Raw genomic sequence first — 144,179 nt, forward strand, 5'->3', positions numbered from 1 at the left:
TCACACCACACATTGTCCTCAAACATCTCATTTCCAGCACATCCATCCTCCTGCGCACAACTCTATCCATAGCCCACGCCTCGCAACCATACAACATTGTTGGAACCACTGTTCCTTCAAACATACCCATTTTTGCTTTCCGAGATAATGTTCTCGACTTCCACACATTCTTCAAGGCTCCCAGGATTTTCGCCCCCTCCCCCACCCTATGATCCACTTCCGCTTCCATGGTTCCATCCGCTGCCAGATCCACTCCCAGATATCTAAAACACTTTACTTCCTCCAGTTTTTCTCGATTCAAACTTACCTCCCAGTTGGCTTGACCCTCAACCCTACTGTACCTAATAACCTTGCTCTTATTCACATTTACTCTTAACTTTCTTCTTTCACACACTTTACCAAACTCAGTCACCAGCTTCTACAGTTTCTCACATGAATCAGCCACCAGCGCTGTATCATCAGCGAACAACAACTGACTCACTTCCCAAGCTCTCTCATCCCCAACAGACTTCATACTTGCCCCTCTTTCCAAAACTCTTGCATTCACCTCCCTAACAACCCCATCCATAAACAAATTAAACAACCATGGAGACATCACACACCCCTGCCGCAAACCTACATTCACTGAGAACCAATCACTTTCCTCTCTTCCTACACGTACACATGCCTTACATCCTCGATAAAAACTTTTCACTGCCTCTAACAACTTGCCTCCCACACCATAAATTCTTAATACCTTCCACAAAGCATCTCTATCAACTCTATCATATGCCTTCTCCAGATCCATAAATGCTAAATACAAATCCATTTGCTTTTCTAAGTATTTCTCACATACATTCTTCAAAGCAAACACCTGATCCACACATCCTCTACCATTTCTATATATATATATATATATATATATATATATATATATATATATATATATATATATATATATATATATATATATATATATATATATATATATATATATATATAAGGATGAGTTGGATTCACGAACCTTACTGACTTCAATATGTCTTGGTGTTTCTTTAATAAGTGGTTGAGTCTAGAGTTGAAGGTCTTTATTCCTAAAGGGATTGGATGTTAAAATCTTTCCTATGTTTCAATACCATTTAAAAGATCCTGAAGTTTACATGTATAGTCCCTTGTATTGACGAACTGACTAGTTTTCTCTGATTTTGTGTTGTACTGCTGGATCACCGATGACCATCAAGTATCTTCCCAAAGCTGATACTGCTCAGCCCACACACTGCTGGCCAAGTAGAGTGGGGCAGCCACTTACACTGTAGTCCTGAGGATGACCCAGATTGATGTATGAGCAACTCCGTAAAACCTAGAAATCAGCCCATGTAATATTAACAAGTGAGTCAATATAGACAGTTTCACCACTGCACATTTAAGAACCGAACCCAGGCCACCAAGAACAGCAGGTAGAAAGCGAACCCCTGAACCATCGATGAGTTAAATCGCATGTCTTCTAAGCTGTTACTGCAGGTGTTGGTCACTATTGTCGTGGATGGTGTGTGTTATATATAGGACAGTCTGGTGAAGATCTTTGCTTTAGACTTAAGCAACGCGTAGTTGTCATGTGAGGAGAGGACAAGTGTCCAGTGCCTTGCTTATACATGTGAGATATAATGACCATTGTATTGATTAGACAAACACTTCTTCAGTTAAGTCTTGTGATTCTTTGATCATAACAAATATCACCGAATATTTCTTATAAAACCTGAAGACGTTTGTAACACGAATGTCTAATCTAAAACATGAGGACATTTGTAACACGAACATCAGTGAAGGATGACATGAAGTGGATAGCTCAGTCGTAGGGAGGATCTGTAAACAGCTTAAATTTGTGTTGACCAAGTAACATATCTTACAACAGGCATGGAGGCTGGTCTTCTGCCACATGTTGAAGAGCACATGTGCTGGGGCACAACACATTACCTCTGCCCATATACACTGACTGTGGAATGAAGTTCTCTCATATTTCTCTGCTCTTTCCTGAAGATGTGACATTACACGAAAGCGCTTGGGATACTTTGTGTTTCATTCTCCCTAATGTCTCTCTCCCTCTCTCTCTCTCTCTCTCTCTCTCTCTCTCTCTCTCTCTCTCTCTCTCTCTCTCTCTCTCTCTCTCTCTCTCTCTCTCTCTCTCCCTACCTACCTACCTACCTACCACTATAATAACTAACATGAATAGCATCACATTGATGGATGAAAGATTAAGGAGGAAGAGCAACGAGTGTATCATTTTATTTTGTCGTATGGTTCAGTACGACATTCTGTACTCAAGTCTAATTCATAAAACATTCACTTATCATCTCTGGTGTACTAATATCTGAGAACGTTCAGTAATCATCGATATTATCACAAAGATAAAATAATGCTGGATGATCTTAAACAAATAACGAAGAGTGAAGGTTGGTTTATTAAAAGAAACAAATATTGCTTGTTGGTTGATAGCTAGGAACAAAGATTGCTACTTGGTTGATAGCTAAGAACGAAAATTGCTGGTTGGTTGATAGCTAGGAACAAAGATTACCAGCTGGCTGATTGCTAGGAGCAAAGATTACTGGTTGGCTTGCACTGCAGCTTTGACATGTGCTCAGCTGGTGGTGGTCCTTCTCACGTCACAGCTTACCATCTGCAACACTACCAGAAGAAAGAAAACAATGTAACACATTTATGTTTCATTATTGTCAACGGAAATTGTTGCTATGGATGTTGTGTCTCAAAATGTATGATATATATATATATATATATATATATATATATATATATATATATATATATATATATATATATATATATATATATATATATATATATAGACTGTACATCTTGAACAAAATCTGGTGTAATACAAAACTTGTGTAAGCAGTCTGGACTTACCACATTCTCAGTCAGTTTATTCCTTTTATTCACTACTGTTTTACAACTTTGAATTTTGTTATTAATATTTGTGATTACTGTTTAGTGTTAATACGAGATATGTTCATGTACCTCCCTCTTCTTAACCTTGTATATATGTTGCACTATATCTTTATACTTATATGTGTTTGTGTGTGTGTGTGTGTGTGTGTGTGTGTGTGTGTGTGTGTGTGTGTGTGTGTGTGTTAATTCATACATGACCATATCAAGAAAGATATATACCTTTGCATTACTTGCCGTAGGAGCCTGTAGGGCAGGGTCCTTGGCCAACCTCATAAATTCCTCCCCCTTGTTCACAACTTGCGATATTAAGGTGACATGAGTTGCTGTATGTCACGCCGTCCGAGCCACACACAGGGTCATAAACAGCGGGACAAAATCGAGGACAGTCTCCTGCACAGACAAACCAGAAGTTAGAATCTGTGAAGCACATTTGGTCCTTTTCTTCATTTACTGGAGCTGGCAATTATGATGGCATCAGTCATTATGCTGATATGTGTTGTAGATCTATATCTACCTTTATCTATGATGAAATATCCTGTGGTACTGTACAGCTCTCCTGTCCCTGAATTAGATAGTTAAAATGATTATCAAATCTCGTAGTTTCAGGAGAGCAAACAATTATTTGAGGAACATTTTTACGTATTTTGTTTGGGGATTCGAATATGTGGATAATGGTACGAAAGTTTACCATACGGTGAAAACAACAGATGAAATTAAGTGAGAAGAGAAGGAATTATAGAGAATGTTATACATTGGTGTGAGTTAATGAGGGAAATATGAAGAGCTGTATTGTGGTGTCTGACGACCGAGAGCTGGGAGGACATGAGGAAATATAATGAGATGTAAACCTTCATGGAAACTTGGTTGTCTCTTCTAGAACGGAAACTGGAATGTAAATAAAGCCAAAGGAAAGTTCTCTCGCGAGATCTTACTGTAAGCTGTAGTGGAGGCAGTCAGCGCCACCAGAAGCAGGACGGCCGTCAGGAGAACTACTCGACCCATTGTCAGCGGGATTCAAGGACCTGTGAATGATGGCAATTGAGACACCTTTATTGTCTACTACTGTCTGCTTCCGTCTGTTGTCTATTGTGTCTGTTGCTTCACATTAATGGAATCATGAGTCTATTGTCTCAATTTCTTCTATTTTCCAACTCGTTTACAGACGTATTTGGCTGCATGTTCATCCCACATATGTCTACCAAGTACACATACTCCAGTCTTGACTGTCTGAACCTCTCAATCATATATATATATATATATATATATATATATATATATTAAGAGTAAATGTGAATAAGAGCAAGGTTATTAGGTACAGTAGGGTTGAGGGTCAAGTCAATTGGGAGGTGAGTTTGAATGGAGAAAAACTGGAGGAAGTGAAGTGTTTTAGATATCTGGGAGTGGATCTGGCAGCGGATGGAACCATGGAAGCGGAAGTGGATCATATGGTGGGGAGGGGGCGAAAATTCTGGGGGCCTTGAAGAATGTGTGGAAGTCGAGAACATTATCTCGGAAAGCAAAAATGGGTATGTTTGAAGGAATAGTGGTTCCAACAATGTTGTATGGTTGCGAGGCGTGGGCTATGGATAGAGTTGTGCGCAGGAGGATGATGTGCTGGAAATGAGATGTTTGAGGACAATGTGTGGTGTGAGGTGGTTTGATCGATTGAGTAACGTAAGGGTAAGAGAGATGTGTGGAAATAAAAAGAGCGTGGTTGAGAGAGCAGAAGAGGGTGTTTTGAAGTGGTTTGGGCACATGGAGAGAATGAGTGAGGAAAGATTGACCAAGAGGATATATGTGTCGGAGGTGGAGGGAACGAGGAGAAGAGGGAGACCAAATTGGAGGTGGAAAGATGGAGTGAAAAAGATTTTGTGTGATCGGGGCCTGAACATGCAGGAGGGTGAAAGGAGGGCAAGGAATAGAGTGAATTGGAGCGATGTGGTATACCGGGGTTGACGTGCTGTCAGTGGATTGAATCGGGGCATGTGAAGCGTCTGGGGTAAACCATGGAAAGCTGTGTAGGTATGTATATTTGCGTGTGTGGACGTATGTATATACATGTGTATGGGGGGGGGGGTTGGGCCATTTCTTTCGTCTGTTTCCTTGCGCTACCTCGCAAACGCGGGAGACAGCGACAAAGTATAAAATATATATATATATATATATATATATATATATATATATATATATATATATATTTATTTATTTATTTATTTATTTTGCTTTGTCGCTGTCTCCCGCGTTTGCGAGGTAGAGCAAGGAAACAGACGAAAGAAATGGCCCAACCCACACCTCTACACATGCATATACATACACGTCCCCACACGCAAATATACATACCTATACATCTCAATGTACACATATATATACACACACAGACATATACATATATACACATTCACACAATTCACACTGTCTGCCTTTATTCATTCCCATCGCCTCCTCGCCACACATGGAATAACATCCCCCTCCCCCTCATGTGTGCGAGGTAGAGCTAGGAAAAGACAACAAAGGTCCCATTCGTTCACACTCAGTCTCTAGCTGTCATGCAATAATGCCCGAAACCACCGCTCCCTTTCCTCATCCAGGCTCCAGAGAACTTTCCATGGTTTACCCCAGACGCTTCACATGCCCTAATTCAATCCATTGACAGCACGTCGACCCCGATATACCACATCGATCCAATTCACCCAATTCCTTGCCCGCCTTTCACCCTCCTGCATGTTCAGGCCTCGATCACTCAAAATCTTTTTCACTCCATCTTTCCACCTCCAATTTGGTCTCCCTCTTCTCCTCGTTCCCTCCACCTCCGACACATATATCCTCTTGGTCAATCTTTCCTCACTCATTCTCTCCATGTGCCTAAACCATTTCAGAACACCCTCTTTTGCTCTATCAACCACGCTCTTCTTATTTCCATATATATATATATATATATACATACATATATATATATATATATATATATATATATATATATATATATATATATATATATATGTATATATATATATATATATATATATATATATATATATATATATATATATATATATATATATATATATATATATATATATATATATATATATATTATCCCTGGGGATGGGGGATTAAGAATACTTCCCACGTATTCCCTGCGTGTCGTAGAAGGCGACTAAAAGGGGAGGGAGCGGGGGGCTGGAAATCCTCCCCTCTCGTTTTTTTTTTTTTTTTTTTTTTTTTTCCAAAAGAAGGAACAGAGGGGGCCAGGTGAGGATATTCCAAAAAAGGCCCAGTCCTCTGTTCTTAACGCTACCTCGCTAACGCGGGAAATGGCAAATAGTTTAAAAAAAAAAAAAAAAATATATATATATGTTCGTGTGCATGTGTATGTGTGTTTGTGTGTGTGTGTGTGTGTGTGTGTGTGTGTACCATAGTTTATACTAAAGATTAGCCTTTATAAATATTTGTCCTCAACTTAGCGAGACGGCATCAGAAACAGACGACAAGTCAGTGCCCTCATAAGCAATGTTCCAGCCGCTATGTATAAGGCAAACCTGGAGCCCATCATCCACCAATCAGCTCCACAGACCTGAACTCCATAGTTATGGTTACCGCTACATGTATCTTGGTTCAGCATGTGGATATCACGTCGCTTCCCATATATCACATTCACCCGTTTCATTGTGACTAACACACTCCACTCCCTTTCCTCAATGATCGAGCCCTGGAACCCTATGTAATCCTCCATTCCACTCCCTCCATTTCCTCGGTGTCCTCCTTCCTATTGTTTCCCCACATCTCACAGATGGATCCTCCGAATCAACCTCTCTTCACTCATCCTCTCCATATGTCTAAACCATTGGAGGAAATTGCTGTCACATCCACACCTCAGTCTGACACAGTCTCTTACTCCCTCCCCCCTCCCCCTGATCAACGAACCTGACCTCCAAGTGAAATTTTGTAACTTGCAAAACTTAAAGATAAAACCAGCACTGAGACAGGTATCACCAAGAACCCTCAGGTAACTCCAGGTAAGTCAAGACCAGACGCAGACGTGGACTCACCTGGTGAATGAAGCAGGTAAGGCGGCTCTTGGGTTAATGCATGGAGTTACCGCCTTATATACCCCCTCCCATCCTCCACGTTGGCTACTTCAGGTTATGTCTTAAGGTGAATTTTATCAAGATAACGAATAATGTAAATCACGATATGGCAACTTTCTTAGAGGATATTAAAGGACCATTTTAGGCAATTTTCTTTGTGTATGAGACAGATCAATTCGGTATCATTTACAGCCGATGAAAAAAAAAAGAACAGATGAATCTGAAAAAATGGAAATACCAACTTGAAACTAAAAGAACACGAACGAAACTTCTTGAAATTGATCACTTATGGTAAGAAACTTTCTCTCTCTCTCTCTCTCTCTCTCTCTCTCTCTCTCTCTCTCTCTCTCTCTCTCTCTCTCTCTCTCTCTCTCTCTCTCTCTCTCTCTCCGCAAAGATGGGAAAAAACAAATCTGGAAATTTCCACTGAGCGAGGTTGAATTTGCCAATGCTTACACAACCATGCCACAAAGTCCTGCATCTCACATATTATGTTCTGTTTCCTTGTTCGTCTCTCATTCTTTTTTCAACCCAGGCTAATGGTGAAGAACACTTCAGTATTTACTCCATTATATCATCACACGTCATAATCATATTCTATACTCAACTCACGTACCATCTGTCTGTCATCTTTGAAGCTGTTCGTTCTCGCATTTGTCTGTTCCTTTTTTTGACCCGTTTATATACATACTAAGCATACACGCACACGCACATACACACACTCACACACACACACACACACACACACACACACACACACACACACACACACACACACACATACACACACACACACACACACACACACACACACACACACACAAACATAAACACACACACACATACACACACACACACAAACAGACACACACACATACACACACACACACGCATACACACACACACACACACACACACACACACACACACACACACGCACATATCCAGGAAGACAAGAGTCACTTTATCTCCGTTTCTTCATTGTCAACATGGAACACACCCTGCGGGTGCCCCTCATGTCCTGAAGGGGAGACCCCATTCCCTTGCTCCTGTACAGAGCGCACATCCAACCATCTCCCTCACCTTGTGCTGGACTATGTGTCTCACACAAATATATCTCCACAATGACACAAGTTAACTGATCACTGAGTCCTGATGTTCTGGTCTTCTTTCCCCATCTCACAATACAAGCTGGTCAGTGTAATTGAGACCTTGGAACATCAGACTACAACTGGCCAGAGTGGCACATTCCCATCCCTTTACCCAAAAGCTCTAGGTCATCCGATGCTCCAGCTGTCTCTGAGCGGTAGAACTGCACCTCACTCCCCTGCACAAAGGAGCACTCAAAATAATAGACATACAACAGTGAAATAAACACGAGCGTTCGGTGCCTCCTCCCACATCAACACAAACCTCCTTTCCAAAACACACCATAAACAAGAGTATAAACTCCGTACATTACCCTAGCTTTCATCAGTTAACCAATCTACCCTTCAAAACCCCCTACCCTCCCCCCAAACGCATGCACTGATCACTGAGGACTTAAGACCAGCAGAGAGAAGTGCCCAACCTTCTTCACGTGCACACCCTAGACACACACGCCATCTAAGAAACCAGACTTACATCCCAATCCTTCCTCACTTTTCCTTCAGTTATCTTATCAACGTACTGGTTTTACTTCATTCTGTCTGGCTTTGCCCATTTCAATTCCATTTCAGTTTGTTTGTCTGTCTCCATTCCAGAGTTCAGGTCAGTACACACTTGTATCATGTCATGGTCGGTAATGATTATGATATCAATGTCTGAAAGTAGAGTTACGTCATCTGTAGACATCAGATTAATTGCATCCTCACGTATTGTTGGTTTGTTTATAATCAAAATTAGGTTGAAATCCATACATGAGGTCGTAAGTTGATCAAATTGTTCTTCTTCATCAGTCATGGCAGTGTTCTCTTGCTCGAATTTATAACATCCAAAGTCCAAAGTTTCCATTGTGTATATGATTAAAATGAAGGTCACCCAATCAAGATACTGTTGTTTATGGTATGTCAATATGCGTTGGAGATATTCTCATCGGAACATTGTTAAGATGTTTAGCTGAGCATTAGGATAATCTATGAGCAAAAGAATATACAGAGGAAAGAACTGGTCTGGTTTCGGTGCATTATACATGACTGTTAGAGAAAGAGTATGAACGAATGTGGCCTTTGTTGTCCTTTCCTAACGCTGCCTCGCGCGCGTGTGGGTGGAGGGGGGTGTCATTTCAGGTGTGGCGGGGTGGCGACGTGAATGAATAAAGGCAGCAAGTATGAAGTATGTACATGTGTATATATGTATATATCTGTGTATGTATATATATGTATACGTTGAGATGTATAGGCATGTATAAGTGCGTGTGTGGACGTGTATGTATATACATTTGTATTTGGGTGGGTTGGGCCATTCTTTCTTCTATTTCCTTGCGCTACCTCGCTAACGCGGGAGACAGCGACAGAGTATAATAAATGATATATATATACATATATATATATATATATATATATATATATATATATATATATATATATATATATATATATATATATATATATATATATTTTTTTTTTTTATTTTTTTTATACTTTGTCGCTGTCTCCCGCGTTTGCGAGGTAGCGCAAGGAAACAGACAAAAGAAATGGCCCAACCCCCCCCCCCATACACATGTATATACATACGTCCACACACGCAAATATACATACCTACACAGCTTTCCATGGTTTACCCCAGACGCTTCACATGCCTTGATTCAATCCACTGACAGCACGTCAACCCCGGTATACCACATCGCTCCAATTCACTCTATTCCTTGCCCTCCTTTCACCCTCCTGCATGTTCAGGCCCCGATCACACAAAATCTTTTTCACTCCATCTTTCCTTCTCCAATTTGGTCTCCCTCTTCTCCTTGCTCCCTCCACCTCCGACACATATATCCTCTTTGTCAATCTTTCCTCACTCATCCTCTCCATGTGCCCAAACCACTTCAAAACACCCTCTTCTGCTCTCTCAACCACGCTCTTTTTATTTCCACACATCTCTCTTACCCTTACGTTACTCACTCGATCAAACCACCTCACACCACACATTGTCCTCAAACATCTCATTTCCAGCACATCCATCCTCCTGCGCACAACTCTATCCATAGCCCACGCCTCGCAACCATACAACATTGTTGGAACCACTATTCCTTCAAACATACCCATTTTTGCCTTCCGAGATAATGTTCTCGACTTCCACACATTCTTCAAGGCCCCCAGAATTTTCGCCCCCTCCCCTACCCTATGATCCACTTCCGCTTCCATGGTTCCATCCGCTGCCAGATCCACTCCCAGATATCTAAAACACTTCACTTCCTCCAGTTTTTCTCCATTCAAACTCACCTCCCAATTGACTTGACCCTCAACCCTACTGTACCTAATAACCTTGTTCTTATTCACATTTACTCTTAACTTTCTCCTTTCACACACTTTACCAAACTCAGTCACCAGCTTCTGCAGTTTCTCACATGAATCAGCCACCAGCGCTGTATCATCAGCGAACAACAACTGACTCACTTCCCAAGCTCTCTCATCCCCAACAGACTTCATACTTGCCCCTTGATTCACTTGATTCACGAACCTTACTGACTTCAATATGTCTTGGTGTTTTCTTTGATAAGTGGTTGAGTCTAGAATTGAAGGTCTTTATTCCTAAAGGGATTGGATGTTAAAATCTTTCCTATGTTTCAATACCATTTAAAAGATCCTGAAGCTTACATATATAGATTCCCTTGTATTGACGAACTGACTAGTTTTATCTGATTTTGTGATATGATTATTTATGTTCTCTTGAGATTTTCATTTATTCCAGGAAACCTATGTGGCTTGTCGTTATACTTGGAAATGTAATCACTGGTTAAGGCATTCAAAACTAAACGAGATAAGAATTGAAATCCCTGGTTGGCGTTATTAGTGGATTTTGCCATAGATACGAGATGTTTGACACTAAAGCTTCAGTGTATTTAATTGATAAAGAGAATCCAATACCTTGAGCAAGTTTTTCGTACTGGGTATGAAAATTAGATGAATCATCAACAATATTCTTTTCTGGGTTTGATCCTTTCGCCCATAAGCAATTATATAGAATTTTCTTCCTGATTATCTGGTTCTTGCTTTACTCATACGGCTGGCAGCACTGACAGGGTCGGCACAAGCAGAGGAGAGTTCTGTTTTTGTTTGTCTGACGTTGTACAACGCCTTGTAGGAGTCAGGTTTTGCATTGCCTATGTGCTACAGAAGAATTTCATGATCTATTCTCCCAAATGGAGTTTGTTTCTGCTTATGGGAGGCCCTTGGGATCAGGATGCGTCGCCTTGTCTCGTTCTTAATGCATTCTTGTGGGAATTTATGTTGTAACTCTTTGACGTTAGCAGAGAGGCAAGCATTACAGTACTTGCCAACAAGTCTGGTGAGTTTTGGGTTTTCCTAGATGTTGTCAGGTGGGATTCCAGGCCACTGAGATCGGTGGGCGGACACAGTACCGCTGGATCACCGATGACCATCAAGTATCTTCCCAAAACTGATACTGCTCAGCCCACACACTGCTGGCCAAGTAGAGTGGGGCAGCCACTTACACTGTAGTCCTGAGGATGACCCAGATCGACTGATGAGCATCTCGGTAATATCTAGATATCAGAACATGTAATATTCACAAGTAAATCAATATAGACAATTTCACCACTGCCCGTCCAAAATTCGAACACAGGCCACCAAGAACAGTAGGTAGAAAGCGAACCCCTGAACCATCGATGAGTTAAATCGCATGTCTTCTAAGCTGTTACTGCAGGTGTTGGTCACTATTGTCGTGGATGGTGTGTGTTATATATAGGACAGTCTGGTGAATATCTTTGCTTTAGACTTAAGCAACACGTAGTTGTCATGTGAGGAGAGGACAAGTGTCCAGTGCCTTACTTATACATGTGAGATATAATGACCATTGTATTGATTAGACAAACACTTCTTCAGTTAAGTCTTGTGATTCTTTGATCATAACAAATATCACCGAATATTTCTTATAAAACCTGAAGACGTTTGTAACACGAATGTCTAATCTAAAACATGAGGACATTTGTAACACGAACATCAGTGAAGGATGACATGAAGTGGATAGCTCAGTCGTAGGGAGGATCTGTAAACAGCTTAAATTTGTGTTGACCAAGTAACATATCTTACAACAGGCATGGAGGCTGGTCTTCTGCCACATGTTGAAGAGCACATGTGCTGGGGCACAACACATTACCTCTTCCCGCCCATATACACTGGCTGTGGAATGAAGTTCTCTCATATTTCTCTGCTCTTTCCTGAAGATGTGACATTACACGAAAGCGCTTGGGATACTTTGCGTTTCATTCTCCCTAATCTCTCTGTCGGTCTGTCTGTCTGTCTGTCTGTCTGTCTGTCTGTCTGTCTGTCTGTCTCTCTCTCTCTCTCTCTCTCTCTCTCTCTCTCTCTCTCTCTCTCTCTCTCTCTCTCTCTCTCTCTCTCTGTCTACCTACGTACCTACCTACCTACCACTATAATAACTAACATGAATAGCATCACATTGATGGATGAAAGATTAAGGAGGAAGAGCAACGAGTGTATCATTTTATTTTGTCGTATGGTTCAGTACGACGACATTCTGTACTCAAGTCTAATTCATAAAACATTCACTTATCATCTCTGGTGTACTAATATCTGAGAACGTTCAGTAATCATCGATATTATCACAAAGACAAAATAATGCTGGAAGATCTTAAACAAACAACGAAGAGTGAAGGTTGGTTTATTAAAAGAAACAAAGATTGCTGTTTGGTTGATAGCTAGGAACAAAGGTTGGTGGTTGGTTGATAGCTAGAACGAAGATTGCTGGTTGGTTGATTGCTAGGAACAAAGATTACCAGCTGGCTGATTGCTAGGAGCAAAGATTGCTGGTTGGTTTGCACTGCAGCTTTGACATGTGCTCAGTTCGTGGTGGTCCTCCTGACGTCACAGCTTACCATCTGCAACGCTACCAGAAGAAAGAAAACAATGTAACACATTTATGTTTCATTATTGTCAACGTAGATTGTTGCTATGGATCTTGTGTCTCAAAATGTATGATATATATATATATATATATATATATTATATATATATATATATATATATATATATAATATATATATATATATCTATATATATATATATTCCTGTGCATGTGCGTGTTTGTGTGTTTGTCTGTTTGTTTGTGTGTGTACGATAATTCTTTCTAAAGATTAGCCTTTATAAATATTTGTCCTCAACTTAGCGAGACGGCATCAGAAACAGACGACAAGTCAGTGCCCTCATAAGCAATGTTCCAGCCGCTATGTATAAGGCAAACCTGGAGCCCATCATCCACCAGTCAGCTCCACAGACCTGAACTCTATAGTTATGGTTACCGCTACATGTATCTTGGTTCAGCATGTGGATATCACGTCGCTTCCCATATATCACATTCACTCGTTTCATTGTGACTAACACACTCCACTCCCCCTCCTCAATGATCGAGCCCTGGTATCCTATGTAATCCTCCATTCCACCTCCTCCATTTCCTCGGTGTCCTCCTTCCTATTGTTTCCCCACGTCTCACAGACGGATCCTCCGAATCAACCTCTCTTCACTCATCCTCTCCATATGTCTAAACCATTGGAGGAAATTGCTGTCACATCCACACCTCAGTCTGACACAGTCTCTTACTCCCTCCTCTCTCCCCCCGATCAACGAACCTGACCTCCAAGTGAAATTTTGTAACTTGCAAAACTTAAAGATAAAACCAGCACTGAGACAGGTATCACCAAGAACCCTCAGGTAACTCCAGGTAAGTCAAGACCAGACGCAGACGTGGACTCACCTGGTGAATGAAGCAGGTAAGGCGGCTCTTGGGTTAATGCATGGAGTTACCGCCTTATATACCCCCTCCCATCCTCCACGTTGGCTACCTCAGGTTATGTCTTAAGGTGAATTTTTTCAAGGTGACGAATAATGTAAATTACGATATGGCAACTTTCTTAGAGGATATCAAATTACCATTTTATGCAGTTTTCTTTGTGTATGAGACAGATCAATTTGGTGTCATTTACAGCTGATGAAAAAAAATGAACAGATGAATCTGAAAAAATGGAAATACCAACTTGAAACTAAAAGAACACGAACGAAACTTCTTGAAATTGATCACTTATGGTAAGCAACTCTCTCTCTCTCTCTCTCTGTCTACCTACGTACCTACCTACCTACCACTATAATAACTAACATGAATAGCATCACATTGATGGATGAAAGATTAAGGAGGAAGAGCAACGAGTGTATCATTTTATTTTGTCGTATGGTTCAGTACGACGACATTCTGTACTCAAGTCTAATTCATAAAACATTCACTTATCATCTCTGGTGTACTAATATCTGAGAACGTTCAGTAATCATCGATATTATCACAAAGATAAAATAATGCTGGAAGATCTTAAACAAACAACAAAGAGTGAAGGTTGGTTTATTAAAAGAAACAAAGATTGCTGTTTGGTTGATAGCTAGGATCAAAGGTTGGTGGTTGGTTGATAGCTAGAACGAAGATTGCTGGTTGGTTGATTGCTAGGAACAAAGATTACCAGCTGGCTGATTGCTAGGAGCAAAGATTACCGGTTGGTTTGCACTGCAGCTTTGACATGTGCTCAGTTCGTGGTGGTCCTCCTGACGTCACAGCTTACCATCTGCAACGCTACCAGAAGAAAGAAAACAATGTAACACATTTATGTTTCATTATTGTCAACGTAGATTGTTGCTATGGATCTTGTGTCTCAAAATGTATGATATATATATATATATATATATATATATATATATATATATATATATATATATATATATATATATATATATATATATATATATATATATATATATATATATAGACTGTACATCTTGAACAACATCTGGTGTCACACAGAACTTGTGTAAGCAGTCTGGACTTACCACATTCTTAGTCAGTTTATTCCTTTTATTCACTATTGTTTTACAACTTGGAATTTTGTTATTAATATTTGTGATTACTGTTTAGTGTTAATATGAGATATGTTCATGTACCTCCCTCTTCTTAACTTTGTATATATGTTGCACTATATCTTTATACTTATATGTGTGTGTGTGTGTGTGTGTGTGTGTGTGTGTGGTGTGTGTGTGCGTTAATTCATACATGACCATATCAAGAAAGATATATACCTTTGCATTACTTGCCGTAGGAGCCTGTAGGGCAGGGTCCTCGGCCAACCTCATAAATTCCTCCTCCTTGTTCACAACTTGCAACTTCAAGTTCACATGAGTTGTTGTATGTCACGCCATCCGAGCCACACACAGGGGCAAGAAGAGCGGGACAAATTTGAGGACAGTCTCCTGCACAGACAAACCAGAAGTTAGAACCTGTGAAGCACATTTGGTCCTTTCTTCATGTACTGGAGCTGGCAATTATGATGGCATCAGTCATTATGCTGATATGTGTTGTAGATTTATATCTACCTTTATCTATGATGAAATATCCTGTGGTACTGTACAGCTCTCCTGTCCTTGAATTAGATAGTTAAAATGATTATCAAATCTCGTAGTTTCAGGAGAGCAAACAATTATTTGAGGAACATTTTTACGTATTTTGTTTGGGGATTCGAATATGTGGATAATGGTACGAAAGTTTACCATACGGTGAAAACAACATATAAAAGTGAGTGACAAGAAGACTCATACAGAATATTATACATTGGTGTGAGTTAATGAGGGGAATATGAAGAGCTGTATTGTGGTGTCTGACGACCGAGAGCTGGGAGGACATGAGGAAATATAATGAGATGTAAACCTTCATGGAAACTTGGTTGTCTCTTCTAGAACGGAAACTGGAATGTAAATAAAGCCAAAGGAAAGTTCTCTCGCGAGATCTTACTGTAAGCTGTAGTGGAGGCAGTCAGCGCCACAAGGAGCAGGACGGCCGTCAGGAGAACTACTCGACCCATTGTCAGCGGGATTCAAGGACCTGTGAATGATGGCAAGTGAGACACCTTTATTGTCTACTACTGTCTGCTTCCGTCTGTTGTCTTTTGTGTCTTTTGCTTCACATTAATGGGATCATGTGTCTATTGTCTCAATTTCTTCTGTTTTCCAGTTTGTCTACAGACGTATTTAGCTGCATGTTCATCCCACATATATTTACCAAGTCCACATACTCCAGTCTTGCCTGTCTTAACCTCTCAATCATTATATATATATATATATATATATATATATATATATATATATATATATATATATATATATATATATATATATATATATATTCCTGTGCATGTGCGTGTTTGTGTGTTTGTCTGTTTGTTTGTGTGTGTACGATAATTCTTTCTAAAGATTAGCCTTTATAAATATTTGTCCTCAACTTAGCGAGACGGCATCAGAAACAGACGACAAGTCAGTGCCCTCATAAGCAATGTTCCAGCCGCTATGTATAAGGCAAACCTGGAGCCCATCATCCACCAGTCAGCTCCACAGACCTGAACTCTATAGTTATGGTTACCGCTACATGTATCTTGGTTCAGCATGTGGATATCACGTCGCTTCCCATATATCACATTCACCCGTTTCATTGTGACTAACACACTCCACTCCCTCTCCTCAATGGTCGAGCCCTGGTACCCTATGGAATCCTCCATTCCACCTCCTCCATTTCCTCGGTGTCCTCCTTCCTATTGTTTCCCCACGTCTCACAGACGGATCCTCCGAATCAACCTCTCTTCACTCATCCTCTCCATATGTCTAAACCATTGGAGGAAATTGCTGTCACATCCACACCTCAGTCTGACACAGTCTCTTACTCCCTCCTCTCTCCCCCCGATCAACGAACCTGACCTCCAAGTGAAATTTTGTAACTTGCAAAACTTAAAGATAAAACCAGCACTGAGACAGGTATCACCAAGAACCCTCAGGTAACTCCAGGTAAGTCAAGACCAGACGCAGACGTGGACTCACCTGGTGAATGAAGCAGGTAAGGCGGCTCTTGGGTTAATGCATGGAGTTACCGCCTTATATACCCCCTCCCATCCTCCACGTTGGCTACCTCAGGTTATGTCTTAAGGTGAATTTTCTCAAGGTGACGAATAATGTAAATTACGATATGGCAACTTTCTTAGAGGATATCAAATTACCATTTTATGCAGTTTTCTTTGTGTATGAGACAGATCAATTTGGTGTCATTTACAGCTGATGAAAAAAAATGAACAGATGAATCTGAAAAAATGGAAATACCAACTTGAAACTAAAAGAACACGAACGAAACTTCTTGAAATTGATCACTTATGGTAAGCAACTCTCTCTCTCTCTCTCTCTCTCTCTCTCTCTCTCTCTCTCTCTCTCTCTCTCTCTCTCTCTCTCTCTCTCTCTCTCTCTCTCTCTCTCTCTCTCTCCGCAAAGATGGGAAAAAACAAATCTGGAAATTTCCACTGAGCGAGGTTGAATTTGCCAATGCTTACACAACCATGCCACAAAGTCCTGCATCTCACATATTATGTTCTGTTTCCTTGTTCGTCTCTCATTCTTTTTTTCAACCCAGGCTAATGGTGAAGAACACTTCAGTATTTACTCCATTATATCATCACACGTCATAATCATATTCTATTCTCAACTCACGTACCATCTGTCTGTCATCTTTGAAGCTGTTCGTTCTCGCATTTGTCTGTTGCTTTTTTTGACCCGTTTATATACACACTAAGGATACACGCACACACACATACACACACTCACACACACACACACACACACACACACACACACACACACACACACACACACACACACACACACACACACACACAAACACACAAACACACACAGACACTTACAGAAACAGACAGACAGACAGACAGACAGACACACAAACACACACAGACACATACACAAACAGACAGACAGACAGACAGACAGACAGACACACACACACACACACACACACACACGCACATATCCAGGAAGACAAGAGTAACTTTATCTCCGTTTCTTCATTGTCAACATGGAACACACCCTGCGGGTGCCCCTCATGTCCTGAAGGGGAGACCGCATTCCCTTGCTTCTGTACAGAGTGCATATCCAACCATCTCCCTCACCTTGTACTGGACTATGTGTCTCACACAAATATATCTCCACAATGACACAAGTTAACTGATCACTGAGTCCTGATGTTCTGGTCTTCTTTCCCCATCTCACAATACAAGCTGGTCAGTGTAATTCAAACCTTGGACCATCAGACTACAGCTGGCCAGAGTGGCACACTCCCATCCCTTTACCCAAAAGCTCTAGGTCATCCGATGCTCCAGCTGTCTCTGAGCGGTAGAACTGCACCTCACTCCCCTGCACAAAGGAGCACTCAAAATAATAGACATACAACAGTGACATAAACACGAGCGTTTGGTGCCTCCTCCCACATCAACACAAACCTCCTTTCCAAAACACACCATAAACAAGAGTATAAACTCCGTACATTACCCTAGCTTTCATCAGTTAACCAATCTACCCTTCAAAACCCCCTACCCTCCCCCCAAACGCATGCACTGATCACTGAGGACTTAAGACCAGCAGAGAGAAGTGCCCAACCTTCTTCACGTGCACACCCTAGACACACACGCCATCTAAGAAACCAGACTTACATCCCAATCCTTCCTCACTTTTTCTTCAGTTATCTTATCAACGTACTGGTAGAGGACGGCTATGTTTGTTTCCTTCCTTTTTTTGCCGAAAATTAGATTATCTACTTTTCCCAATTAGAAGTTCAATTTCTTTGAAATATTTACACTTTTCACTTCATGATGTCTGGCTTTGCCCATTTCATTTCCATTTCAGTTTGTTTGTGTCCATTCCAGAGTTCAGGTCAGTACACACTTGTATCATGTCATGGTCGGTAATAATTATGATCTCAATATCTGAAAGTAGAGTTACGTCATCTGTAGACATCAGATTAATTGCATCCTCACGTATTGTTGGTTTGTTTATAATCAACATTAGGTTGAAATCCATACATGAGGTCGTAAGTTGATCAATTCGTTCTTCATCATGAGTTACGACATTGTTCTCTTGCTCGAATTTATAATTTCATCCAAAGTCTAAAGTTTCCGTTGTGTATATGATTAAAATCAAGGTCACCCAATCAAGATATTATTATTTCTGGTATGTCAACATTCCGCTATATTTCCTAAATGCGAGTTTAATCATTTGACTACCTTTATATAGCTTCTCTATAAGGCATGAATTGTCGAAGTCCAGCATGGAGGGATTGATGCCGTATCTACACCTGAGACGACACGCTAGACCTTTATACCCCCACCTGCCACGTTTGTATCTGATCTCATACCTGACCTGAGCGATTCCGGTGGTACCTGGTCTAGTACCGATCTTACCTTTAGATATGCAAAGTCTTGATATTTGTGTCTAGATTTTGGTTGTTTTGATGTGTCGCGTCTGGAAAGAAACTAATGAGTCTAGAAATATCCTTTATGTAATACGTCGACCTTAGTCAAATTCCCCTGAGAGTAAAGGAAAACTAGTGTGACAGAAAAGACCTGTTTCTATGTCTTACCGACATTACAATATCTTCCCTGTTGTCATAAAGATGTTTTTGTTATGGTAGAGGAAACAGGAGCATAAAAACTTGCCCTAACATTCCATTGGTTAAACAGGATACGAGCAAAGAGTTCCAGGGTCAAACGTCAGCTGGGTAGGTCTATGGATGGTATTCTACGTCTAGAGAGGTTCAGAAAGGGAAGTTGGTAGACATGGACCAGCGGGTTAGGTTGTTGGTTTGCAGATGACACGGTTCTGGTAGCTGACTCGAGAGGGAATTTGCAGAAGATGGTGACGGAGTGTGTGGGAGTGTGGAAGGAGAGAATAAAAAGAAAATTGAGACTAAATATGAACGTTACGAAGATAAAGATAAGCAATGAAGAGTTGAAAGAGGATCGTGTGAGGGTACGTTTGATTGTGTTGGACTAGGAAGAATTGGATTGGTTTGGTGACCTGGGAATGGACGTGGCAACAGATGGGACCATGGGGAGTGATGTGAGTCACAGGATGGAAAGGGGGACGGGGGATAAAGTCATGAGTGACTTAAGGAGCGAGGGGGGGGGGGGTCAGTTAAGCGTAACGGTGAACGAATTTACTGACACAATAGTTTAGCTGGAGGTGAGTTTTGAGTCTTCAACACAAAGGGGATGGCGAGTGGACATGTGTTGCAATAGAAGTGTCTTTGGACGTTATGTGGTGTAGAGCAGGTAGGTGATCGTGACTGTTATAGTAATGAGAGAAAGAGGTGTGGCAGTGAACCCAGGTAATGTGAGAGGGTTTGCTGAAATTGTTCGGACATACAGAGAGTATGAGTGAAAAGAGACTGAGTTACGGGATGTGTTAAAGATTGGATGGAGTGGAGGAATCCTCTTGGGGTGTTGGGACCTGAACATGCAGGAGGGTGAGAGGCGTGCACTGGATACAAATGACTGAATCGTTGTGTATTAGCTTTACGTGCTGTCCATAGGTTGAACCAGGGCATATACAGTGGTCAGGTTGTACTATGGAGTTAGTCCAAGGGGCATGACAGCAGATGGCCTTCACCTTGCTGGTGGCCTTGGTATTATTCACTGCGGAGTGCGTACAGTAGGAGCTTTGAGAAACCTATTGCTCTGTCTTACTTACATTCCCGACTCCTTTCTGTAAAAGACAAAGTATTGGCAACTTTAACTTTGCCATCAAATTACATATATCCTCTCACGTCCTCTACCAGCTCGCTTCTCACAGGAACGTCCACAATTCCTTCATGAACTCACATCACTGTATATCATTCCCTTGTCATCCTTCTCATGTCACTCAGTATCATGTGCCTCACCGTAGGCTCAATATCGTATGTTTACACCCTCAGATCATGCCCAGAGCCTAGTCGCATCACATGTGGGGTTTAATGATTATATTTGTCTCATCCACTTATATTCTTCACTCCAAGTGACTATCCTGCCCCAAGCCTCACCACCACACTACAGTGTAACATGACACACACACCAGCCAACAGTCCCTCACCACACTACCACAGACCAGTATATGGTTGATGGTACCAGCCAACAGTCCCTCACCACACTACCATAGACCAGTGTATGGTCGATGGTACCTGCCAGCAGTCCCTCACCACACAACTATCATTCTATCATTCTATAACTAATATAACTGTTGCTTCTGATCTCCAGTATGAACACTAGCATCTGATAATGATAAACAAACAATCGAGAGTTAGTATCGAATGCATCAGCTGCCACGTCTAACACAATTTTTAATTTCTTATGTGGCTTAACACTAACATCTTACCATAGCATGCATTTCATCGCCCTTCATCAAGTACACAAATACGCTTCTTAATTCAACGTTTAATCTCCACAAACTGCGAAATCTGACATTCATCGACATTTTCATGTTTAGTGATAGGGAGTCATACTAGGGTACGATATTCCCTTATCGCTAAGCTTGTATCTGAATGATACACATTAATACACAACGTACAGCAGTGTAGTGACTGGTCATATCGCGTTTTCTTACTTGAGGGAAAAAAAAAAAAAAAAACCAGGAGAGTTAAAAGTCTCGGGGACTGAAATGTTATACAAACATGGCTCAAGGCCCAGGTAAGTCTGACATTTCCTTATTTTTTTTCTGGTAAAGTTTTGACCAAAATATTAGGATACTTTAATCTTGATTCAGTACTATATGTGTTCTAAAAATACATTCATATGAATTCTGGACTGCATATACATAATGCTAAGAGGATCATTGATTAGCGTGTGGATGATTAATCATGTTTTGCTGAGTAAATGACAAATCTAAGAACAATGGATCAACATTGGGATATTCAGCCTTGCTCAGTTGGAAATTTCTAATCTTTGTGGAGAGAGAGAGAGAGAGAGAGAGAGAGAGAGAGAGAGAGAGAGAGAGAGAGAGAGAGAGAGAGAGAGAGAGAGAGAGAGAGAGAGAGTTGGTTACCATAACTGATTTTTTTCAAGGAGTTTCGTTCGTGTTCTTTTAGTTTCAAGTTGGTATTTCCATTTTTCAGCATAAAATGGTCCTTTAATATCCTCTAAGAAAGTTGCCATATCGTGATTTATATTATTCGTTATCTTGATAAAATTCACCTTAAGACATAACCTGAAGTAGCCAACGTGGAGGATGGGAGGGGGTATATAAGGCGGTAACTCCATGCATTAACCCAAGAGCCGCCTTACCTGCTTCATTCACCAGGTGAGTCCACGTCTGCGTCTGGTCTTGACTTACCTGGAGTTACCTGAGGGTTCTTGGTGATACCTGTCTCAGTGCTGGTTTTATCTTTAAGTTTTGCAAGTTACAAAATTTCACACATATATATTTTTTTTTTTTTTTTTTTTATACTTTGTCGCTGTCTCCCGCGTTTGCGAGGTAGCGCAAGGAAACAGACGAAAGAAATGGCCCAACCCCCCCCCCCATACACATGCACATACACACGTCCACACACGCAAATATACATACCTACACAGCTTTCCATGGTTTACCCCAGACGCTTCACATGCCTTGATTCAATCCACTGACAGCACGTCAACCCCTGTATACCACATCGCTCCAATTCACTCTATTCCTTGCCCTCCTTTCACCCTCCTGCATGTTCAGGCCCCGATCACACAAAATCTTTTTCACTCCATCTTTCCACCTCCAATTTGGTCTCCCTCTTCTCCTCGTTCCCTCCACCTCCGACACATATATCCTCTTGGTCAATCTTTCCTCACTCATTCTCTCCATGTGCCCAAACCATTTCAAAACACCCTCTTCTGCTCTCTCAACCACGCTCTTTTTATTTCCACACATCTCTCTTACCCTTACGTTACTTACTCGATCAAACCACCTCACACCACACATTGTCCTCAAACATCTCATTTCCAGCACATCCATCCTCCTGCGCACAACTCTATCCATAGCCCACGCCTCGCAACCATACAACATTGTTGGAACCACTATTCCTTCAAACATACCCATTTTTGCTTTCCGAGATAATGTTCTCGACTTCCACACATTTTTCAAGGCTCCCAAAATTTTCGCCCCCTCCCCCACCCTATGATCCACTTCCGCTTCCATGGTTCCATCCGCTGACAGATCCACTCCCAGATATCTAAAACACTTCACTTCCTCCAGTTTTTCTCCATTCAAACTCACCTCCCAATTGACTTGACCCTCAACCCTACTGTACCTAATAACCTTGCTCTTATTCACATTTACTCTTAACTTTCTTCTTCCACACACTTTACCAAACTCAGTCACCAGCTTCTGCAGTTTCTCACATGAATCAGCCACCAGCGCTGTATCATCAGCGAACAACAACTGACTCACTTCCCAAGCTCTCTCATCCCCAACAGACTTCATACTTGCCCCTCTTTCCAGGACTCTTGCATTTACCTCCCTAACAACCCCATCCATAAACAAATTAAACAACCATGGAGACATCACACACCCCTGCCGCAAACCTACATTCACTGAGAACCAATCACTTTCCTCTCTTCCTACACGTACACATGCCTTACATCCTCGATAAAAACTTTTCACTGCTTCTAACAACTTGCCTCCCACACCATATATTCTTAATACCTTCCACAGAGCATCTCTATCAACTCTATCATATGCCTTCTCCAGATCCATAAATGCTACATACAAATCCATTTGCTTTTCTAAGTATTTCTCACATACATTCTTCAAAGCAAACACCTGATCCACACATCCTCTATATATATATATATATATATATATATATATATATATATATATATATATATGATTGAGAGGTTAAGACAGGCAAGACTGGAGTATGTGTACTTGGTAGACATATGTGGGATGAACATGCAGCCAAATACGTCTGTAAACAAGTTGGAAAATAGAAGAAATTGAGACAATAGACACATGATCCCATTAATGTGAAGCAACAGACACAAAAGACAACAGACGGAAGCAGACAGTAGTAGACAATAAAGGTGTCTCACTTGCCATCATTCACAGGTCCTTGAATCCCGCTGACAATGGGTCGAGTAGTTCTCCTGACGGCCGTCCTGCTCCTGGTGGCGCTGACTGCCTCCACTACAGCTTACAGTAAGATCTCGCGAGAGAACTTTCCTTTGGCTTTATTTACATTCCAGTTTCCGTTCTAGAAGAGACAACCAAGTTTCCATGAAGGTTTACATCTCATTATATTTCCTCATGTCCTCCCAGCTCTCGGTCGTCAGACACCACAATACAGCTCTTCATATTTCCCTCATTAACTCACACCAATGTATAACATTCTCTATAATTCCTTCTCTTCTCACTTAGTTTCATCTGTTGTTTTCACCGTATGGTAAACTTTCGTACCATTATCCACATATTCGAGTCCCCAAACAAAATACGTAAAAATGTTCCTCAAATAATTGTTTGCTCTCCTGAAACTACGAGATTTGATAATCATTTTAACTATCTAATTCAGGGACAGGAGAGCTGTCCAGTACCACAGGATATTTCATCATAGATAAAGGTAGATATAAATCTACAACACATATCAGCATAATGTCTGATGCCATCATAATTGCCAGCTCCAGTAAATGAAGAAAAAGGACCAAATGTGCTTCACAGGTTCTAACTTCTGGTTTGTCTGTGCAGGAAGGTGTTCTGACGTTTGCACCCTGGAATATGACCCATTGTGTGGCTCGGACGGCGTGACATACAGCAATCCATGTCACCTGCGTAATACAAATTGTCGACAAGGAGGAGGAATTTATGTGGTTCACCCAGGACCCTGCTCTAAAGGCTCCTACGGCAAGTAATGAAAAGGTATATATCTTTCTTGATATGGTCATGTATGAATTAACACACACACACACACACACACACACACACACACACACACACACACACACACACACACACACACACACACACGCACACACACACACAAATAGGTGTAAAGATATAGTGCAACATATATACAAGGTTAAGAAGAGGGAGGTACATGAACATATCTCACATTAACACTAAACAGTAATCACAAATGTTAATAACAAAATTCCAAGTTGTAAAACAATAGTGAATAAAAGGAATAAACTAAGAATGTGGTAAGTCCAGACTGCTTACACAAGTTTTGTATGACACCAGATGTTGTTCAAGATGTACAGCCTATATATATATATATATATATATATATATATATATATATATATATATATATATATATATGTATGTGTATGTGGGTGGGTTGGGCCATTCTTTCGTCTGTTTCCCTGCGCTACCTCGCTAGCACGGGAGACAGCGACAAAGCAAAATATAAATAAATAAACAAATATATATATATATATATATATATATATATATATATATATATATATATATATATATATATATATATATATATATATATCCCTGGGGATAGGGGATTAAGAATACTTCCCACGTATTCCCTGCGTGTCGTAGAAGGCGACTAAAAGGGGAGGGAGCGGGGGGCTGGAAATCCTCCCCTCTCGTGTTTTTTTTTTTTTTTTTTTCCCAAAAGAAGGAACAGAGAATTGGGCCAGGTGAGGGTATTCCCTCAAAGGCCCAGTCCTCTGTTCTTAACGCTACCTCGCTAATGCGGGAAATGGCGAATAGTTTGAAAGAAAAAAAAGAAAATATATATATCATACATTTTGAGACACAAGATCCATAGCAACAATTTCCGTTGACAGTAATGAAACATAAATGTGTTACATCGTTTTCTTTCTCTTGGTAGTGTTGCAGATGGTGAGCTGTGACGTCAGAAGGACCACCACCAGCTGAGCACAAGTCAAAGCTGCAGTGCAAACCAACCAGCAATCTTTGTTCCTCGCAATCAACCAACCAGCAATCTTTGTTCCTAGCTATCAACCAACCAGCAATCTTTGTTCCTAGCAATCAACCAACCAGCAATCTTCGTTCTAGCTATCAACCAACCACCAACCTTTGATCCTAGCTATCAACCAACCAGCAATCTTTGTTTCTTTTAATAAACCAACCTTCACTCTTCGTTGTTTGTTTAAGATCTTCCAGCATTATTTTATCTTTGTGATAATATCGATGATTACTGAACGTTCTCAGATATTAGTACACCAGAGATGATAAGTGAATGTTTTATGAATTAGACTTGAGTACAGAATGTCGTCGTACTGAACCATACGACAAAATAAAATGATACACTCGTTGCTCTTCCTCCTTAATCTTTCATCCATCAATGTGATGCTATTCATGTTAGTTATTATAGTGGTAGGTAGGTAGGTAGGTAGGTAGAGAGAGAGAGAGAGAGAGAGAGAGAGAGAGAGAGAGAGAGAGAGAGAGAGAGAGAGAGAGAGAGAGAGAGAGAGAGACATTAGGGAGAATGAAACACAAAGTATCCCAAGCGCTTTCGTGTAATGTCACATCTTCAGGAAAGAGCAGAGAAATATGAGAGAACTTCATTCCACAGCCAGTGTATATGGGCGGGCAGAGGTAATGTGTTGTGCCCCAGCACATGTGCTCTTCAACATGTGGCAGAAGACCAGCCTCCATGCCTGTTGTAAGATATGTTACTTGGTCAACACAAATTTAAGCTGTTTACAGATCCTCCCTACGACTGAGCTATCCACTTCATGTCATCCTTCACTGATGTTCGTGTTACAAATGTCCTCATGTTTTAGATTAGACATTCGTGTTACAAACGTCTTCAGGTTTTATAAGAAATATTCGGTGATATTTGTTATGATCAAAGAATCACAAGACTTAACTGAAGAAGTGTTTGTCTAATCAATACAATGGTCATTATATCTCACATGTATAAGTAAGGCACTGGAAACTTGTCCTCTCCTCACATGACAACTACGTGTTGCTTAAGTCTAAAGCAAAGATCTTCACCAGACTGTCCTATATATAACACACACCATCCACGACAATAGTGACCAACACCTGCAGTAACAGCTTAGAAGACATGCGATTTAACTCATCGATGGTTCAGGCGTTCGCTTTCTACCTACTGTTCTTGGTGGCCTGGGTTCGATTCTTGGACGAGCAGTGGTGAAATTGTCTATATTGATTTACTTGTGAATATTACATGTGCTGATATCTATACATTGCCGAGATGCTCATATGTTCGATCCTCTATACCAATAACTCCTCTGGGAAGACTGTAAGTGAGAGATGTTATTGGCACCGTCATGCAGTACGCAGGGATGACCACAAAAATGCGATCGCTAAACATTGTCATGAAAATGATCACCCTGGCCATAGATCTTGAAAATCCCGTTATTCTATACCCCTCTGCTGATTATGTCACACGTAACGTCATTGAATCTCTCTTATTTGCTAATACTAAGAACTTTTATTTGTCCCCAGACAATTTCGAAGCTCATCCTAGCATTAACCAAATCATTATGAGAGAATTGATAAAACATGTAAACATAAAAAAAGAAGTCATTCATACACCCAGCTACTCAGTGTCAACGTTCCTCACCTGACCCTTCTTAATCATTCACCTTTACATAGCAGACAGTGCTTGGCCTAGAGTGATTGGTGTTGTACGGCGGGAACCAAGTATGCTGTTGGGATTTGAGTAACTTTGTTAAGTACTGATACCTGATGATGAGGTGGATTGTCTCCACTAAACATGTCGTGCCACATATATAGAAAAATTACATGTTCGATAGAATTGTATGAAGTGCTACTGAAGTGCGATTTCACACACACACACACACACACACACACACATATATATATATATATATATATATATATATATATATATATATATATATATTGAAATAAGAAATATACAGTGAGTTAATGTCAACTATTGACACAACGAATATGCATCGAGCGTGGAAATCTGAAGGTGTACATCAAAGTTCTTAACTGAGGAAAGTGTACCAACACTACTGTTCATCTAACACATTTCTAACCCACAGACGAGGACTGGCCAGTTTCCCAGGGGCGTCTGTTCACAGACAGGAACTCTCACCAGCTGGTTCAAATCAGACTACTGCTTAACCTGGCGAGAGGAAAAGGCATCCATTCCTAACAATCTTGAGTCTCAGCTAAGGAGGGAGTCTTACCGATGGGGCGACCGGGTATGTGAGCGGCATTAAGGATGTATTTAGGGCGTGCTTAACCCAGCGTGCGCGGCACGGCGCGCCATGCAAGCAGGGCGCGTACGGACCGACATGACCTAACGGACGGGGATACGCATAGAGACCCGTCCGTGGTCCGTAAGTCACAGCTTAGATCATATCTTGACGACGAGTGTTATCAGTTGATGGTTCCTTAAGTGAGTGAGCTTTTGACACCAGAGATCCAAGGCGAAGCAGCCAGGCATTAATACAGACAACTTGCTTTCAAATGTCAATAGATTAAGTGCATGTCCCATAATTCTTCCTTTGCCCATTAGTTCCATATTGTAAGAGTTATGTCACATGTTTTTATTAGATGTTAGGACAGCTATACCTCTGTACTATGACTCCATAGATTATTGACAGGTAGATAAGTAAAGTAATATTTTGGTTTTTGCTCCCGAGAGCTGGGTATCTTTTGTGACCCTGCCACAAGCAAGACCACGCAATACTCGGCAAGCTGCCGCGTCACATGATTACTGTGTAGCCATCGGCAACTCAAGGGTGGGCCGTTTTGACACCTGCTTCTCTCCCTACGTGTTGAAGCTTTGGAACTCTACATCTTCTCATGTCTTTCTCAGTAACTATGACCTGCCGCACATTTCAAAAGACAAGTTTTTTCACTTTCTCAAAAATTCTTAAATACTTTCCCTTGTCTTTTCTTTTTCCCTTTCATAATTCTCTATATCTCAATCAAGGCCTGGCCTTGATGTGGAATTCTCTACATTTCAATTAAGGCCCGGTCTTGGTTTGGACTTTTGTCCTTGACTGATGACTGGCACCTTCAACATGCATTAAGAATTCTCAATTTTCTTATTACGAATACCACTAACACCGGTATGTTGTTAGTAAGCTAATAACCCCACCTTATTGATACGTTGCTTTGAGCCCCTTCACCCATGCATGATGACTGACTATATCAGTAATGTTGTTACCATTTCTATACATCAAGATGGTCCATTGGGTTTATGTATGTGTATCTTGCACTGTCATATTACATGGCCTCATTATATTCAGGTTTGTATGTCAAATGGTGATAGGCCTCTAATTTAGCTTCCAGGAAAGTAAGTGGCCATAGTATACATGACAATCCATTAACCTAATTGGGTCATCAACATTCTAATTTAGGGGGTTCACCTACACCATGGCTTATGGGCCCCCATGGTCAACCGTAATATTGATCAACATCATCACTAAGTACTAACTCGAACCGCCTGTTCCTAATCAACACTAACAGGTAACGACTGTTTTTTTCCTTATTTTATATATATATATATATATATATATATATATATATATATATATATATATATATATATATATATATATATATATATATATATATAAATATCTTCTTATGAGTCGTAGTGGAGACAGCCAGGGGCACCAACAACATGATAGCTGCCTTGGGAAATACTGGAAGCCTCGTCAACATGACTTGGTAAAACCTTGGATCCTGTAGATAAGTTGGGGATGAGATGTCTTCTCTCTGATCTGTTGTTGTTCTCTGTTGACATCTGTGGCGTTTTTATTGCACACACCGGATGGCTTCACGGTTCGATTGCCTTGTTCCGTCTTCATTACCATCTAATTCAGACACTATAAGCCTCATGTTTATCCCCTGTTCATCACGTACAGATGCAGTGATAACCCGTTCTATTACCGTCTTTTCATTCGCCTTCTGCATATGTATCTAATCTCACCATTCACCCACCTAACACCCCCCCCCCCCCAGGTTATCTAAAGACGCTAAGCGAAGATATAAAGATAATCTTTCAAGTTACACATACTGTGTTCCCCTTCTGAGCACCTGAAGCGGCTTCCACATAATCAGTTGGCCTCTAACCTTGGGAATTCCAAGTCTTACCCTGGTTTCCCAAGGCGGTGTTGTGGAGGGGAATTCTAAATACCCTTGGCTTCTGACAAGTCATGTGAGCATACTGAGAATAATCTCTTTCTGGAGTAATTATAGGAGTTCGTGAGGCACGACCATAACTCATGCCTTCCACTGTGTGTTATCTGTTTACATTAAATCTCGGAATCTGCTGAGGTAGACACAATGCATCTTTGATGAGTCAGTGATATATAAATAGTTTGGTATAAATCAAAAATTCATGATTCGACAGTTTATCTCCTTAAGGCAATCCAAACCTCTGCGAACCTAAAGATACGATCAAATGATGCCGGATTAGGAAAACCAAGATACGTCAAGTCACGCCAGGTAATTGAAGGAAAAAGACAGATATTGTTATACGAAATGGACTCACGTTACACCCAGATACATTGGTGGGTATAACTAGAATGCATGTAACACCAAGAGACGTCACCGGATTTATATATATATATATATATATATATATATATATATATATATATATATATATATATATATATATATATATATATATATATATATATGATGATGATTACACTTGTCCGTGATGATAGTATGAAGGTGAAATCGCACTTCAGTAGTTCATACAATCTTATTCAACATGTACTTTTTCTATACATGTGGCACGACATGTTTCGTGGAGACAGTCCACCTCATCATCAGGTGTCAGTACTTAAAGTTATTCAAATCCCAACATCACACTTGGTTCCCGCCGTCCAACACCAATCTTTATAGACCAAGCGCTAAGGACTTTGCTTGGTCTATATATGTATGAGGATGAAGAATTAGAAATAGATTTAGAATAACCACATAAATCTAGCAATATGTATTAGAATGTAAGTGCAAAACAACCCAGTCTTGACTCATTAGATCAGAGGGGAAAAGTATGATCCCCCAATAATGATGATGACTTTAATTAAAGTGATACATTGTTATTCATGGCAGCTGTACACACGTACCTGTTATTCATACATGAGCCAAGCACTTGGCCCAAGCTTGCACTCTTCTTCAGTAGCAGATAATTCATAACAGGAACTGGGCGAGACCTCAAGGCCACCCCGCCGTCTCGTCTCCAGGGAGGTGGGTTGGAAAGTGGATCCGGGAACAACACACTCCCTCTCCAGCCACGAAGTGAACATAACGTCCTCCAAGGCTTCTCGGCATACGTGTTATATACTACCGTCTTATTGTTATCATATCTATACTGACAACGATATATATATATATATATATATATATATATATATATATATATATATATATATATGATAACACTAGTCCGTGATTAAAGTTTTCATGGTAACAGCCTCCTACCTCGCCATCAAATTCAATATCTAATGGTTAAAAGGAGGCAAACTGCCCTCTCTTGATGTGTTGATAAATAGAGAATCTAAACACTTGTCCTTTATGATCTACAGGAAGTCTACCAACTCTGAGGGTTATATTCATTATTTCTCAATAAAAATGTCTGTAGTTATGTCTATGTTTTTAAGAGCACTACGGATATGTGATCTCATAGGCCTGGTAGACGAATGTAGTCATATAAGACGTATCTTTAGGCAGTTATATTATCCTAATTGGTTTATGAACAAAGCTTACTGGAAAGCTAGGACGACATTTTATGCTTCTTGTAACAAAAATGTGACAAATAAGGATGAGTCTAAATGTTTAGTGTTGCCCTATTCTTCCAACTTGGCTAAGTAATCTGAGACATGTTCTAAAAAAATAAATGTGCTTGCAATGTTGCTTTCCAGTACAATAACACCATCAGCAAGACCTTAATGAATAATAGGCCAAATCATGCAACAATTGGGAGTGTTTACGCCGTCAAATGCAAGGCATGTAAATATATTTATGTAGGCCAGACTGGTAAGACTGTAACGGAGAGGTGTTATTGGCACCGTCATTCAGTACGCAGGGATGACCACAAAAATGCGATCGCTAAACATTGTCATGAAAATGATCACCCTGGCCAGAGATCTTGAAAATCCCGTTATTCTATACCACTCTGTTGATTATGCCACACGTAACGTTATGAATCTGTCTTAATTGCTAATACTACGAACTTTAGTTTGTCCCCAGGCAATTTCAAAGCCCATCCTTGGATTAACCAAATCATTATGAGAGAATTGACAAAATACGAAAACAAAAAAGTTGTTCAAGACACACCCAGCTACCCAGGTCAACCCCCGCCACGTGACCCCCTTAATCACTCTCCCTTACAACGGTTACGACCAGACAAAGCAGACAGTGCTTGGTCTATAAAGATTGGTGTTGGACGGCGGGAATCAAGTGTGATGTTGGGATTTAAATAACTTTGTTAAGTACTGACACCTGATGATGAAGTGGATTGTCTCCACGGAACATGTCGTGCCACATATATAGAAAGATTACATGTTAAATAAAATTGTATGAACTACTGAAGTGCGATTTCACCTTCATACTATCGTCACAGACAAGTGTGATCATATATATATATATATATATATATATATATATATATATATATATATATATATATATATATATATATTATCCCTGGGGATAGGGGATTAAGAATACTTCCCACGTATTCCCTGCGTGTCGTAGAAGGCGACTAAAAGGGGAGGGAGCGGGGGGCTGGAAATCCTCCCCTCTCGTTTTTTTTTTTTTAATTTTCCAAAAGAAGGAACAGAGGGGGCCAGGTGAGGATATTCCAAAAAAGGCCCAGTCCTCTGTTCTTAGTGCTACCTCGCTAACGCGGGAAATGGCGAATAGTTTAAAAGAAAGAAGAAAAATATATATTTATATAAATTTATTGTATTGCAGTGGAATTTATTAAAAAAGGGGGTGACTGTATTGTTGACTGGTTGGTAAGGTTATTTAATGTATGTATGACTCATGGTGAGGTGCCTGAGGATTGGCGGAATGCGTGCATAGTGCCATTGTACAAAGGCAAAGGGGATAAGAGTGAGTGCTCAAATTACAGAGGTATAAGTTTGTTGAGTATTCCTGGTAAATTATATGGGAGGGTATTGATTGAGAGGGTGAAGGCATGTACAGAGCATCAGATTGGGGAAGAGCAGTGCGGTTTCAGAAGTGGTAGAGGATGTGTGGATCAGGTGTTTGCTTTGAAGAATGTATGTGAGAAATACTTAGAAAAGCAAATGGATTTGTATGTAGCATTTATGGATCTGGAGAAGGCATATGATAGAGTTGATAGAGATGCTCTGTGGAAGGTATTAAGAATATATGGTGTGGGAGGCAAGTTGTTAGAAGCAGTGAAAAGTTTTTATCGAGGATGTAAGGCATGTGTACGTGTAGGAAGAGAGGAAAGTGATTGGTTCTCAGTGAATGTAGGTTTGCGGCAGGGGTGTGTGATGTCTCCATGGTTGTTTAATTTGTTTATGGATGGGGTTGTTAGGGAGGTGAATGCAAGAGTCCTGGAAAGAGGGGCAAGTATGAAGTCTGTTGGGGATGAGAGAGCCTGGGAAGTGAGTCAGTTGTTGTTCGCTGATGATACAGCGCTGGTGGCTGATTCATGTGAGAAACTGCAGAAGCTGGTGACTGAGTTTGGTAAAGTGTGTGGAAGAAGAAAGTTAAGAGTAAATGTGAATAAGAGCAAGGTTATTAGGTACAGTAGGGTTGAGGGTCAAGTCAATTGGGAGGTAAGTTTGAATGGAGAAAAACTGGAGGAAGTGAAGTGTTTTAGATATCTGGGAGTGGATCTGTCAGCGGATGGAACCATGGAAGCGGAAGTGGATCATAGGGTGGGGGAGGGGGCGAAAATTTTGGGAGCCTTGAAAAATGTGTGGAAGTCGAGAACATTATCTCGGAAAGCAAAAATGGGTATGTTTGAAGGAATAGTGGTTCCAACAATGTTGTATGGTTGCGAGGCGTGGGCTATGGATAGAGTTGTGCGCAGGAGGATGGATGTGCTGGAAATGAGATGTTTGAGGACAATGTGTGGTGTGAGGTGGTTTGATCGAGTAAGTAACGTAAGGGTAAGAGAGATGTGTGGAAATAAAAAGAGCGTGGTTGAGAGAGCAGAAGAGGGTGTTTTGAAATGGTTTGGGCACATGGAGAGAATGAGTGAGGAAAGATTGACCAAGAGGATATATGTGTCGGAGGTGGAGGGAACGAGGAGAAGAGGGAGACCAAATTGGAGGTGGAAAGATGGAGTGAAAAAGATTTTGTGTGATCGGGGCCTGAACATGCAGGAGGGTGTAAGGAGGGCAAGGAATAGAGTGAATTGGAGCGATGTGGTATACAGGGGTTGACGTGCTGTCAGTGGAGTGAATCAAGGCATGTGAGGCGTCTGGGGTGGACCATGGAAAGCTGTGTAGGTATGTATACACGTGTGTGGACATGTGTATGTACATGTGTATGGGGGGGGGGGGTGGGCCATTTCTTTCGTCTGTTTCCTTGCGCTACCTCGCAGACGCGGGAGACAGCGACAAAGTATAAAAAAAAAAAAAAAAAAAAAAAAAAAAAAAAAAAAAATAAATTTATTTTGGTTTGTCGCTGTCTCCCGCGTTTACGAGGTAGCGCAAGGAAACAGACGAAAGAAATGGCCCAACCCACCCCCATACACATGTATATACATACACGTCCACACACGCAAATATACATACCTATACATCTCAATGTACACATATATATATATACACACACAGACATATACATATATACACATGTACATAATTCATACTGTCTGCCTTTATTATTCCCATCGCCACCTCGCCACACATGGAATAACATCCCCCTCCCCCCTCATGTGTGCGAGGTAGCGCTAGGAAAAGACAACAAAGGCCCCATTCGTTCACACTCAGTCTCTAGCTGTCATGCAATAATGCCCGAAACCACAGCTCCCTTTCCACATCCAGGCCCCACACAACTTTCCATGGTTTACCCCAGACTCTTCACATGCCCTGATTCAATCCACTGACAGCACGTCAACCCCGGTATACCACATCGATCCAATTCACTCTATTCCTTGCCCGCCTTTCACCCTCCTGCATGTTTCTTCGTCTGTTTCATGGCGCTACCTCGCTAAATCGGGAAACAGCAATCAAGGCTACATTTGTTCATTATCTCTGTATTTCTGAAGATGTTAAACATCATGCAAGCGCTGGGCGGGATCCCTGTTCATCGTTGTAAGACGAGTAATGACGTCTATAGCTGTCCTAGCTGTCCTAGCTGTTCTAGCTCTCCTGTTCTAGCTGTCCTCGCCCTCCTGGCTGTTCTAGCTGTCCTAGCTGTCCTAGCTGTCCTGGCTGTGCTAGGAAATTCACTCGGGGTCTTGCTTATTAAGGGAGAAGGTAAGCTCATCCCTTGCTTGTTGTGCGCCTTGAGAGACAAACTACATGTAGAAAGTAGGAAGATCAGCGAGGCGTTAGAGAAACTAGATGGCAGGATGGCAGGATGGTAGGATGGCAGGATGGTATAGGATGGTATAGGATGGTAGGATGGTAGGATGGCAGGATGGTATAGGATGGTAGAGGATGGTAGGATGGTAGGATGGTATAGGATGGTATAGGATGGTAGGATGGTATAGGATGGTATAGGATGGTAGGATGGTAGGATGGTATAGGATGGTAGGATGGCAGGACGGCAGGATGGTATAGGATGGCAGGATGGCAGGATGGTATAGGATGGTAGAGGATGGTAGGATGGTAGGATGGTATAGGATGGTATAGGATGGTAGGATGGTATAGGATGGTAGAGGATGGTAGGATGGTAGGATGGTATAGGATGGTAGGATGGCAGGACGGCAGGATGGTATAGGATGGCAGGATGGCAGGATGGTATAGGATGGCAGGATGGCAGGATGGTATAGGATGGCAGGATGGCAGGATGGTATAGGATGGTAGGAAGGCAGGATGGTAGGATGGTATAGGATGGTAGGATGGTAGGATGGCATAGGATGGTAGGATGGCAGGACAGGAGGATGGTATAGGATGGCAGGATGGCAGGATGGTAGGATGGTATAGGATGGTAGGATGGCAGGATGGTAGGACGGTATAGGATGGTAGGATGGTAGGATGGCATAGGATGGTAGGATGGCAGGACAGGAGGATGGTATAGGATGGCAGGATGGCAGGATGGTAGGATGGTATAGGATGGTAGGATGGTAGGATGGTATAGGATGGCAGGATGGCAGGATGGTATAGGATGGTAGGATGGCAGGATTGTATAGGATGGTAGGATGGTATAGGATGGTAGGATGGTAAGATGGTATAGGATGGCAGGATAGCAGGATGGTATAGGATGGTAGGATGGCAGGATGGTATAGGATGGTAGGATGGCAGGATTGTATAGGATGGTAGGATGGTATAGGATGGTAGGATGGTAAGATGGTATAGGATGGTATAGGATGGTAGAGGATGGTAGGATGGCAGGATGGTAGGATGGCATGATGGTAGGATGGCAGGATGGCAGGATGGTAGGATGAGAATTATACCAATTGAGGCAGCGAACTAAGGAGGTATGATGGTTGCAGCGGAGAAGATGTTGGTGAAAAATTTACCATCCAGCTAGGAAGATCTGTGGCACTTAACAGAGGCTCAGGAAAGGGAGATTCTGTCTCAGAATAGGTTTGGTTTACTGCAGGTGGAGTCTAGGGTGATCAAAACATCCAAGATGGCTGCCAGACTTAGATGGAAGTCCTGTGAGAGCCAACTGAACGACTTGAATCAATTGAGTTTAGAAAAGGGAAACTTAAGAGGTGATCTGACACAGGCAGATAATCAAAGGCTTCGGTAATTTCAATCTAACGACTTCTACAGAGATATACTCAATGGCTTTCGTTCATTGTGATGGTTACAAGCTCGTGGGCAACCGTTTTCTGTTGAACGAGGCGAAATACATTTTCTTAAACAGGATTGTTAACATGTAATAATTTACCAATTAGAGTTGATGAGTGATTTGCATCTAATCCACGATTGACGTTCCTTATGCCTCCTTAGCCCCATGAGGAGTTTGTAATATATCTTCCTATTTCTTCTATGTACGTATTTCTATTCATGCCACAGTGATTTTAAGATTTTCGAATGTCTTCCACTATTACATAGAGCCTCGAAGGGACCCACCCCGTGACCTGTTGCTTTATGGATTCCTTGGTATTCCATTGCTTTCCTTCTTCTGTAAACACGTCTACATTTCTGTTTCCGTGTGCTTCCGAGAACCGGGCCCTTTATATGCCTCCTTCCTCTAGCTACAGCCTCCTTGCCCCAGGGAAACCAATTTTTTCACATGATTACTGAGTGGCTGTCGGCAGCTCACAAGGGGACTGTTGCGTCCATTTCTATTTCCATAGCCCTCAAGTTTAAAGCTCTTTACCTCTTCATATCTCTTCCCCCAGAGTGATTAAATGAACCTAGTAATATTGATCGTTTACCTGTGTCTATCTGTCTCTGTATATACAACCTTTTCTCTCTTGATCTATACTTCATCTCATCACAATTCAGTAAACTCGCTTTTGTACATAATCTCCCTGTGTTTCAGTGGTCACGTCATGGTGTTCAGTGCTTGTGAAATAAAAATTTTCACCAGTGACTATTTTCTATTACACGTCGCAGCTTTCCAACATCAGAGGAGTCTACCATTCAACACAATAAACATACATGGCATCTCCATAGCACCTAATCTCTTCTGAAATCCCCACTTTTGAAAAATAGGCCTCTGAGACTCTAGGAGTCCATGTTCAGATGCCGAAGATTTCTCTTTGTTCAATAGTTGGTCTAATTATACAAAGGATTTGATCGTCCCTGTGTGGAGTACTACCTCTCACGTCTGAAACGCTTCGCGCGCTCTGCAAACATACGGTAGTCAAATCTACAGCACAACCCGTCCTACCAGGGATTCCAAAACTACACTGAACTCTTAGCTCACTTTCTCTGTGACACACACACACACACACACACACACACACATACACACACACACACACACACACGCACACACACACTCACATTTAAGTATATGGAGTAGCGAGGACTGACATACTCTTGAATACAAGACTGGATAGACAGGGACAGATAGGGTAAGAGACAGAACCTCACCTGGGGAACCTCAAGAGATGACAACAACTGCTTCAGCATCCTGGGGAAATCAGCCTCGTCCAGGGATCTCCCAGTCCCAAGGGGATTTTTCTCACTTGGAAAACATGGATCTTGAACCTGAAAATACGTTTGAGTAACTACGAGAAGATCGTAGGCAAGCGTATGGGGCAACCTACCTACTAGGTCACTGTGTAGCTCTTGATCAAGATCACTTAGTCTCTGCTGCCATGCGCGTTGTACGAAGGGGCTCGCGTGGCACTGGTTTTTTTTTTGCACATTTATCAAGGGGCTTTCTTTGAATGTCTCTATTTATCCCACGAAGATTTCGGACGTTACTTGACACTGATGACAAATTATGTTTCTACCTTCCTGGCTGGGATCCTGTGAGTGCAGACTACACGTCGCTCTCTTAACATTTGCTGCAACGCTTGTCTTCCTCAACTCAAAAACCAATGTTGTGATCTGGGTCATATCAATTGGTTCTCTTGCCCAGATTATCATCATATCTCTTTTCTCTCTAATGCCGCAGAGTTCGAGTTCTTCATCATATGAGAGAGAGAGAGAGAGAGAGAGAGAGAGAGAGAGAGAGAGAGAGAGAGAGAGAGAGAGAGAGAGAGAGAGAGACTGTGAACTTTGTTTTCCAAAGAGTTTTGTCCATTCTCTTTTCGCTTCGTTGGTCGAAAAGTTTCGTTCAGTTTCCTTTCGTGTCGTGTTGGTATTTCCACATCTCAGGTTGTTATTCTCCACCAGAGATAGCCAGGAGTAGCCAACACGGTGGGCAGGGCGGGGTACACATATATACGGCCATCAGGCCAAGCGCCGCCATTGTGCTCCCGGAGAGCTGTCTTTAACCGCCTCTTCCAACAAGTGAGTCCATGTTTGTGTCTAGGTCGTCTGGGACGGGTGAGGTAATGGTAGTTTTGGAGATCCTTGTTTGGAAGGAGGGAAGCCTGTGTGTGTCTGTGTGTGTGAGTGTGTGTGTGTGTGTGTGTCTGTGTGTGTGAGTGTGTGTGTGTGTGTGTGTGTGTCTGTGTGTGTGAGTGTGTGTGTGTGTGTGTGTGTGTGTGTGTGTAGTCTTCCTTTACCTGGAATTACTTGACATGTCTTGGTGTTCTACGATGCAATGTTGTTCTCGGGGCTGTTTGCGACAGCGGAAGAAATCTGGAACATGGAATTTAGTGCAAATCGAGCAGGAGGACAGAGTAGGTGACTTTAGCGCAAATGACTGGAACAGCTTTTCTTTGACTGCGGAGATGGTAGACAACTTCATGAGCAAAGATGAAGCTGGTAAAGCTGTGCCTCATCTAAAGTGAAATGATTTCCGACGGATTTGGATCGTTTTTTTACCATCACATCTGATCTTATAGCGTCTTAGGTCACGAGTATCGAAACGTTTGATAATAATATTGAATACCACACAACCCTGTAATCTTTGTCTCGATGGTTTGTATAAGATCTGTTCCACAGCCCGAGATCATCGTATTAGCTCTGTGTCTCTTTTTTCAGTTTGTCTTTTTTCCAGTTTGAAAAACGTGGAATTAAAGCTATATTCAAGGCGTTTGCCCTCCAGCCAACTGTTAGAAGGAAGCTGACTTCCTTCTAACCCTCTACATGTGGAGTCTAAAGTTTTTTGCTTGTATTGTTACAAGTTCTACGCGTGGCTTTCCTGCCTTCAGATTATTACAACAGTGTCTTTTTATCCCCCTCATTTACGTTCAATCAACAGAAGTTCAAGAGCACACGGAGAGGCAGGTATGACCTGGTAGGTGAAGGCGGAACAATTTCTTCATGTGTAGTTTAGGGGGTAAAAAAAAAGAGACATGGAATTTACGGATGAGATGGTTATAGCGATATGGGGCGAGGGAAGACACGACACAACAGAAGGAAGGCGACAGACACAGGAGGCGAGAGGCGGTACATTTATCTTCCCCTTTTTTTTCCTTCCTCCTGCAGGATCTTGGCTCATACTCGCGCTGAGGAAAGATGGTTCGCGTCGCTGCCCACAAGGTCATCATTCTGTTACTGCTTGTCTTGGCCGTCACCGCTTCAGCTTCCAGTAAGGATCTTCTTTTGATTAACAGTACGATGCCATCGGCTAGGCATATCAGGTCCTGTATAACCGTGTCTTCTTAGCAAGGGAAATAACGTAACATTCTCTTAGACTTTTAAACGATGTTGGACATTCCTGCATACACTTGCACTCATATCTTGGAAGATGTCAAGTTTTCCCCCCCAATGTTTAATGTCATGCAGTGTTCCATTGCAGTACTGCTGTGTCCATGATTGTCACCCATGTCCAGGTATGATTGGCTTCAATCTGTCAGATTGGTGGATCTAACAGATATTACGCCTACCGAAGAACGAGGCATTCTACCTCACACCCACACTGCCATACGATAGTGTGACGTACGAGGCATTCTACCTCACACCCACACTGCCATACGCTAGTGTGACGTACGAGGCATTCTACCTCAAACTCACACTGCCATACGATAGTGTGACGTACGAGGCATTCTACCTCACACCCACACTGCCATACGATAGTGTGACGTACGAGGCATTCTACCTCAAACCCACACTGCCATACGATAGTGTGACGTATGAGGCATTCTACCTCAAACCCACACTGCCATACGATAGTGTGACGTATGAGGCATTCTACCTCACACCCACACTGCCATACGATAGTGTGACGTACGAGGCATTCTACCTCAAACCCACACTGCCATACGATAGTGTGACGTATGAGGCATTCTACCTCAAACCCACACTGCCATACGATAGTGTGACGTATGAGGCATTCTACCTCAAACCCACACTGCCATACGATAGTGTGACGTATGAGGCATTCTACCTCACACCCACACTGCCATACGATAGTGTGACGTATGAGGCATTCTACCTCACACCCACACTGCCATACGATAGTGTGACGTATGAGGCATTCTACCTCAAACCCACACTGCCATACGATAGTGTGACGTATGAGGCATTCTACCTCACACCCACACTGCCATACGATAGTGTGACGTACGAGGCATTCTACCTCAAACCCACACTGCCATACGATAGTGTGACGTTCCACCAGATGCTCCTGCATCACACCCTCTTTCACTGAGTGATGACTCTCTCTCCATAACACAGATAACTTTCTCCCAACAGGGAGCTGGCAATGCGACCTGCGCAAAGATCCAGGACCTTGTAAGAAGTTCGAAACTCGATACTACTACGACCGTTGGTGGAATTCCTGTAGAAGCTTCCGTTATGGAGGTTGTGGGGGAAATGCAAACAACTTTAAGACGCGCTATGGCTGCCAATCTAAGTGTGAATAAGGACAATGAACGACCAATCAACAAAGCACAGACGTCTTCCTCATGTCAAGTAACATCATAAGTTGGGCATGGGATCTGATGTTGGGTATGTGATCATAAGTTGGGCATGGGATCTGATGTTGGGTATGTGATCATAAGTTGGGCATGGGATCTGATGTTGGGTATGTGATCATAAGTTGGGCATCTCTGTATGAGAAAACTCATGTGTCAGTCTAATGGAGCTCAATTGGTAGTTTAATTTGGTGTTATTGTATGTCTGGTGGATGGTTATCATAATCAGACCCAAAAACGTAAACATTACTGTTTCATATTTCCTGTAACTAACCATTACCAATAAATGGAGTATACATTTGCGGGTTCTGACTTACCTACTTAGTGGCGAGGTCACGTGGCCATGTTGCTGGTGTGGACTGGAAACTGGCAAAAAGATGACTGTGTTGCCAAGGGATCAGGGTTGACTGCTTACCTTGTGTGGTGTCCACAATCAGGGTTGACTGCTTACCTTGTGTGGTCTTCACTATCAGGGTTAGAGATACAGGTGTTGAGATCCTTCTAAACACAGAGGTGCAAGTGCAAGTAGGCGCTAATTATGTGACCTGACCTCTGACCTTCCTCTCCTTGCATTGTGTGTGGATAGGGTTATTCTGGTGGATACATCTTCATAATCATTTAAGTTAACAGTTTGTCACTTTCAAAATGGCCAGAGGACATATTTGCATTATGATCAAATGTGCCAGAGATCAAATGTGATTCAATTATATTTCTTTCACTGAAACATTTTGATTTAACTATGGTCTCATCTCCTTCCCAATCGATATGGTGATCAAAGGCAGCTTTATGCTGAAATAAACCGTTACTTTGTTGGGCTGTCTTAACACTATACTTATGTTATGAGATCCTAGTCTCCAATCTTTTCAGGATTGCCCAATATAAAATTGGTTACAGCCTTTACATGGGACTTTATAAACAATACCTTTAGTATAATGTGGGCTATCTTTGATAAGGGCTTTCTTGATGGTGTTATGTTTGTATGCTACTTGTACTTAAGTTTTTTGAGAATGTGAACACATTCGGGTAAATTCTCATGGAAGGGAAGAACAAAGGTTCTTTGGTAACTTTTACGTTCTGGCTTGTTATTTTGGCCACTATGGAAACGTTTCCTTGCTTCATCCTGACACTGGTTAAGTATATTCACTGGGTATCTTAGCTTCTGTCCAATGTACTGAATCATTTTCATTTCATCATCTAAAGGTATAGGAACTGAAATCCTACATGCTTTTAGGTACATAGATATGAAAACCGATCTTTATACCTAAATATGATGACTTGAATGATGGTGAAGATAAGACATTATATCTATGCAGTTTCTGTGTAACCTTAATGTCCAAGATGTCTTGATCCCTGATGACCATTCACATCCAAAAGGGGTAACTTATTCATTTCGACTTCATGAGTCAACTTCATGGAGGGAGCTAACGAGTTAAACTTATGCAGAAAGTCCTCACTAGGGAAGCTTGTTAGGCCAAAAGCAAAGTACGTGGTCTGCATACCAGAGCCAATCTATGTATATATTCTATCGGACTCCCAACTCACAGAGCGGGAGGGACTATAAGACACCTGTGAGAAAATGAGTTAAATGAAAACGACTCAACAAAGGCCAAACTTCACTAGAAAGCAATACTGAGTATAAGATGTGAAACTCAGTATCCTTACTGGCAAATGTTCCACAAGGAAGACAAGATATTCACCTATAACTAACAACATATCTTCAAAATTACTTCGGCATCTCTGCCTTAAGATCATCAACGGATTGATCAATAGGACCAAGATTATCATTACTCAGTAAGCTGATGCAATGCAGGGAGCTTTCCTATGTGATCATGAAATGCAATATGCATCACTGTATCCCCCACTGAAATACCTTTTCAGCTTCAACATGGTTATGGTAGGTTTAATGAGAGACATCTCGTTAGTCTGGCGGTAAACGAAGCAACGACTTGATCACTCCTTCAATCCTCAACAGGTCCAGTCACCACTTGAAGTTTCAGAATCTCGGTAAAATGTACGGAGTTGGTTTGTACTCTTTCCACACACTGCCACAGCAGGCCCGCCCGTTTTCTTTGCATGCTTCGGGCGAACAGTGAACACAAGGGAAACACGTTCAATCCCTCATCGCAACAGCTAGATGTCGCCAGTAGGTGACCAAGATCGAGGTCATGGGACCGAGGCATTACGTCGGACCTGCCCCTTTGGGTATGATGTTAGGACACACGTTAATAATGATCACAGGCGTAGAGCATCTCTGTGTTCCTCTGCTCTGTCAACACTGACCCCTTTGTGATCTATGGCCACAAAGCAGTCTCGTAATGACTCAGTGGTACTGCAGGTATGATACCAGGGAGTCCTGCACCTGTTCCTAGCGATGACTCGAAAACTTGCAGATTTTACCTTTTAACCAAAAAGGAGCCAAGAAATGTTGGCGCCATAAGGGATGCAGAAGCGTCCCCCTCAGTGAGGCCTGACATACTACTGCTCTTTACACACAGAGATGTGATCCACAACGTCCTCCACAGCAACTCAAGCTGAAGCCTTTTTCTCCCCTCAATACTCGTTGTCTTAACTGTAAATGCATAGATTCTAGTTCCATCCACAATGTATAGATTCTAGTTCCATCCACAATGTATAGATTCTAGTTCCATCCACAATGCGGTTTAGAGGCGGGTCGTTAACTGCATCTTGAACCACGACGAACGACCGTACTTATGAATAATGTCTACTCGATAGACGATAAATATAAAGAAAAAAAGAAAGAATTTGGATTAATTTTTGGTTGTTTTCTTTTGTTCTCCGTTTATGCGTTCAAAGGTATTTCATCAACTTGAATAAACAAGTAGTTGGTTGAGGGAAATGAGACACGATAAGCACCCAAGTGCACTTCCATGTAGTGATCACATCATCAGGGGAGATACAAGAAAAAAATATAGCAGTCAACTGATAAACGACGAAGAGACGTAGCTAGGACGCCATTTGGTAAACAAGTGATTACCCGAATAGAGATCGGGTGCGTTCAAGTTTGGCATCATGCATACCACTGAATCATACCATTGAATTTATCTTCTGGACAAAGAAGGAAACTGTTTCCAAATTTTATCATCAATAAAGCTATCCAGTTTGTATAGACCATCACTAATGATAATGTTACAATTCTTTATGTATTCAATAATAGAAGATTCAATGATATCTCTCGTGGTACAAGAGTTTGAGTTAATAGCTGAGATGGCATTACTCCCATCAATATAATGATCATAATTTTTAACATGGTTAAACAAGACATTTGTTTCTTGTCCTGTTCTTCTACTATATCTATGATGCTTAAGTCCAACAGGAAGATCCTTACCAGTCTGCCAATCATAAAACTTATCACAATATTTATATGGTACTCTATAAACGCACCCTGAGGAACCTTTTGGTGAGTTCCTGATTAAGATATTCTTTATAGTATTGTTGCTGCTGAAGGCAACATTTGCATTAAAGGATTTTAGCAAAATGGGAAGTAAAGTAAAATCATTACTAAAAGGGAGAACTAAAAGATTCTTGGTGTCAAGGGGAAGTTTGGGTTTAACTCTGTAAAATGATTTCTTTTCCAACCAAAGAGATTTACCAATGAAAGATAAATAGAATATATCTTCTCAAACTCAACATCAATAAACTCTGGACTGCAAATATGTAATGCAGTTATGATAATGATTTTATTCTGTCATGTTGAGCTGAGTAATAATGGATACATGAGCATACATTAGTAGGTTTTCTGTATGTGTTAAACTTAAACATGTTTCCATCCCTATGTATCATGCAATCTAAAAATGGTAACATGCTAATCATTTCCACTTTCTACAGTAAAGTTGATGGCCGTCTGGGGCCTCGACGAAGGGGAAAGAAAATGGCAGTCGTAAGATCTAAGCAGACCACAAGTGATGACACGGTGAGGGTAGGTAACTCCAAGCCGAGATAACGGAACCTCTGGCCACTACACAGCCATCCAGATCTTATAACATAAACATTACCTACAGCATAAACACACATGTTCCTAACAATATACATACATACATACATACATATATATATATATATATATATATATATATATATATATATATATATATATATATATATATATATATATATATATATATATATATATATATATGATACTTTGTCGCTGTCTTCCGCTTTAGCGTGGTAACGCAAGGAAACAGACGAAAGAATGGCCCAACCCACCCACATACACATACATAAACGTCCACACACGCACATATATATATCTACACATTTCAACGTATACATACATATTCATACTTACAGCCTTCATCCATTCGCGTTGACACCCCGCCACACACGAAATGGCAACCTCCTCCAATCCCCGCGCGCGCGCGCGAGGTAGCGCTAGGAAAGAAACTTGTTAGAGATGTCGAGAATAGAGATAGTGGATCAGTGGAAACAATTGAGTGAGGCGGGCGTGAATGTAGACTTAAACAGGAGTTCAAAACGTCTTATGATGGTAGCGAGAGGTCAAGTGATAGGATCCACTACCAGAGAAGAAACTCCGTCCTCCGTACTGCGCAAGTAGGGGATCACAAATCAGTAGTTATGATCTTAACGGGCAAATGCGCATATAAACCTGTTCACACGCATCAATGGCTTGTACGACGGAACCTCCCGTTTGAGAAAATGAGGTCATTAAGCTCTTCCTTGAGATTATGGGTCAAGTGGATTCAGGTCAAGACACACACTGTTTCCTGAAGTGTGCCAGAGTTGCAAATCGAACACCTTCTTTTCAAGAGATGAACCGACCATTTCCGGCAGTGTATATATCATGGTCTTATATTTACCAATGCTGTCGTCCGTACACTCAGACACTGTGGGTAGAAACAGTGTCTATTTCCCAGCTGGATATTCGAAGTGGAAAAAAAAAAATGCATACCAACAAACCGAAAGATGGAGGCGGTTATATAAGATGGTGCTCCCTGGCACCTCCCTCACTCACCTGGTGGCTACAGCGGGCGTCGCTCACCTCCCTGCACGGTCAAGGTAAGGTGCTGGTATCCCCGGCAAACACTGCCAGACTTGTCATCATCGAAGCTGTGTACTGAAGGTGTTCTTTGTGCCATGGGAGTCGTCACGTCGACTTTATCATCATCATCATCACCGTCTGATAGAATTAGTTCAGTAATATTGTCCAAACCTATTCTCCTTAGTTTTCTTCTTCTTTTCTTCTTTTTCTGCTTCTTCTTTTCCTGCTTCTTCTTCTTGATATTATTACTATTATTATCATTATCATCATCATGATTATCATAATTATCATCATCATGATTATTATAATTATCATCGTTATCATTACCATTATCATTATCATCATTATCATTAGTGGTATGAGTTATCACAATCACTATGGCAGACCACTAAAATCCTCCTTCCTTGCTTCCCTTCCGAACTCGTATGAAACGTACAATATGATCGTCAGTTCTGGTCAGGAGTAAGCTTACCTGGATGTAGGAGTTAGTTCCCCCTCAGCACAGGTCTTCAATGGCAATTTCTCTGAGAATCCTACCCAGAACTTCCTCCTTAAGGCTCCTGCATCCCAGGGCTGCGCTACTTCCAGCAGCAGGAAAATGCGCCTTACTTTTTGGGGTGAGATGTTCTTTGAGGAGGCTCTCCTCCAGGTGGCATGGCTTCGCCTAAAGATGGAACTTTTCACTCGCGGTGTAACCTTTTGCAGGCGGAGCCCGGTAACACTTGCAGAACAAATTGCAGGAGTATTTATTGAACACGACTCAAGTAATGGTCCAAGAAGTGGCAAATTACGTTCGTTGTAGAGAAAGGTGAAAAGAAAGAAAACGCAAAGTACCTGTCTTCCTTTCCATAAAAAATATATATGACAGGCATAATGCCAGACCCGAACACCGTCAACCCGAACACTCCAAACCAGCATCACTTGTTTACCATTGGCATCTTAGCCATGCCTCTTCCTTGTATATCACCTGGCTGTTCTACGTCTTCTATCTCATTCTCGTATCTCCCCTGACGATGTGATCATTACACGAAAGTGCACTTGGGAACTTGTGTTTCATTTTTCTAGTGGATATATATATATATATATATATATATATATATATATATATATATATATACATATATATATATATATATATATGTATATATATATATTTTTTTTTTTTTTTTTTTTGCTTTGTCGCTGTCTCCCGCGTTTGCGAGGTAGCGCAAGGAAACAGACGAAAGAAATGGCCCAACCCACCCCCATACACATGTATATACATACATCCACACACGCAAATATACATACCTTACGCAGCTTTCCATGCTTTACCCCAGACGCTTCACATGCCCTGATTCAATCCACTGACAGCACGTCAACCCCGGTATACCACATCGCTCCAATTCACTCTATTCCTTGCCCTCCTTTCACCCTCCTGCATGTTCAGGCCCCGATCACACAAAATCTTTTTCACTCCATCTTTCCACCTCCAATTTGGTCTCCCACTTCTCCTCGTTCCCTCCACCTCCGACACATATATCCTCTTGGTCAATCTTTCCTCACTCATTCTCTCCATGTGCCCAAACCATTTCAAAACACCCTCTTCTGCTCTCTCAGCCACGCTCTTTTTATTTCCACACATCTCTCTTACCCTTACGTTACTTGCTCGATCAAACCACCTCACACCACACATTGTCCTCAAACATCTCATTTCCAGCACATCCATCCTCCTGCGCACAACTCTATCCATAGCCCACGCCTCGCAACCATACAACATTGTTGGAACCACTATTCCTTCAAACATACCCATTTTTGCTTTCCGAGATAACGTTCTCGACTTCCACACATTCTTCAAGGCTTCCAGAATTTTCGCCCCCTCCCCCACCCTATGATCCACTTCCGGTTCCATGGTTCCATCCGCTGCCAGATCCACTCCCAGATATCTAAAACACTTTACTTCCTCCAGTTTTTCTCCATTCAAACTTACCTCCCAATTGACTTGACCCTCAACCCTACTGTACCTAATAACCTTGCTCTTATTCACATTTACTCTTAACTTTCTTCTTTCACACACATTACCAAACTCAGTCACCAGCTTCTGCAGTTTCTCACATGAATCAGCCACCAGCGCTGTATCATCAGCGAACAACAACTGACTCACTTCCCAAGCTCTCTCATCCCCAACAGACTTCATACTTGCCCCTCTTTCCAAAACTCTTGCATTTACCTCCCTAACAACCCCATCCATAAACAAATTAAACAACCATGGAGACATCACACACCCCTGCCGCAAACCTACATTCACTGAGAACCAATCACTTTCCTCTCTTCCTACACGTACACATGCCTTACATCCTCGATAAAAACTTTTCACTGCTTCTAACAACTTGCCTCCCACACCATATATTCTTAATACCTTCCACAGAGCATCTCTATCAACTCTATCATATATATATATATATATATATATATATATATATATATATATATATATATATATATATATATATATATATATATACATATATATATATATCATATATATATATATACATATATATATATATATATATATATATATATATATATATATATATATATATATATATATATATATATATGTGTGTGTGTGTGTGTGTGTGTGTGTGTGTGTGTGTGTAGCGAAGACTGGAATGCTGTTGCAAAAAAGAAGATGAGAGACTAGCGGTGCCTCACACACACACACACACACACACACACACACATGGACAGGTTTACCGCTATGGCTAAGCTGGTGCGGGTCCTTCCTGCTCACCTTGTTCCACTCCGTCTTGAGTCTTGCAGCTTGTGACCAGCAATGTAGGTAGTAGGTCAGGACTAGTACTCGCGAACCCGGAGTCTCTGTTCTTGTACGTAGATATGGTTGTCTTGTCCTACTCTTGATGTACGTACTAAGTCCTGACATTCAGGTAGTGTCATTGATAACCAGTGACGCTGTGCGTGCATATATATCCAGTGATGGGGCGGGTCTCTGGGGTTGTGGTGAGGAACGTCTTGGTGGGGCGCGCCTCTGGGGTTGTTGCTGGCTGGTGAAGTTGCCAGTTGGTCACCAGACTGTGGTGGGTATTGTTGTTTAGCCAATTTGATCGCATAGTCATGGTTATTTTTCGTAGAGTTGCGACAGGATTGCAAGGTGCTACCAGCACACACCTGGCCTACTGTGCGAGGCCTCCTTGCCAGGCATAGTGTCAGTGATAGCTGCTGAGGGCCTTCAGAACCTGGAAAATAAACCAAAATAGACTCAGTTCGTAAACAAATTCCTTATATTCGGTAACGGTTTCCAGTCTGGGAGTCGTTGCCTCGCGGGAGGGTCGTCCTCGGCAATTTCAGGTTGGCCTTAGAGAAGGCCATGATACCTGCCATTGAGAACGATGCCAAGATCAAGTTCGAGGCTTTCGCTGTTGTAGCTCCCCAGACTCGTGTGGCCTGGTCGTCCCTCACTCCCTCCTACCACCTGTATGAACCACCCTACCGTCGTTGCTAGGCTCCGAACTTTCCTCCACTTCGAGACACTATTCACGCAACAGGCTGCCTCTGACATCATCACACTAGGCCCTAATATCCTACGGCTAGTCAGGGACGACAAACATCTTGGTCTCTCCTCCGACTGAGGTTACCAGGCGCCCCGCCACCACACCTCAGGAACGTCTGAACCATCTCCACTCTACCCTACGCTCACCTACGCCTCTCCCAGCCTTGGTCCTCCACACTAACAGCTAGACAGAGGGACTAGCTGGAAAGAGTGCGTGGTGAATCATCGTGGACCCATCTGACACCACGGACCAAGAAGCCGTCCGTCATCTCGCTGAACCCTCGCCCACCAACACCGGCAGCTCACACACAGCAGCTTGGCGATCAACCGCTGACACATCCCCGTTGCAAAGACCTCCTCCTCCTCCCTCCTCCAACGCCCCACCTCCAGTTACCGCCGTTCGTCACCATAGTCGACTTGTACAGACGGATATAAGAACAGTCCTACACCTACCACTGTTTACGTCGTAAACGATCCATGAACAAGCGCATGGTTAAGCAAGTAAACAGCTCATTTGTTTCTTAGGCCGTTTGGTCTGTCAACAACTATATTACAGTCAAGCACAGTCAAGATTCATGATGTTCACGTAGTTATCATCATTTGCATGCGACATAATCCATAGCATTTACTCTGTAGTCCTTCCTGAATACCTGTCATCCTGGCTACGTAAGTGTACCTTACTCATGGGCTTATCCAGAGCGTGGAAGTACCTCAACCCAGCTTGAACTTGATCTTTGGTATGACCAGATCACTTGTGGCACTCACGACATCCCAGCTCTGTAATGTCTTTAACACCTCAACTGTATTCTTTCAGTATAATGGTTAGGGAAATTCAACTAGCCATTATTCATTCATTCATTTATCAGTTTTATTCATCGGTTCATAATTCTTGTATACATGTATGTATGTTTCATCTTTCGCAATGCATGAAGTATATTACTACGCTGGTGGATTGTCGGCACCTGTTATAACTCATGAAATATACTGTGTTGTCATGGGTTCAGTAGGTGGGATGAGTGGGGCAACCCACCTTACGCCAGAAAACGTTGTCGGGGCTTCAGTGGGTGACCCACCTGCACAGTCACTGTCGCTAGTGGCTCAGTGGGTGACCTACCTACATAGTCACTGTCGCCAGTGGTTAAGTGGGTGACCAAATCGTTAACAGGAGGAAGTGATTGTCACCCTAAGTGACCAATGACGGTTTGAACAAGTTGTCTTAGCAATAATGGGAGGTCGTTTTCATTCACAAGATACTGTATTATTCACTACATCGACAACGAATGTTGTATAAGTTGTATCGTCATGAATGTTGTGGTGGACGTTTCACAGACCACTGTATTGGCTACGTGCATTCATCATATCACCCACAAGAACTGTATCAGTTCATGATATTGTACATGGGTACCGTATCACTCGCTGTATCGGCTGTAATCACTGTATCGATCATCAGCAAGCGAAGTTTCGACTGTATTTTGGTGAGTGATGCTGATTTGCATGGTGTAAACATTTCGATGATGAAGCAAAAGCAATAACATAATCAAACACTGCTAATCCTTCATTGCTATATTCCAGTACGTGTTTAATGATCCTAAAATAACCGATCAAAGCCAAATATTCTCTTGCTTGTTAGGATTTGCCGTTCACTCCTTCCCTATACCTGTTCATCTTTTTTTTTTTCAGAATATTCTGCTTTACCTCATTTTGATGGAGTTAATAAATATATGAGAGAGAGAGAATATGTTGGGAATATTGTCACAAGTTATCGTTTTTTCCCCTTCAGTTTGCGTTCAACGAGATATTGTTTTGATTTCCTGAGTACAATGGGTCGAGTAGTTCTCCTGACGGCCACTCTGATGGTGATGGCGCTGGCTGCATCTGCCGGAGTTCCTAGATTCTTCTTGCCTTGGAGCTACGGATATGAGGATTTAAGACTTTGGAGCTACGGTTCTGAAGACGTGCAACATCCAGGTAAGGCTGTTGTGCTCCATACTTTTCTCACTGAACGTAGAATGTAAGGGAGGTGTTTCTGGCGCTTTCTCTCGGTAAACACCTTCGGAAGGACGGAGCTGTTTGAATTCCTTCGCATCATTGTGGGTGTAATTTTTCTATGATTATATTTTTTTCCCACATTATATATCCACTGATATCTTATCTCTCCTCCAAACTGCCTTTGTATCATGCGAGTCATCCATCTCGCAGCAACATACTCTAAAGTATATGTGTAATACGCACATACGTACCTGTACTACCTACTTATACTGAACCCCATGTCTGTATATACTATTGCTTCCAATCCTCTCAGAGGTATCTTATCCACCTCCATTTGTAGACTTATAAACCCTGATCCCATATCTCACTCATACGCCTCTGCTCTCCTGACTTATCTCCCTCGCAAACAGACCACAATTCATTTATAAACTCTCATATATTTTTGTTTCTGCCCAAGAATCTTATTCACCTTCCATCCCTTTCTAAACATATGATATATACATTTTCGTTTAATCAGGTCACTTGTAACTAACTGTAAGGTGTCAGATATAATGGATAATCACTTTTGAATGATCATTAACACATAAATCACTTGCGACGATAAATGTATATATAACCGGAAAAAAGAGAAAGAAAAATAAGTTGGATTGTGAACCTTGATTTACTTTTGACTGTGATTACATTTTGTGATTACTAATTGTGTGTAACTGAATAAAGGAAGTTTTATACCTATGTCTCCCCATACAAGATAATTTTCCGAGATTAGCTGTCGAGGTTAAACATCCAATCCAGTCTGAGCATAGCTGCTGTTCAACAGACTTGATTGGATATTTTCTAATCAAGTCTGTTCAACAGGAGCTTCTGAACGATATAAACCAACAACTCTCTGGTGATATTGATCATTTCCCCTTCAAAGAACCCTTCAAATTCTCTTCTAAATGAGGAATGATGGAGAGTAATATGCGGCTCATGTACTCAGGTCTGCCTGGCTGACTGTGTATGTCTCCCCGTGCAGGATACTGTGACTTTCTCTGCACTTTGCACGTACAACAGCTAGTGTGTGGCACAGACGGTGTTACCTACGTAAACCTGTGTTTCCTTCACCTCGCTGCCTGCCGTGTGAACTCCTCCATTGCATTTGATCACTGGGGCGAATGCTTAGGGGCCAGCGGTGACCAGCCTGGCCACAAAGCCCTCTAGGTAAGTCTTGGATGGACACTAATGCCACGCTGTTATTGAGGGACATACACGCCTCCATGCATACACACGCGACCATGCACACACACACGCAACCATGCACACACACGCGACCATGCATACACACGCGACCATACACACACACGCAACCATGCACACACACGCGACCATGCACACACACACACGCACACCTCCTGTACCCTATCCATGGCTTCATTAACCACTATCATAATAAGAGATTCGTAAAATCATCTAAAATCTTTTAACTGCGAGTTTATTTAGGGGAAGTAATTACGATCAAATCCAAATTGCTCCTTCGCACCTTGACGATCAAACACGCACTGGCGTACTGGTTCAGTTGTTTTTAAGTCTGGTGCGACAGAAGACAGACCATCTGTTCCAGGCATGTCGTGAGAGGCGACCTACAGACGAGAGAGAGAGAGAGAGAGAGAGAGAGAGAGAGAGAGAGAGAGAGAGAGAGAGAGAGAGAGAGAGAGAGGAGGAGGTATTTTTTTTCCCCCTCGAAGGCTTAGAACCAAGAGTGTGAATGTTACTGGCTGTCACCAGATGGACAGAGATGGGAGAGACAGTAGCCCTGGCTAATGAGAGAGAGAGAGAGAGAGAGAGAGAGAGAGAGAGAGAGAGAGAGAGAGAGAGAGAGAGAGAGAGAGAGAGAGAGAATGTCACCGCTCTGGCGCTGGGCAAAACAGAGATCCAGGCCTCGGGACTGTTCTGGGAGGTCAGGTCGAGGAAGGAAGGTCAGCAAGAGGACAAGGACGAAAGAAAGGGTTGGGGGTGGGGGGAGAGAGAGAGAGAGAGAGAGAGAGAGAGAGAGAGAGAGAGAGAGAGAGAGAGAGAGAGAGAGAGAGAAGGTAGTCGTATTGAAGACGAGTACACTGTGTAGTTAGGTTAAGGGTTGTGAAGGGAGAAAGTTATGATGATCTGTGTGTTAGAATGGAACGCTTTCCCTTACCTACAAGCCTGGATGATTGTCAGTGCCCACGGCCCTGGTGATCTGAGGCCAGAGGTGGGGGAGGGAACTGGTCGTTATGGGTATAGTTAAGAGAGGTGATGGTCTCTTCTGTGGCTGAAGATAGTGGAAAACCTCTCGTGTCATTTAGGGTCATACCCTGTATGTTGATGATCTATGAAGGTCCTTGCCGTCATGACCTAACTTAACCCCCAAGATACACACTCCCCCTCAGTCTCTACCTCTCCCCCCCCCAGTGCAGAGGCCCCAGGCAGTCCCTCGACACTTGACCCACCCAGTTTGACCCAACTTGACCCCGCGACCTAAGCCTGAGCTTCAAGGAAACGATGAACTATATTAAGATATTGTGTAGGTTATCGCTCTTATCCTTCTTATCTATAACACTCCATGGCCCAGTCCTCTGTTCTTAACGCTACCTCGCTAACGCGGGAAATGGCGAATAGTTTGAATATATATATATATATATATATATATATATATATATATATATATATATATATATATATGTATGTACATACTGTGTTGTATCATCTTCAAGCACTCTGACTGAAGATGGCTAGTTTTTATGTGCCCAAAACATGAAACTGAAGATAAAACATTTAACTTCCACTTTATCAAAGAACAAAAACAAGAAGAACAAGAACAAGAACAACAACAACAACAACATCAACAACAACAACAACCATTCAGTGTTAAATATACATTGCCCCAAAACAAATAGTGTATAAACATGTGTATCTATAATGCCTTCGTCTTTTCTCTTATATAGATTTAGAAGTTAGAAGACTGTGGTGCGAGACAGACGTCTATAGCCACAATATGTCATCATTCCACCTCTGTCTGGTTCACTGGCTTATCCACCGTCCACTCCACACATTGTGCATCCACATTGGGCCGACTACCACTTCCTGGCTGGCCCAGTTAGTTACCAAGACTCATGATGGATATATATATATATATATATATATATATATATATATATATATATATATATATATATATATATATATATATATAAGCGTTAACGGCTTCCGCTTACATGCAGTTTTGACCAAGCGACAAAATCTACCTTCGACCTCCCTCTTCAATGAGGTCCATCCTTTCCCAGCTCCTGATTGTAGCGCAGTCTTCTAGCTCAAGGAACCCCGTGTTCGGTCGTGTAGATGTAAATCGTGTGTGTATCATCTATGTTAATGTTTCTGTCAACCTTAATGTAAGAAATATATTTATCATCGCCGTTTATTGGTAAATGTATTTATTTATTTATGCCGCCGGAATAAACTATATTTTTATGAGTATATTTCTTACCCGATCTAGATCTGCGAGTATGAGCACAAAGGTTTTTTTCTGAGAGGTCTCATGTATGGAGGATAGATTATGAAGTGAGTAAGTACGGTTAGACACCTGTAACGTATGGTTACGCTCAAACACTTGTAACACAAGACTACATCTAGATATTTGTAACACTGGAGAGTAATCAAACACTTGTAGTGCTTGGCAACGCTGAAACACTTGTAGTGCTTGGTAACGCTGAAACACTTGTAGCGCTTGGCAACGCTGAAACACTTGCAGTGCTTGTTAACTCTATTTCTTTAATCTGTTTTAATTATATGAAGTTTCTTGCTTAAAGTTATGCTATAACTTCTACCAGTTCTATCTTTGTATATATCGAAGAACTGTTCAATACCGTCATCAATGAACTGTTTTTGAAAACTAAAGGGTTTTGTTCGCGTTGCGTCTTACTCTTCTCTCTTCCACAGTGGACAAATGTATAGCTCTTAACCTCTCACTATAACTCATCTGTCTTGATTCTGGCATCATCTTTGTTGTCCATCTTAGGGGAGTGTTTGGTGACCAAACCTGAGAGCATATTCTACTTATGTCCAAAGGCTGATATACGAACAGCTTGTTAAGCACATCTTTAACTATGTAATTAAAGTCGATTTTCCAAATTCGTTGGCATACAGACTTTCTAGTATATTTCGAATGACACGTTCATCTCTATATAAAGTCTACTGAGGACTTGCGCATGCGCAGGCCCTCTCAACACCCCACTTGGCTAACGGAGTGCGGTCATAAGGACTCTAATCTGCGGTAGTAGCTTAGGAGAAACGACCTTAAGCTAATCGGTGGTTTTGAGGAAACGCTGCCCTCACCGAACCGTCTCGGTAGCCTGGGTTCGATTCTCGGACATAGAGAGAAAAATCACTCGCTGTGTTGGCCAATAGTATACTCCTTTTTTACTCCAAAGGTTTTCATAGTTTCCCTGCTTCTGATTGTAGCGCAGTCTTCGAACTGCAACTGCTCATGGATAAGGGGTTTTAGGTTTTTAGTATATTCCCTCTAAGGCTCAGTTCTCTGTTCTTAACGCTACCTCGCTAACGCGGGTGATGGAGGATACATACACACACACACACACACACACATATATATATATATATATATATATATATATATATATATATATATATATATATATATATATATATATTTTTTTTTTTTTTTCATACTATTCGCCATTTCCCGCAATAGCGAGGTAGCGCCAAGAACAGAGGACTGGGCATTTGAGGGAACACCCTCATCCGGCCCCCCCCTCCGTTCCCTCCCTTGGAAAATTAAAATAAAAAAATGAGAGGGGAGGATTTCCAGCCCCCCGCTCCCTTCCCTTTTAGTCGCCTTCTACGACATGCAGGGAATATATATATATATATATATATATATATATATATATATATATATATATATATATATATATATATATATATATATATATATATATATGTGTGTGTGTGTGTGTGTGTGCGTGTGTGTGTGTGTGTGTGTGTGTGTGTGTGTGTGTGTGTGCGTGTGTGTGTGGTTCACAGTTTGGAGAGCCGTCTCGCTTTATAAGGTAGTGATCATAAATTCAGTTACCGAGTGAAAGGTTCAGTTCTCTGACGTCTCTGAAGTAGGAAAACGTGAAGAGGAATTTTCCTAGAGTCAACGACACCTGCCCTAAACGGGTTTCTCCCGCCCGTCTCCTGAACTCTTGCGTGACCCGAGGTTAATTTGCATTATTAGTGAAAGAGAAGAGAGAGGCATTTGGACGATTTTTGCAGGGAAAAAATGCAAATGAGTGGGAGAGTATAAAAGAAAGAGACAGGAGGTCAAGAGAAAGGTGCAAGAGGTGAAAAAGAGGGCAAAGGAGAGTTGGGGTGAGAGAGTATCATTAAATTTTAGGGAGAATAAAAAGATGTTCTGGAAGGAGGTAGATAAAGTGCGTAAGACAAGGGAGCAAATGGGAACTTCAGTGAAGAGGGCTATTGGGGAGGTGATAACAAGTAGTGGTGATGTGAGAAGGAGATGGAGTGAGTATTTTGAAGGTTTGTTGAATGTGTTTGATGATAGAGTGGCAGATATAGGGTGTTTTGGTCGAGGTGGTGTGCAAAGTGAGAGGGTTAGGGAAAATGATTTGGTAAACAGATAAGAGGTAGTAAAAGCTTTGCGGATGATGAAAGCCGGCAAGGCAGCAGGTTTACATGGTATTGCAGCGGAATTTATTAAAAAAGGGGGTGACTGTATTGTTGACTGGTTGGTAAGATTATTTAATGTATGTATGAATCATGGTGAGGTGCCTGAGGATTGGCGGAATGCGTGCATAGTGCCATTGCATAAAGGCAAAGGGGATAAGAGTGAGTGCCCAAATTACAGAGGTATAAGTTTGTTGAGTATTCCTGGTAAATTATATGGGAGGGTATTGATTGAAAGGGTGAAGGCATGTACAGAGCATCAGATTGGGGAAGAGCAGTGTGGTTTCAGAAGTGGTAGAGGATGTGTGGATCAGGTGTTTGCTTTGAAGAATGTATGTGAGAAATACTTAGAAAAGCAAATGGATTTGTATGTAGCATTTATGGATCTGGAGAAGGCATATGATAGAGTTGATATAGATGCTCTGTGGAAGGTACTAAGAATATATGGTGTGGGAGGCAAGTTGTTAGAAGCAGTGAAAAGTTTTTATCGAGGATGTAAGGCATGTGTACACGTAGGAAGAGAGGAAAGTGATTGGTTCCCAGTGAATGTAGGTTTGCGGCAGGGGTGTGTGATGTCTCCATGGTTGTTTAATTTGTTTATGGACGGGGTTGTTAGGGAGGTGAATGCAAGAGTTTTGGAAAGAGGGGCAAGTATGCAGTCTGTTGGGGGTGAGAGAGCTTGGGAAGTGAGTCAGTTGTTGTTCGCTGATGATACAGCGCTGGTGACTGATTCATGTGAGAAACTGCAGAAGCCGGTGACTGAGTTTGGTAAAGTGTGTGAAAGAAGAAAGTTAAGAGTAAATGTGAATAAGAGCAAGGTTATTAGATACAGTAGGGTTGAGGGTCAAGTCAATTGGGAGGTGAGTTTGAATGGAGAAAAACTGGAGGAAGTGAAGTGTTTTAGATATCTGGGAGTGGATCTGGTAGCGGATGGAACCATGGAAGCGGAAGTGAATCATAGAGTGGGGGAGGGGGCGAAAATCCTGGAAGCCTTGAAGAATGTGTGGAAGTCGAGAGCATTATCTCGGAAAGCAAAAATGGGTATGTTTGAAGGAATAGTGGTTCCAACAATGTTGTATGGTTGCGAGGCGTGGGCTATGGATAGAGTAGTGCGCAGGAGGGTGGATGTGCTGGAAATGAGATGTTTGAGGACAATGTGTGGTGTGAGGTGGTTTGATCGAGTAAGTAACGTAAGGGTAAGAGAGATGTGTGGAAATAAGAAGAGCGTGGTTGAGAGAGCAGAAGAAGGTGTTTTGAAATGGTTTGGGCACATGGAGAAAATGAGTGAGGAAAGATTGACCAAGAGGATATATGTGTCAGAGGTGGAGGGAACGAGGAGAAGTGGGACACCAAATTGGAGGTGGAAAGATGGAGTGAAAAAGATTTTGAGTGATCGGGGCCTGAACATGCAGGAGAGTGAAAGGCGGGCAAGGAATAGAGTGAATTGGATCGATGTGGTGTACCGGGGTCGACGTGCTGTCAATGGACTGAATCAGGGCAAGTGAAGCGTCTGGGGTAAACCATGGAAAGTTGTGTGGGGCCTGGATGTGGAAAGGGAGCTGTGGTTTCGGGCATTATTGCATGACAGCTAGAGACTGAGTGTGAACGAATGGGGCCTTTGTTGTCTTTTCCTAGCGCTACCTCGCACACATGAGGGGGGAGGGGGATGTTATTCCATGTGTGACGAGGTGGCGATGGGAATGAATAAAGGCAGACAGTGTGAATTGTGTGCATGTGTACATATGTATATGTCTGTGTGTCTATATATATGTGTACATTGAGATGTATGGGTATGTACATTTGCGTGTGGGGACGTGTATGTATATACATGTGTATGGGGGTGGGTTGGGCCATTTCTTTCGTCTGTTTCCTTGCGCTACCTCGCAAACGCGGGAGACAGCGACAAAGCAAAATAGATAAATAAATAAATAATATATATATATATATATATATATATATATATATATATATATATATATATATATATATATATATATATATATGAAAGGGAAGTCGCACTTCAGTAGGCGTTCATACAATCTTATTCAACATATGATTTTTCTATACATATGGCACGACATGTTTCGCAGAGACAGACCACCTCATCATCAGGTGTCAGTACTTAGCAAAGTTATCTAAATCCCAACATCATACTTGAACTCCGCCGTCCAACACCACTCTGTACAGACCAACCACTGTCCTGGCCCCTGTCCATAAAAACTTTCATTGACTTAGTTAAGTTTTGTGTTTCTAATAATATTTTCCAAGGTGATGAAATGAATTTTTATTGACAGAAATCTGGTCATGCCATGGGGAACCCTCTTGGTCCAATCCTTAGTAATTTATCTATGGAATATTTTGAGACTGAAATTTTAACTTCAGTCAATGATTGTCCGAAAGTCTGGTTTAGATACATGGATGATGTGTGGTCCTTGTGGCCATCCTCCCAAGATTGTGATGTTTTCTTTAATGAATTGAATAACATCCACCCCAACATCAAATCCAAGATGGAATAAGAAAAAGAAGGCAAACTTGATGTGTTGATAAATAGAGAATCTGATCATTTGTCTTATTAAATCTACAGGAAGCCTATCAATTCTGAGAGCTATATTCATTTCTGAGTACATAATTATTATGTAAAAATGTCTGTAGTTATGTCTATGTTTTTAAGAGCACTACGGGTACGTGATCCCATAGGCCTGGTAGACGAATGTAGTCATATAAGACGTATCTTTAGGCAGCTATATTATCCTAATTGGTTTATGAACAAATTTACTGGAAAGCTAGGAAGACATTTTATGTTTCTTGTAAAAAAATGTGACAAATAAGGATAAGTCTAAATGTTTAGTGTTGCCCTGTTCGCCCAACGTAGCTAATTTAAGATACGTTCTAAAAAACAATGCTTCTAATGGTGCTTCCCAGTATAATAACACCGTCAGCAAGACCTTAATGAATAATAGGTCAAATCATGCAACAATTGGGAGTGTTTACGCCGTCAAATGCAAGGCATGTAAATATATTTATGTAGGCCAGACTGGTAAGACTGTAACGGAGAGGTGTTATTGGCACCGTCATGCAGTACGCAGGGATGACCACAAAAATGCGATCGTTAAACATTGTCATGAAAATGATCACCCTGGCCATAGGTCTTGAAAATCCCGTTATTCTATACCCCTCTGATGATTATGTCACACGTAACGTTATGAATCTGTCTTAATTGTGAATACCAAGAACTTTAGTGTATCCCCAGCCCATTTTAAAGCCCATCCTAGCATTAACCAGATCATCATAAGAGAATTTACAAACCATGAAAACAAAAAAAAAAAGTTGTTCAAGACACACCCAGCTACCCAGGTAAACCCCCGCCACGTGACCCCCTTAATCACTCTCCCTTATAACGGTTACTGCTAGACAGTGATTCGTGTTGGACGGCGGGATTTAAGTGTGATTTTGGGATTGAAGTAACTTTGTTAAGTACTGTGGCACCTGATGAGGTGGATTGTCTCCACGAAGCATGTCGTGCCACATGCATAGAAAAATTACATGTTAAATAAGATTGTATGAACTACTGAAATGCGATTTCACCTCCATATATATATATATATATATATATATATATATATATATATATATATATATTATTTTTTCTTTTTATTATACTTTGTCGCTGTCTCCCGCGTTTGCGAGGTAGCGCAAGGAAACAGACGAAAGAAATGGCCCAACCCCCCCCCATACACATGTATATACATACGTCCACACACGCAAATATACATACCTACACAGCTTTCCATGGTTTACCCCAGACGCTTCACATGCCTTGATTCAATCCACTGACAGCACGTCAACCCCGGTATACCACATCGCTCCAATTCACTCTATTCCTTGCCCTCTTTTCACCCTCCTGCATGTTCAGGCCCCGATCACACAAAATCTTTTTCACTCCATCTTTCCACCTCCAATTTGGTCTCCCTCTTCTCCTCGTTCCCTCCACCTCCGACACATATATCCTCTTGGTCAATCTTTCCTCACTCATTCTCTCCATGTGCCCAAACCACTTCAAAACACCCGTCTTCTGCTCTCTCAACCACGCTCTTTTTATTTCCACACATCTCTCTTACCCTTACGTTACTCACTCGATCAAACCACCTCACACCACACATTGTCCTCAAACATCTCATTTCCAGCACATCCATCCTCCTGCGCACAACTCTATCCATAGCCCACGCCTCGCAACCATACAACATTGTTGGAACCACTATTCCTTCAAACATACCCATTTTTGCTTTCCGAGATAATGTTCTCGACTTCCACACATTCTTCAAGGCCCCAGAATTTTCGCCCCCTCCCCCTCCCTATGATCCACTTCCGCTTCCATGGTTCCATCCGCTGCCAGATCCACTCCCTGATATCTAAAACACTTCACTTCCTCCAGTTTTTCTCCATTCAAACTCACCTCCCAATTGACTTGACCCTCAACCCTACTGTACCTAATAACCTTGCTCTTATTCACATTTACTCTTAACTTTCTTCTTCCACACACTTTACCAAACTCAGTCACCAGCTTCTGCAGTTTCTCACATGAATCAGCCACCAGCGCTGTATCATCAGCGAACAACAACTGACTCACTTCCCAAGCTCTCTCATCCCCAACAGACTTCATACTTGCCCCTCTTTCCAAAACTCTTGCATTTACCTCCCTAACAACCCCATCCATAAACAAATTAAACAACCATGGAGACATCACACACCCCTGCCGCAAACCCACATTCACTGAGAACCAATCACTTTCCTCTCTTCCTACACGTACACACATGCCTTACATCCTCGATAAAAACTTTTCACTGCTTCTAACAACTTTCCTCCCACACCATATATTCTTAATACCTTCCACAGAGCATCTCTATCAACTCTATCATATGCCTTCTCCAGATCCATAAATGCTACATACAAATCCATTTGCTTTTCTAAGTATTTCTCACATACATTCTTCAAAGCAAACACCTGATCCACACATCCTCTACCACTTCTGAAACCACACTGCTCTTCCCCAATCTGATGCTCTGTACATGCCTTCACCCTCTCAATCAATACCCTCACATATAATTTACCAGGAATACTCAACAAACTTATACCTCTGTAATATACATGATGTTTAATGTTATGTAGCCCTGAGTACACTGCTTGTGCTGTGGGTGCCATGCATAAGGAATAGCTTCTTCTACTGTTGGTTCTTAACTGTGTGATGATCGGTGGCTAAGAGTTGACTACATGGGCTTTGGTGCTATACATCATGTATGACTGCTTGATACGTACGTGTTATTCATCGTAGATGATTGCTTGGAATGTATGCATCAGGGTTGCTTGCAGTGTCTGTCTGGAGTATACATACGTGGGACGAGTTGACGGGTCTCTTTTCCTATACACTGTTCCTCATCAGGCTCGATTGCTTGCAATGTACGTGTTATGTATCAGGCTCGATTGCTTGCAATGTACGTGTCACGCACCAGGGTATATTGCTTGCAATGTACGTGTTATGTATCAGGCTCGATTGCTTACAATGTACGTGTCACGCACCAGGGTATATTGCTTGCAATGTACGTGTCATGCATGAAGATAGACTATTTGCATTGTTTGTTTCTGTCTATCACGTCAATACCTGACACTCTATGTAACTGCATTATTGTTCGTACTGTATGTATTGTGTATTTGATCACCTATACTGTATTTTCCAGTAACGCACCACCCTCCATCCCCCCCTCCTAAGTCCTTTAACTATCAAACAAGGTAACGAGGCTGTCATCATCTTACTTACTCCTCACCGTAAATTCCCCCCCCCCCACCCTCGTCATGGGATATTAAAGGGCGTGTATGTGTGTGTGTGTGTGTGTGTGTGTGTGTGTGTGTGTCACGAATAAACAATGATTGCATCTCCATCGCACTTTTTGTTATTTCCCCTGAGCTCCCACACCTGGTGTGTGTGTGTGTGAGAGAGAGAAAACGTATTTCCTAACGGAATATACCTTTTTCTTTTTCCTTAGTGCTCCTCCTGCCGCCCGTTTTCTTCTCTTCCTCTTGCTGGCGTCTGTGCTCAGCAGGATCGCGCCCTCTGTGAGGCATCTCTGAAGAGGTTGTTCTGTAGTGACTCCCCTGCCAGACCCCAGCCCTAGACTCCCGTATGGTGGACACTACTTCTGCTTGACCAATTTCCATACGTGTGTGAAGATGTCCAGGCCACTGGGTTCCATGTATGGTACACGTACTATACCAGTGTGGCCCCATGTATGATACACGTAAGAAACCAGTGTGGCTCTGTGTATGATACACGTAAGAGACTAGTGTGGCCCATGTATGGTACACGTTACAGGCCATTGTGGCACTATGTATGATACATCTTACAGGCCATTGTGGCCCTATGTATGATACACCTTACAGGCCATTGTGGCCCTATGTATGATACACGCTACAGACCAGTGTGAGTTTGCGTGTTGTGAGGTGTTGTGTGTGAGATGAAGATGATGTAGGTTTGTGGACTGAACGTTGAACAGTGAGCGAGAGTGTACGTTCGTACGGTGTTCAACTCCATCTACAGGACCTTATCCTGATTTCCTGGTGCGTGTGTGTGTGTGTGGATGTTACAGGGGTTGGGTACAGTGTGTAGTGTTGGCCACAGACTTGATCTAAGGGTGACATGCTCTGACAGACTGAACCTGACCTGAAATGAACTTTGCAACCGGCCGTCTGACCTCTGACCTGAGCTGGTGTGTCATTTCTGAAGTTGAAGTGTCATTTGACCTCTGACCTGCGCTGGTGTCAATTCTGCAGTGCCATTTGACCTCTGACCAGAGATGGGGTGTCACTTCTGGGCATTTCATCGTATGTATGTATGTATCTTCATCCATCTTCTCCCCTTCCCCCCTCTGACCTTTCCCATCCTACTCTCTCTTCTCCATAAACACAGCAACATCCAGGCAATTACACTACGTAAATGCGCTGTGAAGTTGCAGCAGTGAACAGCATAATTGCCTCGTAACTGGGAAACATTTAGCACCGAACACCAACCATGGGTAATAAAAATGGAAGCCCGTCGGTGTGGAAGGAGAGAGAGAGAGAGAGAAGTGCCCAGGTTATCCGTCCAAAGCTTTTGCCTGTTCTCATTGGGTGAGGTGAGGATAGAAGATGGACCTCCCTCCTCCGGGGCACCTTCCTCTCCCTCCTCCGTGGCACCTTCCTCTCCCTCCTCCGTGGCACCTTCCTCTCCCTCCTCCGTGGTACCTTCCTCTCCCTCCTCCGTGGCACCTTCCTCTCCCTCCTCCGTGGCACCTTCCTCTCCCTCCTCCGTGGCACCTTCCTCTCCCTCCTCCGTGGCACCTTCCTCTCCCTCCTCCGTGGCACCTTCCTCTCCCTCCTCCGTGGCACCTTCCTCTCCCTCCTCCGTGGCACCTTCCTCTCCCTCCTCCGTGGCACCTTCCTCTCCCTCCTCCGTGGCACCTTCCTCTCCCTCCGTCGGCATTTCAGCACCTGAAGCAGGTGCTTCAGTGGTGTCGTTTGAGCTCTTGTTGACACTCGACTGAGGCCTCGTTAGTCGCCTGATTCCATACTAACAGACGTTTGCCTTGATTTCCTCCACGATCAGGTTTCATCTTAGATCTCGATAGCTACTTGGCCTCTCCACTGTCCTCGTGTGTAAGGTCCTTATCTCTCATGCTGCGAGGCCATCCCTGTCTGTTCTCTTTCGTCTCATTGCAGTTCAAAAGGTTTGGTTCGAGTGTGTGAGGAAGCCTCTCGACTCACTAACACAGTGAGTTCGAGTTAAGGATGAACTTACACGAAAAAAAAACGCCTTTGTTTTACCTTCTTTTTTTTTAAACGCACTACATTAAATGTCTCTAGCTTATTCACAGCCATCTCCACCTTCGCACAGGAACACGACGCTATTGTACGTGATCAACACTGTGTTCTTGAGCATATCCATCGCTCTGACCACCTCATCTTTCTATATACCTACCTCCTCTGTGACCTGCTTCTCCTCCTCTTGTCTTCAAGTAACACTCAATCATCTTGACCAACTTCTAACACGTCATACCCGCCACACCAGCCTTAAAGATTCGCCGCCATGCGTCTTTCCGATCCTTTCTTCACATCACATATCCACCCCAGCGCCTTCACTCTTCAGGTCTGTTCTCCAGTGATGCCATAGAACATAAGATAACCCTCTTCTTGAACATAAGATGACTCTTATCAAATTGACCAAACGTGACCTGGGAAAAGACCTAAGGTTTCCCAGCAGCACAACAGTGTTTGAGGACAAGTACTTCATTATGCAAACATCTTCTCCACTCAGCACTTTAGTTTTTCCAACTATGTATCACTCTCAGTGGATGTCTAGTTCTTTCCTCCTCCCTTTGCTGTAGAGTTTAGTTTCCCGATTGTCACTCTCACTGATCGTCACTACCACCCAGTACCTTACAACTCCCATCTTCTTACTTCACAATTACGGTTTTCACAGCGTCATCTGTGGAATGGGAGTATTAACCCATCAGAGATGGTGGGTCAAAACACACTTAACCAGCTAACTTATCTCGTTCTATCTTTCGACCAATTATAAAAAAAAAAACGATAATAAATGAACTAGTTTTCAGTTATTTTTCACGTGGCTTCCATCACGAAAATAAGATAAAATGATCTTTTATCAGGTAACCTCATTACGGACCAGTGGGTCTTCTGTTATCTGTTTGTCCCATATCCCTGTTTATCTACGGTCGCCGGAAAAAGGGAAACAGGCCGTGTGGACAAGGCAGTAATCAAGAGATAATCACCAGGCTTCAATATGCTCTTCACGAAACTGTATCCCATTAATAACATAGAAGACGACTTCCCTCTGTAATTAGGTCTCGCCTGGACTTAATAGCCCGTCATCGGTGACTGTAATTAATGCCATGTTAGCAGCTGGCTCTGTCATTACGGGCAAACTTCCCCAAGAGGGTGAGGGGGCCGCTAGACGACACTCCTCTGGGTTAGGTTAAACTTGTTGGTGGCAACAAGTGCGCTTCTGGGGAGGAGGAGCCAGTCCTCCACCACCCACCAGGAATGGGGAAATGGAAGTCTCTTTGAGGGGTCTGGCTCAGCTGTGTGTTGGTTCGTCCCTTAGTGAAGGTCTTCTCTTTGGGGTTCTGGGTCTTGGCTGGCTGTGTTGTGGGTCTGGATGAAGGGTTGGCCGCTAGTGTTGTGGGGTCTGGATGAAGGGTTGGTCGCTAGTGTTGTGGGGTCTGGATGAAGGGTTGGTCGCTAGTGTTGTGGGGTCTGGATGAAGGGTTGGTCGCTAGTGTTGTGGGGTCTGGATGAAGGGTTGGTCGCTAGTGTTGTGGGGTCTGGATGAAGGTTTGGTTACTAGTGTTGTGAATCTTGCTCAAAGGAGTTGTAAGCCAGTCTTATAAGCTGATTCACAAATATTATTATAGGCTTTTATAACCACTCACTGATCTTCGGGTTTCAGAGGAAGGTTTGAATTAATGGTGTTGTTTACCGTTGCCGCCCACGTCAGCAACATGTCAGCAAATTGAAGTCAGTTCAGCATTTTCTTTGAACGAAGGTGTTCTTGCCTTTCCGAAGAACGGGTCTGAAGTGACAGCACTGAAATCCCCGTACATAAACACCAACAGAGGGTTGCTGGCCTAATGACCTTCCTCATAGGTCGATGGCCGTTAAACCCAGCAAACAACAAGGCCACAGCGATGGGATGAGAGGAGAACGGTGGTCAGCCAGGCTATGCAGTGTACACAGTTGGAGAGGTTTGAGAGCGGGTTTGGGTGGGAGGGACGGGGTTTCATATACGAGATACAGAGTCAAGGTAATAGAGGGTTTATGAATCTTTGGACCAGATGGCTTCGAGGAGGACTCAAGCTCCACGAGATGAAGCTTCACGAGACGAAGCTCCACGAGATGAAGCTCCACGAGATGAAGCTCCACGAGATGAAACTCCACGAGACGAAGCTCCACGAGACGAATCTCCACGAGATAAAGCTCCACGAGATGAAGCTCCACGAGATGAAGCTCCACGAGATGAAGCTTCACGAGACTAAGCTTCACGAGACGAATCTCCACGAGATGAAGCTCCACGAGATGAAGCTCCACGAGATGAAGCTTCACGAGACGAATCTCCACGAGATAAAGCTTCACGAGACGAATCTCCACGAGATGAAGCTTCACGAGACTAAGCTTCACGAGACGAATCTCCACGAGATGAAGCTCCACGAGATGAAGCTCCACGAGATGAAGCTTCACGAGACGAATCTCCACGAGATGAAGCTCCACGAGACGAAGCTTCACGAGACGAAGCTTCACGAGACTAAGCTCCACGAGATGAAGCTTCACGAGACGAAGCTCCACGAGACGAAGCTCCACGAGATGAAGCTCCACGAGATGAAGCTCCACGAGATGAAGCAATAGATGGTCTCAAACTCGACTCTTGCAGCGAACACGATGGTTGTGATCATAGCAACCAATTTGATCGTGTACAGACGTAGCCTTGAACAGCTGGGTTTCAGAGAAATGATCAAGGGGAAGAAGAGAGATGGATGTTCTACTATGGGAAGGTTAGGAGAAATATTTGCGAATGTTTCAGAAATGAAAGGAGAAAGAGGTAGGTGTGGGAGCTGTGGATAAGGAAGTGTGTGGAGGAACACACACACACACACACACACACATATGCTAATGTTCCAGGGAATAAAACGTGATACATTTAACAATCCAACAACTTTATTCAGGTGACATGAAACTCTTGACAACTGTAACGAAACACCGAATCTTCCACAATTCTATGTCTGATTTTTCTCCAGAGGAGAAACACATACACTACAGATGACCATCAGTAATGAACCCGGCTTCACCCACTGCTTCATTGGTTCTTTGAATCACCTGGCAGAAGGAGGTGGAGGGGTGGATGATGGTGACCTCATATCTATAGACTGATGATAGGTGACTCATACGTGGGCGGGAATGGGTGAGCCGAGGGCCAGTGTTCCGTAGTGAGGCGAGAGGCAGACCGACCTAATCATACCCTGAAAAGGAGAAGTTTGAGTCAGACATGGTGAACCATTGACAATGTGACGGGAAGTTTGTGACGGGAAGTTTGTGACGGGAAGTGTGTGACGGGAAGTTAATATCGACAACGACTGCATCAGAAATTTGACGACACTGAAGGTTATGACAGATCTACTGGGGGTTTATACTGTGTAATCAATGCCTACCATCATACACATAGTATATATACAATACCTATGTCCATCTATCCATCTATCTATCTGTCTATCTAATTATCTGGCAGCTGATGAGGTGGATTGCCTCCACGAAACATGTCGTGCCACATGTATAGAAAAATGTTAAATAAAATTGTATGAACTACGAATGAAGTCCTCTACAATATGGCCCAGGGCAACAAGGCCCATCTTACGTTACCTGTACAATATGGCCCAGGGCAACAAGGCCCATCTTACGTTACCTGTACAATATGGCCCAGGGCAACAAGGCCCATCTTACGTTACCTGTACAATATGGCCCAGGGCAACAAGGCCCATCTTACGTTACCTGTACAGTATGGCCCAGGGCAACAAGGCCCATCTTACGTTACCTGTACAATATGGCCCAGGGCAACAAGGCCCATCTTACGTTACCTGTACAATATGGCCCAGGGCAACAAGGCCCATCGTATGCCTTGCTGATGGAGGAGTCCTCACACTGGGCGCCCAGGAGGTAACAATCGTTGTTGTAAGTTACGCCATCAGTACCACACACGTAGTCAATGTGCTGAGGACAGAAGAAGTTGCAGTCGCCAGCTGTGAGGACGAGAGATAGGGATGAATACATTAGTCAAGAAATGGTTACACACACACACACACACACACACACACACACACACACACACACACACACACACACACACACACACACATAAAGATATCATCAGCCAAATCGTTATGAAAGAATGATCAAGACGACATAACACATGACGAAGACCAGAACACACGTTCCAGCTACCCAGACACCCCCCACACCCCCTATCCCCCCCTCACCATGAAACCCCCTCCCCCTCCTTTAGCCGGAAGACACCCCTTACATAAACTTCGTGGACAGTGTCTGTTCTCAACACGGCTTTTACAGAGTGTGTGAATTTTCGACAAGCTATCTTAAGTCCTACTGAAGTGTGGTCACTCCTTCAGATATACATAGGGTGACGAGGGTCTTCCTGGGATCTGTCATGCCCATACTTGTGCATGGAATTGTGGGAGGGTCTGCTGAAGGGGCTGTTCTAATATACTCCGAGGCATGTGAGAGTGTAGCTAGGATTGCCTGGTATCAGCTCCCAACACTGGTGTGTGGGAAAACGGTGGGGGTTTGTTTGGTGGCGCGTCACCCTCCAAAGCACCACTGAGACTTTAGAATGAGAGCAGAACTGAAGTGGAGTATCATGAACGGGGAGAGGGAACACATAAACGAATCCTCTGGACTTGTACACTGCGAATAGTAGGAGACATGGGAAGACCACAGCCTTAATGGCACACATTCGTATTATCATCTACCACGTACAGAAGAGGAATAAGACCTGCAGGTCCTTCCTAGACATGACACCGTGATCAAACTTACGATAGTCGGTGGCTGTAACAGTAGTAGCAGCCAGCGCCACCACTAGGAGGACGGCCATCATGGGAACTGCTCGAGCCATGGCACAGGTGTTGGGTGGTTGCTGGACCAAAATCCTGGAAACAAAATTATTGGATATTGTTTAGCACTATGTGTCTTCCGCTGTTGTTTCTCTCTCTCTCTCTCTCTCTCTCTCTCTCTCTCTCTCTCTCTCTCTCTCTCTCTCTCTCTCTCTCTCTCTCTCTCTCTCTCTCTCTGTATATCTTACTAGCTATCAGACACTATACATCACTCACCACCTCCTGTGTACCACCAGGTCCTCCGTACATCACTCACCACCTCCTGTGTACCACCAGGTCCTCCGTACATCACTCACCACAGCAAGTGTACCACCAGACCCTCTGTTCATCATTCACCATAGCAAGTGTACCACAAGGGTGGTGGTAATAGTAGTTTGCTGTTGACTGTCTAAAGTGACATTCAAGATTCCCCAGGCCTAAAGTACTTCCATGCTGGTTTAGACTTGCAAGAAGAAACCCCTCACCTTTGTCTAATCTCTGACAGTCACTGAAATCTGGCACGGGCGTTGAAAAAATGTGGTGAATTAGCGTAAGATACGCCACATAGGTAAGATTAAAGACGCATGGCACTGATGAAGTTGTACTTTAGGAAATTAGTTGACATCTCTCATACCAAAGAGTTGTGATAAATGGTCAAGCCGCAGGATAGGTAGACGTAAGAAGTGGAGTGCCACAAGGACCAGTTTTGGGTCCGTTTTTCTTATAAATATCAATGATATTAATAATGAGCTGCATTGCAAGATATCAACATTCGCTCATGATACAAAGCTGGAAAATAAACCTATGACTGAACCTAAAAGTCCACAGCTTCAAACCGACATAGACAAAATGATAAACTGGGCTTATAGATGGCAAATATATTTCAATATTCATAAGTACAAAGTTCCAGTAGGAATTCTGCTACTGGAAAAAAACAACAATGAAGGAAAAAGACTTTGGTTTAATAATCTCTGGTGACCAAAATCAAATATGCAGTGCACAGAAGCAGCGAAAAAGAGCGAACAATATTCTTGGATTCATAGGTAGAAACCTTCGAATCTAATTACAAGGAAATCATCCTTAATTTGTACATTTCACTGGTTCGTCTACATCTTGAATGTTGTGTTCAGTTTTGGTCACCTTTCTTATAACTGACTTTAAGAGAATGAAGAGCTAAACAGATGATTCCCGGACAGAGAAACAAATCCCACGAGAGCTGATGAAACGACGTGAATCTCTTTGTCTCAGAAAAGAGAGGTTCAAGAGATGATCTAATACGACTATTCGTCATGATCAAAGGCGATGATAACCCTTGTTCTACCAAGAGTTGATTCATCCGATTGTATTCTTGGTAACGGATGCAATCTTGTGGTTAAACGTTTTACCTCGAATGAGGCGAGGTAGTTTTTCTTCAACAAGACCGTTAATACCTGCGAGTGGTTGAGATCAGTACAATAGACACGTTTAGATAATAGATTTGATAAATCGCTTCAAGTCCAGGACTTGGTATCATTCACGCCTCCTTAGTCACATTGACAATATACAGGTCGATCGTTCGTGATTACCTGTATGTCTTCTGGCTTTTACGACACTAATCTGTGAGTCTCTGATCTATTCCAGTACCGTAGCTAACTTCGGGTTAGGCAGAACCACACACAGACGTGGCCCTGCACCAGTGTTTCAACCTTACGTCAGGTAACCGTAAGTAACGCCAGGTAACTCCTCGTATAGAGGGACCAGGCACAGATATGGTCTTACCCCCTGTGTTACACGTTCTATGGACGGTAACACCAGGTAACTCCTGGCATGGAATAAACAGACATAGACATGGTCTTACCCCTGTGTTACACATTGTAGCAGCAACGTCAAGGAACGCCTGAGGAGGCAGGCAGGACCAGACGCAGACGTAAGACTTACCTGTTTGATGAGACTGATAACGCGGCTGCGAAGCGACTGATGGCCAAACGTGGCTTCACCTCCTTATATACCCCGTCGCATGTACCATCCACTCCAGCTTGGGTTGTCATGAAGAATATATCAGTCGGTTAAACGTAAATAAGCTGATATCAGGTCCTCACACTCTCTAGAGAAGCTTATTTGGGTTGCTCTTTCAACAATCAGTAACAATAAACCATTACAAGACATAATTTGTAAAGGAATCATAAGGAAATAGATGATTATCTCTGGATTCAGAGGAATTCAAATTCTCTTTACTTCTGGTTAACATTGCGTTCTAAATCATCCTGGATTATCTATCAATTTTTTTTTTTCAGTGTAAGGAGGGTGGTCTGCATTCGTGGAGCCCCCATCTCTTAATCTTTCTCTGTTTTTATGATTATTTCATTACTTAGTTTAAGCTCTTCGTCCAACGACTTTTTTGAAAAAAAGTATTTCCTCATTTTTCTTCGAATGAATTTTCTTGTTTGATCTTATGTTATGGTCTCTGGTTGTTCTCTTTCAGGAACTGTTCAGTGTTCTTGTCATCAAACTGGTTTGACTATTCAAAGGTTGTAATTAGGTCAAGAGTTACTGCTCTCTTTTCCACATTGGATAAACCTGTGGCTTTCTGAATAAATAAAAGAATAAATGAAACTATATATATATATATATATATATATATATATATATATATATATATATATATATATATATATATATATATATATATATATATATATATATATATATATATATATATATATATATATTCTTTCTTTCTTTCATACTATTCGCCATTTCCCGCATTAGCGAGGTAGCGTTGAGAACAGAGGACTGGGCCCTTGAGGGAATATCCTCACCTGGGCCCCTTCTCTGTTCCCTCTTTTGGAAAATTAAGAAAAAAAAAAAAAAAGTGAGAGGGGAGGATTTCCAGCCCCCCGCTCCCTCCCCTTTTAGTCGCCTACGACACGCAGGGAATACGTGGGAAGTATTCTTTCTCCCCTATCCCCAGGGATATATATATACATATATATATATATATATATATATATATATATATATATATATATATATATATATATATATATATATATATATATATATATATATATATATATATATATATATATATATATATATATATATATATATATTCCTAAGAGTCCACGGGGAAAATGAAACACGATAAGTTCTCAAGTGCACTTTCGTGTAATAATCACATCATCAGGGGAGACACAAGAGAGAAATATAACAGTCAGATGATATACAACGAAGAGACGTAGCTAGGACGCCATTTGGTAAACATACGATTGTCCAAGAGAGGCAACGAGCGTATCATAAACTTATCATTTTACAAATTTTATCAACGATAAAGTTATTTAATTTGTATAGACCATCACTAATAATAAGATTATGATTCTTTGTGTATCTAATAACAGAAGATTCAATGATATTTCTCGTGGTAAAAGAGTTAGATAACTGAGATGGTATTACTCTTATCAATACAATGATCATAGTTTTTAACGTGATCAAAAAAGGCATTTGATTCTTGTCCCGTTCTTATACTATATTTACGTTGCACCTAGGAGAATGTTCTGGTGAAATCCTGATTAGGATATTCTTTATAGTATTATTGTTGCTGAAGGCAACATTTACATTAAAGGATTTAAGCAACATGGGAAGTAAAGTAAATTATTAAAAGGGAGAGCTAAAAGATTCTTGGTGTCAATGAGAGGTTTGTACTCAGTTTCCAAGTGAGAGGCTATATTCTCTGACGTCTCTGAAGTGGGAAAACTTGAGCGGGATTTTCCTAGAGTCAACGACCACCTTCCTGGGATCGACTCTCCAACCGTCTGCTCAGCCCAGGCCTGTTTACACCCGTTTTCTGTACGTCCTACATCTTTACAGTTACACCTTCATTGTTTACATTCTAAATAGGATATTTGCTATTCAGTTTCTTACACAATTGGCAGTTTATATCTTTAAAGAGCTGAGAAATTATACAGTTATATAATCAGACCTCGTGATCTAAAGGAAAGTTCAAAGCTTCGTTGTACTTCTACCAAGGCCTGAGTTATCACTAAGGTGATCTTGAGTTATTGTGTTATGAAGGGACTTCCCCCAACTTGTTTTCCTACTACATGCGTGTGAGAGTGGATACTCCCAAGGCAGTGTGCTGCTGGTCGGGGTTAACAGGTCCGCTGCTGCAGGTCCGGGGCGTGGTTCCCTCCCTCATCCCATCTCACTTGTGTGGAATCGGCTGGTTATCAGGTAGGTTAGGTTTGCCGGCACTGCCATCTTTCGGATTCCTGTATCGTGATGTTTCGCATCACAGATCCTGGTATGTTTCAGGTCAGAAGGCACTGAGTATGTTGAAGGTCACCAATGATGCGGGTCATTAGGTCCCAGTGTGCGCCTCAGGTCATCAGACTCGAGTAAGTTACAGGATACCAGCGCTAGCGAGGTCGCATTAAGAACAGAGGACTGAGAATGAGAGGGAATATCCTCACTTGGCTGTGTGTGTGTGTGTGTGTGTGTATGGGGGGGGGGGGGGGGGGGGTGATGTTCACTTGCTCGTTGCTCCTGGATCCTGGACTTCACAAGGCCCTGTGTATATTGAATTTGGGTCGAGGCTGACCATAATAATACATCAGTGTATGATTTTGGGAACTGCCGCTTCTCAACCACGGCGTCGATCATATTCTATCTATTCCTGTAAGGCAGCAGTCGTCAGGACGAGAAGTTTGTCGAGGTCTGATTCCCCACCCACTGCGGGTTGGGAATGTACTGCTTCTCTAAATTTCATTCCTGCAGGGGTACAGCACACTGCATTGCTAATGCCAGCTGCTAGACTGTATATGCTGGCATAGTCTGTCTACCTCTCCTAATCCTAGTCAGTATGATCTTTGTTCACTGGCCTAGGGTCGAGTTTGGAGGACATACCAAAGTCAATCAACCTCACGGTTAATCCAAATCTGTCGTCTACGAGAATGTTTCCTCCGTGGAGATCGGCGTGGTAGTAACCTGCTTCGTGAAGAGCAAACGTCTGCTGGATGATTTGTAAGAGAGCCATCAGGCATTTCGAGATGCTTGCTCTCATCAGGAAAAAGTCGTAGTCATCCCCCGAGCAGAGTTCCATGACGAGACTGTACGGGTTGCTCTCCACTACACCATAAAGTCGTGGTGCACCTCCTTTGCCGTCTAGATCCTGCAATACGTAAGCTTCCTCGTACATTGCAGACACATCCGACGGTGATTCGTATTCTTTTATTGCTACCAGGACCACACCACTAGTTAGAATAAGGACGCCCTTGTATGTTGTGGCAAATGCCCCCTTTCCTAATACCGCCCCTTTCATCAGATCTTTTCTCAGAATGACTGGCACGTCCTGAGGAGAGCTCCTTGATTTGTCTGCTGATGGAGTGGGAAGGTTGACTGGCACGTCCTGAGGAGAGCTCCTTGATTTGTCTACTGATGGAGTGGGAGGGTTGACTGGCACGTCCTGAGGAGAGCTCCTTGATTTGTCTGCTGATGGAGTGGGAGGGTTGACTGGCACGTCCTGAGGAGAGCTCCTTGATTTGTCTACTGATGGAGTGGGAAGGTTGACTGGCACGTCCTGAGGAGAGCTCCTTGATTTGTCTACTGATGGAGTGGGAGGGTTGACTGGCACGTCCTTAGATGAGCTCCTTGATTTGTCTACTGATGGAGTGGGAGGGTTGACTGGCACGTCCTGAGGAGAGCTCCTTGATTTGTCTACTGATGGAGTGGGAGGGTTGACTGGCACGTCCTGAGGAGAGCTCCTTGATTTGTCTGCTGATGGAGTGGGAAGGTTGACTGGCACGTCCTGAGGAGAGCTCCTTGATTTGTCTGCTGATGGAGTGGGAAGGTTGACTGGCACGTCCTGAGGAGAGCTCCTTGATTTGTCTACTGATGGAGTGGGAGGGTTGACTGGCACGTCCTGAGGAGAGCTCCTTGATTTGTCTGCTGATGGAGTGGGAGGGTTGACTGGCACGTCCTGAGGAGAGCTCCTTGATTTGTCTACTGATGGAGTGGGAAGGTTGACTGGCACGTCCTGAGGAGAGCTCCTTGATTTGTCTACTGATGGAGTGGGAGGGTTGACTGGCACGTCCTTAGATGAGCTCCTTGATTTGTCTACTGATGGAGTGGGAAGGTTGACTGGCACGTCCTGAGGAGAGCTCCTTGATTTGTCTACTGATGGAGTGGGAGGGTTGACTGGCACGTCCTGAGGAGAGCTCCTTGATTTGTCTGCTGATGGAGTGGGAAGGTTGACTGGCACGTCCTGAGGAGAGCTCCTTGATTTGTCTGCTGATGGAGTGGGAGGGTTGACTGGCACGTCCTGAGGAGAGCTCCTTGATTTGTCTACTGATGGAGTGGGAGGGTTGACTGGCACGTCCTGAGGAGAGCTCCTTGATTTGTCTGCTGATGGAGTGGGAGGGTTGACTGGCACGTCCTTAGATGAGCTCCTCACTTTGTCTACTGATAAAGTTCGAGGGCTGACGGTAGGACTATATCTATCAACTTTTGGAGTCGGATGGCTTCCTTTGCAGAAACTTTCAGGCGCCGGATCCAATTTATTCTTAGAGTGTGGGATGCCCTTCCCTCTCACCCTTTTCTTCGCTGGTCTAGATCCATCCTCCTGGGGCGAGAGCTCCCTTTTTCTCCCTCCGAGGCCAAGAGTTGTCTGACCTCTCGTTCTTTTTGCCACTGGCTCAAATTCATTGTCTGGAGGCGATGGTCGCTTCCGTTGTGCATCTCTGGACTCACGGGTCGCCTATCTTCTTCGTCTCTTCACCACTGGCTGTGATTCATCTTAGGCTGGCAATTAGTGCCTCCGTTTCGTGCCACGCTGTTGAGACGGAATCTTTGCAATCTTTTTTCTCTACATGCTTTAACGAATCGGTATTGGTCTATCTGTTCCAGATATCATTCCCCTTATGACTGGCACGTCCTGAGGAGAGCTCCTTGATTTGTCTACTGATGGAGTGGGAAGGTTGACTGGCACGTCCTGAGGAGTTTGTGGGCTGACGGTAGGACTATATCTATCAACTTTTGGAGTCGGATGGCTTCCTTTGCAGAAACTTTCAGGCGCCGGATCCAATTTATTCTTAGAGTGTGGGATGCCCTTCCCTCTCACCCTTTTCTTCGCTGGTCTAGATCCATCCTCCTGGGGCGAGAGCTCCCTTTTTCTCCCTCCGAGGCCAAGAGTTGTCTGACCTCTCGTTCTTTTTGCCACTGGCTCAAATTCATTGTCTGGAGGCGATGGTCGCTTCCGTTGTGCATCTCTGGACTCACGGGTCGCCTATCTTCTTCGTCTCTTCACCACTGGCTGTGATTCACCTTAGGCTGGCAATTAGTGCTTCCGTTTCGTGCCACGCTGAGACGGAATCTTTGCAATTTTTTTTCTCTACATGCTTTAAAGTATCGGTATTGGTCTATCTGTTCCAGATATCATTCCCCTTATGATAGAAATTTACGTCAGGAAATCAAAAATCATAGTAAAGTTGGAGTCGAAAGATACCGAGATAGATTTTGAGCGCCTCCATATTGAACAAGGCATTGCCTGGTAGTATGATGATATGAAATGTACAAGTGAAGAAGTTTATGACGTGATATATATAGTATGGTGATAGAAAATGATCAATGTGTCAATATACACATTCTAGATACAGAAATTGAGGTTAAGATTAGTGCTAAAGATCTGTAATAGAATGAGGTTATTAGCATACTATGTTGACAATGCCAAGGTTACCGCAGTAGTGAAGATTTGATATGCAATGATCACGTACCAACGATGGAAGCTTTCAGTTTTGAACTTTATGTTTAGGCCGTGGTAAATAGTGAAGATATAACTTGATGTAATGCTTCAGCTAAAAAGCTATTATCATCGTAGATCTAGACTGTGTTGAAGATGTTTTCATGTAGGGAAGATATTGCATATAGTGATGATAGATCATGATTTTTGTTGGTACAGTGAAAAAGATAAAGACCATTGGAAGACATTATTAACCTTGTGAGTCTTCCACAACTTTGTAGTAGTGTAGATAGAGAAGATACTAATGATGAGCTATGGTTGAAATTGGGTCAAAGGCAGTAGAGTGGTAGAGGAAGAAATGACGATCTGCTTCTAGAGGGTGCAATGAAAATGTGCGGTTCAATGTTATGAAGGTGAGTGATAATAAATCCTTTTCATATTCAGTGAAGTGATACATTTAGGATATCCAGGCCTCTGACGAGTCAAAATGGAAGCAATCAGTTGGAAAGCAACGATGATAATTGAGCGGAAAGACATAAAGGGCTTTGAGACATCTTCACTACACCTCCGTCATTTGGCAGTGGAGGGACCAAAGTGGAAGGTGCTGGTTGGAGAAGAAAGGAATAAAGGCAGCATGATTAACTCACCCCCCCCCCCCTCTAGAAACGACCCCGCATCATGGCCTCGACAATAGCGGCTTCTGACCTAATATTTGAGGATCAGGTCAACGATCAGTGTTACCGTGCTGAACGATGGAAAAAAAAAAAAAGAGAAAAATCTCTTCCAAACTACCACCATGACATCATTAGCCTAATGCTTATCAGTTAAGCCACAGGTTATCCTTACGGTATCCTTGACACCATGGATTAGGTCAAACACATCTTCATTACACCATTGACACTGCTGAACTCTGACCTGAACCTCACGGCTGAGGTCAAATGTATCTTCACTACACCCTCAGTATCAACGCACCTGTTTCTGCCCTATGGTTTTGACCTACGTTGCGGGTCAGGTCAAAGGCTATGACTATAGCGATGACGGATGTTAAGAAGAAAAATGAAGTATAAGTCACAATTTATCCCTGGGGATAGGGGATTAAGAATACTTCCCACGTATTCCCTGCGTGTCGTAGAAGGCGACTAAAAGGGGAGGGAGCGGGGAGCTGGAAATCCTCCCCTCTCGTTTTTTTTTTTAAATTTTCCAAAAGAAGGAACAGAGGGGGCCAGTTGAGGATATTCCAAAAAAGGCCCAATCCTCTGTTCTTAGCGCTACCTCGCTAACGCGGGAAATGGCGAATAGTTTAAAAGAAAGAAAGAAAAGTCACAATCTCATCATAACTACATCATCATCACAACTACATCTTCATCACAACTACATCATCATCACAACTACATCTTCATCACAACTACATCTTCATCACAACTACATCTTCATCACAACTACATCTTCATCATAACTACATCTTCATCACAACTACATCTTCATCACAACTACATCTTCATCACAACTACATCTTCATCACAACTGCATCATCATCACAACTACATCTTCATCACAACTACATCATCATCACAATTACATCATCATCACAACTACATCTTCATCACAACTACATCATCATCACAACTACATCTTCATCACAACTACATCATCATTACAACTACATCTTCATCACAACTACATCATCATCACAACTACATCATCATCACAACTACATCATCATCACAACTACATCATCATAAGTACATCCTTATCACAACATCTTCATTACTACATCATCATCACAACTACAGAAAACTGAGCGAGGATAATATACTTTCTTCATATACACAGACATGAAAATGATTTTTTTTTGTCGCTGTCTCCCGCGTTTGCGAGGTAGCGCATGGAAACAGACGAAAGAAATGGCCCAACCCGTCCCCATACACATGTATATACATACGTCCACACACGCAAATATACATACCTACACAGCTTTCCATGGTTTACCCCAGACGCTTCACATGCCCTGATTCAACCCACTGACAGCACGTCAACCCCGGTATACCACATCGATCCAATTCACTCCATTCCTTGCCCTCCTTTCACCCTCCTGCATGTTCAGGCCCCGATCACACAAAATCTTTTTCACTCCATCTTTCCACCTCCAATTTGGTCTCCCACTTCTCCTCGTTCCCTCCACCTCCGACACATATATCCTCTTGGTCAATCTTTCCTCACTCATTCTCTCCATGTGCCCAAACCATTTCAAAACACCCTCCTCTGCTCTCTCAACCACGCTCTTTTTATTTCCACACATCTCTCTTACCCTTACGTTACTTACTCGATCAAACCACCTCACACCACACATTGTCCTCAAACATCTCATTTCCAGCACATCCATCCTCCTGCGCACAATATCCATAGCCCGCGCCTCGCAACCATACAACATTGTTGGAACCACTATTCCTTCAAACATACCCATTTTTGCTTTCCGAGATAATGTTCTCGATTTCCACACATTCTTCAAGGCTCCCAGAATTTTCGCCCTCTCCCCCACCCTATGATCCACTTCCGCTTCCATGGTTCCATCCGCTGCCAGATCCACTCCCAGATATCTAAAACACTTTACTTCCTCCAGTTTTTCTCCATGCAAACTTACCTCCCAATTGACTTGACCCTCAACCCTACTGTACCTAATAACATTGCTCTTATTCACATTTACTCTTAACTTTCTTCTTTCACACACTTTACCAACCTCAGTCACCAGCTTCTGCAGTTTCTCACATGAATCAGCCACCAGCGCTGTATCATCAGCGAACAGCAACTGACTCACTTCCCAAGCTCTCTCATCCCCAACAGACTTCATACTTGCCCCTCTTTCCAAAACTCTTGCATTCACCTCCCTAACAACCCCATCCATAAACAAATTAAACAACCATGGAGACATCACACACCCCTGCCGCAAACCTACATTCACTGAGAACCAATCACTTTCCTCTCTTCCTACACGTACACATGCCTTACATCTTCATCACAACTACATCTTCATCACAACTACATCTTCATCACAACTGCATGAAAATGAAATATAGAAATGAAAAGAATATATATATTTCCGCGAGGTAGAAAGACGTAGTTCCCACATGAGCCTACAGGGTTCCCCCTGGCCGTTTTATATGCCTTAGTTCAGTTCGCTGTCAGTGTACCGCCCCCTGTATATCACATCGCTCCATTTGTGATGATTTCCCTTTCGTTCTATCCTGTTAGGTTCCATGCAGGCTTCCTTCACCAACGCCTGGTCTCTGCCTGCCGTTGTTGTGCTGGAGGAGGTGCGTGTGGGAAGAGAGCCTCCTTACCATTCTTTCACTGACACACTCACCAGACTATACATGTTTGAAATGAGCATTCCCCTTTTGTACCCCTTGCCTTTATATAACGTTATACCACAAAAATTCCAAGATTCCTATAAATACTTTACCTGCCTCACACATGTATGATATTTATGTATTTCTACTTTTCAAATGAATTTTGTGATTTCAGAATTTACTAAGATAGGAAAGATAAAGTCCTATGGCTCCCAGACGAAGTTCGAAAGACAACAGCAGGAAGGACGTGCCCGAGCACTTGCCTGTGATTTTGAAAAGATAATTGCGCAAGGGCAAGATGCTGGGCAAAGGTGCATACGGCAAGATTTATAAAGGCTGCCTCACCTTGGCTGGTGGTGACGTGGTTACGGTAGCGATAAAGCAGTATCTATAAGCTGGATTCACCCTGTCGAAGCTGTTCGAGGAAGCTACCACTTTGCAGGAGCTGGATGGGGTCGCTGGCGCACCGCGACTTCACGGTGTAGTGAGCTGTAAGCCATCCAGTCTCGTCATGGAATACATTCCAGGAGAGTGTTATGACTCCTTCCTGGAAACAGCGAGCGTTCCAGAGTCCCTGACCGTATTATTGGAAGTAATCGCCAAAACGAAGAGTCTCCACGAAGCTGGTTATTTTCACCGCGACCTCCACGGAGGGAATATCATCATCGATAGATCATCTGCTCTGACCGTTAGGCTGATAGACTTCGGGTCGGCACAAAGACTGAGCGGCGATGACCCTGGACTGAATCAGCTTCTGAGGTAGGGAGACTACGAAGACTTGTTCGACCTCGGGGCCTGCGTCAGCCATGCGATATGCGACTCTCCTACAGGACTGGCTTTCAGAACAGCAACGATGGCGAGGCCTCTTAGTGGGGACGCGGACCCAGAAGAGCTTGTTGTCCTGGTGAAGGCAGCGCTCCAGGAATACCTGGAAGACACGGACCCCGGTGAGAGCAATTCCTTTCGACATCATTTCTGACCATGAGCTCTGTGGTCAGGTAGTGCCAGCAGGAGGAGGGACCATCGGGGGGGGGGGGGGGGTCTGTGTGGTCTGCGTATTCGTACGCATTGTAAGTAGAAAGGTAAAGCTAGAGGAACAGTAATGCAGAGTAATGAGGGATGGGATGATGTCAGTTCAGATCAAAATGAAAGTTCACCATCATGATACATAGTTTGAGGTTGTTCCATTTGGTTATAAACGCTGATTTCGTCGCATGCTGAACGACATGGTAAAATACGGTCCCAGTTATTCTTAGAAGAGTGCTGGTTCTTTTTAGGTATTATGCCGGTTGGTTTGATATCGTGCCGGTTCTTTATGTATAATCCCGGTTATATAAGGTAAGTTGCCTTTATCTTACATATAGCACCGGTTAAGTTGTCCGTTACTTCAGATGTGACGCCGTTGATCTCAAGGTACGGTACCGGTTCTCATAGCTATGGTGCCGGATACTGTAGGTACCTGATGGCCCATGGCGCGGATATCTGCAGTAGCGACCAAAATCATGGTAGAAACAGGATGGTTAAGCAGATGGCATGATCAGAGAGAGAGAGAGAGAGAGAGAGAGAGAGAGAGAGAGAGAGAGAGAGAGAGAGAGAGAGAGAGAGAAACACAGGTAGGACGGCGCTCGTCAACGCGAGCATGTCCCCGAACTGTGGCAGGCAACCTGGAACTCGTATATATTCCACGAAGGCCCCAACCGTCATACGCAAGGTGGTGTTGCAGTAACACCACCTCCTCCCCTAGTGGAGAACACCTGCCTCTTCAGGGGAAGTCTGGATCTGGCAACATTAACCTTACCGTGGGTGCTCGTACCATCTTTGTAGCTGGGGACATGGAACACCTTGGACCAGAAGAAATCACTGGCTGCACCCATGAAATAACGATAATAATAATAATCAGGTTCTACAGTTGTATTAAGGATAACCAATTCATATCATTTATTTCTGCTATGATCAAATAGAACACAGGTTGCTTAACGTGTTTTTTTTCCCTCCTTTTTTTCCGTGTAAGGATTTTGGGTTTTGATGCGCGTGTGTCGTGTAATTAATGTGTCGTAAATTACATGGAATTTGCCACAATATGTAGAGTTGCTAATACTGAGTAAATACAATATGGGTCATAAGTTAACCAGTATAGGTTATTTGACAGTCAGATCAAGACATACACTGTTACCTGTAGCCTTTGATTAAATGTATTAATATCATCTTCATCAAAATTTCTCTCTTTCCTTGTAGGTTCAATGCAGTGTGCATTCTATAGACACACACACACACACACACACACACACACACACACACACACACAGCACAGTGATCTGTAGGCATCAATTAGGATAATTGTACAAAACGTAAGAGCTGATTTCCGGGCACAATCCTTGCAGACCGTACATCCTATACACTGAAAAGGACTTCAGGTGAGTGTATGAAGTTTGAGCTACCTATTAGGAACAGCTTGGGTTGACTGTAGGCTCCATGATCAGTCATGATTCCCTCCTAGTAATCATTAACTTAATGATTACTTTCATCCTAGTGCGTAACGATTCTTGATTCTGGCTCCGTCTGTCAACAGTTGACGCGTTCAGGTAAGACAGACGTAGTGCACACAACACGTTCAGGGAGGACAGACGTAGTGCACACAATACGTTCAGGGAGGACAGACGTAGTGCACACAATACGTTCAGGGAGGACAGACGTAGTGCACACAATACGTTCAGGGAGGACAGACGTAGTGCACACAATACGTTCAGGCAGGACAGACGTAGTGCATACAATACGTCCAGGCAAGACAGACGTAGTGCACACATTACGTCCAGGCAAGACAGACGTAGTGCTGCAGTCGTTGAGGGGGGGGTGCAATCCGCAGGCACAAAAGCATTAACACGGGCACCAAAAATAACATACATACATGACATACATATATGCATACATACATTCATACACGTATTCATGAAAGCATACGAACATACATAGAAGCTTCCGCAGGTCCAACAAGGGGAAACACGTAATATGTAAAGACAAACACACATGCACGTGCGCAAAAACAATAAAAATAATGAAAAAAATCTAAATACACAATACGGAACACAATATGAGACACTGGGAATCATAACCATCTTGCCGCTGGTCAGGGGTTCCCTCCACTCCTTCCCTCCCACTCGACGAAGTTCGTACGTGAATCGTCCTATGAATATCTCGTCGTGGGTCACAGGTGAACGGAAGCAGCAAGGAGGAGTAAAGGAGGCGTGGATGAGTGAGAAGAGAGGTCCCCCATTAGCAACGTTCTTCAAGAAATGGGAACACCGAGGAGTAAAGGAGGCGTGGGTGAGTGAGAGGGTAGGTCCCCCATTAGCAACGTTCTTCAAGAAATGTGAACACCATGATCGTGTTCTTGAAGTGAGATATTTCCACTTTGTCTCTCAGCTTCCTCTCCTCCTCCGCCTGCGGCTTCAGGCCCCTGAGGGCCATTTTGGCCTTGATGTAGTCATTGGAGCGGCAGTTGACGTGGTGGTGACCATTTTGACCCGGCACTGCCCACGACAGCACCACACCTGCAACGAAAGGTCACAGCGCGAGGTCACAACACGAGGTTACAACACGACTGGTGTCCCAGTAAGATAATACCAGTGCATTTTCAGTAATGTTTATAGAAGATACCAGTATATTGTCAGTAATGTTTATAGAAGATACCAAAATATTGTCAGTAATATTTATAGATGATACCAGTGCATTTTCAGTAATGTTTATAGATGATGCCAGTACACTGTCAGTAATGTTTATAGAAGATACCAACATATTGTCAGTAATGTTTATAGATGATGCCAGTACACTGTCAGTAATATTTATAGAAGATAATATATTGTCAGTAATGTTTATAGATGATGCCAGTACATTATCAGTAATGTTTATAGAAGATACAAACATATTGTCAGTAATGTTTGTAGACAATACCAACTTATTGTCAATAATGTTTATATATGACACCAACACATTGCCAGTTATGTTTACAGATGATGCCGATATATTGCCAGACCTATACATTTATATATATGACAGCTGTAACAAACTGAACAATGAACTCTCTCTCTCTCTCTCTCTCTCTCTCTCTCTCTCTCTCTCTCTCTCTCTCTCTCTCTCTCTCTCTCTCTCTCTCTCTCGCTTCGTCTGTCTCCTAAGGCCACTCTATTAAAAGCCTTACCTTTGCAGGCGTGTCCGACAACATCATCCAGGAAAGCCTCCTCCCCAGCGGGAGGGATGTGCTCCCCGACCTCCAAACTCATCACCCAGTCAAAGCGACGCCCAAGATCCACGGGAACAGACAAATCCACTACCTGGATCTTCCCGCCGCTCAGCTCGTCAATGTTCGATGCTCCGTCCCACCCTGGAAGTACACTAGGGCCTAAGGCGTCGTGGTTATGGCCAGTTACCATCCCAGGTCATGAGTTACAATTCTGGGGTCATGAGCCATCATCCTAGGTCATGAGTTACAATTCCGGGGTCATGAGCCATCATCCTAGGTCATGAGTGACTATTCCGGGGTCACGAACCATCATCCTAGGTCATGAGTTACAATTCTGGGGTCATGAGCCATCATCCTAGGTCATGAGTTACAATTCTGGGGTCATGAGCCATCATCCTAGGTCATGAGTTACAATTCCGGGGTCATGAGCCATCATCCTAGGTCATGAGTGACTATTCCGGGGTCACGAACCATCATCCTAGGTCATGAGTTACAATTCTGGGGTCATGAGCCATCATCCTAGGTCATGAGTTACAATTCCGGGGTCATGAGCCATCATCCTAGGTCATGAGTTACAATTCCGGGGTCATGAGCCATCATCCTAGGTCATGAGTTACAATTCCGGGGTCATGAGCCATCATCCTAGGTCATGAGTTACAATTCCGGGGTCATGAGCCATCATCCTAGGTCATGAGTTACAATTCTGGGGTCATGAGCCATCATCCTAGGTCATGAGTTACAATTCCGGGGTCATGAGCCATCATCCTAGGTCATGAGTTACAATTCTGGGGTCATGAGCCATCATCCTAGGTCATGAGTTACAATTCTGGGGTCATGAGCCATCATCCTAGGTCATGAGTTACAATTCCGGGGTCATGAGCCATCATCCTAGGTCATGAGTTACAATTCTGGGGTCATGAGCCATCATCCTAGGTCATGAGTTACAATTCCGGGGTCATGAGCCATCATCCTAGGTCATGAGTTACAATTCTGGGGTCATGAGCCATCATCCTAGGTCATGAGTTACAATTCTGGGGTCATGAGCCATCATCCTAGGTCATGAGTTACAATTCTGGGGTCATGAGCCATCATCCTAGGTCATGAGTTACAATTCTGGGGTCATGAGCCATCATCCTAGGTCATGAGTTACAATTCTGGGGTCATGAGCCATCATCCTAGGTCATGAGTTACAATTCTGGGGTCATGAGCCATCATCCTAGGTCATGAGTTACAATTCTGGGGTCATGAGCCATCATCCTAGGTCATGAGTTACAATTCCGGGGTCATGAGCCATCATCCTAGGTCATGAGTTACAATTCTGGGGTCATGAGCCATCATCCTAGGTCATGAGTTACAATTCTGGGGTCATGAGCCATCATCCTAGGTCATGAGTTACAATTCCGGGGTCATGAGCCATCATCCTAGGTCATGAGTTACAATTCTGGGGTCATGAGCCATCATCCTAGGTCATGAGTTACAATTCCGGGGTCATGAGCCATCATCCTAGGTCATGAGTTACAATTCCGGGGTCATGAGCCATCATCCTAGGTCATGAGTTACAATTCCGGGGTCATGAGCCATCATCCTAGGTCATGAGTTACAATTCTGGGGTCATGAGCCATCATCCTAGGTCATGAGTTACAATTCTGGGGTCATGAGCCATCATCCTAGGTCATGAGTTACAATTCCGGGGTCATGAGCCATCATCCTAGGTCATGAGTTACAATTCCGGGGTCATGAGCCATCATCCTAGGTCATGAGTTACAATTCTGGGGTCATGAGCCATCATCCTAGGTCATGAGTTACAATTCTGGGGTCATGAGCCATCATCCTAGGTCATGAGTTACAATTCTGGGGTCATGAGCCATCATCCTAGGTCATGAGTTACAATTCTGGGGTCATGAGCCATCATCCTAGGTCATGAGTTACAATTCCGGGGTCATGAGCCATCATCCTAGGTCATGAGTTACAATTCCGGGGTCATGAGCCATCATCCTAGGTCATGAGTTACAATTCCGGGGTCATGAGCCATCATCCTAGGTCATGAGTTACAATTCCGGGGTCATGAGCCATCATCCTAGGTCATGAGTTACAATTCTGGGGTCATGAGCCATCATCCTAGGTCATGAGTTACAATTCTGGGGTCATGAGCCATCATCCTAGGTCATGAGTTACAATTCCGGGGTCATGAGCCATCATCCTAGGTCATGAGTTACAATTCTGGGGTCATGAGCCATCATCCTAGGTCATGAGTTACAATTCCGGGGTCATGAGCCATCATCCTAGGTCATGAGTTACAATTCCGGGGTCATGAGCCATCATCCTAGGTCATGAGTTACAATTCTGGGGTCATGAGCCATCATCCTAGGTCATGAGTTACAATTCCGGGGTCATGAGCCATCATCCTAGGTCATGAGTTACAATTCCGGGGTCATGAGCCATCATCCTAGGTCATGAGTTACAATTCCGGGGTCATGAGCCATCATCCTAGGTCATGAGTTACAATTCCGGGGTCATGAGCCATCATCCTAGGTCATGAGTTACAATTCCGGGGTCATGAGCCATCATCCTAGGTCATGAGTTACAATTCCGGGGTCATGAGCCATCATCCTAGGTCATGAGTTACAATTCCGGGGTCATGAGCCATCATCCTAGGTCATGAGTTACAATTCTGGGGTCATGAGCCATCATCCTAGGTCATGAGTTACAATTCCGGGGTCATGAGCCATCATCCTAGGTCATGAGTTACAATTCCGGGGTCATGAGCCATCATCCTAGGTCATGAGTTACAATTCTGGGGTCATGAGCCATCATCCTAGGTCATGAGTTACAATTCTGGGGTCATGAGCCATCATCCTAGGTCATGAGTTACAATTCTGGGGTCATGAGCCATCATCCTAGGTCATGAGTTACAATTCCGGGGTCATGAGCCATCATCCTAGGTCATGAGTTACAATTCCGGGGTCATGAGCCATCATCCTAGGTCATGAGTTACAATTCCGGGGTCATGAGCCATCATCCTAGGTCATGAGTTACAATTCTGGGGTCATGAGCCATCATCCTAGGTCATGAGTTACAATTCCGGGGTCATGAGCCATCATCCTAGGTCATGAGTTACAATTCTGGGGTCATGAGCCATCATCCTAGGTCATGAGTTACAATTCTGGGGTCATGAGCCATCATCCTAGGTCATGAGTTACAATTCCGGGGTCATGAGCCATCATCCTAGGTCATGAGTTACAATTCTGGGGTCATGAGCCATCATCCTAGGTCATGAGTTACAATTCTGGGGTCATGAGCCATCATCCTAGGTCATGAGTTACAATTCCGGGGTCATGAGCCATCATCCTAGGTCATGAGTTACAATTCTGGGGTCATGAGCCATCATCCTAGGTCATGAGTTACAATTCTGGGGTCATGAGCCATCATCCTAGGTCATGAGTTACAATTCCGGGGTCATGAGCCATCATCCTAGGTCATGAGTTACAATTCTGGGGTCATGAGCCATCATCCTAGGTCATGAGTTACAATTCCGGGGTCATGAGCCATCATCCTAGGTCATGAGTTACAATTCTGGGGTCATGAGCCATCATCCTAGGTCATGAGTTACAATTCTGGGGTCATGAGCCATCATCCTAGGTCATGAGTTACAATTCTGGGGTCATGAGCCATCATCCTAGGTCATGAGTTACAATTCCGGGGTCATGAGCCATCATCCTAGGTCATGAGTTACAATTCCGGGGTCATGAGCCATCATCCTAGGTCATGAGTTACAATTCTGGGGTCATGAGCCATCATCCTAGGTCATGAGTTACAATTCTGGGGTCATGAGCCATCATCCTAGGTCATGAGTTACAATTCTGGGGTCATGAGCCATCATCCTAGGTCATGAGTTACAATTCCGGGGTCATGAGCCATCATCCTAGGTCATGAGTTACAATTCTGGGGTCATGAGCCATCATCCTAGGTCATGAGTTACAATTCCGGGGTCATGAGCCATCATCCTAGGTCATGAGTTACAATTCTGGGGTCATGAGCCATCATCCTAGGTCATGAGTTACAATTCCGGGGTCATGAGCCATCATCCTAGGTCATGAGTTACAATTCTGGGGTCATGAGCCATCATCCTAGGTCATGAGTTACAATTCCGGGGTCATGAGCCATCATCCTAGGTCATGAGTTACAATTCCGGGGTCATGAGCCATCATCCTAGGTCATGAGTTACAATTCCGGGGTCATGAGCCATCATCCTAGGTCATGAGTTACAATTCCGGGGTCATGAGCCATCATCCTAGGTCATGAGTTACAATTCCGGGGTCATGAGCCATCATCCTAGGTCATGAGTTACAATTCCGGGGTCATGAGCCATCATCCTAGGTCATGAGTTACAATTCCGGGGTCATGAGCCATCATCCTAGGTCATGAGTTACAATTCTGGGGTCATGAGCCATCATCCTAGGTCATGAGTTACAATTCCGGGGTCATGAGCCATCATCCTAGGTCATGAGTTACAATTCCGGGGTCATGAGCCATCATCCTAGGTCATGAGTTACAATTCTGGGGTCATGAGCCATCATCCTAGGTCATGAGTTACAATTCCGGGGTCATGAGCCATCATCCTAGGTCATGAGTTACAATTCCGGGGTCATGAGCCATCATCCTAGGTCATGAGTTACAATTCTGGGGTCATGAGCCATCATCCTAGGTCATGAGTTACAATTCCGGGGTCATGAGCCATCATCCTAGGTCATGAGTTACAATTCCGGGGTCATGAGCCATCATCCTAGGTCATGAGTTACAATTCTGGGGTCATGAGCCATCATCCTAGGTCATGAGTTACAATTCCGGGGTCATGAGCCATCATCCTAGGTCATGAGTTACAATTCCGGGGTCATGAGCCATCATCCTAGGTCATGAGTTACAATTCCGGGGTCATGAGCCATCATCCTAGGTCATGAGTTACAATTCCGGGGTCATGAGCCATCATCCTAGGTCATGAGTTACAATTCCGGGGTCATGAGCCATCATCCTAGGTCATGAGTTACAATTCCGGGGTCATGAGCCATCATCCTAGGTCATGAGTTACAATTCCGGGGTCATGAGCCATCATCCTAGGTCATGAGTTACAATTCCGGGGTCATGAGCCATCATCCTAGGTCATGAGTTACAATTCCGGGGTCATGAGCCATCATCCTAGGTCATGAGTTACAATTCCGGGGTCATGAGCCATCATCCTAGGTCATGAGTTACAATTCCGGGGTCATGAGCCATCATCCTAGGTCATGAGTTACAATTCCGGGGTCATGAGCCATCATCCTAGGTCATGAGTTACAATTCTGGGGTCATGAGCCATCATCCTAGGTCATGAGTTACAATTCCGGGGTCATGAGCCATCATCCTAGGTCATGAGTTACAATTCTGGGGTCATGAGCCATCATCCTAGGTCATGAGTTACAATTCCGGGGTCATGAGCCATCATCCTAGGTCATGAGTTACAATTCCGGGGTCATGAGCCATCATCCTAGGTCATGAGTTACAATTCCGGGGTCATGAGCCATCATCCTAGGTCATGAGTTACAATTCTGGGGTCATGAGCCATCATCCTAGGTCATGAGTTACAATTCCGGGGTCATGAGCCATCATCCTAGGTCATGAGTTACAATTCCGGGGTCATGAGCCATCATCCTAGGTCATGAGTTACAATTCCGGGGTCATGAGCCATCATCCTAGGTCATGAGTTACAATTCTGGGGTCATGAGCCATCATCCTAGGTCATGAGTTACAATTCCGGGGTCATGAGCCATCATCCTAGGTCATGAGTTACAATTCTGGGGTCATGAGCCATCATCCTAGGTCATGAGTTACAATTCTGGGGTCATGAGCCATCATCCTAGGTCATGAGTTACAATTCCGGGGTCATGAGCCATCATCCTAGGTCATGAGTTACAATTCTGGGGTCATGAGCCATCATCCTAGGTCATGAGTTACAATTCCGGGGTCATGAGCCATCATCCTAGGTCATGAGTTACAATTCTGGGGTCATGAGCCATCATCCTAGGTCATGAGTTACAATTCCGGGGTCATGAGCCATCATCCTAGGTCATGAGTTACAATTCCGGGGTCATGAGCCATCATCCTAGGTCATGAGTTACAATTCCGGGGTCATGAGCCATCATCCTAGGTCATGAGTTACAATTCCGGGGTCATGAGCCATCATCCTAGGTCATGAGTTACAATTCTGGGGTCATGAGCCATCATCCTAGGTCATGAGTTACAATTCCGGGGTCATGAGCCATCATCCTAGGTCATGAGTTACAATTCTGGGGTCATGAGCCATCATCCTAGGTCATGAGTTACAATTCCGGGGTCATGAGCCATCATCCTAGGTCATGAGTTACAATTCCGGGGTCATGAGCCATCATCCTAGGTCATGAGTTACAATTCCGGGGTCATGAGCCATCATCCTAGGTCATGAGTTACAATTCCGGGGTCATGAGCCATCATCCTAGGTCATGAGTTACAATTCCGGGGTCATGAGCCATCATCCTAGGTCATGAGTTACAATTCCGGGGTCATGAGCCATCATCCTAGGTCATGAGTTACAATTCTGGGGTCATGAGCCATCATCCTAGGTCATGAGTTACAATTCCGGGGTCATGAGCCATCATCCTAGGTCATGAGTTACAATTCCGGGGTCATGAGCCATCATCCTAGGTCATGAGTTACAATTCTGGGGTCATGAGCCATCATCCTAGGTCATGAGTTACAATTCCGGGGTCATGAGCCATCATCCTAGGTCATGAGTTACAATTCTGGGGTCATGAGCCATCATCCTAGGTCATGAGTTACAATTCCGGGGTCATGAGCCATCATCCTAGGTCATGAGTTACAATTCCGGGGTCATGAGCCATCATCCTAGGTCATGAGTTACAATTCTGGGGTCATGAGCCATCATCCTAGGTCATGAGTTACAATTCTGGGGTCATGAGCCATCATCCTAGGTCATGAGTTACAATTCCGGGGTCATGAGCCATCATCCTAGGTCATGAGTTACAATTCCGGGGTCATGAGCCATCATCCTAGGTCATGAGTTACAATTCCGGGGTCATGAGCCATCATCCTAGGTCATGAGTTACAATTCCGGGGTCATGAGCCATCATCCTAGGTCATGAGTTACAATTCCGGGGTCATGAGCCATCATCCTAGGTCATGAGTTACAATTCCGGGGTCATGAGCCATCATCCTAGGTCATGAGTTACAATTCCGGGGTCATGAGCCATCATCCTAGGTCATGAGTTACAATTCCGGGGTCATGAGCCATCATCCTAGGTCATGAGTTACAATTCCGGGGTCATGAGCCATCATCCTAGGTCATGAGTGACAGAGGCAAAAATCATCCCCCTTTACTGAAGGATACCCAGCTATCCGACTTTCAAACCCCACCAGACTTGACCGAAAAGTTGGCGCGTTAGGATTTTGTCTTACTATTCGACCTGAAGCCGCTACGGGTCGTCAAGAGGCTGTTCCGTGTACCTAACTAGCCAGAAGTACCACGTCGTGACCCATTCTATTTTTCTCCTCTTCATTAAACCATAGTAACCGCTTATGACGTCAAGCGGTCACTCTAAGAGTGATTCATCTGGGGTGGGGTTGAAGTCAACACTCAGACGAGAGTGGCGTAACAACATTATGGTTGACGAAGGTGTCCTGGGAACACTATGACACAGATTCAGACATGGGGGACCAGCGGTACGTGATACGGTCGTCAGAAAGGAGAGTTTGCTGCTGTTTCATTGTTAAGCCTGCGGGAGGTAGGAAGCAGCCGTAATGTTGAGTTAGACAAAGTGCTTCTCCGTGTGGTTCTGTGAGCTGCAGATCAGAGAGCCGTGCTGCTTGGTTGGTTGGTGCTTCACGTACAAGAAGCTGCAGCAAAGTCATAGAACATTAGACACAACAGGTGAGAAGCGATTAGCCAGTTCCTCCACCCTGATCCCACGATCATCTCACGAGCAGCTAAATAGATCATCAGGGAACATATCCACACGATGGTGCCCTCGCCATCCCCCAGGGTAAATACAAATAACTGAATATTCTACCCATCCAAACCCGACTGTGTCGCAAGTGGAGCGGACGAATGGAAGTGTACTTGTCTCCTGAACTCTTTTCAAAGCTAGACTACATAGTCTTTTAGGTATAGACGTATGGTCACATGCGTCTAAACATGAGGACTTTCAAGTCCTTCCTTTACGAGGTGACTTAAAGTCAAGACGAAAAACATATAGTGTAATGTATCTCGACTTTGATAATGGGATGTTACTATCATGGGGTCATTCGTCTTCATCCAGCCGTACAGTATAATGTCAGTATCAACATCCCATTAGACATTCTCTCCTTTCCATGGGAGTCTTACATTTTGCCCCCAGATAATACTGTCTATTAGTCTCAATAAAGAGATCCGTGAGCGTGTATATCCTGTAGATGGCCTCCTATACATATATACCTTTGTTTACAGAAGCTAAGCTATCAGTAACATGCGAGGGAGAGAGATTTTTCTTTCCCCCTTGAACATGGCTAAGGTGTTTCGCTAACCATTTGCATAATCTATAACCAGAGGGATTAACAGAGGAGGTAAGTGGTATGAGAAGACACTCATCTTACCGTGGCACTCCACATGTCGTTGCCGCCAACAATTATCTTGTTCTCGTTGATGCAGAAGCCTCCAGATGGCAGCACCGTCTTGGTGGCGCAGTACAGCCGGTTCAGCAGCAGCCGCGTCTCGTACTGCTGCTTCTGAAGACTCGCCTGTAGAAGAAGAACGGGAAGGGCTGACTGTGGACACCAAGTGTACCACGCACACACCAAGGCAGCAGGAGTTCCTCCTTGTCTGCTAATCCGTCATTACGACTATGGTTACGAGGGCGGTAAGTGATTTGAAATAGATCCTCAATGGCGTTAAGTAATTTGAAATAGATTTTCAATGGGAATAAGTGATCTGATATAGATCTTCAAGGACGGTAGGTGACTTGAAATAGATCCTCAATGGCAATAAGTGATTTGAAATGGATTCTCAATGGAGATAAGTGACTTGAAATAGATTTGCAATGGCGATTAGTGATTTGAAATAGATCCTCAATGGTGGTTAGTAATTTGAAATAGATCCTCAATGGCGATTAGTAATTTGAAATAGATCCTCAATGACGATAAGTGATTTGAAATAAATTTTCAATCACATAGCTCATCTTTCTCGGTACTTTGTACTGCGTGTTACCCTGAGTGAGAAAGGAGGGTCGCGTTTTACCCCAGGGTTTTACCCCAGGGTGCCACACATTTCTCTCCTCCTCCTCTTAAGTATCATACCATCAGACGCACAACAGCTAATGTGTTGTGACAATGACGACGCATTTCTGAGTTGTGGTGAGGTGAAGTGTTGCGCTAATGTGAAGACTGTGTTGTGTCGTTTTCATGTTAGTGTGTCTTGATAACAACCACACACACACACACACACACACACACACAGGCCTCCGTAGTGTACCGGTCAGCGTTAAAGCACGAGCCAGCCCGCGGTCGGATCCGCATGGGTCCAGATCACAGTTGTGGCCCACACCCAACCCAGGTGCACTCCCTTCCCTTAGAGCTGGTCTATAAATGGGTACCTGGCTTAGGCTGGTGTGTGTGTGTGTGTGTGTGTGTGTGTGTGTGTGTGTGTGTGTGTGTGTGTGTGTGTGTGTGTGTACATACATGGAAGTAAAGACAAGATACATATATACAGGATCAAGGGACTGGTGGGGTGGAAACACTCTCAAGGCTCGGGGAAAGTGAAGAAAGAAAGAGGGAAGAAGAAGACAAGAGTGGAAAGGAAGTGAACGAAGCGGGGAGGAAAAACTATGGGTGGCACAGACGATCATGTCAGAGAGGAAGGTAGGAAACATCATTGTTGCTGGCGGAAGAGAGACAGATGCTTCGAAACAGCACAGTCGTCTAGACAGATGCTTCGAAACAGGACAGTCGTCTAGACAGATGCTTCGAAACAACACAGTCGTCTACCTCCTGGTGTTCAGCAAACGCAGTCACTCACTCAACAGCGCTTTGACCGAGCCACTCACCAGTATCCAACACTCCAGCTACTCACCAGTGCCTGACCTTCAAGTAAGTCACCGGTGTACGCCAGCAGAGCAAGTTCCCCTCAGCGACACACAGTCACCAGCACTCACCACTTTCTGCTGGAGGTCATGGCGAATGTCCTCCTTGACGGCGATGGGCGGAAGGAAGATCTGAGAGAGGCTCACGGTCAGAAACAGGACCGCCACGGCAATCGCCACCCCCAGCATCAGGTTCTGAAGGGAACACAGGGGGGCTGAAGGTATTATACACAGAATAGGCACAAGACACAGGCAACAGGTTGCCTTGAAGGCTTATGACGACTATCAATTTAGTTGATACTAAATCTAACCATTGCAGAGCTGAATAGTAGAGAGACCTTATCCCTCGCCGTGTGCCTTCCCCGGCAGACGTAACTGGAGGGAAATAAGAAGAAAAGGAAAAGAAAGGTAAAACAAAACAACCACGCTCGTGGAATTATAGCAAGCTTGGGGTATCACAGAAGAGCACGTAACGGAATATGTTTAGGCAAGTCGTCAGCATCATATACCACTCATGACTTCCGTATCTTATCACAATGGCGAGGGGCCTCCTTGGATCTTTGACCATTAGCTTCACTTTCTCTGTATTTACCCGCTGGCCTTTTGTACAATGTCATTTGCATATCACCATTTTCTCTGTGGCTTCTCTGCTTAGAGGCATCTTCGTCCAATCTTCATCAGGTTCTCTTCATATGTTGACTAAAACTAAGTCTTTTTTTTCCCCCATCGCTTTTTTAGTCTAATATTGCCGTAAACAAATCATTTAGCTCTATAGGTGTTTTCTATTTTTCTTTCCTGTGTGCCACCTGAGAGAGAGAGAGAGAGAGAGAGAGAGAGAGAGAGAGAGAGAGAGAGAGAGAGAGAGAGAGAGAGAGAGAGAGAGAGAGATCACCTATAACTACGAAGGGAAAAACATATCGTGCTTTCCTTTCCCCACTCTCGTGCAAAGATTTGGTCTTGGCCCCAGAAGCAGGAAGCGACTGGAAGCAAAGAAGAAGAAGAAGAAAAAGAAGAAAAAGAAGAAGAAGAAAAAGAAGAAAAAGAAGAAGAAGAAGAAGAAGAAGAAGAAGAAGAAGAAGAAGAAGAAGAAGAAACACATCCCTTCGTCTGAAACTGATCAGAATTTATGATAAGAAAGACAAGTATATATAAATGGTTATCTCCTGAAGTGACATGTTGGGAGGAGTCGAACTGTACCTCTCTGGCCACAGTCTCAGGGGGGTCCAAGGCTAAGGTTTACATGTGGCACACGTAAGGCGAGGTGCCCTTACCCTCATCCTGCTTGGTGCAAGTTGCAACAACGTCACTCGCATGGGGGTCAAGCAGGTCATCGACGCCCCTCGTATCACCAACGGCAAGCTGGGTCACAACGGCAAGCTGGGTCACAACGGCAAGCTGGGTCACAACGGCAAGCTGGGTCACAACGGCAAGCTGGGTTACAACGTCAAGCTGGGTCACAACGGCAAGCTGGGTCACAACGGCAAGCTGGGTCACGGCAACGGCAAGCTGGGTCACAACGGCAAGCTGGGTCACAACGGCAACCAGGGTCACGGCAACGGCAGCAGAGTCACGGCAACGGCAGTAGAGTCACAATGGCAAGGAGGGTCACAACGGCAGCAGAGTCACGGCAACGGAAGTGGAGTCACAACGGCAGCAAGGTGGCAACGGCAGTAGAGTCACAACGGCAGCAGAGTTACGGCAACGGCAGCAGCAGAGTTCTGTAAGTAGTAAAAAAGAACGGACAACGGCATTAGAGTCACTTTAACGGAATCCTAACAGGAGAAACGGTAATGACAATAACAGTAGACTCACAGGAGTGGGGGCGTAACAACATTTGTGACAACAGAGGTAGACTCACACCAGTAGAGTGACAGTTACATTACCGTTTTTTTTTCGGACAACAACAACAGAGTCACAACGGCAAAGCCTTAAAAACAGAGGAGCCACAACGGTAACGGCTGTAGAGTCACATTAATAGAGTGGTAACAGCAATGTTAATCTTGAGAACAACAGTAAAGCCACACATACTCATAGCAATAGACTCATATTACTGGTGGCAACAGTAGAATCAATATTGACAACAGCAGTAGGTAGAGGTGTCCCACACTGGTGTTGGCAGCAAGAGTGTGGTGACCTCCATCATTGACAACAACAGTGGTCACAACGGTAGAGACATAACAGTGTTACTGACAATAAAACTGGTGTGATACAGGAGAGTCTTAGAAGCTGTAGAAGCACTGCCAACGACAGTAGAAACCTGCCAACAACATGGGTGTTGGCAAAAGCAGTACGTTCATCTCAGTTGAATCTTGACAACTCTGCTGACAGCAACAGTAGAGTTCTGATAACAGTGGCAGGGGATGACACACGTAAGGACATCAGTAGAGTCAAATTGATAAAAGCCTCACAGAAATAGCAACACTGACACCAAAAGTAGAGTCACCTATGATGCTACACAGTAGGAGCAGTAATAGGAACGGAAGTAGATTCACAACAGTAGAGTCGTAAAAGAAGTAGATTCACAACAGTAGAGTCGTAAAAGAAGTAGATTCACAACAGTAGAGTCGTAAAAGAAGTAGATTCACAACAGTAGAGTCGTAAAAGAAGTAGATTCACGCCACTAGAGTAGTAGTGAACGTAGATTCACACCAATAGAATCGTAACAGTATCATGGTCACAGTGGTAACGGTATGACAGTCACAGTGGTAACGGTATGATGGTCACAGTGGTAACGGTATGATAGTCACAGTGGTAACGGTATGATAGTCACAGTGGTAACGGTATGACAGTCACAGTGGTAACGGTATGATAGTCACAGTGGTAACGGTATGATAGTCACAGTGGTAACGGTATGATAGTCACAGTGGTAACGGTATGATAGTCACAGTGGTAACGGTATGATAGTCACAGTGGTAACGGTATGATAGTCACAGTGGTAACGGTATGATAGTCACAGTGGTAACGGTATGACAGTCACAGTGGTAACGGTATGATAGTCACAGTGGTAACGGTATGATAGTCACAGTGGTAACGGTATGATAGTCACAGTGGTAACGGTATGATAGTCACAGTGGTAACGGTATGATAGTCACAGTGGTAACGGTATGATAGTCACAGTGGTAACGGTATGATAGTCACAGTGGTAACGGTATGATAGTCACAGTGGTAACGGTATGATAGTCACAGTGGTAACGGTATGATAGTCACAGTGGTAACGGTATGATAGTCACAGTGGTAACGGTATGATAGTCACAGTGGTAACGGTATGATGGTCACAGTGGTAACGGTATGATAGTCACAGTGGTAACGGTATGATGGTCACAGTGGTAACGGTATGATGGTCACAGTGGTAACGGTATGATGGTCACAGTGGTAACGGCAAAGTAGTAACACGAGATAGTGTTACAGTGTGATTGTCACCGATCTCAAGGCCATATATGGATGACCGATTACCCACTGATCCAGTCATATATGGATGACCGATTACCCACTGATCCAGTCATATATGGATGACCGATTACCCAACATTGGACTGTTGTCAGACGTTCCGTCGTACGTCGGTGATCATTGACCTGTCGTCAGACTGAGCGAGCGCAATGTGCCAACACACCTGGTCCACCGGGTGGGTGGGTGGTGGAGGGGTGGTTATGGGAGGGAAGGGTGCCGAAGTACTGCGCGCGTCGTCCCCCATATATCATATAATGTCTGCATGGTATCCTATGGTCGGTGAGTGGAGATTGTTATATGATGATGATGATGACGATCATAATACTCTTACTTCCTGATGATCAATCATTTTATAATCGTTTCGGTCAATCGGTGGTCTTTGAGTTTCGATCGCAACTGCTTAAGAAGATGAAGAAGATGAGGAAAACAGATAATTATCCAACAGTACTTTGACAAAGCTTTCAACTGTGAGGTTCATGAACTTCATAGACAATATTGCAGTCGAGTAACTCCTGGAGATGAATCATTCTTCATCATACCTCTAGCGTTCGCGTTATACACACTATAAAGTCACTGAATGATAATCATCTCTTTTTTTCATCTCTTTCAATACACATTTGACAACAATTTCTATACTTTATTCCTTGATTGAGGACCGGGGAGGGGAGAGAGAGAGAGAGAGAGAGAGAGAGAGAGAGAGAGAGAGAGAGAGAGAGAGAGAGAGAGAGAGAGAGAGAGAGAGAGAGAGAGAGAAACCTAGTCCCGTCACCATGTAGCCATCTGACATATATGGTGTGATGAAGACTGTTTTGCGTCAAAGTAACACAGAGAAATACAGACAGCTGCAGGCCGCACTAGGTCCCTTTCGGGTCCGTCTGTGACAGAGAAAGTGATAAGAGACACAGAGATTAGTGTGGCAAGAGTATACACGCATGTAGATAGATGCACGGAGATATACCTTTGATTCCTAAGTAAAGAGATGCATATAACGTTACCTGTGGACCTACTGCGAAATATTTCGTTAAGTCTCTTCTTAGACGAGTATATGGTGCTGTACTTAACTTACTCAAACAGATAGATCATTGAATTTGTTAGCTAGAGTGCTGAGGAGAAGTAATTTGCCTCATTCGAAGTAAATCGTTTAAATGAAGTGATAGCCACTACTGCAAGTTGAATCCGAGAAATCTAGCCTTAACTAACTACTTCGACTAACTAGCCTTAACTAACTACTTCGACTAACTAGCCTTAACTAACTACTTCGACTAACTAGCCTTAGATAACTGTTTAGACTGACAGTGTCAAGGCCTCGAATGATGTTGTTTACCTGTATCAAATAACACCTTTCCAAAGCTAAATTAGCTTAAGCACATCTGGGCGCCTCTCATTGTATTTGTTTCCCAGTGCAAGAATCATTGTGGTAAGCTTGACGTTGTACTTTTTCTATTCTGTTTATGTCTTTTTCTTTGTTCTCTGGCTGGATGAGGAGAACAACACACACCTTCCTCGGTGAGGACGCATCAGTATATGTCAGGAGTGAGGGTTATTTCCTGAAGACTGAACTTGAATTCGAATCCCATACCTTTGAATCGTGGACATATGTTCGCCTTCTTTTATATTCTGTTCTTTTTTTTTCTTACTGTTTTCTTGTACTGTTCTTTTAGCTTCAGATCATCAGTGAACATTATGGCGAAGTCGTTTTCCTAACTCAACTTGTGTAGCTCTCCCGTAGCTTTCCTTCTCAGTTTCACCGCTGATATGTAACACTCTGAAATTATCCATGCTAATATATTCACTTACCTGCTGTGCGACCCACCACTCCATTCATCTGTCTACATTACGTTTCACCTGTGAACGTTTCCTTACACTTGCGAATGCTAATACGTTACAACGAAGCTCATTAGCAACATCATCAGAATATGTGAAAAAGATATGCGGTACCAAGATTGACTCCCTGTGGCACACCACTTGTCACGTCTAACTATTCTAACTCTGACCACGAATCACTACTCTTTGTTTACTAACTTCGTTTTCTAACCATCGAAGCATAACCTCATTCTATACCATGTGATTTAACATTTGATAGTAATATCGGATGCAGGACTGAACCGAGTGCTTTCTGAGAATCTAAACAAATGACATTAGTGAGATGTAGTTCACAGGAGAGGGTGATTAAGGGAATGGAAACCAAAACCTACATTGGCACTTGTGTACGTTGGCCCAGACATCTAGTAGAACACTGACTGCTATTTCCATGAGGAAACGTGTCTCGAGTCTGTCGGTCACTGTCTTGCATATACAATCAGAAAATGACAGATGTTGACCAAGAGATGAGATGATACGATCATAGGTACGAGATAATGTCCCGCAGATTAACTTGTGGTGGTGACTGGTCCCCCTCCAGCTCTCTCTTTACAATGATACAAAATAGTGGAACGGAATGCAAAGACATACAACTAGCAATAGAACACTGGGTCCTTTCGAGGCTGTTTGCGATTGCGGACGAGATCAGAGACACAGAGATTATTGTAGCAGGAGCATGGGTACGGACGACGTCAGGACAAATACCTGTAAACTATATACGTAAGTAACGAGGCACAAATCATGCCTGTCTTGGAGCGAAATGTCTGTCCACTGGTACGACTCTCAAAGACTCCCTCCAACTGGTAAAGTGTTCGTCATCTTAAAGGAAAATGACTTCGCCCAATTATGTATCCATTACTACGAAGAGAACACACGAAGCTTTGGGGGTTTATGAACCAACACTGAACAGTCATGACTTCACACTAGGTGTGAAGTGTAGGCTACAGTAAATCGTCCCCTGGTTCAAACCTCATAGATGCATTGCAAATTAAGTCTACGAGTATATGAGATACGATGACCCGATGCCCATGAATAACACTCACTACCTTACCTTAGAGAGGTGCTCCGCGCAGATCCTCGCTGCTCAGCCGCTGAACGTGTACTACTCCCATCACGGTAGACATTCCTCGGAGTTGCCATGTGCTAGGATCATATGCGTTGAACGGATGGTAGAATACGAGTGTATGCTCCAGCACAGTACGTGATCTTACCTTCCTAGTGTGTGTGTATATATATATATATATATATATATATATATATATATATATATATATATATATATATATATATATATATATATAATTCATTTTATTTATTTCATTTTGCTTTGTCGCTGTCTCCCGCGTTTGCGAGGTAGCGCAAAGAAACAGACGAAAGAAATGGCCCAACCCACCCCCATACACAATGTATATACATACACGTCCACACACGCAAATATACATACCTATACATCTCAATGTACACATATATATACACACACAGACACATACATATATACCCATGCACACAATTCACACTGTCTGTCTTTATTCATTCCCATCGCCACCTCGCCACACATGGAATACCATCCCCCTCCCCCCTCATGTGTGCGAGGTAGCACTAGGAAAAGACAACAAAGGCACCATTCGTTCACACTCAGTCTCTAGCTGTCATGCATTAATGCCCGAAACCACAGCTCCCTTTCCACATCAAGGCCCCACATAACTTTCCATGGTTTACCCCAGACGCTTCACATGCCCTGATTCAATCCACTGACAGCACATCAACCCCGGTATACCACATCGATCCAATTCACTCCATTCCTTGCCCTCCTTTCACCCTCCTGCATGTTCAGGCCCCGATCACACAAAATCTTTTTCACTCCATCTTTCCACCTCCAATTTGGTCTCCCACTTCTCCTCGTTCCCTCCATCTCCGACACATATATCCTCTTGCTCAATCTTTCCTCACTAATTCTCTCCATGTGCCCAAACCATTTCAAAACACCCTCTTCTGCTCTCTCAACCACGCTCTTTTTATTTCCACACATCTCTCTTACCCTTACATTACTTACTCGATCAAACCACCTCACACCACACATTGTCCTCAAACATCTCATTTCCAGCACATCTACCCTCCTGCGCACAACTCTATCCATAGCCCACGCCTCGCAACCATACAACATTGTTGGAACCACTATTCCTTCAAACATACCCATTTTTGCTTTCCGAGATAATGTTCTCGACTTCCACACATTCTTCAAGGCTCCCAGGATTTTCGCCCCCTCCCCCACCCTATGATTCACTTCCGCTTCCATGGTTCCATCCGCTGCCAGATCCACTCCCAGATATCTAAAACACTTTACTTCCTCCAGTTTTTCTCCATTCAAACTTACCTCCCAATTGACTTGACCCTCAACCCTACTGTACCTAATAACCTTGCTCTTATTCACATTTACTCTTAACTTTCTTCTTTCACACACTTTACCAAACTCAGTCACCAGCTTCTGCAGTTTCTCACATAAATCAGCCACCAGCGCTGTATCATCAGCGAACAACAGCTGACTCACTTCCCAAGCTCTCTCATCCACAACAGACTTCATACTTGCCCTTCTTTCCAAAACTCTTGCATTCACCTCCCTAACAACCCCATCCATAAACAAATTAAACAACCATGGAGACATCACACACCCCTGCCGCAAACCTACATTCACTGAGAACCAATCACTTTCCTCTCTTCCTACAAGTACACATGCCTTACATTCTCGATAAAAACTTTTCACTGCTTCTAACAACTTGCCTCCCACACCATATATTTTTGATAATTCCACAGCGCATCTCTATCAACTCTATCATATGCCTTCTCCAGATCCATAAATGCTACATACAAATCCATTTGCTTTTCTAAGTATTTCTCATACATTCTTCAAAGCAAACACCTGATCCACACATCCTCTACCACTTCTGAAACCATACTGCTCTTCCCCAATCTGATGCTCTGTACATGCCTTCACCCTCTCAATCAATACCCTCCCATATAATTTACCAGGAATACTCAACAAACTTATACCTCTGTAATTTGAGCACTCACTCTTATCCCCTTTGCCTTTGTACAATGGCACTATGCACGCATTTCGCCAATCCTCAGGAACCTCACCATGAGTCATACATACATTAAATAACCTTACCAACCAGTCAACAATACAGTCACCCCCTTTTTTAATAAATTCCACTGCAATACCATCCAAACCTGCTGCCTTGCCGGCTTTCATCTTGCGCAAAGCTTTTACTACCTCTTCTCTGTTTACCAAATCATTTTCCCTAACCCTCTCACTTTGCACACCACCTCGACCAAAACACCCTATATCTGCCACTCTATCATCAAACACATTCAACAAACCTTCAAAATACTCACGCCATCTCCTTCTCACATCACCACTACTTGTTATCACCTCCCCATTTGCGCCCTTCAGAGTTATTTGTCTGCTGTACGATGTTATGACGATCCGTTCAGCAAATCTTTTAATTCTCCTAAATTAATGAGACCAATCACCCCTTCTTGACAAATGTTATCATGTACGTATATTAAAGTACTACTATTCTAATAGGTAAGTGTTGTCATCTTAAGGAAATATGATTCCATAATATATTTATCATATTATACGAAAGAATATACCCGAGGATTGGGGGAACAACCAAACTTACCGCATGACTTCACTAGTGTGAAGGCGACTAAAGGTAGCGTCCGGGGGTCACAATAGATCATGCACCTACCTGATTTTAATATTCTAGAAGGTGAGATGCATGAATAAGACTCCCTGGCGTTACTTGGAGTGCTCCGCAGCTCATTGGGGCTCTAGTCTGATGGGTTACCACTCAGGAGAAAGACATTCGGAGTTGTATGTTGAGGAAAGCGATGACCGAGTTTTGGCATAGAGTGTATGCTCAGGCAAAGTGGATGACCTTCAGGTGTTGTGGATATTTAAATAATATATCTAGAGTTATTAAGTATAATATCATAGAATAAGTATAATATCTGAATACATAGATTATTTTATATTTTTTGTTGTCGTGTTACCCGCTTTGAGATGGTGCGCTAAAAAACAAACGAAAGAATGGAGACCACCCCATATCATGTATATTCACGGTCCAAAAGAAAGAAAATAGCAATATTTTGGGAGCACTAGTATGTACAATAGTTTTGACACATACTTATCATGAGTTGATTAATGCTGTGTTTAATTCGCATCAGCAGCACACATGGATACTCGCCCCCCCATGTTGTAGGATGGGTAGACTAGGAAAGCACTTATAGGCATTCGATAAAGACTCGGTTCTAGCGATGCATTAAGCCGAAAATCAAGTCCTTCATCAGAGCGTAATTTCAGTTTACGCAAGGCGCTCACATGCATGATTTCTATCCATGAATCTCAACCGGATCAACGAGATCTCAATTCATCAGCCTTGACGATTTTCACAGCTTTCATGATCAGAGCCATCACACAATTGGTGAAGATTTTTGCATCAGTTTCCACTCCAATTGGTTGGGACGGAGTACTTTGTTCCATCATACCGGAAATATCTTGGTCAAACTTCTACATGTTCAATGTGCCCAAACCTTTCAAGGACGCATTTTGGCTCTCTATAACGCTTTAGTTATGTTTCCAAAACTCTTACCTTACATTATATCGAGCAAATCAGCCAATACAAATTGGCTCAAACAGTGTGATTCAGCACATCATACTTCATGGAGAACTATCATAGCCGAAGGCCAGAACCGATTTTGGAAATATTCAAACATACCCATTGTTGCAGGGAAATAATGCAAATGACTGGGAGATGTATAAAAGAAATAGGCAAGAGGTCAAGAGAAAGGTGCAAGAGGTGAAAAAGAGGGCAAGTGAGAGTTGGGGTGAGAGAGTATCATTAAATTTTAGGGAGAATAAAAAGATGTTTTGGAAGGAGGTAGATAAAGTGCGTAAGACAAGGGAACAAATGGGAACATCAGTGAAGGGGGCTAATGGGGAGGTGATAACAAGTAGTGGTGATGTGAGGAGATGGAGTGAGTATTTTAAAGGTTTGTTGAAAGTGTTTGTTGATAGAGTAGCAGATATAGGGTGTTTTGGTGGAGGTGGCGTGCAGAGTGAGAGGGTTAGGGAGAATGATTTGGTAAACAGAGAGGAGTTATTAAAAGCTTTTCGGAAGATGAAAACCGGCAAGGCAGCGGGTTTGGATGGTATTGCAGTGGAATTTATTAAAAAAGGGGCAACTGTATTGTTGACTGGTTGGTAAGGTTATCTAATGTATGTAAAACTCATGGTGAAGTGACTGAGGACTGGCGGAATGCTTGCATAGTGCCATTGTACAAAGGCAATGGGGATAAGAGTGAGTGCTCAAATTACAGAGGTATAAGTTTGTTGAGTATTCCTGGTAATTTATATAGGAGGGTATTGATTGAGAGGGTGAAGGCATGTACAGAGCATCAGATTGGGGAAGAGCAGTGTTGTTTCAGAAGTGGTAGAGGATGTGTGGATCAGGTGTTTGCTTTGAAAAATGTATGTGAAAAATACTTAGAAAAGCAAATGGATTTGTATGGAGCATTTATGGATTTGGAAAAGGCGTATGATAGAGTTGATAGAGACGCTCTGTGGAAGGTATTAAGAATATATGGTGTGGGAGGCAAGTTGTTAGAAGCAGTGAAAAGTCATTATCGAGGATGTAAGGCATGTGTATGTGTAGGAAGAGAGGAAAGTGATTGGTTCTCAGTGAATGTAGGTTTGCGGCAGGGGTGTGTGATGTCTCCATGGTTGTTTAATTTGTTTATCGATGGGGTTGTCAGGGAGGTGAATGCAAGAGTTTTGGAAAGAGGGGCAAGTATGAAGTCTGTTGTGGATGAGAGAGCTTGGGAAGTGAGTCAGTTGTTGTTCGCTGATGATACAGCGCTGGTGGCTGATTCATGTGAGAAACTGCAGAAGCTGGTGACTGAGTTTGGTAAAGTGTGTGAAAGAAGAAAGTTAAGAGTAAATGTGAATAAGAGCAAGGTTATTAGGTACAGTAGGGTTGAGGGTCAAGTCAATTGGGAGGTAAGTTTGACTGGAGAAAAACTGGAGGAAGTAAAGTGATTTAGATATCTGGGAGTGGATCTGGCAGCGGATGGAACCATGGAAGCGGAAGCGAATCATAGGGTGGGGGAGGGGGCGAAAATCCTGGGAGCCTTGAAGAATGTGCGGAAATCGAGAACGTTATCTTGGAAAGCAAAAGTGGGTATGTTTGAAGGAAAGATTGACCAAGAGGATATATGTGTCGGAGGTGGAGAGAACGAGGAGAAGTGGGAGACCAAATTGGAGGTGGAAAGATGGAGTGAAAAAGATTTTGTGTGATCGGGGCCTGAACATGCAGGAGGGTGAAAGGAGGGCAAGGAATAGAGTGAATTGGATCGATATGGTATACCGGGGTTGACGTGCTGTCAGTGGATTGAATCAGGGCATGTGAAGCGTTTGGGGTAAACCATGGAAAGTTGTGTGGGGCCTGGATGTGGAAAGGGAGCTGTAGTTTCGGGCATTATTGCATGACAGCTAGAGACTGACTGTGAACGAATGGGGCCTTTGTTGTCTTTTCCTAGCGCTACCTCGCACACATGAGGGGGAGGGGGATGGTATTCCATGTGTGGCGAGGTGGCGATGGAAATGAATAAAGGCAGACAGTGTGAATTGTGTGCATGGGTATATATGTATGTGTTTGTGTGTGTATATATATGTGTACATTGAGATGTATAGGTATGTATATTTGCATGTGTGGACGTGTATGTATATACATGTGTATGGGGGTGGGTTGGGCCATTTCTTTCGTCTGTTTCCTTGCGCTACCTCGCAAACGCGGGAGACAGCGGCAAAACAAAATAATAAATAAACAAATAAATATATATATATATATATATATATTTTTTTTCTTTTTTTTTTTTACTATATATATATATATATATATATATATATATATATATATATATATATATATATATATATATATATATATATATATATACGTATATATATATATATATATATATATATATATATATATATATATGAAATTTAATTTCATATTGACTCCCAGAAGAATGTGCTGTAGCCTGTAATTTGAAGGGAACATTATTTGAAATACAGGCATAGCGAAGTGTAGCTTATCATTTTGCCCTGATGTACGTTCCTGTTGTAATATTCTAACGATCAACACATTCGTAAGAAAGTTATTCAATTTCACCAGATGAATGGAAGTGAGAACAAGAGTATGTGAAAAAAAAGAATAATATTGATGAAGAATCATAAAGAAAATAACCATCGGTTTTTTTGTGGAGAAAAAACTGCCAATATGTGCGAGTCTGCCATTACGCAAACACTCACACACCTGCTCTGGCGCTGTCGACCTCCAGTCTTTACAGTTTTGTGACAGTGATGTATGGACACTATGATTATGCAGGAAATGCTAAAACCAGTTTTCCACTATAATGTCTTAGGGCAACGTTTTCCACACAGGAAATAATACGACAAAAGGACAAAAAGTAATCAGAATGAAAATAAAATCTACATCATTTCCAACTATGTTGCTCTCTTGTTAAGACTTGTCTTCTTTTATCTGGACTAGTGTTACTGCTTTCGTTACCGCAGGGGACCCAGGTTAGTTCTGTAACAGGCTAAAGCCTGGCAAGGTTTCGTTACAGTGAGCAGGTCCAGCCCAGTTTAATTACAGCAGGTGTCTTGCTAAGTTTCCTCACATACATTTTTCACACTTTAGCTTTATCACAGGTGGGCCTCCGTCATGACTACGGTACACGCAGGGGGTCGTGCCATATCCGTAGATGGTATGAGCCCAACTCAGTGTTGTTGTGGGCACTTGGGTTATGTTGATGATGGTAAAGATTCGCCTCGTTACTGGCATAGGTCGAGGGTCAGTAATGTCCCTACAGGCAGGAGCGCTACGCCCAGTTTCCTTCTACAAGCGGAAGACAAATCTAGTTCCCACATGAAGAAGACAGCCTCGTCTGGGTATGGGCTAGGTCCCAGCCGACACACGGGGTAACGACCCCTTCACATGTGGAACTCAGTGAAAGTGTGGGTGGCAACCTCTTCTCATGCTCAACTGTTGGTGACTATCACAAAAATAGGTTTACCGGCAGTCGCTCCCCGTATTCATTTTATCATTTTGTGGTGCATCCAGCACCAACCAGTCGTTTATTCTGTATTTTTCTGAGCTGCATGTTAGCCAGGATGTGAACAACATCCGCATATACTAGTCAGACAGAAGGGTTTACTATCCGTATCTACCTTCAACATGCACCGCTTCCTCTTGCTCCCTCCACTTCTCACACGTCCATCACCACAGACAGTCGCTCTTCACTCATCCTCTCCTTATATCCAAACCATTTTAGTATATTCTGTCCAGTTGTCTCAATCATACTTTTCTTATCACCACCTCTCTCTTACACTGCACAGGTTAGCCTTATCATAACGCCTTCCCTAGATCCATAAATACTAGGTACAAATACCTCTCGTAAGCGCACAGATTTTCCAAAGCAAATTCCTCGTCCACACATCCTCTGCCATTCCTGAAGCCTCATTACTCCTCTATACTATGATGCTCTAGTCACGCCACCACCCTCTCAATCACCACTCACATACAACTTACCAAGTACAATTGATATGTTTTTCGAGCATTCACTTCTGTCTCCCCCTGCCTGCACATGATAGTGCTAGGCAGGCATTCTGAGAGTCTTCAGGCACCTTAGCTAGGCTCATACATAATTTGCAAAATCCTGACTAACTATTCAACAATACAGTCAACCTCTATCTTGAGAAATCAAAATGCTTTCCCATTAACTCCACTCGCGCTGCCATACTTCACATCAAACAAGATTTGAACTAATTCTTCTCCATCTAAAAATCCATTTTCCATGTGTCTATCTCAGCACAGTTTCCTCGTTCCAAACGCGCACCTCCAGTAACCTCTCTTCTAACACATTCAACAGTCCTTCAAAATATTTCATCTTTCTTCCACTCCTTTAGATGCTACCACTTCCCAATCTGCTCCCGTCAGTGTTACACACATTTATGTTCTTGTTCTCCCAATCTCTTCACCCCCTAAAAGATTTTCTTGCTCTTCCGGAAGTCTGCCAATCCTCGCTCTGGACCATTCTTATCTGCCCTCTTTTTCAGCCCCTGCACCTTCCTTTTGACCTCCCCCTGCTACCACCTCTTGCACGGCCGCCTCCACTTCCAACCAGGACAGTCACGGTTGTCAGTCCTCTCTTTCCGTGAGTCATGAACCCAAGACGTATCGACTCGCAACTTCGAAGTTTTCATTTCCAGCTACTTCGAAGTTTTCGTTCCTCCTGAGTTTTGCTTATCAGTCGAGGTCGTGACGAGTCTCCACAAAGGCTAACTGTATTTGGTGTTAGCTTTGGTTTCGATCACTTAACAATAAATTACTGCAATGTCACTCATTCCTCCCCACACGAACCTGAGAGTGTAAACTCTTGAGTTCGAAGCTTAACTTGGGTAAACGGAGGCGCTCTCTGGGCTCAGGCAATAAGACCACGCCATTCCTCCTGTGACCACCATCATACACTGACTGTGGTATCGGTATTGCCTTGACCCTCAAGCGAGAAATACTAAAGATTCATATATGGAAATGGCTTTTAGCAAAGACTAATGATGAGTGGCAGTACCTGATATTGATTCAACTACCGGTGGTAGAATCACCATGGACTGGTCTGATGGTAGAAGGTAGAAAGTAGAGGAGAGTGAGGCATGATGTGTCAGGCATTCCTCTGGTAATCCAAGCTTGAAGGAAGAAAACTAGGACGTTTGCAAAAGGTATAAGAAAGTATTCACATGACGTCAGCGATGAGGTTGTAACCCTTGTGCAGGTGGCAATTTTCTAACAGCATTTCATTGGTTGCTTCTTCCCAGTCTCTACCCTGCGAACTCGCCTGTGGCATAATTGTTCGAAAACAATGGACGGAACGCTTTACGAAATTTCTTTCGACAGGCTGGTTCTATTGATGACTCGCTGTAATATGTAGTCACTGTGTATATAACAAGATATTTGATATATATATATATTCCATATAACACCACAGAATGATAATTGTTTCCTAGAGTTATATATTACAAGTCCTACAGTAAGTATGACTGCACCTTGTATGGATGAGTGTTCATCTGCACCTTGTATGGATGAGTGTTCATCTGCATCTTGTATGGATGAGTGTTCATCTGCACCTTGTATGGATGAGTGTTCATCTGCACCTTGTATGGATGAGTGTTCGTCTGCATCTTGTATGGATGAGCGTTCATCTGCACCTTGTATGGATGAATGTTCATCTGCACCTTGTATGGAAGAGCGTTCATCCGCACCTTGTATGGATGAGTGTTCATCTGCACCTTGTATGGATGAGTGTTCATCTGCATCTTGTATGGATGAGTGTTCATCTGCACCTTGTATGGATGAGTGTTCATCTTCACCTTGCATGGATGAGTGTTCATCTGCACCTTGTATGGGTGAGTGTTCATCTGCACCTTGCATGGATGAGTGTTCATCTGCATCTTGTATGGATGAGTGTTCATCTGCACCTTGCATGGATGAGTGCTCATCTGCACCTTGCATGGATGTGTTCATCTGCACCTTGTATGGATGAGTGTTCATCTGCATCTTGTATGGATGAGTGTTCATCTGCATCTTGTATGGATGAGTGTTCATCTGCACCTTGCATGGATGAGTGCTCATCTGCACCTTGTATGGATGTGTTCATCAGCACCTTGTATGGATGAGTGTTCATCTGCACCTTGTATGGATGAGTGTTCATCTGCACCTTGTATGGGTGAGTGTTCATCTGCACCTTGAATGGATGAGTGTTCATCTGCATCTTGTACGGATGAGTGTTCATCTGCACCTTGTATGGGTGAGTGTCCATCTGCACCTTGTATGGATGAGTGTTCATCTGCATCTTGTATGGATGAGTGTTCATCTGCACCTTGTATGGATGAGTGTTCATCTGCACCTTGCATGGATGAGTGTTCATCTGCACCTTGTATGGGTGAGTGTCCATCTGCACCTTGTATGGATGAGTGTTCATCTGCATCTTGTATGGGTGAGTGTTCATCTGCACCTTGCATGGATGAGTGCTCATCTGCACCTTGTATGGATGTGTTCATCTGCACCTTGTTTGGATGAGTGTTCATCTGCACCTTGTATGGATGAGTGTTCATCTGCACCTTGTATGGATGAGTGTTCATCTGCACCTTGCATGGATGAGTGTTCATCTGCACCTTGTATGGATGAGTGTTCATCTGCACCTTGTATGGATGAGTGTTCATCTGCACCTTGTATGGATGAGTGTTCATCTGCACCTTGTATGGATGAGTGTTCATCTGCACCTTGTATGGATGAGTGTTCATCTGCACCTTGTATGGATGAGTGTTGATCTGCACCTGGCATGGATGAGTGTTCATCTGCACCTTGTATGGATGAGTGTTCATCTGCACCTTGTATGGATGAGTGCTCATCTGCACCTTGTATGGATGAGTGTTCATCTGCACCTTGCATGGATGAGTGTTCATCTGCACCTTGTTTGGATGAGTGTTCATCTGCATCTTGTATGGATGAGTGTTCATCTGCACCTTGTATGGATGAGTGTTCATCTGCACCTTGTATGGATGAGTGTTCATCTGCACCTTGTATGGATGAGTGTTCATCTGCACCTTGTATGGAAGAGTGTTCATCTGCACCTTGTATGGAAGAGTGTTCATCTGCACCTTGTATGGATGAGTGTTCATCTGCACCTTGTATGGATGAGTGTTCATCTGCACCTTGTATGGATGAGTGTTCATCTGCACCTTGTATGGATGAGTGTTCATCTGCACCTTGTATGGATGAGTGTTCATCTGCACCTTGTTTGGATGAGCGTTCATCTGCACCTTGTATGGATGAGTGTTCGTACGTGACGTGTTTCCTATGCTGAACATATGTTGGGGATTCATTAAGGTAGAGGCACAGTATAACACACAACTTCAAAAAAAATTAGGCTGAGTGAAAGTTTTCCATGGACACTGGCTTGAGTGTGGTGAGACTGTGGCGTGAGTGTGGTGAAAGTGTGAGTGTGGCGTGAGTGTGGTGTGAGTGTAGCAGAAGTGTGGCGTGAATGTGGTAGGAGTGTGGTGTCAGTGTGGCGTGAGTGTGGCGCTAGTGTGGTGTGAGTGCGGTGTGAGTGTGGCGGAAGTGTGGTGTGAGTGTGGTAGGAGTGTGGCGGAAGTGTGGTGTGAGTGTGGTAGGAGTGTGGCGGAAGTGTGGTGTGAGTGTGGCGTGAGTGTGGCGTGAGTGTGGCGGAAGTGTGGTGTGAGTGTGGTAGGAGTGTGACGGAAGTGTGGTGTGAGTGTGGCGGAGGTGTGGTGTGAGTGTGGCGTGCGTCAGGTTCTGTGCTGGTGGTGGTGGTGGTGTGGGCGGGTTCGGTCCCATGTTATCTGTGGTGTGAGTGTGGCGGAAGTGTGGTGTGAGTGTGGTAGGAGTGTGGCGGAAGTGTGGTGTGAGTGTGGTAGGAGTGTGGCGGAGGTGTGGTGTGAGTGTGGCGTGCGTCAGGTTCTGTGGTGGTGGTGGTGGTGGTGTGGGCGGGCTCGGTCCCGTGTTATCTGTGGTGTGAGTGTGGCGGAAGTGTGGTGTGAGTGTGGTGTGAGTGTGGCGGAGGTGTGGTGTGAGTGTGGCGTGCGTCAGGTTCTGTGGTGGTGGTGGTGGTGGTGTGGGCGGGCTCGGTCCCGTGTTATCTGTGGTAGGAGTGTGGCGGAAGTGTGGTGTGAGTGTGGTGGAAGTGTGGTGTGAGTGTGGCGTGCGTCAGGTTCTGTGATGGTGGTGGTGGTGGTGTGGGCGGGCTCGGTCCCATGTTATCTTGTTATCATGACTGATTGTGGCAGATATCAAGCTTAGAATTACTCTATAAGACAACAAGGAACTCTTTATACCACTTTATCTTAGAGATAACCTTTGAAATAACTTATTGAATATACCCAACGCCGCTATACTTACCCAACTGACAGTATGAATGATAAATGGGATAATGACACAATGGCCATTATCTGGCCAGCCGACAATTTACCAATTTTTTTTTATCTTAACTCACCTTACTCACCTTACGCTATACTAACATATAATAGTCACCAAACCTTGTATAGCATTAGAATGATCAGACGAGCGTTTCTTAACACACACACACACACACACACACCGACCAACGCTTCAAGAGTTACCGAAAGCGAACAAGAACCAAAAGTCAGGCTGAATCACAACTCACAGCGAACAGGATGACATGAGCTATTAGCATTGGGTCCACGCTCAACCACAAGTAAAATATAGTAACAGCTTCCCCCTCCCCCCCAAAAATAAAGAAAAAATAGAATATTGCTTATCCCATTGCACACTACCTCACTTGTGTCCTACCGACACAACAGTACCTCACATTCTCTGCTTCGCCGGTTTCTGCCAAACACCATACCCTTGTTAGAAGTTGTGATATGTGGAACATTTGTGATATTCTATCAGAGTTCATGTGTGGAATATCTTGATTCTTTTTCTTTTTCGTTTTCGTGTTTTCACTACCAGCTCACCAGCTTTTGACTTGCCGTATGTTCAGTGGACACACGTTTCGCCTGTGAGCTTTGCTTCCCTGTGGTAGTAACATGAACCAGAGCCGCTACATGTGTTATGTGCATAGCGAGAACACCTGCTCTCTCTAGCGAGACAGGTGCCGAATACACACTACCATATTTTCTCTTTCTTTTCTCTTTTTTTAGCATTACCTTAATGTAAAAGCTTGCTTGATGTTCCTGTTTTGTTAAAGAAAAATGATGATGTTGATGTAGTCGTCAGCAATAATGATACGGTAAGGGAATGACTTATCAGAAGAAATGGTGTAACTTAACAGAAATGCACATCAAGGCCGGGCCTTATGAAACGGAAAAAGGAAAGACAAGGGAAGGCATTTACGAACTTTGGAGGAAACGAAGAACCTGGCTTTTGAAATGTGCCAGGTCATAGTTATTGGGGAAAACATGAGAAGGTTGTGAGGTAAAGGTGATGACTAAACCATCGCAAATATTCTAGCAGTTTAGAACACCATTATTATATATTACAAGCGCTAGTGCTTGTAATGTTGCTTTCCAGTACAATAACACCATCAGCAAGACCTTAATGAATAATAGGTCAAATCATGCAACAATTGGGAGTGTTTACGCCGTTAAATGCAAGGCATGTCAATATATTTATGTAGGCCAGACTGGTAAAACTGTAACGGAGAGGTGTTATTGGCACCGTCATGCAGTACGCAGGGATGACCACAAAAATGCGATCGCTAAACATTGTCATGAAAATGATCACCCTGGCCATAGATCTTGAAAATCCCGTTATTCTATACCCCTCTGCTGATTGTACCACACGTAACGTCATTGAATCTGTCTTAATTGCTAATACTAAAAAAATCAATTTGTCCCCAGGCAATTTTCAAAGCCGATCCTAGCATTAACCAAATCATTATGAGAGAATTGACAAAACACGAAAACATAAAAGTTGTTCAAGACACACCCAGCTACCCAGGTCAACCCCCGCCACGTGACCCCCTTAATCACTCTCCCTTACAACGGTTACTGCCAGACAAAGCAGACAGTGCTTGGTCTATAAAGATTGGTGTTGGACGGCGGGAATCAAGTGTGATTTTGGGATTTAGATAACTCTGTTAAGTACTGACACCTCTGATGAGGTGGATGGTCTCCACGAAACATGTCGTGCCACATATACAGAAAAAAATACATGTTAGATAAAGTTGTATGAACTCCTGCTGAAGTACATACAATAAATATATATATATATATATATATATATATATATATATATATATATATATATATATATATATATATAGAGTTCGACCAACTATTGTAGTAAAGCTGTCTGATCGTTGTAACGGCCAACTACAATTGTCAGATAATGTGAAACAATTTAATTACTGTATAAAAACGAATACGTAATAGAATTATCGAACGGAAATATGTCCAACCATCTCAGGAAAATCAGTCAAAAATAATTCCATTCATACCACCATGACAGTGCTGTAGCCATGATAGTTAATACGTTAATTACGTCGTGCCAGTGAATTAAAAAGAAAAAAGTACATTGCTAGTATTAGCATTAATAAAGTACATTGCTACTATTAGCATTAATAAAGTACATTGCTACTATTAGCATTAATAAAATACATTGCTAGTATTAGCATTAATAAAGTACATTGCTAGTATTAGCATTAATAAAGTACATTGCTAGTATTAGCATTAATAAAGTACATTGCTAGTATTAGCATTAATAAAGTACATTGCTAGTATTAGCATTAATAAAGTACATTGCTAGTATTAGCATTAATAAAGTACATTGCTAGTATTAGCATTAATAAAGTACATTGCTAGTATTAGCATTAATAAAGTACATTGCTAGTATTAGCATTAATAAAGTACATTGCTAGTATTAGCATTAATAAAGTACATTGCTAGTATTAGCATTAATAAAGTACATTGCTAGTATCAGCATTAATAAAGTACATTGCTAGTATTAGCATTAATAAAGTACATTGCTAGTATTAGCATTAATAAAGTACATTGCTAGTATTAGCATTAATAAAGTACAATCCAGCGTCTGTATACAGGTTGGTTTCCAGCTCGTAGAGGATCCAAGCGAGAGGGACGGGCGACAAGGTAAAGGCAAACACTCCAACTATGCCTGGGTCAAGTACACGATTTCTGTTTGCGCGATGCAGGTTCTACGCAAAAGGAAGTCTGAAACACTGTTATTCTGGAGACTTTTAAGGGAACTGGATTCCATTGTACTGTAAGTCACCTTTAGGTCCAAGACTGGTCGGAATGCAAGTTGGGCACTTGGCCGGATTGCATGAATTGTTATGAAGCTGAAGAGAATGGACCAAGTTGCTCTTCTTGCCACTTTTTTTCCTGACTCTACTCGACCTCTTGCACCTCCTACTCGTGTCTTCTGTTGTATTCTACCAAGTAAAGTCTTTGAATTCCTCTCTCACCTACAGGTGAGAGAGGCATATGAACCGGAATGGCATCACACCATCTTACGTCTTATATTGGAGATTGCCTCTGAGGAAGCTACGGTCCTTGCTCGTCTATTTCACTTCCATTTAAAAGTTCATTCTTCCATTCCTCATGGAAGCCTGCCTTGGTGCAGCCCATGAGCAGTTGACGTATCATTAAACATACGCTCGAAAATACACAAGGCAAGTAAACTGCTTGAATTTTCACGACTGATATTATTTTTCACCTCCATAGTTTAAGAAAAAGGTCTACAGGCATTATTTCCTTAATCACCCAATCCCTCTTCTACCCTCACTGTACTACACTGCATATATGACCTTCTGTCATTGTTTACACACAGCCTCGAGAGCACTAACAGGTCTGGTGTTGTTTGCCTTTAAGTGTATTTCCTTGTATCCCTCGCTGTCAACTGCTGCGACGCACAGAAAACGAGGGCGAGAGAGAAATAAGAACGGTGAGAAATATTCTCCTCAGCGTGTTAACTGACACCAATTTGTTCTGCGAAAGACGAAGTAACAAGGTGGTAGGATCGCTCTCCCGTGAGACGCAATATTTTGGTGGCTGAAGGACACCTCACTCCCCCTTGTACACACACTAGGCTTCACGAGTACCTAAGATATAGTTGTCGTGTTTCTATAAGATATGGTTCATATATATAGTTCACACGGACCTTAGTATAGTTCAGACGCTGCATATAAGACATGCACCAGTTAAGGATATATATATATATATATATATATATATATATATATATATATATATATATATATATATATATATATATATATATATATATATATAAACCTGGTTCACACTTCCCAGTGATTGTATAATCACTCATTCACTAATGATCATTTGGGGGAGTAATTAACGCACTTCAGATTCACTGATTAACTGATGTTTGGTATAAAGACAATTAATCATGTAAGACTCTTCACTCCCTGGCACTCAAGGTGGCAACATTCAAGAATGATTGAGGTGAGTGAATGACATCCACATTTTGTTGATCTGGTGATCGCTTTGATAAACAGAAGTGGAAGTAAAGCGAACGCCTTATTCCCGCACACACACACACACACACACACACACATATATATATATATATTCACTTTAGATTCGCAAGCTAACCAAGAAAAGACGAAGAGTAGGGACAGCTATAACCCGGCTGCTCTTCACCATGAATTTCAGCTTGGCCCGAGAGCTGTCTCCACGACACAGTAGCGACTCGTTCCGTGCTGAGGTTCGCAGAAGCAAGTGCTCACGTCCAAAACATGGTTCATCCCCAGTGGGACTCGAACCCACGGCCTCTGGATTAGAAGTCCAGCGCGCTTTCCACTGCGCCATGGGGACCTGTAGTGAGGTAAAGGCTGGACAACATTTGTTTTTATCCTTGTCTAGGGTGTGTTTATGCATCTGTGTGTGTCATGACCTATTCTTATTGTACGGGGAGAGAGTTTTACACTCGTGGGGTTCCATCTCTTGAACTTTATTGTTAAACAACTTTCTAAACATCTTTACGCTGTCCACATTCATAACCACATGATACAACTTGTTCCACTCATCCACAATCCCTACACTACAAAAGTTCTTGTTTACACAATTCCTAATAAGTATCTTGTTTATTTTCATGTTAAGTCTCCTGGCTCTTCTATCCTAGCATCTTCTGAAGAATCTTTCATTGTCTCCATCACCAAACTGGTTCATAAACTTAAAGGTTATGATCAAGTCACCCCTCATTCTTCTCTTTTCTATGGACAAATTTAAGGCCTATAGCCTTTCCACGTAGCTCAGTAATCATGATTTTTGTACTATCTCTGTTACCCTAATATGGATTTTTTTTTATCAGATCTTTGTGTCTTTTTAAATTGTAGTGACATTTGCGATGCACATCCTATTTCTTTCCAAATTTAAGACATTAACAGCTCGTTGAATAATTCTTGATCCATGTACTTTGAATGAGCTTCTAATGCTGGCAGAGAACAGTTTGCCTCCTTCACTTTCTTTCTAAAGTGGGAGTCTGGCGGGAGGTTGAGGGGAAGATGTCGACTCCCAAGTCCCTCTCACACACAGAAGAATCCTGAGGCTTACTTCCTTCACATTAGTATTCGTATGGAGGTCTCCTTTCACGGTGTCCCGTCTTCATTACTTCACACTGACCTGGATAGGACTTCACCAGCCATGTATCAGACCAACGCTGGAGCAAATCTACGTCTCCCTTGTAAGTTGACACGACCCTCCTCGTTTTTTGCTCCATTCACGGCCTTGGCATCATCTGCAAACACATGCAGGTAGGAGTCCAAGTCGATTGGCTAGTCATTCACATGGACCAAGAAGAGCAGTGGGGTCTAAGAACAGAATCCTAAGGCACGCCACTGGTGACCACAACCCATTTCAATGAGGCTCCTCTGACACATGTCCTTTATTCCTTTCCACTAACATGATCATTCCATTGAAAGGGTTTCCCTTTATTTAGGTCTAGTAACCTACATTTTCTATCAGCCTTCAGTATGGTACAGCCTCTAAGTGATTCTGGCAGTCCAGCTATACACAAACTACCCAGACTTTTCTTTGTGTCTAAAGTCGAGTTTACTCTTTCGTGGAAGTCTAAGAGGCCCTTTGCACATGACCTTCTTCCACTGTGACGTTGTTGCCTCTCACTTGGTCGGTTTCTCCCCAGCAAGAAGTCACACGCTTGCTTTTTGATGATATATATTTTTCCACTCCTTAACAGACCATGTTCGTCGTGGAGACTAGTCTGTAGCTTAGAGCATCTTTCCTGCCCTCTGTCATACAAATACGCATGAGATTTACCCTCTTCCATTTCCTCGGGACTTTACCTTTCTCCAGCGACATCTAATATGAAATCTGAAGTGGTTGGTCAAGTGTATCTGCAAACATCATCCGCCCGTATGAAAAGGATCTGTCAGGACCTCTAGTCTTATATAGGTCTAGATCCTTTAGTTCTCTGTTGAAGCCTTTTTTTCTTCTGCTTTCTAAGACCTCTTTTTTTCCATTCCATCTCAGTGATGTCGATGCTATATTATTTTCTATCGTTAAGACGCTTTTTGAACTTGCCATTAAGTTCCTTACATATCTTGTTATCATCATAGATATACGTGCACAAATGTCAGAAAGTATTACCCAGAGTAACCTTTGGAGAAGGCTTGATTCATTCTTCATCCTGGAAAAAGAAAGACGAAATAAGTCGAGTAGGGAAATACGTATATCTTACATATACATTGTTCAGCTTCATTGAGTTCTTTCTCTTCCCAGGATGACGAATAATCTGGTCAAGACACACACACACACACACACACACACACACACACACACACACACACACACTAGGTCTTATATTTCCCCAGGCTCCTCCGTCAAGCCTATCCTCCACTAAGGATAGTGACAAGTGCTCCAGTGATACATCAAGCCTGGAACATCCACAATACTGGAACTGACAGAAGGTCGGTTGTCTGCCTCACGCATATCATGGCAAAAATGACTTTCATCTCCGAGAAGCCAAGAGATACGGACAAGAAACAGAAGATCTATACGCAGGTGACGCACGTACGCAGATGCGTATATAGCTGGCGTATGATATGGAGCCACTCTGCCTGACTCGGTTGACTGTGATGGCCAAGGCAAGCTCAGCTGGTCGCAGGGAAGTGGTCGATTCATCGCTGATGTTCCGAACAGCCACCTTGGCCACCACACGCCAAAGGTATGATGCCAACAGCAATGAAGTCGCCTCCTTCTTTATCCTCTGATGCACAGTACCTTATGGACGGTTCGGGGTCTTGCCAGCGAGACAATGGTTGACAAATATGGTGATTTCAGGTCGGAGAAGTTTTTAAGCGCCTGGACCCAAAGCCAGGATGGGGCCGGCCATCTCCTTAATGTGTTGGGGGGTGAAAGAGGGGGTCGTCTGGGGGTGGGGGGAAGAGGGGGTCGTCTCACATTCATGAGGTCTCCTACGGACCCTAGATGTGAGGGAGAAGGTGTACCATAAACCTCCAGGTCACTGAGAGTTCAAATGCTGATGTGCTGAGGCGTCACTCTGGGGATTATCATTGTCAGCGTGTGCAGCCAGGCACTGAGGCAGCTCCTGTGGGAGAGGATGTGCCTCAGTAACGTGTCTGGGTGTTGCGATCACTACGCTGCTGGTCATCCTTACGACGCCGTAATATCTATCTATCTATCTATCTATCTATCTATCTATCTATCTATCTATCTATCTATATATATATATATATATATATATATATATATATATATATATATATATATATATATATATATATATATATATATATATATTCCTATGAGTCCAGGGGGGAAAATGAAACACGATAAGTTCCCTAGTGCACTTTCTTGCAATAATCGTGTGTGTGTGTGTGTGTGTGTGTGTGTGTGTTTGTGTGTGTGTGTGTGTGTGTGTGTGTGTGTGTGTGTGTGTGTGTGTGTGTGTGTAGCCTGAGTGTCTGTGTAGCCTTATGTCCCCGGAGCAGGGCCAAGCAACGCTGGCATAATGCTAAATCTACGCCTCCGTCTTGGACGATGCATACGTAGACCAGATCTCAGTACACTGTGGAGGTGCCCTCACACCACTGAGAATATCACAGGTGAACACAATACACACACGACCGGTGGAGCGAGGCATCATCTGCTCCTCCAGGTCCCCATTCTCCAGCCAGGTCCCCATTCTTCAGCCAGGTCCCTATTCTCCAGCCAGGTCCCCATTCTCCAGCCAGGTCACCATTCTCCAACCAGGTCCCCATTCTCCAGTCAGGTCCCCATTCTCCAGTCAGGTCCCTATTCCCCAGCCAGGTCCCCATTCCCCAGCCAGGTCCCCATTCCCCAGCCAGGTCCCCATTCTTCAGCCAAGTCCCCATTCTCCAGACAGGTCCCCATTCTCCAGTCAGGTCCCCATTCTCCAGCCAGGTCCGCATTCCCCAGCCAGGTCCCCATTCTCCAGCCAGGTCCCCATTCTCCAACCAGGTCCCCATTCCCCAGCCAGGTCCGCATTCCCCAGCCAGGTCCCCATTCTCCAGCCAGGTCCCCATTCTCCAACCAGGTCCCCATTCCCCAGCCAGGTCCCCATTCTCCAGCCAGGTCCCCATTCTCCAGCCAGGTCCCCATTCTCCAGCCAGGTCCCCATTCTGTCTTGTGAGTAAATAAGACAGACGTACCGGAGTGATACATCGAAGGCTTCAGCCACACTGCGCCGAGTACAAGATCGACCCTGCCCACACCCCTCTCTTACCCCGAAGCCTTATAGCCAATACTTCCCTAACAATCCTGACAGATCCAGTAAAGCCAGACGTCTATATTGGTGACAACCTTCTCATGGTTTCTGGCTCATCAGCCTCTCGTTACCCTATTGTGTCGCCGCTCCAGCTGTGAAAGGTCGCCGCTCCAGCTGTGAAAACGTCGCTGCTCCAGCTGTGGAAACGTTGCTGCTCCAGCTGTGAAAACGTCGCCGCTCCAGCTTTGAAAACGTCGCCGCTCCAGCTGTGAAAACGTCGCCGCTCCAGCTGTGAAAACGTTGCCGCTCCAGCTGTGAAAACGTTGCTGCTCCAGCTGTGAAAACGTCGCCGCTCCAGCTGCGAAAACGCTGCCGCTCCAGCTGTGAAAACGTATCCGCTTTGTGCATGTTCTCCATAGAACGTTTGCTTTAGATGGAGATTCAAGACAGCAGATGGTGGCGTACTGCACAGCTTCATCACTGACATGTACTGAGAAGAGAATATTCATATGAGTGTTAATCTGGTTCCGCCGGCGAGTGAAAACGCACTTCGTTAAAGTACTTATCCCTCCAAAGGAGTCTACATTTCCCTGCGACTGGAAGGAACGCAGCCTTGGGCAGAAGGGGCTTAGAGAAAGAGAGGGACTTAGGCAACATACGGGACACTCGCAGATAGAAGGGTGATTATGAGATGAATAAAGAATATTGATCATTCAAATCTTCTTCAACCAAAATCTTTTATTAAGATATTTGTTATATTCAAGAAGAGCAGAGAAAGATTTCTTTGAAGGTTTTGTGGCTTTCTCTATGTAACGATGTCGGAGGAGAATGTGGCTCACATGTAGTCACTTTCTACAGTACAATCATAGTACTAATGTCCATGGAAATGTATAAAGTCAATGCAGAGATTGCACAGGAGCATTACACACACACACACACACACACACACACACACACACACACACACGCTAGTCGTGCGCAACAAACGCATACAATAAACACAGGTTAGTCAAACTATAGCAAACACTCACTGACTCAAACAGTGAACGTAACATTATCTGTGTGTCATAAACTCTTCATTCTAGCCAAACATACAGCACAAATGCTCAGTGCAAACACTCAACGTTTTCTATATATACGAAGACACAATCACACATCAGAATCTCACCCACTAGCCTCATCCACCAGCCTCACCCACCAGCCTTACCCACCAGCCTCACCCACCAGCCTCACCCATCAGCCTTACTTAGCACCTTCACCCACCAACCTCACCCATCTCCCTCACCCACCAGCCTCACCCACCAGCCTCACCCATCAGCCTTACTTAGCACCCTCACACTCCAGCCTCATCCATCACCCTCACCCACTAGCCTCACCCACCAGCCTTACCCACCAGCCTCACCCATCAGCCTTACTTAGCACCCTCACCCACCAACCTCACCCAGCACCCTCACCCACCAGCCTCACCCACCAGCCTCACCCTCCAGCCTCACCCACCAGTCTTACCCAGTAGCCTCACCCACCAACCTCACCCATCACCCTCACCCACCAGCCTCACCCACCAGCCTCACCCATCAGCCTTACTTAGCACCCTCACCCACCAACCTCACCCATCACCCTCACCCACTAGCCTCACCCACCAGCCTCACCCACCAGCCTCACCCATCAGCCTTACTTAGCACCCTCACCCTCCAGCCTCACCCATCACCCTCACCCACTAGCCTCACCCAGCACCCTCACCCACCAGCCTCACCCAGCACCCTCACCCACCAGCCTCACCCACCAGCCTCACCCAGCACCCTCACCCACCAGCCTCACCCAGCACCCTCACCCACCAGCCTCACCCAGCACCCTCACCCACCAGCCTCACCCACCAGCCTCACCCTCCAGCCTCACCCACCAGTCTTACCCAGTAGCCTCACCCACCAACCTCACCTATCACCCTCACCCACCAGCCTCACCCAGCACCCTCACCCACCAGCCTCACCCACCAGCCTCACACAGAGAACACACAAATCGTTCGCCAGATGCTAATAAGCTAACCCAATAAACACAGTGAGGCAACACGCGCTTGATCCCCCAACACGACACCCTAACAAGGACTCATTAACTTGAGCCAACTATCCTGATGACCAGTTACAGGGGCAAAGGGGAATCAGAAGGAGAGTTAATGGGGACCGAGAGGGTTATGGAAGCGGAGGTTGGAATATAGTGAAGGATGAGAGATGGAGAAGTGAAGGGAGCCGATTAATTGAAGGAAGAGAGATGGAGAGAGGTAAAAGAAGCCGATAAAGTGAAGGAAGGGAGATGGAGAGAAGTGAAGGGAGCCGATTAATTGAAGAAAGAGAGATGGAGAGAGGTGAAAGAAGCCGATAAAGTGAGGGAAGGGAGATGGAGAGAAGTGAAGGGAGCCGATGAAATGAAGGAAGAGAGATGGAGAGAGGTCAAAGAAGCCAATAAAGTGAAGGAAGAGAGATGGAGAGAAGTGAAGGGAGTCCATAAAGTGAAGTACGAGAGATGAAGAGAGGTGAAGGAAGACGATAAAGTGAAGGAAGAGAGACATAGGGAATAAAATAAGGAAGGCAGAGAAACAAGAAGTTATGGCGGCTCAAAAGAGAAAGGGAAATGCAATCATAGAAGTGGAAGACAGATGAACAGAAGATGGTGATGCGATGTTAGAAAAACGACGAAGACTACGCGTCTGGGAGGAGGTAACATGTTTGTAACATTCAGGCGTCAGTCAACCCACGGGTCCTGACCTTCTCCCCTGGGACGAATGTGACCAAGATCCCTACGTCATAATGACGTCATGACCTGTACGGAACTTGACCAGCTGTAAGTTACGGAATTATGGTTCGGTCATTTTCTTTTCGTAGCACGAGCCGATAACATGCGCCATTTGAGGTCATCTCGTGCGAAGGGGAAAAAAAAAAATTTAAAGTATATATTAATCAGAGCTCCGCTGGTGTCTGTAGATCTGCTGGCTCTTCACAGCTTAGCCGTTCGAGGGAAGAAGGAGGGATCATAACGACCAATTCGGTGATTACTGGTCGTTACGGTAAGCCGTTAGTAATGTGTGGGTAATGCCGGGTAATCATGGTGAGGATAGTCAACAAACGCTTTAGCTACGGCAATCAGTGACTTGGGTCACGACATGTGTGGTAGAGCAAATTTCTCAAACGTGTCTGTTTTCATCTCTATTTTCCCATTGATGATACACTTCGTATTCCAGATGCCATCCCATTGCTAGCAGAGGAGTTGATGTAGCCCTCTGTTGACACACAAGTTCAGTTTACACCGTCAGCGATGAATGGAGTGGAAGTAGAGCCTAATCTAATCTATCTCAAAGACTCTTGTGTACCACAATACAGTCGTGACAGTGAAGACACTGTGCATGTACAGCTTAATTTCGCCCCACGCTATGCCCAGATAGACACACACACACTCATGATATCACTACACATGATGACCTGTGGTCCCGCTCAGTGCACACACACTCACACACACACACACACACACACACACACACACACACACACACACACATATAGAGTCATTTAAGGATTATCATTAACTCTTCCTCATACTATCTGTACCTTCTCCACGACTTGGAATCACTCAGCGTCCCGTAAGTTCAGCACAGGAATGTCTATACCTTCTCCATTGTACCCTACGCTCAACTACGCCTCTCCCTACCCTGGTCTTCCCCACCTCCAACCACACAGAGGGACCAGCGAGTGTGTGTGTGTGTGTGTGTGTGTGTGTGTGCGTGTGTGTGTGTGTGTGTGCAGGAAGGGGCATGAAGAGTCATCTCTGACCCATCTGACGTTTGCTGAACCAGTCCACCATCTCCCACCAACACCAGCAGCTCACACACACACGACAGTAGTGTGGCTAGAAACTGCTGACATTCATCCTCCCCGTCCTTCCTCCTTCCTCCTCCCTCACCCCCTCACTCCCTCAGTGATACCTCCTCTCCTCCTCGACCCCCACACCCGACGCCCCAACACCACAGACTCACGCTTCCTCACCCCATTCGAGCTGAACCAAACAGAACCCGTACACAAGAATATAACAATAGTTCTACCCTTGCCCCGGTGAACGTCATGAACAATTCATGAACTAAATGCATAACTAAGCAATCAAATAACTCAAGTCGTCTGTCAGGTTATGTAATATGCCAACTATTGTGTTCCTTGTAACTAATCACCATTGACTGCTGAGCTCATTGTATCGTGTCTAAACCACAGTATTGACCCCTTCCTGTATAAATCCGCCACCCTGATCATGTAGATGTACCTCACTCACGTGCTTATCCAAAGCTGGGATATACCCAACTTGGATATACCCGGCCCCAGCTTGATATGAAGCTTTCTTATGGTTAGGTAGCTAGTTACTATGATGACTTCCCAGGTCTGGAGTATATTTCATACCTCGACTGTGTATTTTTCAGTTGAGTGGCCGACTAAATTCAACAAACCGTTATCAATCTATTTCATTTATTCATCACACACACACACACACACACACACACACACACGCAGACACATACATACACACGCAGACACATACATACACACACACACACACACACACACACACACGCAGACACATACATACACACACACACTCGTAGACACACACACACACACACACACACACGCAGACACACTCACACACACACGCAGACACATACATACACACACACACACTCGTAGACACACACACACACACACACACACACACACACACACACACACACACACGCACACACACACACACACACACACACGCAGACACATACATACACACACACACGCACACGTAGACACACACACGCACACACACACGCAGACACACACATATACATACACACACACACACACACACACACGCAGACACACACACATACACACACACACACACACACACACACATACATACACACACACACACACACACACACACATACATACACACACACACACACACACACACACACATACATACACACACACACACACACACACATTCGTAGACACACACACACACACACACACACACACACACACGCAGACATATACATACACACACACACACTCGTAGACACAGACACACACACACACACACACACACACACACATATACACATGTATAGATACGTATAAAATGTATAACAAACGTGTTTAGCAAGGTAAATATTTAAGAGATGATGTATCCCAGGACTGATTCCGAGCTGGCAGTTACGAACTATATACAAAAGCAAGTGATGTTCACACTCGGGTAACCCTGTCATCCCCAGTGGGACTCGAACCCACGGCCTCTGGATTAGAAGTCCAGCGCGCTTTCCACTGCGCCATGGGGACATGTTATACAGTGTGTATGTATGTGTGTTTGCTTGTCTGTATGCCCGCGTCCTTGACGGTTTGTATGTACGGATCTATCTTGGCGTTGGATAACGTGTGCGTGTGTGTGTGTGTGTGTGTGTGTGTGTGTGTGTGCGTGTGTGTGTGTGTGTGTGTGTGTTTGTGTGTGTGTGTGTGTGTGTGTTATCATCTATTTGTTACTATCTATTTTTGTACAAGGGGAGAGAGCTTACACTTCCGCCTGGCTGGCTCCCCCCAGTCCCCATGGCTTCTTTCGCCGCCCATCCCCTCATCCAACACCTTGCTGTCCACACCCTCTCCTGGCCAAACTCTTCTCTCGTGTTGCCCATGTTTTGGCGCAAGCCATCACCACAGTGGGTTCCTTCTCCTGTGCAAACATGAGCGGCTTCCAGAGTTAAATCCTTTGTGCTTAACCTCACCATCATCATCATCTTCTCCTCGCTAAGTACAAGGTTCATGTCCTTTGTGCTTGACTTCATCATCATCATCATCATCATTTCGCTAAGTACAAAGGTTCATGGATCTCACAGATCAATTCACAATGTGCGAGGTACTTACATGTTCTGAGATGATGTGGTTATCATCAGAGTTCAGGTGGCGGGGAGATCTGTGGGGGTGTTCAACCCTACTTAGAAACATAAGAACATAAGAACATAAGGACATAAGGACATAAGAAGAACGTATTAACGGTAACTTGGGAGAGACAGATTCATAGGACGTGTGGTCCAGGGTAACGATCGTGACCCGGGTTCGATTCACGGCGGGCAGAAGCGATATAGTTTACACACACACACACACACACACACACACACACACACACATGTATTTACAACTCTAGTTCTCTTGAAAACGCTTCTCGGGGAAACTGGAGGACATTGCCCATAAAAACCGAGAGCAATTTATCTCACGATTTTTGAGACAGACAATGCAAATGAACCTTGTCTGTAAACATCTGTAGTAATGTTACCATGAGATGATTACACGATCGCTTGTAACACATGTCTTTATGATATTATCTGTTATCATACTGTATATCGTATAGATATATATTCTCAGTACATCTGTACCAATTTGGGTGACTGTAATGAGCATCTGATTCATACAGAATCGAAATCTCCTCTGTGAATCTATTTGTTCGAGAGTATTTATAGATGGACTTGATGTTGTTCTAAGAACTCTGGGGTGAGATGTTGTGTCCTCTATGATTCTTTTGGCGGGACAGAGTTCGCCGCGCTCAAAATGTCCCAAAAGAATATTTTCCTCCGAGAATTTAATCCAATGTATGATGGATACTCATGAATTTTACTCAGTGACTCATCAAACGTCAGAGATCAAGGAATTAGTAGATTTGCTGTTGGTGTTGATAAATGTACTGATGGATTTGGCAAGATAGTCCATTCATGCAATATCTCTGTCGAGAAGAGAGTTCTGTATCATATGTTCACCTTCACAGAATTGATCGAAGGGTAACTCTTATATCTTGTTGTCCCAGCCAACTAACATGAACAGTGGCGGTAAGGAAATTGACCTTGCCCTCATTGAGATGGTCAAAGGTCATATCCTCTGATGTACCCCACAGGACCGGGCGGGCGGTGTGATAATGTCATACCAGGTTATACTCGTTTGGCAACCATGTTCTTACAGTGGTAGAAAATGGAATGCACCCACACCAAAGCTACGGTCAACTCAGGTAAACTGGTTTTTCCTTCATTGTGGCCACAGTCTTCACAAGACAGGAGACCAGCAGACTGTCATGGTAAACACTATAGTGCTACGTAGCCTAACGTACTTTGTTATAGAACTGAGGGTTTGGTGTCGCTTGCCCTCATATAATTAATACCATCGATAGCAGCTACTTAACCAGCTCCAGTGTAGTTCCCTCTATCTGTCTAGGACATTCTGGTGTGTGTTAGTGTCATTCTAGGTCCATTACGAAGCGACATACTAGAGCAAGGGAAAGACTCTCTTATTCCAGGAAGGATACTTACGGACCTGGAGCCGAGGACTGATAACCTGGGCTTTGCCTTAAGAACTGTACAGTGGTCCAGTGATTCCTGGGAGATAAAGTGACAGAGGGCAATCAACGTGAAGGTGAGAGTGATGCCCATCGCGTTGTGCCCTTTGCCTCCATCAGTGTGGCTCACGTGAGTTAATGGGAGGATGAGGCCCTCCTGGTGCGTCCCTCCAGGCGGGATAATGGGAGGAGGGAGGGGAGAGTGGGAAACGAGGAGGGATAAATGCGTAGGGGAAGAGTATAGAGAGGCGACTCTCTCTCTCTCTCTCTCTCTCTCTCTCTCTCTCTCTCTCTCTCTCTCTCTCTCTCTCTATATATATATATATATATATATATATATATATATATATATATATACGAATATAGTGCATAGGAAAGCGCACTTCCATATAACATACAAAACTCCAACAGCCAGGATCGAACCCGGAACCCGTACGATAGCACTCTCGCCTGCCACGCACGGGTCCCGGGTTCGATCCTGCCTGTTGGAGTTTTGTATGCTATATCTATCTATCTATCTATCTATCTATCTATCTATCTATCTATCTATATATATATATATATATATATATATATATATATATATATATATATATATATATATATATATATCAGTCCTCGACTGAACCATGGAAAGGTCTGTGGGGCCTGGATGTGGAAAGGGAGCTGTGGTTTCGGTGCATTACACATGACAGCTAGAGACTGAGTGTGAACGAATGTGGCTTTTTTTGTTTTTGTTTTTCCTGGCACTACTTCGCTGTTTCCTATGGAGCGGGGTAGCGCCAGGAATGAATGAAGGCGAGCAAGTATGAATATGTACATGTGTATATATGCATATGTTTGTGTATGTGTATGTATATGTATGTATATGTATAGGTTATGTATATGTGCGTGTATGGGTGTTTATGAACAAACAAGTAATTAGAAAAATAGGTCATCACACACACACACACACACACACACACACACGCACGCGCGCGCATTATCAAAACATAGTCACAATATCAGATAAACAATATTCCTCGTAAAATATAATTGCAACACTGTATTTCAGCTAAATCACTTTATGTTAAATATAATTGCAACACTGTATTTCAGCTAAATCACTTTATGTTAAATCATAAATGTTTTTGGAATCTGTCATAACGCGTAATCACATGGACAATAAAATATACATTTTTGTAGTAAAATGAAAAAAAAAACAACTTCAAATATCAACAGATATTGATTATGTGAACCTGATATATGGGTCAAAAGATGATGATGATTCACACTGCTCATGTGACGTATCATAAGCCCGACTCATCAAACACAGACACCACCTCATTTACAACCTATGATGGTGTAAACGGTAAATCCAAGGGAAAACGGCTGTAAATACAGGCACTGAGTGTATAGCGCGTACTAGACTAACTCATATTTCTAGGTCAGGACGCCTGACAGTGCAAGCATTCAAACGTGCAGTATATTTCATCGCAAGCAGTCACCTCCCCCACCTTGACTGCACATCCTTTGTCATGTCATTCACTCAGACCTAATGCTTGAAGGCGTACAGAGTGCTTGAGAAATGTAACCGTGAACTTAAAACATAAATTCAAGCAGTCATCTTGCGCAGCACATACTGCGTGCAAGCAGCTAACACTCACAGATAATACTATGATAAAAACAGTTGTCCTAGACGCAGAGAACACACTGTGTGCTTGCAGCCAGTCCTCATGCACAACACCTCACCATGCGAGCAGTTAATCTGGGTGGAAAATATATCCAAAAAAAACAAAAACAAAGCAAGATGAACGCATAATGATATTATGTATCACTAAACTATAATACATCTCTCCTTCCTACGTTCGTATGGTATCATTATTCACCTAAGAGAAGGAAGGAAGGACTCCACGTCCTTTTGCGGTGAGAAAATGATCCTTGTCCCCTGCAGCCACACCGTGGTAGGATCGGCTTGCACCGTAGGTCCTACTTGTCGAGGACGCTGGGTGGGAGCGACAGGGGCGTGATGACATGATCCTTTGTCTCTCGTATGGAAGCAGAGACCTTCTTGTGCAGACCCCTGAGAGGATATGACTCTGGTTATCAGATAAACTGTGACGCCAGAGGATAAAAGAGGACATAACAGGATCTAGTTCTTAATCCAGAGGGTCAAACAGGACATAACAGGATCTAGTTCTTAATCTGTCTCCATGTCCGGGATAACAATGATTCCAGGAGTTTCGACATACGCGCCAGGTAATCTGGAAATGATGGACGATACACAGTTACTCTTAGACGTATTCGTAACGCGTTCTTCTGTACTATGGACATGTGGGGGAGCTCTGCTGGGTAGTGTGTCACCCTTACAGTATGGTATGACAACGCGGAAAAGACTGGTCGACCGTGTGTCACCCCTAGAGTGGGGTATGACAACGTGGAAAAGACAGGTCGACCGTGTGTCATCCCTACAGTAGGGTATGACAACGTGGCGAGATCGGTCGACTCTGTGTCACCCCCTAACAGTGATGGATGGACGCAAGTCTACTGGAGACCGACTGACGGAGTACCTAAGTGGGGGCGTTGGGTCCTCTGGTGTTTGTGAGCGCAGATGATCTGTGTCATCCTCCTGCTTGTATGTATGTGATGTGGACTCGTCTGTGTTAGGTGCCATCAGTCCACACCCGAGACAGGTAGATGGGAGTCTGAACGAGGAACAGTGAGGCCGCGTGGAACATCCACATTGGTGTAGGAGAGAGAGAGAGAAAGAGACTGATGGAGCAGGATGATAATTTGATGTCCACAATCTGAAACAAGAGATCTCTAAGACGGATCACTGGGATTATGATCAATACTATGTCCAGTCTGTGTCGTAGTAAAATCTATATAATACACTTCAGTATACCATCGTATGGAATCCAGTCTTTCATATGTGGTCAAATACCATGAAAGCAAGAGGTTATGACCCCGAGATCCTGAAAAAACATTATACGGAATTAGAACGCATGTTTTCACGTTCATCTATTTACGTATTGTATCAGTCTTTGGGTCATTATTCACACGGTGCACCTCTCTCTCTCTCTCTCTCTCTCTCTCTCTCTCTCTCTCTCTCTCTCTCTCTCTCTCTCTCTCTCTCAGACATCTTCCCTGCCCCTCAATACCTTCACCTACAGAGAAGGAATCACAACATTGCAATGACCTTCCAGGAATAGGAAGTTCGGCCAGGGACACAATGCACTACTGTACGTCCTCTGGGGGAAACCCTCCACGATAGGATCATTACACCACCCAGACTCCTGCCTTCAGGGACACAACAGATTCGAATTCAACGGAACCAACAGAGACTGACATGTATTTCCGTTGAATGTATAAACATAAAATGTCAACCTTACTGTTTGTTTGCGTTTGTGATGGATAAGATACCAGTATTAGACATACCATAACACTAAATCATATTACAAATTGCTAATTCATGCTTGCAAACGTGATAGGTGCATGTGGTAGATTCATACACCAGTAAGGCAAGTTAACTTACGCATTAAATCCTTGGAACAATGAGGACCTTGCTGGAAGAGAAGAACTTGAACTACTAGGAGAATCACCATACCTATGGAACGCAACACTAGACAGGACCCACCTGGAATGAACCAACAAAACCCTGTACCTAAACTTTAACTGGAACTCGTCTGCCTGTGGCAAACTGGCTCAACCTTCTGCACTGTTGTATGGAGAAATTTAGTAGCGAGGCTTATGACAGTACAAGGAGGTATACAACGACCCCCACGGCCTTCATGAAAGCCAAAATCAAAGCTGAAAATATGCATATTACCCACTCGACAACTTCCATGAATCAACACTTGGGCATTTATTCATCCAGGGAACATAATTCTGTGAAGTGGCAACAACCACTTAATAGTTTAAAAGGCCTTGTCTCGCGTGTTCTTTAGTCTCAGGATTTTTAATTTTTCTTATTTTATTTCATACATAAAGAAAACTCGCCGTACAAAAGTATTCAGTAATACTATATATATATATATATATATATATATATATATATATATATATATATATATATATATATATATATATATATATATATATATACGAGCTGGTAACTATCTACAACAGAAGAACATGTGGGGAAATCCAATTGTAAATACTTGCATCTTTCTGCTGAATTGTTCAACGAGACAAAGCTTTGTAATATAGTTTTCTATATCAATATCTATGTCTAATCAGCATTTCTTTTATTCATTTCAATGTATACATACCAGAGATATGACTGGAAATTCATCTGTTCGTCTTTGCTCTCCACTGTCCTCTTTGTTGACATTTTCTGCTTAATATATCTGTAGTGATTTTTTGGCCAGCTACGCCACTAAGATACGAATGATAACCTCGTAGGTGCTCTGTCTGTCTGTCTTTTGTCTGTCTGTCTGTCTGTCTGTTATCTGTCTGTCTCTCTGTCTGTCTGTCTGTCTGTTATCTGTCTGTCTCTCTGTCTGTCTGTCTGTCTGTTATCTGTCTGTCTCTCTGTCTGTCTGTCTGTCTGTTATCTGTCTGTCTCTCTGTCTGTCTGTCTGTCTGTCATCTGTTTATCTGTCTGTCTGTTTGTCCTCTCTCTATCTGCCTGTCTTCTGTCTGTCTGTCTTCTGTCTGTCTATCTGTGTGACTGTCTTCTATCTATCTGCCTGACTTTTGTCTGTCTGTCTGTCTTCTTTCTATGTGTCTGTCTGATGTGTGTTGTGGCATCCTGAATGATAGTATATGAATTTAATTACGAAAATCAAACAATATTTTTTTTCAAGGTTTCTATCTTTTTTTCCTCTCTCTTATGCTCGCCAGCTTAAGCTTGGCCTCGGGTGTCCTAAAGCGTAGTGAAGATAAGCTTGTCAAATGTGAAGATGCACTTGTCGGGGGGGGGGGGTGAAGATGAATATGGTGTCCTCTCCTTCATGAAGATGAGTATAGTGTGGGTGGATTCTTAAAGTGTACTGGGGGAGAGAGAGAGAGAGAGAGAGAGAGAGAGAGAGAGAGAGAGAGAGAGAGAGAGAGAGAGAGAGAGAGAGAGAGAGAGAGTGTATAGTGTGAGTGATTAACGTATACTTGTATCAGTGCTGTTGTTGTGGCTTTGTTAGACCACAGTAATGTATTACTTCGTCTAGCCTGTTGTATACAGTGTGGTGATGATCTTTATCTCATGTATTTAATATGGCTAAGTTGTTGTGCTATAGTGGGAAAGACACTGTAGCATATTGGTATGGGTGAGGTGCTTATATTGTGGCAATGTTCAATGGCTACAGCAGACCAGTGTTACAGTATGGTAATGCAGTTATGGTGGTACAGTCTAGTGATAGAAAGTAAATGTAGCTTTTGATTTCAGTCATGTTGGTCGGCTGCTATAGTGTTGCTGTGTATAGACTGATCTGCTATACTGTGTTTAGGTTTCTATAATAAGGAAATATAGACAGATATCCATTGCATGGTAGGAAGGGCGAGTAATGATAGAATATTAGAATGAATTGGGTACTGAAGTGTGGCAGTGCGAATGGCTATGATGGTAAAGATGGGCCCGGTGTAATGTATTAGTATGTGTGTGGGGTGGTGTAGTGTGGTAGTACGATGATGTAGTATAGGGTAACAGTATTAATGCTCCGCTACAGATACAGCACTGGAGTATTGTGGGTGTGGTTGGCACGGTGTGGGAGTGAAGCGAAGCTGCTACGATGCGAATCAATAACAAGAAATTAGATGATGCTTTGTTTTCATTGCATATCACAGAGACAGATGTACCAAGAGGGGAAACAGTGAAAGTAGATAGGAAAGAAAGTTGGCATTCACAAATGTTGCCGAATTTGGAGCTGTCAGAACTGCATTTCAACGAAGGAGAAATCTGTCTCTCTTGCGTTACGCAAAATTAGCACATTCTTTTGTTTTTCTGTTTCTCTAACTCGTCTACCTTCATCATTATCCTTCTCACACTCCCTATTTTGACTCATCGTATTTACCTGTCATTCACTTCTGAAGTAGAAGGAATATATGTATATTTTCTACAGTTTCGTCTGTTGTGATTGAACTGACGTAGTATTCACAGACAAGAGGTCTTGCAACGAAGGCTACGTATAATGGCGAGGTATGCAGGTGTTGGCAGCAGAACCTGTTTCTTTAAGTACCCGTTCGCCTTCGGATGGTTCCAAGGACAAGGTTTGTGAGGTTCGCGGGACATGACCAGAGGGAATGAATAAAAAAAGCGGTTGGAGGTGCGTGGCAAAACGTACCTTCTCATTGTCTTATTATAGGCCTTTTAATTCGAGTGATATATTAATATTTCAAGATGAAATCATGTATTATCAGAGAGGCACAATTACCCCAGGACCAAGATTATATGAGTCCACATTTTTACTCTAGATCTTTATAAAGGTTCCTGTACCCCAGAGCTGCGCTACTTTCAGAATCAGGGAAATGTAGACTCCTTTAGAGTGATCAGTTCTTTGACGAGATTGGACTCTCCAAAGATGACCTTCCACCCTTGCAGGAGGTGGGGGGTCAGCAACACCAATATATCAGTCTTATGGCCCAGATGTTGGGAGCTACAAATTCGTCGTGCCCTAAGGAAGGGACCAGAGGCCACATTCTTCTTGATTTGGTCAGGATGATGGCTGGAAAATGTGGATGTAGACTCCAGAGTGGCTGGGTTTCCTATACACACTGAATTCCAGTTGATTAAGACCTTCCTTAATAATCAACACATCTAAAAAGGGAAGTTTTCCATCACTTTCGTACTCAACTTTTAAATCTAATACTGGGAGAACAGAGTTCCTGGAAAGACATGTCTCAACTTCCCCTAGAATCATCTCGTAATTTGAGACACCATCAACATACCGAGACCAAATCCTGCCTTTTGGTTTAATCTGAGGCGATAATTTGGTTCAAAGTCCCCATATATAGGTCGGATAGTCCCGGAGACCAATAGCCACCTTACGGAACAACCAAAACATTGTCGATACGACTCATTTTGATAAGAGAAGCAGTTAGTCACAACACTTAATGTTATTAATGCAATGATCTAAGAGACGGGGAGGGGAAATGGCTCCTGGTAGGCCCTATGTTTATTTCCTAAAATAAAGATAATCTAGGCCATCATTAACTGGGCCATTAGTGAAGAGCGAAACCACATTAAAACTGAGTATTTCCACATGATGGATATTCAAACCTTTGATTTTATTAACGAAATCTTCAGAATGTTTGATGTGCGAGGGAGAAAATCCCCCCCGCAAAAAGGGGGGACAGTAGGATAGTTAAACACTTGGACAATTTGCTTGAGTGTGACCCCTCACACTTTAAGTAGTGGGCCTCAATAGATCGTTTTCTTTGTGGGTCTTACGAAACCCGTAGCAATAGGGCCAACTTAGTGTATTTAGTGATGGCCTTTCTGCATTCCTACTTCGTTTGACACTATTCTTCTGTGTTTCTCCTCAAGTATAAGTTTTCTTTATATTTCTGTCTTCATATACAAGAGAGGGTGAGAGATCTTGTTTTCTGCTGATGATGATCATTGGGTTCACGTCCAGGAGGGGCGGGGTCTTGTCATGTCAGGTGGGAGGTAATGTAAGGTGGGTCAGTGGGTGTTGATGGCTCCATTCTCTTGGCGAGGGGATGAGGCACGAGCTTCAGTAGTCTGGTCTTATACCTGATGAGTGAGGGTTCCCCCCCGCATCTTCCTCTCCTCACTCTTGCAGGTGTGGTGGTAAGCGACATGGTCCTCCTGAAGTGCAGGGAAGGTGGTCTTCTCGGTCACGCCGGGTCTGTTACGAAGCTGAAGGTGGGCTGCTTTCATTGTCTTGCACTAGACGACGAGAGGATATAAGAAACTAGACATGAGAAAATAGATAAAGGAGAATGTGTCACAGCTTTTAACCTCGTGTGCCTTCACGAAAATATCCTGCCTGGCTGCACCAACACACACACACACACACACACACACACACATATATATATATATATATATATATATATATATATATATATATATATATATATATATATATATTCTTTTTTTTTTGTCGCTGTCTCCCGCGTTTGCGAGGTAGCGCAAGGAAACAGACGAAAGAAATGGCCCAACCCACCCCCATACACATGTATATACATACGTCCACACACGCAAATATACATACCTACACAGCTTTCCATGGTTTACCCCAGACGCTTCACATGCCTTGATTCAATCCACTGACAGCACGTCACCCCCGGTATACCACATCGATCCAATTCACTCTATTCCTTGCCCTCCTTTCACTCTCCTGCATGTTCAGGCCCCGATCACACAAAATCTTTTTCACTCCATCTTTCCACCTCCAATTTGGTCTCCCTCTTCTCCTCGTTCCCTCCACCTCCGACACATATATCCTCTTGGTCAATCTTTCCTCACTCATTCTCTCCATGTGCCCAAACCATTTCAAAACACCCTCTTCTGCTCTCTCAACCACGCTCTTTTTATTTCCACACATCTCTCTTACCCTTACGTTACTTACTCGATCAAACCACCTCACACCACACATTGTCCTCAAACATCTCATTTCCAGCACATCCATCCTCCTGCGCACAACTCTATCCATAGCCCACGCCTCGCAACCATACAACATTGTTGGAACCACTATTCCTTCAAACATACCCATTTTTGCTTTCCGAGATAATGTTCTCGACTTCCACTCATTCTTTAAGGCTCCCAGAATTTTCGCCCCCTCCACCACCTTATGATCCACTTCCGCTTCCATGGTTCCATCCGCTGCCAGATCCACTCCGAGATATCTAAAACACTTCACTTCCTCCAGTTTTTCTCCATTCAAACTCACCTCCCAATTGACTTGACCCTCAACCCTACTGTACCTAATAACCTTGCTCTTATTCACATTTACTCTTAACTTTCTTCTTTCACACATTTTACCAAACTCAGTCACCAGCTTCTGCAGTTTCTCACATGAATCAGCCACCAGCGCTGTATCATCATATATATATATATATATATATATATATATATATATATATATATATTTTTATTTTTTTTTTTGCTTTGTCGCGTTTGCGAGGTAGCGCAAGGAAATAGACGAAAGAAATGGCCCAACCCACCCACATACACATGTATATACATACGTCCACACACGCAAATATACATACCTACACAGCTTTCCATGGTTTACCCCAGACGCTTCACATGCCTTGATTCAATCCACTGACAGCAGGTCAACCCCGGTATACCACATCGCTCCAATTCACTCTATTCCTTGCCTTCCTTTCACCCTCCTGCATGTTCAGGCGCCGATCACACAAAATCTTTTTCACTCCATCTTTCCACCTCCAATTTGGTCTCCCTCTTCTCCTCGTTCCCTCCACCTCCGACACATATATCCTCTTGGTCAATCAATATATATATAAATATATATATATATATATATATATATATATATATATATATATATATATATATATATATATATATTTTTTTTTTTTTTTTTTTTTCCAAACTATTCGCCATTTCCCGCATTAGCGAGGTAGCGTTAACAACAGAGAACTGGGCCTTTCAGGGAATATCCTCACCTGGCCCCCTTCTCTGTTCCTTCTTTTGGAAAATTAAAAAAAAATAATGAAAGAGAGAGAGAGAGAGAGAGAGAGAGAGAGAGAGAGAGAGAGAGAGAGAGAGAGAGAGAGAGAGAGAGAGAGAGAGAGAGAGAGAGAGAGAGAGAGAGAGAGAGAGAGAGAGAGAGAGAGTAATTGGGGTGTGGTTATGTACTTTGGTTGCTATATTGCTATAGAATAGACAGCATGGAAAGTAGATTAAGCTAATGTCGTATAGCGAACACGCTACTGTAAGTGGAGCAGTGTTGATAGATTGCTATAGTATGGTACTGTGGCTAGAATCATATAGGGAGGACGCAATACGCTGGCCGATATTGGACAGTACTGACCGGAGCAAATTAAAAAAAAGACAGACCTACATATAGAAAAGAAACTTGAACTCCATAAATGTAATCAGTAGAAAGTTCTTGGAAGGGAGGTGTAAACCAGCTACGTCATGACTCTAGGAAGGGGGGGGGGGGGGAAACATTACCTCGAGCATTCCTTTAGGATTTATTTTCATGTTTGTGTCCCTACATTTTCGTGACCCCGGTCTCATCCTTACACATATTTCAGTATAATCACCACATCTCTATTTTCTATGGCTGAGGAGCGTACACGCAAAAATCTCCCATCTGGACACAGTAAAAGAATACAAGATATGCAGATGGTTCGATAAAAGTACGTTTTTCAAGAACCAGTACTGGGTTCAAGAACCGGTGCCGGGTTCACTATGGGTTATTCTCAACGACGTAATCCGTATAAAGTGAAGGAAGGATCGTATAAATACAAAAGGATCTCATTTCTGAGTAAAAGCATCAGAAACTAATATCTGATTAATTACAAGCGATTCTTGTATTCGATTAATCTTGAGATATTAAAGGATATCATGATTAATCTTGAGATATTAAAGGATATCATGATTAATCTTGAGATATTAAAGGATATCATGATTAATCTTGAGATGTTAAAGGATATCATGATTAATCTTGAGATATCAAAGGATATCATGATTAATCTTAACATATTAAAGGGTATCATGATTAATCTTAAGATATTAAAGGATATCTTGGTTAAACTTGAGATGTTAAAGGATATCATGATTAATCTTAAGATATTAAAGGATATCTTGGTTAAACTTGAGATATTAAAGGATATCATGATTAATCTTAAGATATTAAAGGATATCTTGGTTAAACTTGAGATGTTAAAGGATATCATGATTAACCTTAAGGTATTAAAGGATATCATTGTTAATCTTGAGATGTTAAAGGATATCATGATTAATCTTAACATATTAAAGGATATCATGATTAATTTTTTAAGGTTTAAAGGAAAATCAGATTAATCTTAAGGGATTTAAAAGGAAAGTCATGATTAATCTTAAGGTATTAAAGGATTCCCTGATTAAACGAAAAAGGTTTTTTTAATTTGGGGACAAAAAAGGGTTTTCGTAAAGTGATGACAATGCGTAAAATGTGAATAGATAAAACTACAATGTAACGCCCGGCGTGGGGAAATCTTTTGAAAAAGGATGCGTCGTTTATTCACGTATGAAGGCAAGTACCAAAGGGGTTTTCCCGGGGCCTTTCGTGTGGCCTCAAAAGGAGCCCACCTTACCCAGTTTCCGCGTGGAGTGCAGCTCCCCTGGAATCGTCATCTGCTTCGCTTCTTTCTAAAAAATATATAATATATAAAATATATAATATAATATATATATAAATAGATAGATAGATAGATAGATAGATAGATAGATAGATAGATAGATAGATAGATAGATAGATAGATAGATAGATAGATAGATAGATAGATAGATAGATAGATAGATAGATAGATAGATAGATAGATAGATAGATAGATAGATAGATAGATAGATAGATAGATAGATAGATAGATAGATAGATAGATAGATAGATAGATAGATAGATAGATAGATAGATAGATAGATAGATAGATAGATAGATAGATAGATAGATAGATAGATAGATAGATAGATAGATAGATAGATAGATAGATAGATAGATAGATAGATAGATAGATAGATAGATAGATAGATAGATAGATAGATAGATAGATAGATAGATAGATAGATAGATAGATAGATAGATAGATAGATAGATAGATAGATAGATAGATAGATAGATAGATAGATAGATAGATAGATAGATAGATAGATAGATAGATAGATAGATAGATAGATAGATAGATAGATAGATAGATAGATAGATAGATAGATAGATAGATAGATAGATAGATAGATAGATAGATAGATAGATAGATAGATAGATAGATAGATAGATAGATAGATAGATAGATAGATAGATAGATAGATAGATAGATAGATAGATAGATAGATAGATAGATAGATAGATAGATAGATAGATAGATAGATAGATAGATAGATAGATAGATAGATAGATAGATAGATAGATAGATAGATAGATAGATAGATAGATAGATAGATAGATAGATAGATAGATAGATAGATAGATAGATAGATAGATAGATAGATAGATAGATAGATAGATAGATAGATAGATAGATAGATAGATAGATAGATAGATAGATAGATAGATAGATAGATAGATAGATAGATAGATAGATAGATAGATAGATAGATAGATAGATAGATAGATAGATAGATAGATAGATAGATAGATAGATAGATAGATAGATAGATAGATAGATAGATAGATAGATAGATGGATCCCTGCGGTAGGGGAGAAATAATTCTACCTACGTATTCCCCGCGTGTCGTAAGACTGCTACAAAGGGGGAGTGAGAGCAAATGGGTTGGAAACCCTCCCTTTCTCGTATTTCAATTTCTTAAACATGGAACAAAAGAAGGAACAAAGCGCCAAGTGCTCTTCCTCTCAAATGCTCTGGCTGGGCATCTGAATGTGTGTGGATTTAACCAAGATGAGAAAAATGGGGGAGATAGGAAGTATGTTTGAGGAAAGAAACCTGTATGTTCTGGCTCTGTTAGAGACAATGTTCGAGGGTAAAGGAGTAGAATGGTTTGGAAATGTCTTCAGAGTAAAATCGGAGGTTGGTGAGAATAAAGTAGGGACAAAACTTCTGTAGCAGGAGTTGTGGGAGTGTTTGACATAGTAAAAGGGAGGTAGCTCTTGATTGACGTGGGTAAAACTGAAAAGAAATTGATAGAAATGGGTGCCTATGGGTGCTTATGCGTCGAAAAGAATAATCTTGAGGGGGTGTATGTTTTGGCAGTAGTTGAGTGAGTGTGGCAGCAGCTTTTGATGCAAGAGACTGGATGTTAAGAAGGGAGTGATGTGTCACTGGAGGTTATAACTGAGACGCATGAGGATACTTAGTATTATGATTGGAAATGGTGATGAGTTTTTGGAATTGTGTGCCGACGAAAGAGTGGTGATTGAGGATGCCTGGTTTGAAAACGAAGGGCGTACACAATATACGTATGTGAGTAGGAGAGTAAAAGAGTGTAGAAGAAAGACTTTTGGCTGTGAATGTGCTGAGAAGGGTAGCCGATCCTTACCTTGTGGATAGGAGGGTGAAGATTTATAGAGAGGAGACAAGAGGAGTGAGAGTATGTGAGACTGGGAAAGTGGCCCGTGTGGAGGATGATCGGAAGGGATTGAGCTTAGAATGGCAGAAAGTGAGAGTAAACGCAGCTGGGGGAGTGGGTGAGGAATGGAAGGTCTTAAGGGAAGCAGTGATGGCATGTGCAAGAGATGCATGTGGCATGAGGAAGATGAAAGATGGATAGGTTATAAGGTAGTGGTGGTGGGATGAAGAAGTAAAGTTGTAATTGAGAGAGAAAAGAGAGGCATTTGGACGATACTTACAAGGAAGGAGTACAATGATTGGGAGTTGTATAAGAAAAAAGTGAGAGTAAGTAAAGAGGAAGGTGCAGGGATTGAAAAAGAGAGCATATGAGAGATTGGGTGAGCGAGTAACTGCAACCTTTGCGGACAATAAGAGTTTTGGAAGGAAGTTAATGGTGTGCGAAAACAAGAGAACAAATGGGAACATCTGTGTTGGGGGCAAATAGGAAAGTAACAACAAAGGTAATAATATATGGGATGGAGTGAGTATTTTGAAGACTGTTGAAAAGTGTTTTTAATCGAGATTAAGGCATGTGTACGTTGTAGGAAGAGAGGAAAGTTTGGGTTTCAGTAGAATGTAGGTTTGCGGCAGGGGTGTGGTGATGTCTCCATGGTTGTTTAATTTGTTTATGGATGGGGTTGTAGGGAGGTAAATGCAAAGATTCCGGGAAAGAGGGGCAAGTATGAAGTCTGTTGTGGATGAGAGCGCTTGGGAAGTGTCAGTTGTTGTTCGCTGATGATACAGCGCTGGTGGCTGATTCATGTGAGAAACTGCAGAAGCTGGTGACTGAGTTTGGTAAAGTGTGTGGAAGAAGAAAGTTAAGAGTAAATGTGAATAAGAGCAAGGTTATTAGGTACAGTAGGGGTGAGGGTCAAGTCAATTGGGAGGTGAGTTTGAATGGAGAAAAACTGGAGGAAGTGAAGTGTTTTAGATATCTGGGAGTGG

General features: G+C 43.1%; 4 protein-coding genes, 3 long non-coding RNA genes and 2 other non-coding genes across 9 annotated transcripts; 3 read left to right on the forward strand and 6 right to left on the reverse strand.

The window, feature by feature from the left end:
• Nucleotides 1-2,247: 2,247 nt before the first annotated feature.
• Nucleotides 2,248-17,167, reverse strand: LOC139758540 (uncharacterized). Its single transcript, XM_071680062.1, has 10 exons — nucleotides 17,105-17,167; nucleotides 16,029-16,118; nucleotides 15,331-15,490; nucleotides 12,278-12,405; nucleotides 11,680-11,730; nucleotides 11,224-11,328; nucleotides 10,650-10,756; nucleotides 8,295-8,358; nucleotides 3,163-3,333; nucleotides 2,248-2,661 (listed from the first exon to the last, which is right to left on the reverse strand). Exons 2-9 carry the CDS (start codon nucleotides 16,096-16,098, stop codon nucleotides 3,170-3,172), a joined length of 849 nt encoding a protein of 282 aa, XP_071536163.1. The 5' UTR covers nucleotides 16,099-16,118; nucleotides 17,105-17,167; the 3' UTR covers nucleotides 2,248-2,661; nucleotides 3,163-3,169.
• A 5,157-nt stretch (nucleotides 17,168-22,324) lies between these two features.
• On the forward strand, nucleotides 22,325-26,171 carry LOC139758495 (uncharacterized). The gene is made up of 4 exons (XR_011714841.1): nucleotides 22,325-22,390; nucleotides 24,167-24,256; nucleotides 24,800-24,970; nucleotides 25,902-26,171. It is a non-coding gene; the product is annotated as an uncharacterized lncRNA (long non-coding RNA).
• A 12,781-nt stretch (nucleotides 26,172-38,952) lies between these two features.
• On the forward strand, nucleotides 38,953-41,900 carry LOC139758496 (uncharacterized). The gene is made up of 3 exons (XR_011714842.1): nucleotides 38,953-39,084; nucleotides 40,171-40,273; nucleotides 41,380-41,900. It is a non-coding gene; the product is annotated as an uncharacterized lncRNA (long non-coding RNA).
• A 4,689-nt stretch (nucleotides 41,901-46,589) lies between these two features.
• Nucleotides 46,590-55,642, forward strand: LOC139758493 (uncharacterized). Its single transcript, XM_071679984.1, has 4 exons — nucleotides 46,590-46,637; nucleotides 51,954-52,141; nucleotides 53,178-53,362; nucleotides 55,120-55,642. Exons 2-3 carry the CDS (start codon nucleotides 51,994-51,996, stop codon nucleotides 53,360-53,362), a joined length of 333 nt encoding a protein of 110 aa, XP_071536085.1. The 5' UTR covers nucleotides 46,590-46,637; nucleotides 51,954-51,993; the 3' UTR covers nucleotides 55,120-55,642.
• Nucleotides 55,643-68,596: 12,954 nt separating this feature from the next.
• Nucleotides 68,597-72,596, reverse strand: LOC139758492 (uncharacterized). Its single transcript, XM_071679983.1, has 4 exons — nucleotides 72,472-72,596; nucleotides 70,499-70,611; nucleotides 69,529-69,690; nucleotides 68,597-68,916 (listed from the first exon to the last, which is right to left on the reverse strand). The coding sequence occupies exons 1-4, from the start codon at nucleotides 72,579-72,581 to the stop codon at nucleotides 68,906-68,908; spliced, it is 396 nt and encodes a 131-aa protein (XP_071536084.1). The 5' UTR covers nucleotides 72,582-72,596; the 3' UTR covers nucleotides 68,597-68,905.
• On the reverse strand, nucleotides 70,664-72,465 carry LOC139758499 (uncharacterized). The gene is made up of 2 exons (XR_011714854.1): nucleotides 70,835-72,465; nucleotides 70,664-70,794 (listed from the first exon to the last, which is right to left on the reverse strand). It is a non-coding gene; the product is annotated as an uncharacterized lncRNA (long non-coding RNA).
• Nucleotides 72,597-83,152: 10,556 nt separating the features above from the next.
• LOC139758541 (uncharacterized) lies at nucleotides 83,153-102,450 on the reverse strand. The gene is made up of 7 exons (XM_071680064.1): nucleotides 102,347-102,450; nucleotides 97,260-97,706; nucleotides 96,061-96,183; nucleotides 94,508-94,651; nucleotides 93,610-93,772; nucleotides 85,808-85,990; nucleotides 83,153-85,160 (listed from the first exon to the last, which is right to left on the reverse strand). Exons 2-7 carry the CDS (start codon nucleotides 97,317-97,319, stop codon nucleotides 84,958-84,960), a joined length of 876 nt encoding a protein of 291 aa, XP_071536165.1. The 5' UTR covers nucleotides 97,320-97,706; nucleotides 102,347-102,450; the 3' UTR covers nucleotides 83,153-84,957.
• A 16,239-nt stretch (nucleotides 102,451-118,689) lies between these two features.
• TRNAR-UCU (transfer RNA arginine (anticodon UCU)) lies at nucleotides 118,690-118,762 on the reverse strand. The gene has a single exon. It is a non-coding gene; the product is annotated as a tRNA-Arg (tRNA).
• A 9,185-nt stretch (nucleotides 118,763-127,947) lies between these two features.
• On the reverse strand, nucleotides 127,948-128,020 carry TRNAR-UCU (transfer RNA arginine (anticodon UCU)). Its single transcript has one exon. It is a non-coding gene; the product is annotated as a tRNA-Arg (tRNA).
• Between the last annotated feature and the right edge of the window lie 16,159 nt (nucleotides 128,021-144,179).

The sequence above is a fragment of the Panulirus ornatus genome, chromosome 30 (genome assembly GCF_036320965.1).
Source record: "Panulirus ornatus isolate Po-2019 chromosome 30, ASM3632096v1, whole genome shotgun sequence".
Taxonomy (NCBI): Eukaryota; Metazoa; Arthropoda; class Malacostraca; order Decapoda; family Palinuridae; genus Panulirus; species Panulirus ornatus.

Excerpts from the sequence above, each read along its gene's own strand:
- LOC139758493 (XM_071679984.1), top strand. The coding sequence starts at position 51,994 with ATGGGTCGAGTAGTTCTCCTGACGGCCACTCTGATGGTGATGGCGCTG. Across the intron at positions 52,142-53,177 it reads TGAAGACGTGCAACATCCAG|GATACTGTGACTTTCTCTGC; the intron begins GTAAGGCTGTTG and ends CTCCCCGTGCAG.
- LOC139758492 (XM_071679983.1), bottom strand. The coding sequence starts at position 72,581 with ATGACAACCCAAGCTGGAGTGGATGGTACATGCGACGGGGTATATAAG. Across the intron at positions 70,612-72,471 it reads TTATCAGTCTCATCAAACAG|GATTTTGGTCCAGCAACCAC; the intron begins GTAAGTCTTACG and ends TTTTGTTTCCAG. Across the intron at positions 69,691-70,498 it reads TGTTACAGCCACCGACTATC|CTGGCGACTGCAACTTCTTC; the intron begins GTAAGTTTGATC and ends TCGTCCTCACAG.
- LOC139758540 (XM_071680062.1), bottom strand. The coding sequence starts at position 16,098 with ATGGGTCGAGTAGTTCTCCTGACGGCCGTCCTGCTCCTTGTGGCGCTG. Across the intron at positions 12,406-15,330 it reads CCTACAGGCTCCTACGGCAA|GAAAGAGCAGAGAAATATGA; the intron begins GTAATGCAAAGG and ends TCACATCTTCAG. Across the intron at positions 10,757-11,223 it reads CAGTGCTGCCAGCCGTATGA|GAATAAAGACCTTCAATTCT; the intron begins GTAAAGCAAGAA and ends CAATCCCTTTAG.
- LOC139758541 (XM_071680064.1), bottom strand. The coding sequence starts at position 97,319 with ATGACCTGCTTGACCCCCATGCGAGTGACGTTGTTGCAACTTGCACCA. Across the intron at positions 96,184-97,259 it reads TTGCACCAAGCAGGATGAGG|AACCTGATGCTGGGGGTGGC; the intron begins GTAAGGGCACCT and ends TGTTCCCTTCAG. Across the intron at positions 93,773-94,507 it reads ACGACATGTGGAGTGCCACG|CTTCTTGTACGTGAAGCACC; the intron begins GTAAGATGAGTG and ends ACTTTGCTGCAG.